Source organism: Hemiscyllium ocellatum, chromosome 10, assembly GCF_020745735.1.
Source record: "Hemiscyllium ocellatum isolate sHemOce1 chromosome 10, sHemOce1.pat.X.cur, whole genome shotgun sequence".
NCBI lineage: Eukaryota > Metazoa > Chordata > Chondrichthyes > Orectolobiformes > Hemiscylliidae > Hemiscyllium > Hemiscyllium ocellatum.
The window spans coordinates 72,423,227-72,567,405 of NC_083410.1; the positions used below are offsets into that span (position 1 = coordinate 72,423,227).

Sequence of the window (144,179 nt, forward strand, 5' to 3'; positions counted from 1 at the left end):
GGGTTCAGTATCTTGGTAATAGTGAAAGTCAAATGTGCCAATTTTATTGAGGTCAGTTTCATTTAATTTCTTTTATGTAACATCTGCACGTACAGGTGGTGTTTCACTGATTTATTTCTTAAAGTATGCTCAAAACACTCTCTTCATGATATATATTTATCAGTTATATTTTGAGCAGAATGCACTGGTAGTAAGAGAATCTGCATTTAAAGCAATGTGATTTCAAGATGAATCAGTTCTATAGATAACATGTTACACAGGCAACTTTACTCTTGTACCTAGATCTTCCAAGTGTTCCTATGCATGATCACTGGGCACGAATTACTTGACGTAAAAGGAGGTATATAGATAGGCTCTTTAGAAAATATTCAGTTTACAGAAAATTAAAGGCATATTCTGGTTTACTTTATTTTACAATGGATAAATGCTTCCTCTCAAAGGTTGACATAAGGGCGGCACGGTGGCATGAAGGGCGGCACGGTGGCACAGTGGTTAGCACTGCTGCCTCACAGCGCCAGGGACCTGGGTTCAATTCCCGACTCAGGCGACTGACTATGTGGAGTTTGCACGTTCTCCCCGTGTCTGCGTGGGTTTCCTCCGGGTGCTCCGGTTTCCTCCCACAGTCCAAAGATGTGCTGGTCAGGTGAATTGGCCATGCTAAATTGCCCGTAGTGTTAGGTAAGGGGTAAATGTAGGGGTATGGGTGGGTTGCGCTTCGGCGGGTCGGTGTGGACTTGTTGGGCCGAAGGGCCTGTTTCCACACTGTAAGTAATCTAATAAGGAGAGAAGAATTGGGTAGACTAAATGATATTAAGGTGGACAAATCCCTAGGACCAGATGGGATCTATCCCAGGTTGCTAAGGGAGGTGAGAAAGGAAATAGCTGGGACCCTGATGGCTATCTTTGTAGCAGCCTTTAACACAGGTGAGGTGCCGGAGGGCTGGAGGGTTGCTCATGAAGGTAACTGCTTAAAAATGTGTTGCTGGAAAAGCACAGCAGGTCAGGCAGCATCAAAGGAACAGGAGAATCGACGTTTCAGGCATAAGCCCTTCTTCCTGACATTTTTAAGCTCTGACCTCCAGCATCTGCAGTCCTCACTTTCTCCTATTCCAGGTAACTACAGACCAGTGAGCCTGACGTCAGTGGTGGGAAAGTTGCTGGAAAAGGTACTGAGGGATAAAATCTGTTTTTATATTTGGAAAAGAATGGTCTAATCAGTAACAGGCAACATGGTTTTGTGTGGAGTAGATAGTGCTTTAGCAACTTAATAGAGTTCTTTGAGGAAGTGACCAAGTTGATAGATAAAGGAAGGGATGTATGTACTGTAGATGTCATATACATGGACTTTAGTAAGGTGTTTGATAATGTTTCCCAGGGTAAACTAATGGAGAAAATGAAGTCACATGGTGTGCACAGTATTCTAGCTAGGTGGATAAAGAACTGGTTGAGCAACAGGAGACAGAGAGTAATAGTTGAAGGGAGTTTCTCAAAATGGAGAAAGGTGACCAGTGGTGTTCCACAGAGATCAGTGCTGGGGCCAGTTTTGTTTGTAATATACATAAATGATCTGCAAACAACATTGTGTCAGCCCAAAAGCAACAAGTATTTTCTTGACAGCTTTTTCGATTACTGGGTGTCTAACATTAATTGAGGCACCAGATATTAAAACCTTTCAAGAATTGGCAGACATAGTTAGGGAATAGTATGATACCAATCCTCCTCTAATACTGAAACACTATTACTTTTACTTGGAAATTTGAGAACTAGGGGAATCCGAATCAGAATTTTTTGACTTGGTTAAGGTAAGTGGCAGAAGCATATGACTTTGGTTTAACTCTTAATGAGATACTTAGAGACCGTTTGGTGTATGGGATTAGTGATGTAACTATGCAAAAACACCTGCCAAAAGAAGCCCAAGTGGACTTCAAACAGATGCGGTAGCTGGCTTTATCATTGGGAAATGCAGTAAATGGAACTTACCAGTTGCAGGGTATTCCTGTGGAAGTGGACCCCGTCTCCAGTTAGACTGACCTTGGAGAATGCCACTTGAGCCCAAGCAATTACACTGTCTCAATCAGGGCACATCCTGATCAGAGAAACTCAAGGTCAGGCCACAGCAAAATCCCAAATGAAGCCAAACCACAGATTCAATCAATAAGCACATCGACCTGGACCCAATGTACCGGTCACTGCAGCAGACAGCTGGAACTGACAACCGGAAGTGGCAGATACAAATCACTATAAATGCCGGAGGAAACATCACAGAAGCGCTTCACAGGAGGCTCCCAAGCACTGAGGATGTCACCTAGACAGGGGACAAAACGTCTGCAACATAAATTCCCAGCTTGGCGAACAGAACCACAACAACGAGCACCCAAGCTACAAATCTTCTCCCAAACTCAGCCAAATGGTTAGAATTTTCTTCAGGATCCTGGACAACAAGCCATTATTGTTGCTGCCAGTATGCAGACTTGAGACAGCAAAAGTGCCCTATTAGACCTAAATCGAGTAAGATAACTCATAGGCATGTCCAGGAGGGTATCCAGGAGAGTTTATCCTCAGGAAAGTACACCTGCATCTGGTTTGGAACAGTTAAATTGCTTAGCAACATCCAAATCAGAACCAATCAAAATAAACATCTGGTTAAATGGTCATCTGGTTCTAATGGCGATTGATATTGGCGTGGCCATATCAGTGATCACAGAACCAGTTTTCAACAAAATTTGCTCTGGAAACCAGCCTTTAGGTTTGTGCAAGACCTACGTTAGGCTGAGAACCTTTACCATGGGACTTTTACAGATTAAGGGTACATTTTGATTCCGGTTGCTTATGAAAAGCAACTGCCTTAGTTAACAGTGATTTGTAATAAAATGCTTGAGCGCAAGCTTGCTGGGGTGAAATTGTTGTAAGAGATTCACCTACACTGAGACAACATTTTTGATTAGAAAACGGTTGCCTAAGTCCTAAGTAAATACTCAGAAGTCTTCCAGGAAGGCCTAAGGACTATCAGAGAAGCCAAGGCCACCTTGGACCAGGAAGCAATTCCATGATTTTGCAAGTCCTGCCTAGTACCGTTTGCTTTATGGGCAAAAGTAGAGGGGGAAATCAGAAGGCCAAAAAGTGAAGGAATCATCAAATTTATGGAATGGATTGTATCCGGTTGGATCGATTTTGAAACCTTATGGGTCAGTTCGCCTTTGTAGGGATTTTAAGCAAATGGTAAAATCATTTTTGAGCTGGATAAATAGCCAATTCTTTGGACAGAGGACTTATACACAAAGTTGGCAGGGGAGCTGTTCTTCACAAAACGGGATATGAGCCACATTTACTTGCAATTACATTTAGACAAGGATTTCCAGGACAGTTTACAAGGCCAACCTCAGGTCACCATTTACATAGATGACATTCTGGTAACAGGGAAAACTAATAAGGAACACTTGGAGATCTTAGATATAGTCCTAAGGCATTTTTCCAAGGTGAGCATACACCTGAGAGGGGCAAAATGTGTCCTCTAGGCACGTGAAGTGACAAACTTGGGGTACAGAGTTGACAACACCAGGTCACACCTACTGGAAGATAAAGGGAGGGCGATCAAAGGGACTCCAACTTCCACATGAAAAGGAGCTTAGATCAATTTTTTTGGATGGTAAATTATTACAGAAAGTTCATACATAACCTGGCACCTATCCTGGCACTTTTGCATCAAGTCCTAAAAGGTGTCAGCCTTGGAAATGATCGTATAGACAAACTCTTCCTTTCAGTGAAGTAAAGAAATCACGATCATCTTCTAAAGTGTTAGCACATTGTGACCCCAAGAAAGATCTGGTTTTGACATGCAATGCCTCCCTGTACAGCATCGGGGTGATATTAGCTCATGGGTGGCACAAAGGAGAGTAATGCCCAATAGCACATCGACCCAGGGCTTTGGCTAATAGAACATGTAACATAGAATATTACAGCACAATACAGGTTCTTCACCCATTGATGTTGTGCCAACCTGTGGAACCAATCTGAAGCCCACTACACTATTCCATTTTCATCCATAATGCCCCTTCATCCATTTAAATGCCCTTAAGGTTGGTGAGTCTACTACTGTTGCAGGCAGGTTGTTCCATGTCCCTAGTACTTTCTGACTAAAGAAACTACCTCTGTCATTTATCCTATATCTATCATCCCTCAATATAATGCTATGTACCCTCGTACTGGCCATCACCATTCCAGGAAAAAGGCTCTCACCGTCCACCCTATCTAACCCTATGATTATCGTACAGGTCTCAATTAAGTCACCTCTCAACCTCCTTCTCTCAAATAAAAACAGCCTCAAGTCCCTCAGCCTTTCCTCATAAGACCTTCCCTCCATAACAGGCAACATCTCCTCTGAACCCTTTCCAAAGCTTCCATCCTTCCTATAATGTGGTGACCAGAACTATACAAAATACTCCAAGTGCGGCCGCACCAGAGTTTTGTACAGCTGCAACATGACCTCAGCACTCTGAAATTCAATCTCTCTACTTAATAAAAGCTAATACATCGTATGCCTTCTAAGCAACCCTATCAACTTGTGTGGGAACTTGCAGGGATCTATGTAAATGGACAGTGAGATCTTTCTGTTCATCTACACTACCAAGAATTTTATCATTAACCCAATACTTTGCATTCCTGTTCATCCTTCCAAAGTGAGTCACATCACACTTTTCTGCATTAAACTCCATTTGCCACCTCTCAGCCCAGCTCTGCAGCTTATCTGTGTTCCTCTGTAACCTACAACAGCCTTCGGCACTATCCACAACTCTAACCATCTTAGTGTCATCTGTAAATTTACTAACCCATCCATCTACACTCTCATCCAGGCCCCTGATAAAAACGACAAACAGCAGTGGCCCCAGAACAGATCCTTGCAGTATATCACTAGTAACTGAACTTCAGGATAAACATTTTCCATCAACCCCCACCACCCTCTGTCTTCTTTCAGGACCCAATTTCTTATCCAAATCGCTATATCACCCACAATCCCATGTCTCCATATTTTGTGCAATAGCCTACCATGAGGAACCTTATCAAATGCCTTACTGAAATCCATATATATCACATCAACCGCTTTACTCTCATCCACCCTCAAAGAACGCAATAAGGTTTGTGAGGCACGATCTACCTTTCACAAAACCATGTCGATAATCCCTAATCAACGTATTCCTTTCTAGATGATTATAAATCCTATCTCTTATAACCATTTCCAACGCTTTACCCACAACCGAAGTAAGGATCACTGGTTTATAATTACCAGGGCTACCTCTACTCCTCATCTTGAACAAGGGAACAACATTTGCTATCCTCCAGTCTTCGGGCACTTTTCCTGTAGGCAAAGACAATATAAAGATCAAAGCCAAAGGCTCTGCAATTTCTTCTCTGGCTTCCCAGAGAATCCTTGGATAAATCCCATCCGGCCCAAGGTATTGATCTATTTTCACATTTTTCAGACTTGCTAATATCTCCTCCTTGTGAACCACAATCCCATCTAGTCTAGTAGCCTGTATCTCAATATTGTCCTTGACAACACTGTCTTTTTCCAGTGTAAATACTGACAAAAAATTAATTTTGCGTTTTCCCTGTCTCCTCTGACTCCACGCACAACTTCCCACTACTACCCTTGATTGGGCCTAACCTTACTCTAGTTACTCTTCACTCCTGATATACCTAAAGAAAGTCTTGGAGTTTTCCTAATGCAGAATATAAATATGCCCAGATAGAGAAAGAAAGATTAACGATTACATTTGAAGTCAGGATGTTCCACCAGTATCTTTCTCGATGAAAATTTGTGACAAGGAGTGACCACAAACTCTTTCTTGCTGTGCTTAAACAAGACAAGGCAGTGCCACCCATAGCTTTGGGCCACAATCAGCAGTGGGCTGCAATGCTAGGTGCTCATAATTACAAGTTAGAACACCTTAGAAGGCCGAATAAAGAATACAGAAGCATTGGGTGCATCAGCAGATACACCACCCATGGTATCCCCAGTGAAAGAATCTGTAATGGTATTTAAATGTTCTGGACACACTCGCAATTACAGCTGACAGTATCATACTTTGGACACAGAAAGATCTAGTGCTTTCAAAACTGAAACAACTAATGGTGATGGGGGAAACCAAAGTGCTGCCACAACTAGAATTGAAACCTTTTCAGTGCAGGAGAAACCAGCTCAGTAGAAGGTAGCGTATTGTTATGGAGAGCAAGAGTGATTGTTCCAAGCAAAGGTCGCCATTGAATACTAGCTGAACTCCACCAGGGCCATCCAGGGATCTCCAAAATGAAAATTTTGGTGGCAAGTTATGTCTGGTGGCCAGACCTGGATACAGACATAGCCATATTGTTGGGGCAGTGCTCAGAGTACCAACAATGGCAAATATTTCTACCAGCAGCTCCTCCACATCTCTGGGAATAGCCAGGTAAACCTTGGACTCAGGTGCATTTTAACTATGTAGGTCCTTTGATGGGTTCAATGTTCTTTGTCATTTAGATGCCTACTCAAAGTGGTTAGGCATGTATGCAGTCCATTTGTGAAACACTGGTATGACAATGGAAAAATTATGCACATCCTTTTCAATACACACAGTTCCAAAAGCGTTGGTCACAGATAATGGGTCATCATTTACCAGCAGGGAATTTGGGTATTTCCTAAAGTCAAATGGGATTTGACTCCATACACACCCCACTCATCCAATGGCCTGGCAGAAAGAACAGTCCAAACTTTGAAGGCTGGCTTGAAGAAACAGCCTACAGCCTCACTAGACACCAAGCTGTCACTGTTCTTATTTGTGTCTTGGACTACCCCACATGCAGCCAAAGGGAGAGCACAGGCAGAGTTACTAAAGGGTAGAAAACTCCACACTAGGTTGAGTCTGATCTTCTCAGACTGGGAGCATCAGGAATACCAATGCTGGACAAGACTCCACCAAGTCAGAGAGACAACTTGATACAGGGACGAAGTTTGATGTTAGAATCATGGAAGTGGACCCACATAGGTAACAGGCATTGTCGATGCAAGGTCAGGACCAGTGATGTATTTGGGTAGGTGCAATGGTCCTGAACAAGAATGTGGACCAAATGAAATCTGCAAATTCGCAAATGGTGCAGGAACAAGATATGTCCTGCCCTCAGAACAGTCAAAATGACTGCCAGAACTCATTAGTTTACTTCTCCACCAAGCATTGATGAGTTCTCTGAATCAGAGATGGACATGATGGATGTAGCCGCTTTGATGCCTTTGCCACGAGAAGAAGAGTAAAATTCTAGCGGGGCATGCCTGATGCAGGGATGAGCTTCCATGTAACATCAACTGTATCAGATGCAGTGTCAGAGAACTTGACCTGGTGCTAAAATGCCTTCGGAGACTCTCCACGAAAAAGGTCCAGCCTATGTTCTAGGTCTCAGAGGAGGAGAGATGCAGTGACTCTAATGAGGTCAGCCAGCTGGAATTCATAGGATATAAATTCCCTAATTGGGGCTGTCAAATGGGTCTATTCAGGAAGCACTGGATGACAGATAAAAAGGAGAGTGTCAGAGATACTGCCCCTCTGAGAGCTGTGACTGAATGAGGCAGTTCTAGAGTCAAGAACTCTTCATGCGTAAATAAAAAGTGACAGGAAATTGGCCTCTGTGAAGTTACTTTCTTGTCTAGTTCTCTTGTTTTACACTCTAATTTTACGTAGCTTGTTCCTCTTTTCTATTCCTGTATTTACTTTATTCACAGTCTCTCATTCATGTAGCTTAAGCCCTCCCTACTAGTGAACATGTAGACATTAATGTTACCCATTTTTTAAAAATATATTCTTCCTGCTGCAAAACTGATCCCAATGCCCAAACATTTGAAGTCTATCTATCCTACACAATGCTTCAAGTCAAACATTAATATTCACTATTTCAATTCTTGCTGATGCATGGCATTGGCAGCAATTCAGACATTACTGCCTTACATTTTGCTTTCCTCCCTAGCTCCTAAAAGTCTGATCCTACATCTCAACACCTGCCCTCTCTGTGTGGTAGGTACCAATATGTGTCACAATTTCGGGTACCCTCCCTTCCCCTTGCTGAATATTCTGCACCCTCTCCATAATATTTTTTACTTGGCAACAGAAACATCTGACTTTCAAATTGTGGGATCTCTGATAAGAACTGCACTTCTACACTTTGTTGTTTCCACCCCATGCTGTCCTTTACCCACTGGCACTACTGTCTAACACTTACAATCCAGAGAAATCCCATTTTCCTTCATGGTCTGCAGTAACTCTGTTTGTCTTTCAAGCCTGAAACCATTAGCTTGAGTTCAAGAAGCTACATTCTAATGAAGTGACAAAATCAATCCAGAGGAATCTACTTTTATAAAGATTAGTGGACTTCTTGAAACCATGAAGCCATAAACTTTATAACAATAGTAAATACAACATGTTCGCGATTTTGAGCATTGTGGAAATAATTTGCTGAAATAACACTGCTCTTGGTTTTTTGGTGATATCTTGTTCAATGTTTCTTTATATACGTTGTTTCGTTAAATTTAATCATCTTTTTTAGATTAGATTACTTACAGTGTGGAAACAGTCCCTTCGGCCCAACAAGTCCACACCGACCCTCCGAAGCGTAACGCACCCAGACCTATTCTCCTACATTTACCTCTTCACCTAACACTATGGGGAATTTAGCATGGCCAATTCACTTAACCTGCACATTTTTTGGATTGTGGGAGGAAACCGAAGCACCTGGAGGAAACCCACGCAGATACGGGAAGAATGTGCAAACTCCACACAGAGAGTCGCCTGAGGCGGGAATTGAACCTGGGTCTCTGGCGCTGTGAAGCAGCAGTGCTAACCACTGTGCCACTGTGCTGCCCATCTGTTTCTATATACAGAACATAAAATATTGACTCAGATGTTCCAAAGGGCAGATGATTGTTTCTGCAGTATGGATGGGAGTTGTGTATTGGGCCTTTGCAGACTCCCCTGTCTAACAGACTCTGACAGAATCACTGGGAAATTGAAGATTTCACTGAGCAGTTACCCCACACTGGAACCCTCAGAAAATATCAATTTAAATTGGACAATTCAGAGAGTTCCACTGCAATTAAATGATTAGTTATCAGGCAAGGTTAGACTATTAAATACCTTTTGTAACTCCTGATTAATTATGCAACTGACACCACTCTATCACATCTCACATATCCCCAACTATACCTCCCACAGACCTCTTAGCATACCAGGTCTGACTCAGCACTCTACTTCTTCAACAAGATCTGACACAGCACCCTACCTCAAGAATCAAAAATCCCCTGCCTCGGCACTCTCTACACCTGTCTCTGCTCCTGGAGCTCAACATCAACACCAACCCTCGATTTCCAAGGTCCTGATACTTTCTCAGCTTGCCACTGGACCTGAACTGCACTCCCCACCATCAGCAGGACTACCACAACCCTCCACCACTTACCTGACCATCCTTCTACTTTGCACCTGATTCCCTGTCAACTAGATATCAAACATGCTTGACACCCCATCGTGCCAACATTCTAACCTCACACTAATCTTCTGTAACTATCTTTTCACAGAAGCTGTCAATATCTGTATTGTAAAATATTTAAATCACAGACTACGGCAACTACTGCTGGGAAAATGAGGGAATGATTTGCCGGCCCCCAACTATCCTACAGTACTTGAGATTTGTCAGATTTAAAGTTGCCCTGATTGGAATGTTCTGCCAGAAATGTGGAGCTCTTCCTTTACACAGAGAAGGAAAGAATTGTACTCAATCTGATTATGATTGCCATTCCTCAGAAAATCTAGCCCATAACAGTCCTGAGTTTGTGTGGAGTGATGAAACCAAGACAGTCAATGCTGACCCTGACTAAAACCTCACTGACAGATCTATTGTTTCCAGTGCTATGTTATGGTAATATAGTTGAGAGCAACATTGTTTACTGAGGAATTCTCAACATGGAGCTGGAATTATGTCATCAAACTGTTCAAACACCAAATCACAATAAAAGATTTTCAGTAACCTTGAAGTGGAAAAGCACAAGTAATTAAATAAAATTATTTACAAAGAATTTTCCACTTAGCAAATTAAAAATGGTTACATACAAAAGAGGTGAAGGCAGAAGCTAGAATATTGAAAAAGCATTTTTTTAAAATTATCAATACTACTAAATAACTTACCAGGACTCCACAAATATGAAATTACATTTTCAAAGCCAGTTCTGTTGTTCAGCAAATATTATAACCGTAGCATGTGTTATCCCTTGAAATTGGAGTCAGTTTCACAGGGATTAGAAGGGTGAGCACTGACAGCTTACTGTCAACTCTTACACCATTGCACATCCCTCACCATCACACTCATCAATATTAACCCCACCCCATACTGCTCAACAGTACATCCAGGCCAATTTGTTGTTTATATTTTATTTCATAAACCTAAGTTTAGAAAGTACAATTCTGCAATTAAATTCTTGAACGTACATTGCAAGTTGCTCCATCTTTGTAACCACAACAATCACAAACCTTGCAAAAATCATAATTCTGTTTCAGGTCTTTTTTAAAAATAAATCTTCACATCAATTTGTTTACCTTTGAGGAATAGTAGGGAGATGGTGGAAAGATTCCCACCAGCCTGTACAGTCCTTCAGTGGTCAACAAGTCCTGGAGACTTGAACCAGGGCCTTCTTTAAGAAGGCACAGTTACTCCTACTGCAACAAAATATCTCTTATGTTGAACTATTCAACAACTTAAAAACAAATTCCCACAAATTCTGCACGTAAAAATCATTGATACTGTGGGATATAATAAAGTAGTGTTACTTCTGCAATTATAATTACTTATACAAAGTAAATGAACTCACACCAGTGTGTAATTGTTTCAGCCAAAAGCTGAGTCAACAAGAATGGAAACTATGTGGAGGAAATGCACAATTGTTTTTTTGTATTAGCTAAAAATGTATGCAAGAAAGAAACGGGACTGCAAAACAATGGTAGAAATACAGGCGACTAGATAAGGTGCTGTGAAGAGAGGCAGTTAAGCTAGATACGCCTGTACAAACAGTAGCTATAAACATCTGTTTCCCACTTTTACAGAAACACAGGAACAAACCCCAATTAAAAGGGTCTTAACGATAACATGCTGTAAGGGGAAGAACAGATGGAGGGAGTAGACAATGGTAAGGAAAGGATATGCCTAACAATGACCCTTGGCAGGATGAGGTCAATTCAGCCTTGTGAGGCCAGAAATAAGCATTTTGTCACAGACAAGGCCAGATAAGGCAAGAGATAAACAGGAGTAATGGGTACCGGTCTTAGGGAAGTGGAGGATGTAAACGGGGAGGAGCAATGAAATAAAAAAAAGGACCCAAATTATATAAATATCGAGTATTCGTTGAATTCGGTGTGAGTCCCTTGCCTTGTACACAGACAGTGGACTTTACACCTTCTTGCAAGAGTAAAATAAAGGACACTACTGATTCAGATTTTGTCTCAGACTGAAATTATTGAAGTGTGTGAGCTTCGTTTCTCACAATACTATGTCTTTTATGTTGCAAACTGCTAAATAACCTCTCTTGCTCAAGGTAGACTAACTAGGACATGCATCGACCAGCACATCCTTCAGCCATTTCTGAACAACTGAAGATTATTGTGGAATGACAAGGTTATTTAGTGAATAAAGATTATTTGCATTACTAGGTAAATAAAGCTGGCCTCTGACAAATGAAATTAAAATGCCATTTTTGTTTATGAGACATGATCTTCCAACATATATAAAGAACTAATGCATTTCTATACACTCTGTTTTAAACATTTTTAATGCAAGAATACATGTTACAAATTACACTACTGGAATCAAAATCAAGTCTATAGCACTGCAGATGCATTAAACAGTGCAGTTCTGCCACAGCTCCAAATGAAATATAACAGAACACCTGGGACTCTGAACTGCCAAAACAGGGTAATACAGTGGTATTTTCATGGGTACCTTGTCTCATATAGGAACTCAGTCTCATATATGGCCCTCTGCATCAAAAAGGACAGAGCTAATGAAGACAAGGGGTTCCTGCACCTTTAGGACTTGAGCAACCTGCTATACATACCAGGTTCCAAATGTACAGTCAGATAAAGCATACCTTCCTGAAAGGCTGAAATCTGCTTCACAAGTTGTGGTGTCCAAGCTTGCAGTCAGAACCTGGACCCCAACAACCAGTGCTATTTCTGCTTTAATAAATTTGTCACAGAGTCCCCTGACAGACTCTATGAGAGCAAATATAGTGAAACTTTTTTCCACTAATTAGAATCGTCCCTGTCAAAGAAGAAACTAATTTTGATTGATGGAGTTCAGTCTCTCAGTCTGAAGTTACTTGGCACTCAGCAAGACTCACCAGTATAGAGTAGCGATCTTCAAAGCAATGAGAATGAGAACTACAGAATTAAAACATTCAAATAGAAGTAATGTTCTGATTATGCAATGCTGTGCTCAGACCACACCTTGCCTGATCTGCCTGCTGATAACAATGAATGGAGGCATTGATGAAAACTGCAAGACTGATCCCTGCAGCATTGAAAGGTTACGTGGAAAGGCTAGATGAATTTAAGATTTTCATTGTAATTTTATGGCAGTCTGCAAAACGTTAATCCAAAATACTACTGAAATAAGGGTCGCGATTGTGGTGCTAGAAAAACATAGCAGGTCAGGCAGCATCTGAGGAGCAGGAGAATTGATGTTTCAGGCATGAGCCCTTTACTGAATTAACCATTGTTTCATGAAAATGGACAGAGAAAACATGTAAAGGTAGATTTATTACTGATATCAGAAGGTTTATCCACAGAGATCAACAATTGAAACAGAGAATTGAGTCGAGGTAAAGACTCTAATAACTCAAAAGTGCAACTAAATATAACAAAGGGTACAGTTCCAATTGAATTAATTGAAATGGGTCAAGTGGTATTCCTTTCAGTAAATATTTTGCTCCATTAGAAATTAATTATGATTACTGAGGGGAGAACACTCAAGGAACATCATATTATAAGAAGCTTGTGAAATAATTATAAAAGTGAGATAATGAGAATTCAGGCATAGCATGTTCCTGTTAGTTTGAAGGGCACAGTTGGCAGGAGTAGGGAACACTAGATGACTTGAGATATTGAAGCTCTGGTCAAGAAAAAGGAGGTATTTGTCAGGTGGCATCAAGGGAATCCCTGGAGGAATATAGGTGATGTCAGAGTACATTTCAGAGAGAAATCAGAAGGGCTAAAGAGGACATGAGGTAGTTTAGTCACATAAGATAAAGGAAAATACAAAGAGATTCTAAAAGCATATTAAGGGCAAAAGAGTAACTAGGGAAAGAATAGAGTCCTTTAAAGATCAACGAGACCATCTATGTGTAGAATCACAAGGGATCCACATTACAGAATAGGAGGTGCTGGAGATCTTAAAACACATATTGATAGATAGATCCCCAGTAACAGGTCAGGTTAACTCAGGACATTGTGAGAAGTTAGAGAAGAAATTGCAGGGTTCCTAGCAGAAATATTTGTATCATTGTTAGCCGCAGGTGAGGTGTCAGAAGACTGGAGGGTGGCTAATGTTATGTTATTATTTAAGAAAGGCTGCAAGGAAAAGCCAGGGAACTACAGATGGGTAAGCTTGACATCAGTAGTGTGTAGGTTGTTGGAGGGGATTCTGAGAGACAGGATCTACATGCAAAGAAAGGTAAGAACTGATTAGAGATAGTCAGCATGGGTTTGTGCATGGGAAATCATGTCTTACAAACTTGGTTGAGCTTGTTTGAAGAGTTAACCATGAAATTAGATAAAGGCAGAATGGAAGTCGTTGTTTTCAGGGATGTTATCAAGGCCTTCGACAAAGTTCCACATGGTACACTGGTTAGTAAGGTCAGGTCACACGGGGTCCAGAGAGAGCTAGCCAATTGGATACAAAATTGATGATAAGAGACAGAAGGTGTTGGTAGAGGTTGTTTTTCAGTCTGGAAACCTGTGACCAGCGGTGTGCCACAAGGATCTAACAACAGGTCTACTGTTGTTAGTCATTTATGTAAACAATTTGGATGAGAACATAAAATGCATGGTTAGAAATCTTGTAGATGACACAGAAATTGGTGGCATAGTGGACAGTAAAGAAAGTTATCTAAAGATCCAATGGCATCTTGATCAATTAGGCCAGTGGACTAAGAAATGGAGTTTAATTTAGATGAATGCAACATCTGGCAAGTCAAACCAGGGCAGGACTTATACGGTAGGTCCCTGGGGAGCATTGTTGAACAAAGAGACCTAGGGATGCAGGTACACAGTTCCTTGAATTTGGCTTCACAGGTAGACAGGGTGGTGAAGAAGTTACTTGGCACACTTGATTTCATCGGTCAAAGCAAAAAATGTGGTGCTGGAAAAGCACAGCAGGTCAGGCAGTATCCAAGGAGAAGAAAAGTTGACATTTCAGCATAAGCCCTTCATCAGGAATGTGGGGTGAAGGGGTCTGAGAGATAAATAGGAGGATGGAGGTGGTGGAAAGGCACTGGGAAGACAATAAGTAGATGCAGATGGGGTGTGATTATGATAGCTTGGTGGGGAGAGTAGAGCGGATAGATGGGAAGGAAAATGGACAGATGAGACAGGTCAAGAAAGCAGTGCCGAATTGAATAGTTGGATCTGCGATGCAGTCGTGGAAGGGAGATTTGGAAACTAGTGAAGTCGATGTTGATGTCATGTGGTTGAAGTGTCCCGAGACAAAAGATGACGTGTTCCCCCTCCAGGCGTTGGGAAGCTCGGATTTGGCAGTGGAGGAGGCCCAGGACTTGCATGACCTTGATGGAGTGGGACGGGGAGTTGAAGCAGCCGGCCACAGGATAGTGGGGTTGTTTGGTAAATGTGTCCCAGAGATATTCTCTGAAACGTTCCACAAGTTGGCGTGCTGTCTCCCCAATGTAGGGGACACTGCATTGAGGAGGGAGGACCCATCCCTCCAGATCTCCCCCTCTCTGAGGATGAAAGATCAGTCCTCAGCAGGGGCCTCACCTTCGTTCCCCTACGCCCTCGGATTAATGAGTTCAACACGCGGCGAGATATTGAACAATTCTTCCGCCGCCTTCGCCTCCGTGCCTACTTTCACAACCAAGACTCCCGCCCACCCTCTGACGACCCCTTCTCCCGCCTCCAACACACCCCATCCACCTGGACACCCCGTGCAGGCCTCCTACCCGCCCTCGACCTCTTTATAGCCAACTGCCGCCGTGACATCAACCGACTCAACCTGTCCACCCCTCTCACCCACTCCAACCTCTCACCCTCAGAACGTGCAGCCCTCCACTCCCTCCGCTCCAATCCCAACCTCACCATCAAACCCGCAGACAAGGGAGGCGCGGTGGTAGTTTGGCGCACTGACCTGTACACCGCTGAAGCCAAACGCCAGCTCGCGGACGCCTCCTCTTATCGCCCCCTTGACCACGACCCCACCTCCCACCACCAAACCATCATCTCCCAGACCATCCAGGACCTCATCACCTCAGGGGATCTCCCATCCACCGCCTCCAACCTCATAGTCCCACAACCCCGCACCGCCCGTTTCTACCTCCTGCCCAAAATCCACAAACCTGCCTGCCCCGGCCGACCCATTGTCTCAGCCTGCTCCTGCCCCACCGAACTCATCTCCCAATACCTCGACACGGTCCTGTCCCCTTTAGTCCAAGAACTCCCCACCTACGTTCGGGACACCACCCACGCCCTCCACCTCCTCCAGGATTTTCGCTTCCCCGGTCCCCAACGCCTTATTTTCACTATGGACATCCAGTCCCTGTACACCTCCATCCCCCATCACGAAGGACTCAAAGCCCTCCGCTTCTTCCTTTCCCGCCGCACTAACCAGTACCCTTCCACTGACACCCTCCTTCGACTGACTGAACTGGTCCTCACCCTGAATAACTTCTCTTTTCAATCCTCCCACTTCCTCCAAACTAAAGGAGTTGCCATGGGCACCCGCATGGGCCCCAGCTATGCCTGCCTCTTCGTAGGATATGTGGAACAGTCCATCTTCCGCAACTACACTGGCACCACCCCCCACCTTTTCCTCCGCTACATCGATGACTGTATCGGCGCTGCCTCGTGCTCCCACGAGGAGGTTGAACAGTTCATCAACTTTACTAACACCTTCCATCCCGACCTGAAATTCACCTGGACTGTCTCAGACTCCTCCCTCCCCTTCCTAGACCTTTCCATTTCTATCTCGGGCGACCGACTCAACACAGACATCTATTATAAACCGACTGACTCCCACAGCTACCTGGACTACACCTCCTCCCACCCTGCCCCCTGTAAAAACGCCATCCCATATTCCCAATTCCTTCGTCTCCGCCGCATCTGCTCCCAGGAGGACCAATTCCAACACCGCACAACCCAGATGGCCTCCTTCTTCAAGGACCGCAGATTCCCCCCAGACGTGATCGACGATGCCCTCCACCGCATCTCCTCCACTTCCCGCTCCTCCGCCCTTGAGCCCCGCTCCTCCAACCGCCACCAAGACAGAACCCCACTGGTTCTCACCTACCACCCCACCAACCTGCGCATACAACGTATTATCCGCCGCCATTTCCGCCACCTCCAAACGGACCCCACCACCAAGGATATATTTCCCTCCCCTCCCCTATCAGCGTTCCGCAAGGACCACTCCCTTCGTGACTCCCTTGTCAGATCCACACCCCCCACCAACCCAACCTCCACCCCCGGCACCTTCCCCTGCAACCGCAGGAAATGTAAAACTTGCGCCCACACCTCCACACTCACTTCCCTCCAAGGCCCCAAGGGATCCTTCCATATCCGCCACAAGTTCACCTGTACCTCCACACACATCATCTATTGCATCCGCTGCACCCGATGTGGCCTCCTCTATATTGGTGAGACAGGCCGCTTACTTGCGGAACGCTTCAGAGAACACCTCTGGGCCGCCTGAACCAACCAACCCAATCACCCCGTGGCTCAACACTTTAACTCCCCCTCCCACTCCACCGAGGACATGCAGGTCCTTGGACTCCTCCACCGGCAGAACACAACTACACGACGGCTGGAGGAGGAGCGCCTCATCTTCCGCCTGGGAACCCTCCAACCACAAGGTATGAATTCAGATTTCTCCAGCTTCCTCATTTCCCCTCCCCCCACCTTGTCTCAGTCGGTTCCCTCAACTCAGCACCGCCCTCCTAACCTGCAATCCTCTTCCTGACCTCTCCGCCCCCACTCCACTCCGGCCTATCACCCTCACCTTGACCTCCTTCCACCTATCCCACCTCCATCGCCCCTCCCCCTAGTCCCTCCTCCCTACCTTTTATCTCAGCCTGCTTGGCTCTCTCTCTCTTATTCCTGATGAAGGGCTTATGCTCGAAACGTCGAATTCTCTATTCCTGAGATGCTGCCTAACCTGCTGTGCTTTGACCAGCAACACATTTGCACACTGCATTGAGGGCAATGGGCACAGTAGATGAGGTGTTTGGATGTGCAAGAAAATCTCTGCTGAATGTGAAAAGATACTTTGGGGCCTTGGACTAAGGTGAGGGCAGAGGTGTGGGCAAAGTTTTACATCTCTTGCAGTGGCAAGTGAAGGTGCTAAGTGTGTTGGTCAGGACGTGGACCTAACGAGGGAGTTAAAGGTAAGCACGGTAGTGGAAGCGGTGGAAGAGAAGTTTGACGCATGGAATTCATTGACCGGAAACGTAGTGGGTGAAGGTGAGACCTTTACTGAGGACGGATCACTCATCCTCAGTGAGATGGAGGTCCTGGGGGATGGTAAAACCTGGCACGGCTGGGATCTGGGGCCTGGTGTAGAGCTGGAGTTGGGAGTGGGGGTGCAGATTGTCTTTTGAATGAGGGCAATCATGTTATCATTGGTAATGTCACCAGAGGAAATAACATAAATGGCAGTGGTCAGGGTGGCAAAAGTAGTGCATTTGGTGGTACCCACAGGGGCGGAAGTGGCATTCCGTGTAGCATTCACAGTAGGTGTGCCTTCAGCAATGGCTGCCAAGGTGACATGGTCAGCGGAGCTGTAGTGAGTGATGTCAGTGCAGGCAAAAGTGGCACATTCCACAGCAACTGCAGGGATGTAAGTGGTAGCTACAGTGGCACAAGCAGAAGCTGTGCTTTGGCATCATGTGAGAGGGTGGGATGGTGTTCGGGGCTGTTCTTGTGAGTGATGTTGGTGGGGGCGGAAGTGGTGTAGGCAGCGATAACCACAGGTGCGGACGTGACATGAACAGTGTTCATGGAGATTTCGGCAGCAGAGGCTGTGGCAGAGGTTCATGGTGGCAGAGGTTCTGGCAGAGATCATGGAGTTCGTAGTCGTGGCAGCGATCGCAGAGGCGGCATATTCGGCAGTGGTCGTGGTCAGTAGGGCGGCGGGGTAGAAGTGACATCACCATTTTCAGGGGTAGTGGTGACTGTAGCGGCTACATAGATAATGGCATCTGGAGGCCGGGGAAAGGGTCTGGATTGGTCAAGGAATCACGAGTTTGGAGGTAAGTACGTGAGGGTTTTGTGTACTTACGTTCCTTGATGTCTGATAAGCTGGAGAAAAAGTGTTTGATGAGCGTTTTGCAGGTCTGGGAGAGTGTGACCCTGAGTTGAGGCACAGCTGACTGCAGGAAGATGGAGGCACATGGCTGCGATTGTGGAGCAGATAATCTGGAGGGAGAACTGTTTCCGGAGGTTTTGGATTTGCTGTAGGCAGTGATTGTCCCAGTCCAAATTGAGATGGTCTGAATGTGGTCTGGTCCACACGAGGTAAGTTGGTTGCATAGGTAGGTGCTAAGGAAGGAGACAGTACTGTAGTAGTGGATCTGCTTCAGGATGTGGTTGAAGAGCTTCAGGGCAGAGGAGGTGACCTAAGGGATGCAGTGGGAGAGGGACTCACTGAGATCCCTGTGGAGGAAGGAAGAGAACTTCTTCAAGGTGGGCATCATTGGAAGACGCTTCGCAGTAATGGTACAGTGACTAAGGGAAAGTTCAGTCAAAGCATTGAGTTAAGACATTATGTTACAGCTATGCAAGACATTGGTAAGGCCATATTTGGATTACTGCATACAATTCTAGTCATCCTGCTATAGTAAAGATGTTATTAAACTAGAAAGGGTGCAAACAGATTTACAAGGCTGTTAATGACAGTGGAGGGTTTGAGTAATAAGAAGAGTCTGGATAGGCTGGGACATCTTTCCCTGGAGTATAAGAGGCTCAGGTGACCTTATTGAAGTTTATAAAATCATGAGGTAAATAGCCAGGGTAGGGGAGTCCAAAATTAGAGGGCATTTGTTTAAGGTGAGTGGGGAAAGATTTAAAAAGGACTGCAGGTGCAACATTTTTACACATAATGTGGTGCTTTTATGGAACAAGCTGCCGGTGTAAACACGAGTACAATTCCAACATTAAAAGAAATTCAGACAAGGACATGAACAGGAAAGGTTTAGGGGGATATGGTCCAAACGCAGGCAAATTGTGTTCAACTTCGGAAACTTGGTTGACATGGTTGAGTTGGGCCAAAGGGTCTGTTTCTGTGCTTTACAACTCTATGACAGATTGTTTCATCTATCTAGCACACTCATGATTTTGGAAACCTTTTACAGATCTCCACTTAGCCTTCTTGCCAAAGAGAATAGTTGCAACTTGAAACTGAAATTTCTCATTCCTGGAGCCATTTTTATTAATCATTTCTGCACTCATTCTAATTTAGAGTTATAGAGTTGAAAAGGCACAACTTTAAAATGATTAACAAAAGGAGCAAATATAGAGCAAGACAAACTTTTCACAAAGCATATAATTAGACTATGGAATCCATTGCCTGGAACTGTGTTGGAGGCAGGTTCATTTGAGACATTCAAATAGTTATTGAATGATTATTTGGATCAAAATAATAATTGAATAAGGTTGTGGGGAAGGGGGAAACATGAGATTGGCAGAAGGCGATGGTGGTCATTTGTGTAATGATCGGAACGATGTCAACAAGGTGGATCTCTCATAGAATATGAATTCCCTGATTGGACCTCCTAACCTGGTCCAATCAGGAAGTTTCAGCTGACAGGTTAAACAGGAACATCAGGGGTTCTGTTCATTCCAGGAGTTGGCTCTGTGCTAGCTGGGTGAATGTAGGAGTTTAAGTAAATGATGACATGGTGACTAGATATTGGCCTTCTTGGAGTTATTTCAGTGATCATGAGATTAAAAAAACTCATATCAAGAATCCATATCTGGAATTTTGACAAAGTTAAGATGACTGGCAGAGGCATTTGATTTTTGATTTAACCCTAAGTGAGATGCAAAGATACTATTTGGTATGTGGGAATAATGATGTGACTACTCAAAAGCATTTACTAGCTGAAGCCCAATTGGGCTTCAAACAGACATTACAATTGGCTTTGCCATCAGAAAATGCGGTAAATGGAGCTTATGAATTGTAGGAATTGCCAATTAAAGCGGATATCCTTACCAGGCCTGCTGAGCTTGCACCACTTGAGTGAAGGCAATTGCATAGCCTCACTCAGGACATATCCTCATAGAGGGACACTAGGGCAGCCCACTGTAAAACTCCAAATCAAAGCCAATCCCTGGCTAAATGGTTAAAATTTTCTCAAGGGCTTGGACTGGTGGGCCATTGTAGTTGCTGCTAGTATGCGGACTCGAGACAGCAAAAGGGTCCCACTGGTCTTGAACTGAGAAAGAGAACTCAGGCTGATATCAAAGAGAGTGCACACCCTAAAAAGTTAAAAATCGCACAACAATCAGGTCATAATCACCTGATGAAGGAGCGGCGCTCCAAAAACTAGTGTACTTCCAATTAAACCTGTTGGACTATAACCTGGTGTTGTGTGATTTTTAACTTTGTACACCCCAGTCCAACACCGGCATCTCCAAATCACACCCTAGAAAGTTCACCTACAGTTGGTTTGGAACCGTTAAATTGCTTAGCGACATCCAACAAAGAGCCAATCAAAATAAATGACTGGTGAAATGGTTACTTGTTCTAATAGATGTCAATACTGGCCTGGTCATTGCAGAACCAGTCTTTAGCAAAATTTGCTATAGAACCCAATGCTTAAGTTTGAATAAGTCCTCAGCCAGGCTGAGAACCTATACCAGGGAACCTTTAAAGATTAAAGGTATAATTTCAGTTCCAGTCTCTTATGAGAAGCAGCTGGTTTAGTTACCAGTGATTGTAGTAGAAGACTTGGGCCCAAACTTAATGGGGCAAAATTGTTTCAGAAAGATTCAACTTGACTGGCCCAATATATTTTGAAAATGAGTGAAATCCTAATTTCTTTTTTCAGGGAGATCTGGGGACTATCAAATGGGCTAAAACCACCTTACATGTTGACCAAGAAGTAATTCCATGATTCTGCAGGGCCTGCACAGTGCTATTTCTCTTGCATGCAAAAGTAGAGGCAGAAATTAGGAGGCTGGATTGGGTAGCACCATTTGTAATGGTTGTAAAGCCTTTGTGGGGATTTTAAACAAATGGTAAACCACTTTTTGCAGCTAGATAAATACTCAATCGCTTGCATAGAGGATGGATACACAAAACTAGCGAGGGGAGGAGGGCTGTCCTTTGCAAAGCTGGACTTACATTATGCGTGCCTGCAAACGCAATTAAATAAGGATTCCCAGAGGTCTCCTACAAATAATACCCGTAAGGGGTTGTACCAACAAATGAGCCTGCCCTTTGGGGTATCATCAGCCTATGTCATTTTCCAGCAGATGATGCAGAACATTTCACGAGGAATACCCCAAGTTGCCATTTATCTGTATGATGTGCCGATAACAGGGAAGACCAATAAAGAGCATTTGAAGAACTTGGTCATAGTGTTTAAACATTTCTCCAAGATGCATGGATGCCTTAGTTGGGAGAAATGTGCGTTCCAGGTACCCAAAGTGGCCTACCTGGGTTACAGAGTCAACAAGACCAGGTTACACCCATTGGAAGATAAAGTGAGGGTGATTAAAAGAGTCTGGCTCCCATGTCTAGGTCTTTCCTAGAAGTAGTAAATTATCACAGAAAATTAATCTGCAATCTGACCTCCCTCCTGGCTCTCTTACACTTGTTTATCGAAAACGTTTCAGCCTTGGAAATGGTCTCATAGCCAAGATATAGTGTCTAGGGAAGTGAAGAAGCAGCTTGCGTCATCTAATTTATTAGCAGACTACCATTCCTAGCACGATCTGGTGCTGACATGCGATGCCCGCCCGTATGGTATTGGGGTAGTGTTGACTCATTGATGGCCCAACAGAGAAGAACGCCCAACAGTGTATGTTTCCCGGATGTTGGCTGATGCTGATTGCAAAAACCCATATAGAGAAGGAAGATTTGGGGCGGTCATAATACCTTTACTGATGTAAATCTATAATAGTAATGGATGACAAACCCCTGTGAGGTCTATTTAAAGAGGACAGGGTTGCGCTGCCCATTGCTTCACGTTGAATTCAGGGATGGGCACTTATTGTGAGTGTGTAAAATCACAAATAGGATCCAGCACCACCAATCCAGAATTTGGTTTCCAGGATCTGCACTCATTGTTTTTACCATCCGGGAGGCCAAATAGCAAATGCGGATGCTTTGAGCTGCCACCCACTGGTGGATAAACCATGGGTCGTGCATACACTGGAAGTTTCCATTCTGGTTTTAAACTTTCTGGATATGCTTCTGGTCAGCACTGACAATATCAGAATGTGGACACAAACAGATCCCGTCTTGGCAAAACTAAAATAGCTGGTAGTGAGAGGGGTGACAAAAGGGCCATCATAAACAGAACCGAAACTATTCTGGACCTGGCAAGACCAGATCATTGTAAAGATCAGCATATTATTAGGAGGAGCAAGAGTGATTGTCCCGATCAACAGTAGCTGCCAAACACTTGCTGAATTAAACCTGGGTAATCCAGGAGCTTCCAAAATGAAGATGTTGGTGAGAAGTTGTGTCTGGTTTGGATACCGATTTAGTTGTGTAGGTGGGACAGTGTCCAGAGTGTCAACAAAGACAGAAATTACCGCCAGCAGTTCCCCAACATTTGTGGGAATGGACTTGGTTACACATTGACTGTGCCAGTCCTTTCATGGGCTCTATGTTTTTAGTCAAAGTGGGCGCTCCATTCAAAATGGTTGGATGCACATAAAGTTAATTTGTCAAATACAGGAATGACAACTGAAAAGTTTCAAGCATCTTTTGCTATACAAAAATTCCCAGGGATGTTGGTCACAGACAACGGGCCATTATCTACCAGCAGGCAATCTGAGTATTTCCAAAAGTCGAATAGCATTCAGCATGTACGGACAACTCCATACCATCTATCATTCAATGGTCTGGCAGAAACAGCAGTCCAAACTTTGAAGGCAAGTTTAAAAAGAAGCCTGAAGATTCACTGAACACCAAACTGCCATTTGATTATAGAACCACCCCTCATGGAACTACAGGGACAGCTCCAGCAAAGTTGCTAATGGGGAGAAGACCCCACACCAGGTTAATTCTGATTTTCCCGCACCTGGGGAGGGGGGATTGGTGAAATGGCATCAGGCAAGCTGCCAGTCACAACTCCTCTAAACGAGAGAGAAAGTTTACTTCAGGGAACTAAGTTTGGTGTCAAAACCTTAGGAATGGCCCTTCATGGTAAGAGTCATGTTTGACGCAAGGTCAGGTCGCATGACGTACAAAGTTTGAGTTGGGGAAGTGGTCCAGAACAAGCATGTAGACCACATGAAAGCTGCAACCTCGCAAACGATGCAGGAGCAAAACATACCTAGACACTCAGAACATCCAGCAAGACTGTCAGAACCCCTGGGTTCTACCTCTCTATTTTGTGCCAAAGAAACTTGTGAGGACAAGATGGACATGGCAGATGACGTAGCCTCAATGGCATTACTGTCTGAAGATAAGTTGCAGCCAAGAGGCGGGCTATAGTCTGGTACACATTGCCATATCCAAGGCAGAATCCAAGGAACAGACCTAGTGTGAAAACACACCAGGAGGAGATACAGGAATAAAGAATGGGCCTATATCCCAGGACTTAGAGGGAGAAGGATGTAGTAGACAGAGAAGTATGTAGTGATCGGACCAATGTCAGCCAGGTGGGTTGATTTAGAATATAAATTCTCTGATGGGGCTGTTAACCTTGTCCAATCAGGGAGTCCTGGCTGATAGATATAAATAGGAGTGAGTACGGAGGGTGGCTGGAGACCGGAAGGCCAACAACCAGTAGAAAAGTGGCCTGGGGGTAGTCCGGTTAGTATGTGGGGCGACTGGAGTTGGGTGGTCAATAATCAGCCTGGAGGAAAGTGGGTCTGGGGAAAGTCGGTTAGTACACAGGGAAGCTGGAGACCAGAAGGCCGATGACTGTCCTGCAGGAAGACTAGCCAAGGATGATCCGATAGTATGCACCATGAACTGGTACCAGTGTCTTTTTCCAGCTGTATTGGGTCTGTGTTTTATGCACTGTTTCTCATTTGATTGCACTGTCTTGTGTGTTTATTACTATTACCTTTGACTGAAAGTGGGATTTGAGGTTTTTCCTCGTCTCTCTGAAAACTGGATGAACAGTGGGGTTTGGCTTCGTGGCCCTTTCTCTTGTATAATGCTTTTTTCTTTTGTGAACTGCTGCTTTCTGTTCATTAACTGTATTTTGTACTGTTTAATAAAATTTTTAAAAAGGTGCGTCAGGGGTTCTGTGTACTGTAGGAGCTAGCTTTGTCAGTGTATTCTGCTATGCCTAAATAAATAAAGGGTGGCTGGGGGCGGGGGGGAATAAAATGTTGGCCTTTGTAGAGTTATTTCATTTTGAAACAAAACTCGTACACTCACGATGGGCCGAATGGCTGCCTTCTGCGCCCGAGAACTCTATGATCTTCTAAAACAGTGGACTTTAGCTTCTCAATGATAGGGACAGGAGATGGATCACAACTAATATAACTGTTACCAGGGGCAACCTTTCAATTTTCACCTCCAATCCGCGCTCCAACAGTGAGAGGAGCAGGCAAGGAAATCAGTCAGAAAAAAAACACTGGACGTGAAAAAGGAGCGGGGGATCACTTCTTATGTCGCCAGGGAATTAAAACAGAAACAGATTATTTATGTCTATGCGAACTTCCTTTTGTCATTGGGAGGCTCGCTCCCGGAAATGACGCGAAGTTTGCATTAGTAACCGTTGCCAAGGCAGTGGTTGTTGGGAGTGTAGGGGTACTGCATCAAAGTTTTATTCTCGGTTCCAGTTATTAGCTAAACTGTAGCAATGGCTACTGTTTTGCCACAACAGGACAATAGCAACACGTACACATTCTCGAGCCGCCCGAGAGCGCTGCAGGAAAGGAGGAAATATCGGCAGGAGCAGCAGCAGCAGTGAGTAACGGGGACAGACACAAATGGAAAGTAGGAGTCGGGCAGAGAGCAGCACTGAGGAATGGGATAAAAAGAGGACGTCGGAGGGTAGCATTGAGGGGGAAGGGTAGGTCAGAGGATGACATTCGGGAGCGGGGTGAAACACCCGGGTAAAGGGTGGCATTAAGGGAGTGAAATTGAAGGATAGGAGAGATGGGCTGAAGGGTGGTAAGTGAGGCAAAGAAGTGCATTGTTGAGTGAAGTTATCATCAGCATAGGATTGCTGTCTAATTAAGCCATCATTGTGTAGTGGTTTAACCTGAAGGTCACCATGCCTCAGGTGAGAGAAGGTGAGTTCTTCATGGTAACTTCAGCTGGTATGGAATTTAACTTATGTTGTTGCTATTGCAAGCCAGTCACCGAGCCTGATTTCTCCCGTTTATAGCTTTCACTCCCTGTTGGCATAAAATGCCTCCTCAACTGCATGATGCAGCTTCTCCACGTCCTGGTGGTTATGGTGATGGGGATGGACCAGGTGATGGAGGGATTTAAAAGTTTAAAAATTAGGGTTGCTAAACTGAAGTGTTGTCAGATCAGGAGTCATGCAAATTCAACAAACTTGTGTGGGCAGTGAACAGGATATGCAGCAAATTAAGATATAACTGTGCTTTGAATGAGCACATGTGAATGACTTGTCAGTTGGGCATGAAGTAGTTAAGTGTGATGATAACATTGGCATGGATGAAGTCTTAGTGATATTTCTGCTTGATGGCAGTGATATGCAGGAGGATGCAAGTAGTTTTACTGATGGTAAGAGTAAGTGGTTATGTGTTAATTTCTGTTTGAAACATGGGTTATGACCTGCCTTGTTCTGCTTAAAATAATTGTAAGGAATTGAAGCAGTATTCAAGGAAAAGTGCTTGTGGTATGGACAAAAGTGAGTTCCATTTTCCCAATATTTCCTTGGAAAACTTTCCCTTCATTCAATATTGAATGTTCAATCATCAATGTGACAAATCAGTCTGTAGAGAGTTTTGAAGGAAGGGCAGTGAGGTAGAAGTAAGAATCAAGCTCAGATCTGGAATAAGATATTTTTGGATGCTATACCAAAGGATTAGATGTTATGGATTCAAGAATATATTGTTGGACTCTAGAGCTTAAAGTGCGTAATTGAGAGAAAAACCATTTCAGATGAATCTTTGCCCATGATTCCACAGATAAGAATGGAAGTTCCCCTCCAAGCCACTCACCATCCTGACTTGGAAATATGTCATTTCATTGTCATTGGGTTAATATGCTGGAATTCCTTCCCACATGGCATTATTGGTATACCTACACAAAATGGATTGCGGTGGTTCAAGACAGCTCACTACCACCTTCTATGGGGCAACTTAGATGGGCGATAAATGCTGGCCCAGCCAGTCTCAGTATATCCCATGAATGAATTTAAAAACAAACTGACTACAACTCCACATAGTTGGACAATAAAGGAGTCTTTAGGATAGTGTGTAATAGACAATTGTGTTGAAGGCTGTGGATAGGTTAAGAAAGAAGAGGTTTATAGAATTTACAGGGATAAAGATAATCGGAACGTTCCACAGTATGAAAGGAAGGTGGGAGTTGGGTCCTGATGTCTGTGTGAGGAGGGAGTATGGCTAGGTGGGCACGAATGGAGTCAGGGAGAGGCATCAGGAGCTGGGGTGGAGGTGGGAGTACTTGGACAAGGTCTGGGAAGGGAGTGAAGCCAGCACAGGTATGGATGAAAGCAGAAGAACAATTGAGACCTGGGGAGTGTAGAGCAGAAGCAAGTGTAGTAAGGGGATAAAGGTGTTATTTTTCAGGAGCACAGTTGAACTCTGGGATATGAAGAGATGGGGCCAAAGTTGATGGGAGTTAGGCCAAACCCTGGAGAGGGAAGTTGTCCCTGAGATGAGAGATGTGTGAGCTTTTATTAAGGAGGAGAAACTGACAAAATGTGGGTGGAGCAGAAATGATCGAGATCATGGGTGGGGTAAAATTTGATGAAAAGAGTATACTGGAAAATTGGGCTATGCTTAGTATATGGGTTGCCTGATTTGGATGGCTTGCAAAGTGCAGAGGGAAGTGGATATTAAGATGGTGGAAGTGTTCTCTGTAATCTTCCAAATGTTCCCGATATATGGGGGATGGTGTGCCAAAGTTGGCACATGGCAAATGTGACTTTCAAGAAAAGTTACAAAGACATTCCTGATGACTCAAATGTTGCTTTACATTAATAGTGGGTAGGTCCCAGAAAAAATCAGATGGAAAAAAAACATTCAGACAACTGAAGAGGTTTCAGTTAATTGAGGAAATCCAGTAATGATTTGCAGAAGGTGGATCATGCCTAACTAATCTAATTGAGTTCTTTAGATTAACTAAATGAGAGGAGAATGCAATGAATGTCCTCTGAATGGATTTTAAGAAAACATTTGACAACACACCATGTAAAAGTGGCAAACAAAACTGAGGTTTATGAAGAAGTAAATTTATAGTATATTTTAATCTTTCGATTTCAAAATTTTTTCACAATTGAAGAGAAGTGAAAAGGGAATGTTTTTTGTGTCGAAAAAGATGGGGTGAAGGAGCAAGTGGGAATGGAACAGAAGGAAATATCAGGAAAACGTGCTGTCAAAGTCATATTGAAGAAGGATGTATTTGAGACCTTGGGTTGGCTAAAGACTGTGAAAGAAGCCAATGGATAGGCTATCTATCTGTACTTGGTAGCAAGAAACACTTGCTTCTGATCCTCCTTAGATGCACATGCTTGAGATCTGAAAACTGCCCCATTATTTACAACATATAGAAGAATAAACCTAATGTCTACAGTCCTGCTAGCTTAATTTTTAGAGTGCAAGTGATTTTAGAAGTGATAATCTGGGACAAAATTGACACCTTTGGACAAATGTGGCTTGATTTAAGGAAAGCCAGAAAGAGTTTTTTTAAACATGGATGAGATTTAACTTCTGTTTGACATTTTTGTGGTAGTGCAGTTAATATGGCTGTGTATATTTCTAAGAAGTTTTTGCTAAGTACAACAAACAAGTTTATGAGCCAAATAAAATCCATGAAATATAGGTGACAGTGACAATATGGAGGCAAAGTTGGCTGTGACAGGAAACTATAGTTGTAAGCCATTGTTTCTCTGACAGGAGTTAGGAATGCACATCATTCGTAGTTTTTGCTTTTGTCTTTACAATGGTGTTTCATAGGGACCAGTAGTAGAACTACTGATTTTCTTGATCCATATTGGTGACTTAGACTTGAATATACTGGGCACAACTTCAATATTTGTGAATGACCCCCAAAATGAGAAAATTTTATGAACTATGGGGCAAGGCTTTTTAAAATGCCTTTCCTTTTCAACATAATTTGAGGCCGACAATCCAAAAATTCTAAGCAACAAGTGAAGCTAACTGGTATATGTGAGACTAGATAAGAGGAAAAAGGATGCGTACATAAGGTCTAGGCGACTGAAGACAGACAAAGCTTTGGAAAAATATCAGGAATGTAGGACCAATCTAAAACAAGGAATTAAGAGGGCTAAAGGAGGTCATAAGATATCCTTAGCGAGCAAGGTTAAGGAAAACCCCAAAGCCTTTTATTCATATATAAGGAGCAAGAGGGTAATCAGGGAAAGGGTTGGCCCACTCAAGAACAAAGGAGGACAGATATGTGTGGAGTCAGAGAAAATGGGTGAGATTCTTAATGAGTACTTTGCATTGGTATTCACTGAGGAGAGAGACGTGGCGGATGTTGAGATTAGGGATTGATTTTTGATTACTCTAGGTTAAGTCGGCATAAGGAGGGAGGAAGTGTTGTGTATTCTAAAAGGCATTAAGGTGAACAAGTCCCCAGGACAGGATGGGATCTATCCCAGGTTACTGAAGGAAGTGAGAGAGGAAATAGCTGGGGCTTTAACAGCTATCTTTGCGGCATCCTTGAAAATGGGAGAGGTCACAGAGGGTGTGGGGCAGTCTAGAACTAAGTTTAGGGTGAGAGGAGAAAGATATAAAAGAGACCTAAGGGGCAACTTTTTCATGCAGAGGGTGATACGTGTATGCAATGCGCTGCCAGAGGAACTGATGGAGGCTGGTACAATTGCAACATTTAAAAGGCATTTGGATGGGTATATGAATAGGAAGGGTTTGGAGGGGTCGGTGCTAGCAGGTGGGACTAGATTGGGTTGGGATATCTGGTTGGTGTGGACGGGTTGAACCGAACGGTCTGTTTTAATGCTGTACGTCTCTATGACGGTATGACTAGAGAATTGCTAATGTTGTCCCCTTGTTTAAAAAGGGTAGCAGGGATAATCCAGGTAATTGCAGACTGTCAGCCTGCCGACAGTGGTAGGGAAGCTACTAGAGAAGATACTAAGAGATAGGATACATACCCACTTGGAAGAAAATGGGCTTATCTGTGATAGGCAGCATGGTTTTGTGCAGGCAAGGTCATGTCTTACAAACCTAATAGAATTCTTTGAACAGGTGACAAAGTTGATTGAGGGAAGGGATGTAGATGTCATACACATGGACCTTAGTAAGGCATTTGATAAGGTTCCCCATGGTAGGCTGATGAAGAAGGTAAGGCTGCTTGAGGTTCAGAGTGTTCTAGCTAGATGGCTAGAGAACTGGTTGAGCAACAGGAGACCGTAGTAGTGGAATAGTGCTTCTCAAAATGGAGGTCTGTGATCAATGGTGTTCCACAGAGATCCATGCTGGGACCACTGTTTTTTTGTGATATATGTAAATGATTTGGAGGAAGGTGTAGATTGCCTCTTTAACAAGTTTGCAGATGACAATAAGATTGGTGGAGTAGTAGACAGTGAAGGCGACTGTCAGAGAATACAGCAGAATATAGATAGATTGGAGAGTTGGGCAGAGAAATGGCAGATGAAGTGCAATCCAGACAAATGTGAGATGATACATTTTGGAAGATGCAATTCCAGAGCGAACTATACAGTAAATGGAAAATTGATGTACAGAGAGATTTGGATGTTCAGATCCATTGTGAAGGTGGCAATGTAGGTCAGTAGAGTGGTCAAGAAGGCATATGGCATGCTTTCCTTCATCAGACAGGGTATAAAGTACAAGAGTTGGCAGTTCATGTTACAGTTGGATAAGACTTTGGTTCGGCCTCATTTGGAATACTGCAGACAGTTCTGTTTGCGACATTACCAAAAGGATGTGGATGCTTTGGAGAGGGTGCAGAGGAGGTTCGCTGGGATGTTGCCTGGTATGGGTGTGCTAGGTATGAGGAGAGATTGGAGTTGATTAGGATTGTTTTCATTGGAAAGAAGGAGGATGAAGGGGGGAATTTATACAAAATCATGAGGTGTAGCCAGGGTGGATAGCAAGAAACTTTTTCCCAAAGTGGAGGACTCATATTCTAGGGGTCACAAGTTCAAAGTGAGAAGAGAAAAGTTTACGGGAGTTATATGTGGAAATTTCTTACGCAGAGGGTGGTGGGTACCTGGAATGCATTGCCAGCAGAGGTGGTAGAGACAGGAACGATGGTGTCATTTAAGATATATCTAGACAGATACATGAATGGGCAGGGAGCAAAGAAATACAGAACCTTTAGAAAATAGGCAACAGGTTTGGATAGAGGATCTGGATCGGCACAGGCTTGGAAGGCCAAAGTGTTCTTATGCTATAATGTTCTTTGTTCTATTCTTCAGTAGCACCATGACTGATATTTGTCACACACTGGATGCTGCCATCAATCCAAAAGATGTTCTGCATTTCTCTCATGAATAATTTGTATATAAATTTCAGAGCATTACCAGCATAAAGCCCAAGTTTCCCAGTGATGGTCCAATCATTAGACAAAGGAGCAGAAATATGGCATTCAGTCCATCAAGGTTGCTCAGCAATTGAAGAAGATCATGGCTCATCTGATGATCCTCCATGCCTATATAATAAAATAATACAAATGCTAGAAATCTGAAACAGAAAATGCTAGAGAACCTCAACAGGACTAGCAGAGTAGCAAGAGAAAAACAGTGTTCTTGTTTCAAATCAGTTATGACTCTTCAGAACTGAGAGGTGTTGTATAATAGGATTTTTTAAATACTTCTGACAAACACAGAGGAGGAGCAAGAAGGCAGGTGGTGTAGAGGCCCAGGGCAAAAGACAAAGAAGTGTTAACAGCAGAGAAATAAAAAAAATGAGTTGTAAAATGGGTGTAAATTTGCAGTGTGAAAGGGAAAGCGTTAGTCCCAGTCAAATGGTGCTGGAAAAGTACGGCAACATCCGAAAAGCAGGAGAGTCGATGTTTTGGGCGTAAGCCCTTCATCCATCTATTAAGTGCAGAGTAAACAAGACATGGCTATGTTTTGCTGGGTGTGGGGATAGGCAGTGTTCTCTTAAAAAAAAGACACAAAGTAGTCAGTTTCTGAGGGAGTGTCACTGAACCTGAAACATTAACTTAGTTTTCTGTCCACATACAGCCAGACCAACTGAGTTTCTCCAGCAGTTTATTTTTCTTTGATTTCCAGCATCCACAGTTCTTTGTTTCAGTTTTTGAAGTTATTGAATTCAATATTGAGACTGTAAAGTGCCTAAGTGGGAAATGAGGTGTTGTTTGGTGAGCTTGCATTGTACTTCATTGTAACATTGTAACACTGTAACACACCAAGGACAGAAATGTAAGCATGAGGGCAAGGTGATTGATTAAAATAGCAAGCAACTGGGAGATCTAGATCATTCCTCCAGACAAAACTGTTGTGCAAAGCAGTCTCATTTGAAGACTGTGGAGTTGGAAAAACACAGCTAGTCAGGCAGCATACAGATGCAGGAGAATTGAGATTTTGAGCATAAGCCCTTCATCAGGACTGTGTTTGGTCACACCAGTGTAAAGGAGACTGCATTGTGAGCATCAAATGAAGTACATCAGCTTGAACTGCTTCACCTTGAAGGTGTGTTTGGGGCTTGGACAGTGAGGAGGGAAGAAGTGCATAGATAAGTTTTATCTCTTTTTACAATTGTGTTGGAAAGTGCTGTGGGCAATGAGAGTCTTAGGGGATATGGAGCAGGGGACCAGGGTGTCATAGAGGGAGCACTCCTTGTGGAATATTGACAGTGGAGGAAATGGCAGAGATTGATCTTTTGAATACAGAGACTCATGAATGCCTTAGATTCCTAAGCATTAAGCATTCTATATTTTGCAGCCTTGATTATATTTAATGACCTAGCATCAACAGCATTCTGAGGTAAACAATTCCATTGATTCATTAATCTCATCTGTCTTGAATGTGCAGCCCTTTTTCTGAGATCATACCCTCTGCTCCACGAGTCTCTCATAAGAGAAACAAACTTTATTAAACAGTACATTCCTTAAGCTGTTCCCAATAGGCAAAATTCTGAGTGCATTTAATCAGTCTGTGCTTGCAAAACTCTGAACATAGTGTTAGATGTGATTCCATGATTGGATAGCATTTGCTGAACAATCCTAAGTTTGTGATGAATTACATTAACAATCAATTTAAGATCCAGTTGTGCTTGCAAATTATCCCTCTCATGCTTGCTAGAAGCCATAAATACATATCCTCAGCAGAAAAAATGTCCACATGTTACACCTTGTTTTGAATCAAATGAAAGCTTGGGAGATAATAGTTTTCTGCATTCTCCATGTCAATGTTTTGTACAATAAATGTCAACTTTCCATCCAGTCAGCACTTCTTTCTCAGGCAGTATAAATTGTTGCACTATTTGATACTTGACATTCTTGTCTTGATGTGTGTAACAGGAAATCTTCAACATTGCTTTTTCTTTCAGCAATATTTGAGTTCTGTATTGTATGATAAATAGCATGATGCTTAATTGGCAGTCAAACATCCGTTTATCTAACATTAAAAAGATTATACTGTAATTAATAAAAATATTGAAAGACAATAGAAAAATGACATTTTAACAAAAAACATCCCTGATGACTTTTATCCTGGGTTGCTTGTAGTAGTCTGGGAAATTAATGTTTTATTTCAAAAAACTCTTAAGATAATCCTGAAGAATTGGTAAATTTTACATGAAGGGGGACAAGGGCTGAAAGAGATTTCAGAAAGTGGATTAACAAAAAAACCTGGCTATTTTGGCATTCTGAAATCAAACATGAATATTGAGTTGTTTTGCAAGAAGCTTAATGCAGTCCAGCCGAATCTTTGCTAACTTAAAGTTGCTGTGCACTCATATTTGCAATATTCAAAAACTCAAGTGTTTGGACCATTGGCAGAGTATTGACATTTCTTATACAGGATAACAAACTCTGCTTTGATGTCACAGCTACTTAGTAAGAATAGATTTGGACCTTACCTAACTCTAAAGAGATTAATGGAACAGGCAAAGCCAGCAAATTAATTTACGGCACTGTGGTAACAGCTCATTCCTTTGTATTTCAGATGTCCAGCAGGATATTATGGAAACATCATGTATGACAGAAGGGTAGTACGAGGAAATACATATGCACAGCACACCCTCCCAGCGGTATGTGTACTGAAACTTGTTTCTAGTTTTACTAAGTTAGATAAGTGTGCTGATTTCTTAAACTGGCAATGCACTGGATTCAAAGGAGAATATATTCTATTCACAGTTGAAGACTTAGATACAAAAATATGACAGATGCTGAAATCCTAGATAGACGAGCAGGAGGCTGGGAGAACGCAGCAAGCCAGGCAGCACGAAGAGGTTGAGAAGTCAATGGTTCGGGTGTAACCCTTCTTCAGGCCTGAAACATCGACTTCTCCTGATGCTGCCTGGCTTGCTGTGTTCTTTCAGCCGCTGCTTGTCTACCACAGCTGAAGATTGGTAATTTCAGATTTAGTAGGTTCGCACTTGAATTCATAATTGTGTTCATAAATGTTGTGACTTTAAGTAAATTATAGGTCCACAAAGAGATCAATGTTAAAACTGGAATAAAAGCAAAATTCTGGAAATCTGAACCAAAAGCAGAGAATGAAATAAAATGATGATTGCTATTTCAGTTGACCACCTTGCTCACACACTAACATTTCTGTCCTATGCTGGCCTTGCTCTGATATTGCAACAAAGCAAAACACGAGCTAAAGTAACAACAGCTCATCTTCCGCTTGGGCACTTTACATTCTTGTTGTCTCAGTACTGAATTAATTAACTTTAGAAACCAGATTATGTCTGTTCTCCATTTTTCTTATTCTCCCCCTCCTGCCCCCACAGTCATGTGTCTTGGTTAATTTCAGTTTAGTAGCAAGGACCAATTGTTTTCATTTCACAGTTTAATTTACACTTTTTTTCCCCTTTCTCCACTATTAACCCCTTTGTCATTTACAGTGGACCCCAATACTATCTGCCAGTTTGCTCTTCCTCAGCCTGTCAAAGTAAAAGAGAGAAGCTATTTTCCAACACCTTTCAGCTCTGAAGAAGATTCACACCAGACTTGAAACATCAACTCTCTTTCTCTTCACAACTTGAGTTTCTTCAGCATTCTGTTTGTTGATGTTAAAATTGGTGCTGTGTTCCTTTTGGTTGCTCCCACAGATGCAATATGTCAATTGCACAAGCTGAAATATTGTTCTGTATTCTTATATGAATATGTACAGTTTTTCAAAAATCACAATTAAATAAACACATTCTATAAATGAAGGTAAGTTTGTTCTCTGTGGTGGAAGGTTCATTTTTAGATGTTTCGTCACCATAATAGGTAACATCATCAGCATTGGTGATATGGCCCACCTTTTATTTATGTTGATGATGCCATTTCCTGTGGTGATGTCATTTCCTGTTCTATTTCTCAGGGGATGGTAAATGGGATCCAAGTCAAGTGTTTGTTGATAGAGTTCCATTTGGAGGGCCATGCTTCTAGGAATTCTCATGTGTCTCTGTTTGGCTTGACCTTCCTCATCTGTATGTAAAGATACTAGTGAGTCTTTTCCATGTCTTTTTGTGGCTAGTTGATGTTAATGTATCCTAGTGGCTAGTTTTCTGCCTTTGTCCAATGTAGTGTTTGTTATAGTTCTTGCAAGATATTTTGTAAATTACATTAGTTTTGCTTATTTTAGATTACTCACAGCATGGAAACAGGCCCTCCAGACCAACAAGTCCACACCGACCCACCACAGCGCACCCACCCAGACCCATTCCCCTACATTTACCCCTGCACCTAACACTACGGGCAATTTAGCATGGCCAATTCACCTTATTTGTGTAGGTTCTTTCAAGTTCATTAGCCGCTGTTTTAGTGTGTTGGTGAGTTTGTGGGCTACCATGATGCCAAGAGGTCTGATTTGTCTAGCACTCATTTCCAAGATATCTTAGATGTAGGGGAGTCCTTGGGCTATTCACCTTATCTGTACCCCTCATGATTTTATAAACCTCTATAAGATCACTCCTCAGCCTCCGCCATTATAGGGAAGAAAATCCCAGCCTATCCAGCCTCTTCTTATAACTCAAACTCTCCAAAATCAGCAGTATCCTTGTAATTTTTTTTCTGTACCTTTTCCAGTTTAAGCAAGGTAACTACAATGTTACACAGTGAGGGGAATATTATAATTTTACAATGTTTTTAAACTTAAGACAATTAAAAAGGAAATAATATTTAATGTGGAAGCATTCTATCGGTACCTATTTATAGAATTAAGTTGGGCTGAAGAGCACTAAGAGATGAGCAAAATAAACTCAGTGGATTATGATAAAATGGCAAGAATATTTATTTTTGGTAAGGAGTCTGAATAAGCTACTTGCAATGGTGGAAGTCATCAAGAGGGATGTTATAATAATTGAGAGCAAACAAAATGTACAAGATAAACTAGATAATTAAAACCACCGATACTTGAGAAACTTGCTGGTATTTATTTATAAAAATTCAACACAAAATAAGTTATTCTTGAAGATGACTGCGTACCAGGTGTAATTCCACTTTTAAAAGAAAAATTGAAATAACTGAGGAAGTACTAGGTAAGTATCAGTAACAAGAAAGATATTGGAATTCCAGCTTAAAAGGAATCCAGTGACAGAGCATTTAGATGTGGAGAATGTAATGTGGGGGTGAAGCATGGATTTTTAATAGGTCAGTTTTGTTGAATAATTAATTGAAGGAATCCAAGATGGTGGCAGAGTACGCAGCATCTGGATTCCTCAGCCTGGGGATTGTCCATGCCATCTATTTTCTTTATCTTTTCTTGTTCTTCTCTTTTTTTAAAAAAAAACACTGAAAGAAAACTTACCTTGGAGCATCTGAGGGCCAGAGTAGAGAGGGCTTGGAGGCTGGCATGGGAATGGTCACCAGGCCCTGACCAGAGTGGGAACAGTTGTTGGGATGGGGGCTAGTGCGGGGGTCAGCAGCTTGCGAGCCCAGTCAGATCATGTCTGCATGCCTGCATTGATCCGCTGCAGGCCCTTTATGAAAGGACTATAATATTAATCTTTTTAAAGTTATTTCTTAATTTTCTAACTTATTACCTTACAGTATTCATAGTATAAGTTTTTCATTTCTCTAGTTTATATCTACGATTTGTACCTCGGTACTTTATACCTAAGATGACATTGTAAACTTTTCAACATGTACTTTTGTACTTGAGTACATGTGACAATAAATCTAATTCTGAATAACTGATTTAGGCAAGAACAGTGCAGTTCTGCTAAATATTGACTTTCAAAGCCATTTTAAAATGGTATGTATGAAATTAAGTAAAAGATCCCATTTTGTCTAGGGGCAATGATTAGATTCTCTTATCGCTGCATGGCATTTGTGTGATATGAACGATACTTGTGTAATGTTAAAATATTAAATTGGACTATCTCCCTGGAATTAAAGGGTTAAACTGCACTGTCCTCTTCCAGAAACTGAACATTCTGGAGGGGAGTGGGGGTGGGGGTGGGGGGGGGGAGACAACATTCATGCAGGAATGCGGATTTAGACAGCCATTTACTACTACTCTCCTACTATATCAAATTAAACTCATTCAGTCCCTTCCATTCAGAAATACTTTCATAGTCATCCCCCAGCCAATCAGGTTCACTTGCATGATCATCCCCGATACTGAAGTATATCACACCTACATTTTCTGTGGAAGTAGCAGAACCAGAACTTATTTGCAAGGCCGCCCTGAAGCTTGGACATATGACACCTATATTGTCTTGGGTAATCATGGAGTCAGCAAATTGTTGGTATAATGATTTTCCAGGATTAGGGCATTTACATTTGCATTATCTCCAAGGATGACCTCATCCTACCATTGTACTGTGGTTATGGCCGGGGAGTGGCCAGATTACCTGTAAACATTACTAGTTGACCTGTATAAAGGGAATGTGTTTTTCTTGTTCAGGGCCTCATTTTGACTCAACTTTACATGATCAGCAAAGAGTGCCAGAAGGGGTCACCAAGCTTGTACAAGCTTTAATAAACTTTAACTGTTTGCAGAAGGTGGTATGTGCAAATCATATCTCGTGTGTGAAATCCCGGGAAAAGAACGGCACAGTGGCTCAGTGGTTTGCACTGCTGCCTCACAGCACCAGGAACCTCGGTTCGATTCTAGCCTCAGGTGACTGTCTATGTGGGAGTTTGTGCATTCTCACTGTATCTGTGGGCTTCTTCCTGGTGCTCCGGTTTCCTCCCACAGTCTAAAGATGTCCAGGTCAGGTGAATTGGCAATGCTAAATTCTCCATGTTCGGGGATGTGTAGGTCCGATGCATTAGTCAGGGGTAGATATAGGGTAGGGGGAATGGGTCTGAGTAGTTTACTCTTCGGAGGATCGGTGTGGACTTGGTGGGCGGAAGGGCCTGTTTCCACACTGTAGAGATTCTTATGATTCCACTTGTCAGCTAAAGCCTGGATATTGTCCATGTTTAGTTGCATTGGTCATGGACTGCTTCACTACCTGAGATAGAATCCCTACAGTACGGAAACAGGCCCTTCGGCCCAACAAATCCGCACCGACTTTCCAAAGAATAACCCACGCAGACCAACTCCCCTAACCTATTGTCCTATATTTACCGCTGACTAATGCAACTAACCTACACATCCCTGAACACTATGGGCAATTTAACGTGGCCAATTAACCTAACCTGTACATCTTTGGCTTGTGGGAGGAAGCCAGAGCACCCAGAGAAAACTCACGCAGACACAAGGAGAATGTTGCCTGAAGTTGGAATCAAACCCAGCCCCTGGCGATGTGAGGCAGTAGTGCTAACCACCATGCCACCCATGCCACCCATGTCGTGAATGGTGTTGAGCATAGCTCATTTATGAGCAAACATCCACACTTCTGACCTTATCTATTGGAAGGAAGGTCATTGAAGCAGTTGAACAGAATTGGTCCTAGGGTACTACCCTAAGGAGCTCCTACAGAGATGTCCTGGAACTGACATAACTGATTTTCAACAACTGCAATTAACCTCCTAGATGCCATGTCTGACTCCAACTGGTGAAGACTTTGCCCCCTGATTTCCATCAATTCTAATTTTGCTAGGGCTCCATGATGCCACACTAAGTCAAATGTGACCTTGATGTCACTCTTGTGTCATCTGTGGAATTCAACTGGTTTTGTCCGTGTGTGAACTAAGGCTATAATGAGGTCAGGAGCTGAGTGTTCCCCTGGCAAATGAGAGATTTGGAGCTCTCTTCTACAAACAGCAGTTGATGCTGGATCAGATGTTAATTTTAAGTCTGGAACAGATTTTTGTTGAGCAAAGGTATTAGTGGATTGAACAAAAGATAGGTATATGGAGTTAGGCCACAGATCAGTCATGATCTTCCCATTGAGGTTGCAGGGGCTGAATGGCCTACTCCTGTTCCCATGTTCCTAAATTTTTCTTCTGTTGTTTAAGAATTGTTTAGTTTTGTCTCGATGTTGCTGTAAATGAATACCATATTGCCTAAATTTAAAAACCTGATCTATCAAGCCTGGTTTTATGCTGGGATCTGACTTGTCCAGCAGAAGCATCAGACGGTATGATAATGAGTGAAAATTCTGGAAAAGGACAAGTCTCTTGTATTCCTAAATTGTGTTTAGAAGATCTTTATTACAGAATTGTGTCCAATTTAATGATGAAGGAACCTCGATCTTACAATAGAGGTACGCCAAGTAGATCAAGTGTCAGTTGGGAGCATTTGGGACAGTGGAAAAGAACAACGAACAATCAGGAGTAAGATAATCCACTAACTTCAATGGGGCTAAAAGAAAGCTGAGCTAGACAGACTAGAACCAAAGACTGCTAGGAAAATCTGTAGCTGAATAAATGGCTTAACTTCAAAGAAAACATTTGTTTGGGGTCTAAAAGTGCATTTACATGTGGAAGGAGGATTGTGGCTCATGTATTAGACAAGCACTTTGCATTTGTACCTAGAAAGCACATGCTACCCATACCATGGTGACAGGGAAGGGAATTTAGTCAGCAGAAGAGTTCAAAATTGATAACGGGGGATATAGCATAAAGTGTCAGCACTTGTGTTGACATTATATTAGACCAGTTGAGATGTATTTAAGCACACAGGCCATTCTGCTAAAGCGTGCATTTTTGTTAATGTGAATTCGCTGTAATGCAATTGAATTGGGGCACTGTTTCTAAAGTGCGAACTTCTAAAATGTGTATTGGCTGTACTGTGAATACATCACCAACACTTTCTGCTCGTTTTGTAAAGTGTGATTTTTCTATAATGTAGGGTTGCACAAGCATTCATCCATCATTACAGAAGAACTACTTGTACTAAAGAAAATTAGTGGAAATTGTGAAGGCAATGACCATAATTTTTCATCCTTAGCTTCAGGTAGTGCCCAGATGATCAGAGAATTGCAAACATTTCACCCTTGTTCAAAAAGGTGCAGGGACAAGCCTTGCAATTACTAATACAGACTAGTCAGTTTAACTCAGTGGTTGGGAATCTTCCAGAAATTGTTCAGGATAGAATTAAGAGTCATGTGGACAAAACAAAGGGCAAATAGTGTTAACTAAGTTGCTGGATTTTTTTTGAGGAAATTACTGAAGGTAATGCTGTTGTTGAGGTGTATGTAGTGAAAAGTGACAGGTTTGTGGACACAGTTAGAACCGCATCAAATAAAAGGGCCACCAGCAGCAGCATGAAAAGAACATTGGCTGAGGTAATGGATATTTTCTGAGCTGTAGGAAGGCTTGAAGTGGAGGTCCCTAGAAATCAATATTGGGTTGTTTTTTGCTTTTCCTGATAGGATCTAATCATCTACACCTACATGTACTACTAGGGATAAATTTCCCTCCTCGCCCCTATCAGCGAATCCCATGTCAGATCCAACCCCCTCCCCTCCCACCCAAGCCCTCAGCCCACTCCCTGTACCTTCCCCTGCCACTGCAGGAAGTACAAAACCTGCGCCAACACCTCCCTCCTCACCTCCATCCAAGGCCCCAAAAGATCCCTTCACTCAGACAGAAATTTACCTGTACTTCCACAAAGGTCATCTACTGTATCCTTTGCACCTGAGGTGGTCTCCTCTACATCGGGGAGACAGGACACGAGCTTGCAGAATTGTTTCAGAGAACATCTCTGGGATACCGCACCAGCTAACACCACCACCCCATAGCTGAACAGTTCAACTCCCCCTCTGACTCCACCAAGGATATGCAGGTCCTGGGCTTCATTCATCGCCAAACCCTAACCGGTAGGAAGAGCTTCTCATCTTCCACCTTGGGACCTTGCAACCACACAGCTAATGTGGTTTTCTCCAATTTCTTTTCCCCTTTCTCTCCCCGCCCCCCGCTCCCGCCATCTTATCCCCATCCCAAGCCTCCACTCAGCACCGCCCTCTTGACCTGTCCATCATCTTTCCCATCTATCTGCTCCACCCTCCTCCCTGACCTATCACCTTTCCCCCCCACCTTCATCTACCTATTGCATTCTCACCTCCCCCTCCCCCCACCCACGCCCCGATCCCATTTATCTCTAAGCCTCCCGGCCCACAAGCCTCATTCCTGATGAAGGGCCTATGCCCAAAATATCGATTCTCCTGCTCCTCGGATGCTGTATGACCTGCTGTTCTTTTCCAGCACCATACTCTCAACTACATGTAACAGAGACGATTCCAAGGTTTGTGGACTATACAGATAAAGCTGAAGCATTCGTAACAATCTTCAGCCAAAAGTGTCAAATAGATGATCCATCTCAACCTCCTCCATTGAATCCTAGAAACCCTATAGCAGGCCTTCAGCCCACTGAGTCCACCACACCTTCTGAAGAGCATTCCTCGCAGACCACCCCCTCCCCTAGCCCTGTAACCCTGCATTTCCCATGGCCAAAGCACCCAGTCTGCACATCTTTGGACTGTGGGAGGAAATCCACGCAGACCCATGGAGTGAATGTGCAAACACCACACAGCCACCTGAGGGTGGAATTGAATCCTAGTCCCCAGTACTGAGACAGTAGTGCTAACCACTGTGCATCCCTACATGTCCCCCTTATCACATACCAATCTTTGACCAATCAATCACTTCATGTTGGTAGCATTGGATATTGCACAAGCTAAGGAAACTGACAACATTGCAGCTGTATTGAAGACTAGAAATTTCTATGCTCCTAGTCAAGCTGTTCCATTATCGCTACAATAGTGTATAAAACTGTCCAGTATGTCCCGTACACAAACAGGAAAACTCCAATCTGGCAATTATCACCCCATCAGTCTACTCTTGATGATCAGTAAAGTGATAGAAGGTATCAATCACAGTGCTATCAAGTGCCATTTAGTTAGCAATAACCTGCTCACTGGCATTCATTTTGAATTCTGCAAGGGCCACTGAATTCCAGAGATGAGATACAGAGTTTCCCTGTGGCTATCTCCCTTTCTAACAGATAAATGGCTTTTGGTACTGATGGGGGAGATGGCTGTGCAGAGAAACCAGTGGCAGCCAACTTTATGTCACCAGGACTATGCCTGTTCTACAAGAGAGGAGGAAGAAGGACAGCAAGGCAATAGCGGTAGGGGAATCAGTTGTAAGAGGAACAATTGGTTGTTTCTGCACCTGCAAAAGAAACAGGATGGTATCTTGCCTCCTGATGCCATTGTCAGGGATGTCACTGGCTGCAGGGCATTCTGAAAGGGAGGGGCAAAAAGACAGATCATGGTTCATACTGATACCTGCAACATAGGAAAAGGGATAAGGTTCTCTAAGCAGAATTTAGTGAACTAGAAAGCATATTTAGTGAACTAGAGCAGGACCCAAAATGTAGTAATTTCTGGATTAATTCCAGTGCCACAAGCGGGTGAGTGTATGAATAGGTTACTCCAGATGATTGCATGGCTGCAGGAGGGAGAGATTTCAATTTCTGGGACTTTGGGATGTTTTTCATAGGTGTGGCACCTGAACCTAAATGGGGACACCATCCTCATGGGTCAGGTTTGTTAGTACTATCGGGCAGGTTTTAAACTAACTTGGCAGGGGTGGGTGGGATCCACATAATGTTCAGCAGGAGAAGCCAAAATTAGAAGTGTCAACAAGTAAGTTAGGAAGGCATAGATATTATAGACTGGTTAAGGCACAAAGTATTTATCTTTAATGCATGGAGTCTGACGAACAACGCCGATGAGTTGACGGCCCAAATTAAAATATGGTAGTATGATATCATTGCTATCACAGAGACATGGTTGAGAGAGGGGCAGGAGTGGCAACTGAACATTCCAGGATACAGGATCATGAGGTAAGATCGGGAAGAAGACAAAGGAGGGAGTGTTACAGTTTTGATCAGGGTATCTATTACAGTAATAAAGAAGGATGAGACCTTCAGCTCCTCAAGTGAAGCCATATATGTAGTGGACAATGAAGAAAGTTATCTCAGAGTATAGCAGGATCTTGATCAGATGGGCCCGTGGACCGAGGAGTGGCAGATGGAGTTTAATTTAGATAAATTAATTTATCTAAATTAAAGGTGATTCCAGCCTTTAACTGTCGACTGTTTGTGTGGAGTTTGCACATTCTCCCCATGTCTGCTTGGGTTTCCTCTGGGTGCTCTGGTTTCCTCCCACAATCCAAAGATGTGCAGGTTAGATGAATTGGCAATGTTAAATTGTCCATTGTATTCAGAGATGTGTAGGTTAGCTGCACTGGTCATGGGTAAATGTAGAATAATAAGGTAGGGGAATGGGTCTGTGTGAGTTGCTTTTCAGCGAGTCAGTGTGGACTTGTTGGACCAAATGGCCTGTTTCCACACTGTAGGGATTCTATGATTTCTATAAAATGTGAGGTGCTGCATTTTGGAGAGGCAAATCAGGGAAAAAGGATTTATACACTCAATGGTGAGGTCGTCAATGGGGAGTGTTGCTGAACAAAGAGTGCAGGTTCATAGTTCCTTGAAAGTGGAGTCGCAGGTAGAAAGGATAGTGAAGAAGGTATTTTATATGCTTTTCTTTATTCGTCAGAGCTTTGAGTATAGGAATTGGGAGGTCATGTTGCAGCTGTACAAGACATTGGTTAGGCCACTTTTAAAATACTGTGTGCAATTCTGGTTTCCCTGCTATAGGAAGGATATTGTGAAACTTGAAAGTGTTCAGTAAAGATTTACATGGATGTTGCCAGGATTGGAAGGCTTGAGCTTGATTGGAAGGGAGAGGCTCAATAAGCTGGCTCTATTTTCCCTGCACCATTGGAGGCTGAGGGGTGACCTTTAGAGGTTTATAAAATCATGAGGGGAATGGAATAGGTAAATAGACAAGGCTTTTTACGTGTGTGTGTGGGGGGGGGGGGGGGGGGGCCGCGGGGGGGGGGTGGCGTGGTGGCAGTCCAGAATTAGAGGGCGTAGGTTTGGGGTGAAAAGGGAAGGATTTAAAAGGGATCTAAGGGGCAACTTTTTCACGCAGAGGGTGGTATGTGTAAGGAATGAGCTGCCAGAGGAAGTGGAGGAGGATGATACAATTACAGCATTTAAAAGGCATCTGGATGGGTATGTGAATAAGAAGGATATGGGTCAAGTGCTGACAAATGAGACAAGATTAATTTAGGATATCTGGTCAGCATTGACAAGTTGGATAGTAAGGTCTGTTTCCGTGCTGTACATCTGAGCAGAACTTAAAAACCAAAATGGAGCATCCGCACTGCTGGGAGCATGCAATTGGTCCACTAATAGTCCAAGAGAAATAGAAAGAATTTTGGGGAAATGTAAAGATAATAGGGTAGTGATTGGGGATTTTAACCAGGTTAGTCATTGATTAGAGGTAGTAGAATTGTAAATGCATCCAGCACAGCATTTTAAGCCAGCACATAGAAGATCCTACAAGCGAGGGGGTGGTCCTGGACTTCATTTTAGGTAACGAAGGAGGGCAAGTAGTTGACGTATCAGTGAGAACATTTTGCAAACAGGGATCATAACTCAGTTAGAGTCAAAACTACCCCAGCAAAGAACAAGAATGGGCCTGAAATCCAAATTCTCAACTGGGGGAGGGCTGATTTTAGTACGGTCACATGATTTAGCCAGAGTGGATTGGGAGCAGATATTTTCAGGTAAATCTGCCTCAGAACAGTGGGGCATTCAAGAAGGAAATATGGAGAGAATAGCCAACACGTTCCAACAAAAAAAAAGGTGTAACCATCAAAACTCATGAACCCTGGATATCAAAGGTTATACAGCTTTAGATTAAGAAAAAAAACAGATCCTCATAGCAGATACTAAGGCTTAAAATAGCAGAAGCCCTATAGGAGTATAGAATGTGCAAAAAAGAGCTTAAAGGGAAATTAAGAGAGCTGAAAGGGGATATGAAAGGATAATAAAGGAAAATTCTAGGTTATTTTACAGGTACCATAAGGGTAAAACAGTAATGTGGGAATGAGTGCAGCACATTAAGGATCAGAGCAGTAATTTGTTGGAGCTAGAGGACATAGTTGGTGTTCTAAATGAGTACTTTATGTCAGTGTTCACAGGTGAGAGGGATGATATGGATTTAGAAATCAGGTGTTCGATATATTTAAAAGAAAAGCATTGAGTAATCTGGCAATCTTAAAAGTAAATATCCATAATTGTCCAGGATGCAAAAAAGGGTCACCCACATGCCTGGAGAGTCGAGAGTCACATGTACATCAGACCAGGTAAGGATGGCAGTTTTCTTTTCTAAATGAAGTTTGTGAACAAGATGGGGTTTTTTTTTCAGCAATCAACAGTGCATTTATGGTCTTCATTAAACTCTTAATTCCAGATATTTATTGAATTAAAATTCCACCATCTGCTGTGTTGGGATATGAATCCAAGTCCACCATTAAAGGGAGTGTGAGGAAAAGCTTTCTCACCCAGAAGTTGGTGGGAATCTGGAATTCACAAAGAGTGGTAGGGACAGAAACCCTAAACATTCATGAAGTATATATTTAGAAGAGCACTAGTGAGATAGGAATAGTGCCAGAAGATTGGAGGAAAGCAAATGTTCCCTTATTCAAGAAGGGGAGTAAAGACAACCTGTAATTATAGATCAGTGAACCTTACTTAGGTTGTGTGTAAAGTGTTGGAAAAGGTTAAAAGAGATATTCTTTTATGGATTATAAATCCTAAACTGATTAGGGATAGTCAACACGCTTTTGTGAAGGGTAGGTCATGCCTCCCAAATCTTACCGAGTTCTTTGAGAAGGTGCCAAACAGGTGGATGGGGGTAAAGTAATTGATGTGATGTGTATAGATTTCAGTAAGACATTTGATAAGGTTCTGCATGGTAGGCTATTGCACAAAATAGGGAGGCATGGGACTGAGGGTGATCTAGCGGTTTGGATCAGACATTGACTAGCTGAAAGAAGACAGAGGGTGGTGGTTGATGGGAAATGTTCATCCTGGAGTTCAGTTACGAGTGGTGTACTGCAAGGATCTGTTTTGGGTCCACTACTGTTAGTCATCTTTATAAATGACCTAGCTGAGGGATTAGGGGATGGATTAGTAAATTTACAGATGACACTAAGGTCAGTAGAGTTGTATGTAGTGTTGAAGGATGTTATAAGTTACAGAAGGACAAAGATAAGCTGCAGAGTTGGGCTGAGAGGTGGCAAATGCATTTTAATGTGGAAAAGTGTGAGGTGATTAATTTGGGAAGGAGCAACAGGAATGCAGAATACTGGGCTAATAGTAAGATTCTTTGTGGTGTAGATAAGCAGAGGTATCTCTGTGTCCATATACATAGATCTCAAAGTTGCCACCCAAGCTGATGGGGTTGTTAAGAAGGCATATGGTATGTTAGCTTTGGTTGGTAGAGGGATTGAGTTTCAGAACCATGAGGTCACGCTATAGCTCTACAAAACTGGTGCGGCTGCACTTGGAGTGTTGTGTACAGTTCACGTCACCACACTATAAGAAGGATAGAACATACAAGATTACAGCACAGTGCAGGCCCTTCAACCCTTGATGTTGTGTCGATCTGTGAAACCAATCTGAAGCCCATCACACATACACAATGTGTGGAATTAGATTACTCAGTGTGGAAACAGGCCCTTTGGCCCAACAAGTCCACATTGACCCACCGAAGAGCAACTCACGCAGACCCATTTCCCCACCTAACACTACGGACAATTTAGCATGGCCAATTCATCTAACCTGCACATTTTTTTGGACTGTGGGAGGGGTTAAACCGGAGCACACGCAGGAAAGACACACAGACACGGGGAGAATGTGCAAACTCCACACAGACAGTTACCTGAGGTGGGAATTGAACCCGGGTTTCTGGTGCTGTGAGGCAGCACTGCTAACCAATGTGCCACCATGCCTTTGGAAAGGGTTCAGAGGATATTTACTATGATGTTGCCTGGTATGGAGGGAAGTTCTTAAGAGGAATGGCTGAGGGACTTGAGGCTATTTTCGTGAGAACGAAGAAGGTTGAGAGGTGACTTAATTGAGACATATAAGATAATCAGGGGGTTAGATAGGGTGGACAGTAGAGCCTTTTTCCTCCGATGATGATGGCCAGCATGAGGGGGCATAGCTTGAAATTGAGGAGTGATAGATATAGGACAGATTTATTTACTCATACAGTAGTAGGGGCATGGAAAGCATTGCCTGCAACTGTAGCAGACTCACCAACTTTAAGGGCATTTAAACAGTCATTGGATAGATGTTTGGATGATAGTGGAATAATGTAGATTACATTGGCTTCAGATTGGTTTCACAGGTCGATGCAACATCAAGGGCTGAAGGGCCTGCACTGCGCTATAATGTTCAATGTTCCATCGGGCTATGGAGGAAGTGCTGTAAAGTGAGATTCAATAGTTAAATTGTTGGTTTTGAAAGGCACAGACATGATGGGTTGAAGGGCCTCTCTCTCTGCTGTCGATCTCTGACTGAGGTGGATATGAATGCCCTTGACCTCATGGAGCTCTAGCAAAACTGGAGCCACTAGGAATTGATTCTGCATTAGTTGAATCATACTTCGCACAAAAGAAAATGTGATGTTTGGATAGTCAGTCATCTTTGCTGTAGAACATCTTTGCAGGAGTCCCTCGGTAATTTCCTTGGCTGAATCATTTCCAACTGCTTCATCAATGATGTTCTGTCCATGATAATGTCAGAAGTAGGGATGTGCAATCAGCAGCAAACTGTTCAGCATCATTCATTACTCCACAGATACTAAAGAATCTCATGCTTAACAGTAGTAAAATCTGGTCAGTATCTGTGTTTGGCTGACAAGTATGTTTGAACCTCCAATGATTTTTCATTATTTTTACTTAATTGATTAATCAATTTTTAGTTTGGAGCTGTGAACTATGCACTGACCTTTGAGCTGTGAGCAGCAGCTAGTGGTGGTGGTTGGGGGGAGTGGGTGGGGAGTGGCCATGCTAAATTGCATAGTGTCCAGGGATGTGTAGACGAAGTAGGTTAGTCTTCGTAAATGCAGGATTGCAGAGATAAGGGTCTTGGTCTGGGTGGCATGCTCATGAGTATTGCTGAAACCTCCTCCGTGAACTGAAAATCTGGTCCTTATTGACATCTCCAGAAAATCAGTCAAGAAGCAATAATATATACCTTGAAACAATGCAAAATAAAAGCCACTTAAGTAATTTGACCAATTTGGTTATTTTCTTTAATTGTTCCTTAACTATTTGGTTGTGTGCCTTTTGTATGGATGAGACTGAAAACAAAAGTTATAAGTTTAAATCAGACATCAGTTAGATTACTTTGGTGTGAGCTACTGACTGGAATCTAATCAAGGGGTTTGGGGTGGTTCATGTTTGAAATAACAGATAAATGGAAGTTAGTCACAGATTGGAATTTTATCGACAGACTTGGAGTGTTATTTATAGAAGAACTCATGAATGAGGTACAGACTGGAATGTAATTGAGGTGCTTTTTATATAGAATAACTGATAACTCGATACTCTCTCTCTTTCCTGCACAATCTCAGTATTTCTCTCTCTGTCCTGTAAAATCTCTCAATTTCTCTCTCCCTCCCATGTACAATCTCACTATCTCCCTCTCTATACAGGAAGGGAAAAGGATGAGATTCTGAAGGGAGAATATAGAAAGGTAGGCAGGAATTTAAAAAGGAGGTCCTCGAGGTAGTAATACCTGGATTGCTCCCAGTGCTACGAGCTAGTGAGGATAGGAATAGGAGGATAGAGCAGATGAATGCGTAACTGAGGAGCTGGTGCAGGGGAGAAGGGTTCACAGTTTTGGATCATTGGAATCTCTCTTCTGGGGTGGAAGTGACATGTACAGGAAGAACGGATTGTACCTGAATTGGAAGGCGACTCAAAATCTGGCAGGGAGATTTGCTAGAGCTGCTCGAAGGATTTAAACTGGTAAGGTGGAGGGATGGGACCCAGTTGAGAGCGAGTCAAACAGTCAGGGCAGGCAGAAACAAAGTAGAGAACAAGGTAGGACTGATAAACTAACCTGCATTTACTTCAATGCAAGAGGCCTAACCGGGAAGGCAGACAAACTCAGGGCATGGTTAGGAACATGGGATTGGGATATCAGAGCAATTAGCGCTGAAAATGTGTTGCTGTAAAAGCGCAGCAGGTCAGGCAGCATCCAGGGAGCAGGAAATTCAACATTTCGGGCATCAGCCCTTCTTCAGGAATGCTGCCTGACCTGCTGCGCTTTTTCAGCAACACATTTTCAGCTCTGATCTCCAGCATCTGCAGACCTCACTTTCTCCTCGAATATCATAGCAATTACAAAAACAAGGCTCAGAGATGGACAGGACTGGTGGCTTAAATGTTCCAGGGCACAAATGCTATAGGAAAGATAGAAAGGAGGTCAAGAGAAGAGGGAGAGTAGCATTTTGATAAGAGATAGCAATACTGCTGTACTTAGGATATCCCTGGGAATACTTCCGGGAAAGTAATTTGGCTAGAACTGAGAAATAAGAAAGGGATGATCACCTTATTGAGATTGTATTTAGACCCCGTAATAGTCAAATCCGGGAAATTGAGAAACAAGTTTGTAAGGAGATTTCAGTTATTTGCAAGAATAATAGGGTGGTTATGGTAGGGGATTTTAACTTTTCAAATATAGACTGAGACTGTTATATTGTTAAGGGTTTATGGAAACAGGCCCTTTGGCCCAACAAGTCCACACCAACTCTCCAAAGAGTAACCCACCCAAACTCTTTCCCCATATTTACCACTTGACTAATGCACCTAACACAATGGGCAATTCATCTGATCTGCACATCTTTGGATTGTGGGAGGAAACCGAAGCAAACCCACACAGATATTGGGAGAATGTGCAAACTCCACACAGTCACCCCAGGCGAAAATTGAACCCGAGTCCCTGGTGTTGTGAGGCAGCAGTCCAAACCACTGAGCCACCATGCTGCCCCAGATGGAGAGAAATTTGTGAATTGTGTAAAGGAAATTTTCTAATTCTGTGTATGTACCTATTAGAGAAAGTGCAAAACTAGTCCAACTGGACCTACTTTTGGGAATTAAGGCAGAGTAGTTGACTGAGGTATCAGCGGGGTAACATTTTGGGGCCAACGACCGTGATTCTGTTAGTTTTAAGGTAGTGATGGAAAAAGAGAAAATTGTAGGAAGGCTAATTTTGATATTATTAGGCAAGAACTTTGAAAACCCTAACTGGGGACGGATGCTTGCAGGTAAAGGCATGGCTAGAAAATGGGAAGCCTTCAAAAATGAGATAACAAGAGTCCAGAGACAGTACAGACTTGTTCCGGTAAAAGGAAACGCAAGTAAGGAATGCTGGATGACTACAGAAATTCAGGGTTTGCTTAAGAAAAAGAAGGAAGAGTATGTTAGGTATAGACAGGAGAGACTGAGTGAATCTTTGGAGAATAAAGGCAGTAGGAGTATACTTAAGTGGGAAATCAGGAGGGTGCAAAGGGAACATGAAATAGCTTTGGTAAATAGGGTTATGGTGAATCCAAAGGATTTTTAGAAATGCATTAAGGACAAAAGGGTAACTATGGAGAGAATAGAGCCCCTCAAAGATCAGCAAGGTAGCCCACGTATGAAGCTATAGGAGATGTTGGTGTTAATAAATGTTTTGCATCAATGTTTACTGTGGAAAAGGACATGAAAGATATAGGATGTGGGGAAATAGCTGGTCACATCTTGAAAGATGTCCATATTACAGAGGAGGTAGTACTGGATGTCTTGAAATGCATAAAAGTGGATAAATCCCCAAGACTTGATCAGGTGTACCCTAGAACTCTGTGGGAAGCTAGAGAAGTGATTGTTGGGCCTCTTGCTGAGATATTTATATCATCGATAGTCACAGGTGAAGTGCTGGAAGACTGGAAATTGGCTAATGTGGTACCACTATTTAAGAAAGGTGGTAAGGAAAAGCCAAGGAACTATAGACCAGTGGGCAAATTGTTGGAGGGAATCAGAGGGACAGGATTTACATGTATTTGGAAAGGCAAGGACTGATTAGGGATAGTCAACATAGCTTTGTGTGTGGGAAATCATGTCTCAAGGGGCAACTTTTATGCAGTGTGGTATGTGTATGGAATGAGCTGTCAGAGGAAGTGGTGGAGGCAAGTACAATTGCGACACTTAAAAGGCATATGGAAGGGTATATGAATAGGAAGGGTTTGGAGAGATAGGGCCTTGTACTGTCAGGTGGGACTAGATTGGGTTGGGATATCTGATCAGCATGGACGAGTTGGACTGAAGGGTCTATTTCCGTGCTGTACATTGCTATATGAACTCGATTGAGTTTTTTAAAAAAGTAATGAAGATGATTGATGAGGGCAGAGGGGTAGGCGTGATCTATCTCAGTAAGGCATTTGACAAGGTTCCTCATAGGATTCTGGTTGGCAAGGTTAGAACTCATGGAATACATGGAGATCTAGCCATTTGGCTATAGAACTGGCTTAAAGGTAGAAGACAAAATGTAGTGGTGGAGGGTTGCTTTTTAGACTGATGGCCCGTCACCAATGGTGTGCCACGGGTTCTGGGTCCACTACTTTTCTTCATTTATGTAAATGATTTGGATGTAAACATAGGAAGTTTAGTTAGTAAGTTTGCAGATGACACCAAAGTTGGAGGTGTAGTGGGCAGCGAAGAATGTTACAACGGGATCTTGATCAGATGGGTAAGCGGGCTGAGGAGTGGCAGATGGAGTGTAATTTAGATAAATGTGAGGTGCTACATTTTGGAGAAGCAAGATTTATAGGCTTTAATGGTAACATCCTGGGGACTGTTGCTGAACAAAGAGACCTTGGACTGCAAATTCATAGTTCCTTGAAAGTATAGTCGCAAATAGGTAGGATAACGATGAAGTAATTTAGTCTGCTTTCCTTTATTGGTCAGAGCATTGAGTATAGGGAGGTCATGTTGTGGCCATCCAGGACATTGATTAGGCCACTTTTGGAATATTGTGTGCAGTTCTGGTTTTCTTCCTTTTGGAAGGATGTTGTGAAATTTGAAATGGCTCCGAAAAGAATTACAAGATTATTGCCAGAGTTGAGGATTTGAGCTATTGTGAGAGGCTAAATGGGCTGGGGCTATTTTCCCTGGAGCGTCATTGGCTATGGGGTGCCCTTGTAAAGATCTATAAAATCATGAGGGACATGGATAGGATAAATAGGCAAAGTCTTTTCCCTGGAGTTGGGGAGTTCAGAACTAGAGGGCATAGCTTTATATACAGAATAACTAATACCCAAGAGTGACTCACAGACTGGAATCTAATTGAGAGGATTGGGGTGCTTTTTTTATAGTGACAGAAACCCAGGAGTGAGTTACAGACTCAAATTAATCCAAGTGGTCAGGTTGGTCTATAAACAGAATACCAGAAACCCAGGAGTGAGTTATAAACTGGGCTCGAATTGAGGGGAGTGGCCAAGTTCTTTACAGAGCAATAGGATATGAATGGGAAAAAAGTACCAATCATGGACCAACTCAACAATGAGCTGAGCTGTGCTCTTGGGTCCTGGTTTCCCCACTAGTGGAAAGATCTTCAACTGCTGTATACAGAGGTTTTCATGTGTTCTGAAAGATGAGAGAGAAGCATGCAGACACCCTTCCAGTGAACAACAGTCAGGAAGGGACAGAAGCAGATTAAGATTTCCGAATGATATCAGATCAGGACAGTCTTAGATTTAAACATTGAGTCAGCAGAGATAGCTTGGAAAGGAAATTGGAGTGAGAACAAATCACAAGAAGTTAACCTGTTTGATCCACCAACATTTAGGAGGATAAATGATGTGTTCCCAATTTTACCAGGAATTTGAGTGGGATAGTGAGGAAAAGGCATCAGATTATTGTGAGTCTGCACTGAAAAATTCTAACTAATGTTTGATCAGTTTCCTTTTGCTGAGAACAATCCCAAAACTTGTATAACCTTTTAACTGTTGAACTCATGAGTTACATACTTTAGTGACTCCTCACTTGCCTACTTTGAACACCATCCCCCCTCTGCTTTCCCCATTCACTGAAGATATGCATACCCTTTGATAATGTCACTACCATACTGGTTACAATGCTGCCTATCTCGCACTGTCTCCATATGATATAGGAGCAGAGTTAGGCCATTTGACCCATCAAACCTGCTCCACCATTTGATCATGCTGATATAGGTTTCTCAACCTCATTTTCCTGCCTTCTCCATGTACCCCTTGATGTCCTTTCTGATTAAAATCTGTTTTGAATACACTCAAATGACTTGGCTGAGAGACTGTGACGATAAGTTCCACAGATTACCCACCCGCTGGCTGAAGAAATTCCTCCTCACCTGAACAAAGAGACCTTGAGGTGCAGTTCACAGTTACCTGAAGTGAAAATCACAGGTAGATAGGGTAGTTAAGGTGGCATTTAATATGCTTGCCATTATTGGTCAGTGCAATTGAGTATAGGAGTTGCGTGGTCATGTTGCAGCCATACTGGGCATTGGTTAAGTCACTTTTGAAATACTGCATTCAATTCTGGTCTTTCTGAAGGTGGTTGTGAAACATGAAAGGGTTCAGAAAAGATTTACAAGGGTGTTGCCAAGGTTGGAGGGTTTGAGTTATTCCAAGTGGTTTTATTAGGCTGGGGCTATTTTCTCTGGAGTGGAGTTTGAGGGATGACCTTATAGAGGTTCAAAATCATGAAGGGTCTATTTCCGTGCTATACAAGTCCATGATTCTATGAGCAGCATAGATAGGGTGAATAGCCAAGGTGTTTTTCCAAGAGGTTGAAAGAAAACCAGATGGCATAGGTTCAATGAGAGAGGAGAAAGACTTAAACAGGACCCAAAGGGCAACTTTTTCACGTGTTGTATGGAATGACCTACCAGAGGAAGTGGTGGAGACTGGGACAAAGCATCTGGGTGGGTACATGAATAGGAAGAGTTTAGAAGGCCATATGGGATTTGATTAATTTAAAGTATCTGGTCCACAGGGATGAGTTGGACCAAAGGGTCTGCTTCTGTACTACACAACTCTATGACACTCTCTTAGTTCAAAAGGGTTGTCCCTGCACTGAGGCTGTGCTCTTGGGTCCTGGTCTCCCCACTAGTGGAAAGATCTTCTTCATGTCCACTCTACCCAGGGCCCTCAGTATCTAGTAAGTTTCAATGAGATCCTCTCTCATCTTTCTAAACTCCATTGAGTACACACCCAGAGTCCTCAGTTGCTCCTCATATGATCCCTGGGATCATTCTGGTAAATCTTGCCTGGAACTCGTCCAATGCCAACACATCCATCCTTTAATACAAGACCCAAGCTGCTCTCAATATTCAAATATGGCCTGACTGGAGTCTGACACAGCCTCAGCGGTATATCTGTACTTGTATTTTAGCCCTGTTGAGACATGGAATAACAGATACCCAGGAGGGAGTTACTGACTGGAATCTAATCGAGCGGTTCGAGGTGATTTATGTTTGGAATAACAAATAAATGGAATTTAGTTATAGATTGGCATTTTATAGAGGGGTTCAGGGTGTTTATTTATAGAAGAACAGGTACTCATGAATGAGGTACAGACTGGAATGTAATTGAGGGGATTGGGGTACTTTATATATAGAATAACTGATAACTCTCAATATTCTGTCTCCTGCACAATCTCAGTAATTCTCTCTATCTCTCTCTGCTGTAAAATCTCACAATTTCTCTCTCCCTCCCATGTACAATCTCACCATCCCCTTCTCTACACAGGAAGGGAAAATGATGCGATTCTGAAGGGAGATTATAGAAAGTTAGTCAGGAATTTAAAAAGGAGGTCCTCGAGGGTAGTAATATTTGGATTACTCCTAGTGCTACGAGCTAGTGAGGGTAGGAATAGGAGGATAGAGCAGATGAGGAGCTGGTGCAGGGAAGAAGGGTTCACAGTTTTGGATCATTGGGATCTCTCTTCTTGGGTAGAAGTGACCTGTACAGAAGGACAGATTGCACTTGAATCAGAAGGTTGCTTGACCTACTGTTGGGAAACAAGCAACCTTTCAATTGGCAGGGAGATTTGCTAGAGCTGCTCGGGAGGATTTAAACGAGTAACGTGCGGAGGGTCAGGGGGACTTGGGAAAGTAGTGAGGAAAGAGATCAATAGTTGGGAAAGAAATGAGTCAAACAGTCAGGGCAGGCAGGAACAAAGAGAACGAGGTGGGACCGATAAATTGCATTTATTTCAATGCAAAGGCCAGACAGGAAAGACAGATAAATTTGGCATGGTTAGCAACATGGGACAGGGATATCATAGCAAATACAGAAATATGGCTCTGGAATGGACAGAACTGGCAGCTTAAATGTTCCAGAATGCAAATGCTATAACAAGGGTAGAAAGGGGGGGGGGTTGGTAAGGGAGGAGGGGGAGTGGCATTTTTAATAAGGAATAGCATTGCTGCTGTACTTGAGGATGTTCTTGGGACTACATCTAGGGAAGTAATTTGGCTGGAACTGAGAAATAAGAAAGGGATGATCACCTTATTGGGATGGTATTTTAGACTCCTAATAGTCAGCGGGAAATTGAGAAACAAATTTGGAAGGAGATTTCAGTTATAGGGGGGGATTTTAAATTTCCAAACAAAGACTGGGACTGACATACTGTTAAGGGTTTAGATGGAGAGGAATTTGTTAAGTGTGTACAATGAAATGTTTTGATTCAGTATGTGGATGTACCTACTAGATAAGGTGCAAACCTTGACCTACTGTTGGTAAATAAGGCAGGGCAAGTGTCTGAAGTGTCTGGAGGAGCACTTTGTGGCCAGCAACCATAATTCTATTAGTTTTAAATAGTGATGGAAAAGGTTAGACTGGATCTAAAAGTTGAAGTTTAACGGTGTTAGGCAAGAATTTTCAAAAGTTGACTGGGGGCAGATGTTCGCAGGTAAAGGGACGGCTAGTAAATGGGAAGCCTTCAAAAATGAGATAACGAGAGTCCAGAGACAGTGTATTCATGTTAGGGTGAAAGGAAAGGCTAGGAGAAAGTGAGGACTGCAGATGCTGGAGATCAGAGCTTAATGTATTGCTGGAAAAGCGCAGCAGTCAGGCAGCATCAAAGGAACAGGAGAATCGATGTTTCGGGCATAAGCCCTTCTTGAGGAAGGGCTTATGCCCGAAATGTCGATTCTCCTGTTCCTTTGATGCTGCCTGACCTGCCGCGCTTTTCCAGCAACACTTTTTAAGCTCTGAAAGGAAAGGCTGGTACATGTAGGGAATGCTGGATGATTACACAAAATGAGGGTTTGCTTAAGAAAGAGAAGGAAGCATATGTCAGGTATAGACAGGAGAGATCGAGTGAATCGAGAGTATAAAGGCAGTGGGAGTATGTTTAAGGGGGAAATCAGGAGGGCAAAAAGGGGACAAGAGATAGCTTTGGCAAACAGTATTACAGAAAATCCAAAGGGTTTTTGCAAATACGTTAAGGACAAAAGGGAAACTATGGAAAGAATACGGCCCCTCAAAGATGAGCAAGGCAGCCTATGGGTAGAGCAACAGGAGATGGAAGAGATACTAAAACCAATATTTTTGCATCAGTGTTTACTGTGGAAAAGGACATGAAAGATATAGAATGTGGGGAAATAGATGGTGACATCTTGAAAGATGTTTATATTACATAGGAGGTAGTGCTGGATATCTTGAAATGCATAAAAGTGGATAAATCTCCAAGACCTGATCAGGTATATCCTAGAACTTTAGAGGAAGCTAGGGAAGTGATTGCTGGGCCCGTTGCTGAAATATTTGTATCTTGGATAGCCACAGGTTAGGTGCAGGAAGATTGGAAGTTGTCTAACACTGTGCCACTATTTAAGAAAGGTAGTAAGGACAAGCCAGGGGCCTATAGACCTGTGGGACTGACATCGATAGTGGGCAAATTATCGGAGAGAATCCTGAGGGACAGGATTTACATGTATTTGGAAAGGCAAGGACTGGTTAGGGATAGTCAGCATTGCTTTGTGCATGGGAAATCATGTCTCACTAACTTGATTGAGTTTTTTTTTGAACATCTCACAGAGGATTGATGAGGCCAGAGTGGTAGGTGTGATCTATCCAGACTTCAGTAAGGCATTTGACAAGGTTCCTCACGAGAGACTGGTTAGCGAGGTTAGATCTCGTGAAATACAGGGAGATCTAACCATTTAGATACAGAACTGGCTCGAAGGTAGAAGTCAGAAGGTAGTGGTGGGTGGTTGCCTTTCAGTCTGGCACCAGTGGTGTGCCACAAGGATTGTCTTCTACTTTTTGTCATTTACACAAATTATTTGGATGTGAACATAAAAGGTATAGTTAGTAAGTTTGCAGATGACACCAAAATTAGAAGTATAGTGGACAGCTTAGAAGATTACCTCCAGAGTACAATGGGATCTGATCAGATGGACCATTTGGCTGAGGAGTGACAGAAGGAGCTTAATTTAGATAAATGCGAGGTGCTGCATTCTGGAAAAGCAAATCAGAGCAGGACTTATACACTTTCTTGGTAAGGTCCTAGGGGGTATTGCTGAACTCTGGAGTGCAGGTTCATTGTTCCTTGAAAGTAGAGTTGCGGGTAGATAGGATATTGAAGGAGGTGTTTGTTATTAGCTTAGATTAGATTAGATTCCCTACAGTGTGGAAATAGGCCCTTTGACCTAACCAGTCCACACCGACCCTCTGAAGAGTAACTCACCCAGACCCATTTCCCTCTGATGAATGCACCCAACACTATGACTCCACACAAACAGTCGCCCAAGGTCGGAATTGAACCTGGGACCCTGGTACTGTGAGGCAGCAGTGCTAATCACTGAGCCACCATGCTGTCCCGTGCTTTTCTTTATTGGGCAGAGCATTGAAATATAGGAGTTGGGAGGTCATGTTCTGGTCATACAGGACTTTGGTGAGGCCACTTTTGGAATATTGCATGCAATTTTGGCCTCCTTCCTATCAGAAGGATATTGTGAAACTTGAACACATTCAGAAGAGATTTACAAGGATATTGCCAGGTTGGAGGATTTGAGCTATTGCGAGAGGCTGAATAGGCTAGGGCTGTTTTCCCTGGAGCTGAGGGGTGACCTTTAGAGATGTTTATAAAATCATAAGGAGTATGAATACGATAAATATATAAGGTCTTTTTCCTGGGGTGGGGGAGTGCAGAACTAGAGGGCATAGGTTTAGGGTGAGAGGAGAAAGATATAAAAGGGACCTAAGGGGCAACATTTTCATGCAGAGGGTGGTGCGTGTATGGAATGAGCTGCCAGAGGAAGTGGTGGAGGCTGGTGACAAGTGTAGCATTTAAAAGGTATTTGGATAGGCATATAAATAGGAAGAGTTTAGAGGGATATGGGCCAAGTGCTGGCAAATGGGACTAGATTAGGTTAAGATATTTGATCGGTATAATCAAAAGTCTGTTTCCATGCTGTACATCTCTATGACTCTATGCTGAGGTCATTGTATTATTAATAGTTACGTCTTTTGTTTAAGATCCAAACCCAATGTTTAGAATTGGTTATTCAGAGTCTGGGATTAGATTTTCAAAACTTCTGTTTATGGGCCCTTTGGATTCTATTTTGATGGTCTTTTAGGGTTTTAATTTTACTGTGTTGTAAATGGAGGTGGGAAAGCTGATTTGATTAAGCTGACTGATCCATACTACAACAATGGCAAGTAACATTGTCTGACACTTGTGTGGTGCAAATGACCATCTCCAGCAAGAGGATTAGATAGGGTGGATAATGAAAGTCATTTTCCTAGGCTGATGACGTCAGCTTGTACGAGGGGCCATAACTACAAATTGAGGGGTGATAGATTTAAGACAGATGTCAGAGGCAGGTGGCACAGTGGTTAGCACTGCTGTCTCACAGCGTCTGAGACCCGGGTTCAATTCCCGACTCAGGCGACTGACTGTGTGGAGTTTGCATGTTCTCCCCGTGTCTGCGTGGGTTTCCTCCCACAGTCCAAAGATGTGTGGGTCAGGTGAATTGGCTATGCTAAATTGCCCGTAGTGTTAGGTATGGGGTAAATGTAGGGGTATGGGTGGGTTGCGCTTCGGCGGGTCGGTGTGGACATGTTGGGCCGAAGGGCCTGTTTCCACACTGTAAGTAATCTAATCTAATCATTTACGCAGAGAGTGATGAGGGGGTAGAATGTCCTACCTGCTAATGTAGTCAACTCAGCCACATTAGGGAGATTTAAGCAATCCTTAGATAAGCACATGGATGTAGGGAGATGAGATTAGATTAGATTAGATTTACAGTGTGGAAACAGGCCCTTCGGCCCAACAAGTCCACACCGACCCGCCGAAGCGCAACCCACCCATACCCCTAACCTAACACTACGGGCAATTTTTTTTTTTAGCATGGCCAATTCACCTGACCCGCACATCTTTGGACGGTGGGAGGAAACCGGAGCACCCGGAGGAAACCCACGCAGACACGGGGAGAACGTGCAAACTCCACACAGTCAGTCGCCTGAGGCGGGAATTGAACCCAGGTCCCTGGCGCTGTGAGGAGCAGTGCTAACCACTGTGCCACCGTGCCGCCCTTTGAGCTGAGAATAGTTCACAGGTCGGCACAACATCGAGGGCCAAAGGGCCTGTTCTGCACATAAATGTCCTATGTTCTAAGAGACAATCTATCACTGCTTGACATTTAGTAGTATCACCATTACTGAACACCCCTGCCTACCTCCCTATTCCCCACTGTCAAATCCTGGGGGTTACCATTGAACAGAAACTGAATTGGACTAGTCATAAATGGCCCCAGGAATGAAGGAAGGAAATTGTGCTTGGAGGCAAATGATGTGGAAGAGACCCTAAATATGTACTCTACCTCCACCCCACGCTGATTGATGATGTCACTTTCGCTCCCATCATGGCCACTCCCACAGCTACCTCCGGCCCTCACATCATCGCTGATGCCACACGCTCAGTGACTTCCGTCACCCCTACTGCTGTGTCTGCCACCACTTCCACCCCCACCACCGCCACTCATCTGCATTCTGCTGACACACCCCCCACAGACCCCACTGTCACTATCCCCACCCCCCAGAACCCTGAGGGGAACACTACCCCTGCTCATGACTCTACCCCCATTCCCCCCACCATCACACCCACTCCCAGCTCCACACCCACACCAGATCCCAGCTCCCAGCCTTGCCGGGTTTTCACCATCCCCCCAGACCTCCCCCTCACTGAGGACGAACGATCAGTCCTCAGGAAAGGACTCACCTTCATCCCCCTCTGTCCACGCATTCGTGACGTCGAATAATTCTTCCGTGGCCTCCGCCTCCAAGCTTACTTTCACAATCAGGACTCCCGCCCACCTTCCGAGGACCCCTTCGCCCACCTCCAACACACTGCATCCACCTGGACACCCCGCGCTGGCCTATTACCTGCCCTCGACCTCTTCATTTCCAACTGCCGCCGGGGCATTAACCGCCTCAACCTGTCTACTCCCCTCCCCCACTCTAACCTCTCACCCTCACAACCCGCAACCCTCCAATCCCTCTGCTCCAATCCCAACCTTACCATTAAGCCAGCGGATAAAGGGGGCGCAGGGTAGTCTGGCGCACTGACCTCTACACCGCTGAAGCCAAACGCCAACTCAAGGACACCTCTTTCTACTGCCCCCTCGACCATGACCCCACCCTCTATCACGAAACCATCATCTCCCAGACCATACAGAACCTCATCACCTCGGGAGATCTCCCACCCACAGCTTCCAACCTCATAGTCCAGGAACCCCGCACTGCCCGGTTCTACCTCCTTCCCAAGATCCACAAGCCTGACCACCCCGGCCGACCCATTGTCTCAGCATGCTCCTGCCCCACTGAACTTATCTCTACCTACCTCGACACTGTCCTGTTTCCCCCCCCTAGTCCAGGAACACCCCATATACGTTTGAGACACCACACATGCCCTCCACCTCCTCCAAGACTTCAGTTTCCCCGGCCCCCAATGCCTCATCTTCACCAATCCCTCTATACCTCCATCCGCCATAACCAGGGTCTCCAAGCCCTCCGTTTTTTCATCTCCCAACATCCCCAACAGTACCCTTCCACCGACACACTCATTCATTTGGCCGAACTGGTCCTCACCTTTAACAGTTTCTCCTTCGAATCCTCCCATTTCCTCCAGACCAATGGGCACACGTATGGGCCCCAGCTCTGTCTGTCTTTGTTGGCTACGTAGAACAGTCGATCTTCCGTAATTACACCGGCACCACTCCCCACCTCTTCCTCCGCTACATTGATGACTGCATAGTTGCCACCTCATGCTCCCGCGAGGAGGTTGAGCAATTCATCAACTTCACCAACACATTTCACTCTGACCTTAAATTTACACGGACCATCTCTGACACCTCCCTCCCCTTCCTGGACCTCTCCATCTCCATTAATGATGACCGACTTGACACCGACGTTTTTTACAAACCCACCGACTCCCACAGCTACCTGGATTACACCTCTTCCCACCCTACCTCTTGCAAAAATGCCATCCCGTATTCCCAATTCCACCACCTCCGCCATATCTGCTTCCAGGAGGACCAGTTCTACCACAGAACACACCAGATGGCCTCCTTCTTTAGAGACCGCAACTTCCCTTCCCATGTGGTTAAAGATGCCCTCCAACGCATCTCGTCCACATCCCGCACCTCCGCCCTCAGACCCCACCCCTCCAACCATAACAAGGACAGAATGCCCCTGGTGCTCACCTTCCACCCTACCAACCTTCGCATAAACCAAATCATTTGCCGACATTTCCGCCACCTCCAAAAAAGACCCTACCACCAGGGATATATTTCCCTCCCCACCCCTTTCCATCTTCCGCAAAGACCGTTCCCTCTGTGACTACCTGGTCAGGTCCACGCCCCCCTACAACCCATCCTCCCATCCTGGCACCTTCCCGCGCCACCGCCAGAATTGCAAAACCTGTGCCCACACCTCCTCCATCCAAGGTCCTCAAGGAGCCTTCCACATCCACCAATATCATTTATTGTATCCATTGCTCCCGATGCGGTCTCCTCTACATTGGGGAGACTGGACGCCTCCTAGCAGAGCACTTTAGGGAACATCTCTAGGACACCCGCACCAATCAACCACACCACCCTGTGGCCCAACATTTCAACTCCCCCTCCCACTCTACCGAGGACATGGAGGTCCTGAGCCTCCTTCACCGCTGCTCCCTCACCACCAGACGCCTGGAGGAAAAACGCCTCATCGTTCCCCTCGGAACACTTCAATCCCAGGGCATCAATGTGGACTTTAACAGTTTCCTCGCTTCCCCTTCCCCCACCTCACCCTAGTACCAAACTTCCAGCTCAGCACTGTCCCCATGTCTTGTCCTACCTGCCTACCTTCTTTTCCACCTATCCACTCCACCCTCCTCCCTGACCTATCATCTTCAACCCCTCCCCCACTCACCTATTGTACTCTATGCTACTTTCTCTCCACCCCCACCTTCGTCTAACTTATCCCTCCACCCTTCAGGCTCTCTGCCTTTATTCCTGATGAAGGGCTTTTGCCCGAAACGTTGATTTTACTGCTCCTCGGATGCTGCCTGAACTGCTGTGCTCTTCCAGCACCACTAATCCAGAATCTGGTTTCCAGCATCTGCAGTCATTGTTTTTACCTTTTACATGGGAAAAATGGTGATTGCCTTGCTGGCCAGTGGAAATTATGTTGAGAAGCATGAATTTAAGATAATCTCAAAAATAGTTTAGTACACGTTGGATAAAGAAGTGATTAATAGAAATTAGAGTGCATATTTCCCAGTTGCATGCTACAACTTTAGTAATATGTGTTTGTTATTTCAGCATGTGCTAAACTTATTAACAATGCTTTTTGGGTAGCTTTTTTAAAAAAGATCTATACCTTTTTAAAAAATATTTTTCACATCTTATTGAACCCTTTAGACAGCCCAGCCTGACCCTATTGAAATCCAACGACAGCATGAAATTCAGAGGAGGGCAGTGGCCAGGAGGCGAGCTAAAGCACAGCAGCGAACTGGAACCCCGCACCCTGTGGAAGGAAGAATACATACAGAAGTACAGACCGGTATGATTAGTAGGGGTCTGTGTTCAAAATAACACAAAGTGCTCACTCTTCCAAGCCTGCTACTTTAGGAGTTTAGAAAGCATTATTAGGATGTCACATTTCCAAGTGTTTTAATGGGGTTCTAGAGCTCATAGGTTGATTTTGGAGTTTGGTTGTAATCCAGCAATACTTTGATTAAATATGCATTGATGTCACTTGCAGCCAGGGACATGACCAACTGTAATGTTGCCTATATACACTGTCAGACTCTCCAATTAATAATTATGTAACTGCTACCTTGCAAGAAAAGAAATTGGTAAGAAGAGCCTGATATAGGATGCATCTTTTATGAATGCCAAGTTTGAATTAATATTAGCACTAAAGTTCCAAACTAATCTTAATTTCTGTATTGATCAGAATTGTATCTGGAAGAACTCAGTGATCGCATAGAAGAAGTTGATGTTGATACTCAAACAGATGCATTTTTGGATAAACCACAAACACCCCTCTTTATCCCTGGAAAAACGGGCAAGGATGTTGCTACACAGATTGAAGAAGGAGAAGTATGTTACACATAGCATGTAGAGGATATATTCAGAGATATTGTTATAAATAAAATTGAGAAAGTAGTCTGGATCATGACCTTTTAAAAGGCATTTTCATAGTGATAAATGCTCTAGGTAATGTTTTTAGATCTAGCGCTGTGTTTACTCATTCCCGGAATATGGGTGTTGTTAGTTGGCCAGCATTTGTTACCCAACCCTAATTGCGGTTAAGATTCAACCCATTGTGTGCATACGGAGTCACACATAGACCCAGATTTGGTAGGGATGGCAGGTTTTCTTCCTTAAAGTTCATTATTGTACCAGATGGATTTTTATAAGTGGCAATGGTTGCAATTGCATTTGGGCTAGCTTTATATTCCAGAAGATTTTTTAAAATTGAATTCAAATCCCACCATCTGTCATGTTGAGATTCAAGCCCCTGACCCCACCTCCCTATGTTGGCACAGGGCAAATTAAAATCTGATAAGATCTTCCAGGAAAAGGTAATCAAAGTACAGGCAAATTCCAAATAGAGTTACAGAATTATACAGCACAGAAATAGACTCTTCAGTTCAACTCATCTGCACCAACCAAATATCTGAAGCAACTGATCTAATCTTGTTTGCTAGCTTTGGCCCATATCTCTCTCTCAATTCTTCCTATTCATGTACTTATCGAGATGCGGCACATTGGTTCAGTGATTAGCACTGCTACTTCACAGTGCCAGGCACCTAGGTTCGATTCCAGCCTTGGACAACTGTGCAAACTCCACACAAAATTCAGCATGAGTTTCCTCCCACAATCCAAAGATGTGCAGTTTAAGTGAATTGGCCATGCTAAATTGCCCATAGTGTTCAGGGATGTGTAGGTTAGGTGCATTAGTCAAGAGTAAATGTAGAGTAATAGGGTAGGGGAATATGTCTGAGTGGGTTACTCTTCAGAGGGTTAATGTGGACTTGTTGGGCCAAATGGCCTGTTTCTACAGTGTAGGGGTTCTATTAATGCCTTTTAAATGTTGTAATTGTACCTACCTCCACCATCCTCTAGAAGCTCATTCCATGCATGCATCCTCTGCAAGAAAAAAATGCCCCTCAGGTTCCTTTTAAATCTTTGCCTTCTACCTAAAACTTATGACCTCTTGTTTTGAACTCCCATAGTCTCAGGAAAATGATCTTGGCTATTCACCCCAACCATGCATCCTATGATTTTATAAACCTCTATAAGGTCACCCCTTGGCCTCTGATATTCCAAGGAACAAAGTCCCAGCATATTCAGCCTCTCCCTGTAGCTCATACACTATAATCTCAGCAAAATCCTTTAATCTTCTCTGACCCTTTTCAAGTTTTACAACATCTTTCCTATAGCAGGGAGATCAGAATTGAATGTAGTAGCCTAAAAGTGGCCTCACAAATATCCTGTACAGCTGGAATATGATTAGATTCTCTACTGTGTGGAAACAAGCCTTCTGAAGAGTAACCCACCCAGACCCATTTCCCTCTGACTAATGCACCTCACACAAGAGCAATTTAGCATGGCCAATTCACCTAACCTACACATCTTTGGATGTCCCAACTCTTATTCTCAATATTCTGACCAATGAAGGCAAGTGTGCGAAACGTCTTCTTCAAAATCCTGTTTGCCTGAAACTCTGCTTTCAAGGAAATATGGACCTGCATTCCTAAGTCTATGTTTGGTAATACTCTCCAGGATCTTATCATTAACTGTGTAAGTGTTGCCCTCTTACCAAAATGCAACACCTCACATTTATATAAATTAAACCCCATCTGCAACTTCACGGTCTATTGGCCCCTCTGATCAAGATCCCATTGTAATCTTAGATAACCTTCTTCAATGTCTCTGTATTACCAATTTTGCTGTGATCTGCAAACTTGCTAACCACACCTCCTATATAAATGATGAAAAGCAGTGGACCCAGCACCAATCCTTGTGACACACGCTGGTCACAGGCCTCCAGTCTGAAAAACACAACCCTCTACCACCACCCTCTGTCTCTTACTGTCAAACCAATTTTGTATTCAGTTGGCTAGCTCCCCAAGATTCCATGTTATCTAACCTTGGTAACCAGCCTATTGTGGGGAGCTTTGATGAAGACTTTGCTAAGTAGTATTTAGACAACATCTACCACTCTGCCTTCATCGATCTTCTTAAAACAAAAACTCAATCAAGTTAGTAAGACATGATTTTCCATGCATAAGGCCATGTTGATTATCCATCATTAGTCCTTGCCTTTCGAAGTGCAAGTAAATCCTGCCTCTCAGAATCCCCTGCAACAATGTACTCACTATTAATGTCAGGCTCACCAGACTATAATTACCTGTCTATTCCTTACCATCCTTCAGAAATAATGGTACCACATTAGCCAACCTCTAATCTTCCAGCACATTGAAGGTGTGATACTCAATTCCAAAACAAGAATCTTAAATATAGCCAATGACTGGTGTGAGGGGAAAAGTTAGCAAAATTTTGTCTAAAGATGAAAAATGATAGCAGTAAATAAAAAGTGGGAACAGTGAATGAAGAATTTCAAGATGTTCAACAAGAATATGTTCCTATTTCTGAGAAAAAAAAACACCTCCAATGAGAGATCATCCGTAGCTTGAGTAAAGTTGTGCGTAGACTAAGGAAAGAGGCACGTAATGTTATGTATTATAATAGTAGAGCTAAAATTTGAGAAAGTTTTAGAAACTAGCAAAGGAACTTAAGTAATTAAAATATCGACTGGGCAAAATTATGACATACCAGGCCGTTCTACTATTATGTGCATTTCTTCAACACAAATTCACTGTAATGTGATTGATGAATTGGAGACACTGTTTCTAAAGTGCGAACTTAAAACATGTTGACTGTAATGTGATTACATTGCCAACACTTTAAATGCTGTTTCTAAGCATAACTTTTCTATATTACAAGGTTGCACAAAAACGCAACCATTGTGTTATAGAAGAACTGACTGTATTCTAGAGACTAAAAGCTGACAAATCCCTTTGACCAGATGACCTAAGACTCTACATTTATGAAAGAGATAGCTAAGATGTACTATAACGATTTTCCAAAATTCCTTAGATTTGAGAATAATCCCTGCAATATGATTTTAGCAACATTAGCATTGCCTTTCAAGGAAGGAGGGAGAAAAGAAAACTGGGAACATCAGGCCAGTTAGTCTAACATCACATCAGTAACTGTAAAAATGCTGTTTTTGTTTTGTTAAACAAGTCTTAGCAATGCTATTGTACTATGATTGTCAGATAAAATCAAATTGACTTAATGAAAGAGAAGCCATGTTTGACAAATATCAGTTTCTGAGCACATAATTAGTATACGGATATTAATGCAGATTATAACACACCACACACAACTTTAAAATGCAAGATACAGTCATGTGGTGTTAGGAAAAGGAATATATTGAATAGATGGTTCCAGACTGAGAAAGCAAAGAGTACATGTGAACAGGATATGTTTCAAGTTTGCAGATTGTGTCTAGGAGAGTGCCTCCAAAAATTAGTGCTGGAGTTTCATTCATTTACAGTGATATTGAAGAGAAAGCAAATGAGCATAATTTATCTACATTTGCTAACAATCCAAAGCTATGTGGGAATGTTAGCTGTAAGAAAGACAGAGGCTGCAAAGATGTGGTTAGGTTAAGTAAATATGGTGGAAGACTTACTCTTAAAATGTTGACTCACTCCCACTCTTCAAATGCTGCCTGACCTGCTGAGCTTTTCCAGTGCCACTCTTCTCTACACTAAGTGAATATGCAACAAAGTGGCAAATGGAGCATAATGTGGGAAAGTGTGAAGTTGTTAACTTTGAATCTAAAAATGTACAACAAAATAGCAGAAAACACTTTAAAAGGTATGGAGCATCTAAATGCTGATGTTCAGAGGGACCAGGGTCTACGTGCACAAGGAGTATACATATACATGGATTAGATTACAAGTTCAAGGAAATACTGCTAGAATTGTATACCGATTTGTTTAAGCCAGAACTAAATCAAATATGCTAAATCAAGAGGGGCATTGAAGAAATGAGACTTTCATTTTTTTGGCAATAGAATGGCAGTAGAAAAAGGGAATTCAATGTGGATAAATATGAGATGATGCATTTGGGCAGGACAAACAAGGCAAGGGAATACATGATTAACGTTAGGACCCTGGGAATCACTGAGCATCGAGAGGAAAGTTGCTGTGCATTTATACTGGTCCCCTGTGATATCAGGACAAGTGTATAAAGTGGTTAAGAAGGCATGTGGTGTACTTATATTTATTAGCCAAGGAATACTGTTATGAGCAAGGAGTTTATGCTGGAACTGTAAATTATTGGCTTGATAATAGCTAGAGCATTGGGTGCAATTCTGGGATCCACATTATAGAAGGTATGTGATAACACTGGAGAGGGTGCTGAAGAGATTTACCAGGATGTCACCTGAGCTGGAGAGTTTCCGTCCTGAAGAGATTGGACAGACTGGTGTTTGTTTCCTTACAGCAAAGGAGATTGAGAGGTGACCCGATTGACATGCATAAAATTGAGGGGCAAACTTAGTAGATACTAAGAAACCTTCCCCTTAATGGAGACATCAATGACCAATGGTCATAGATTTAAGATAAGGGGCAGAAAGCTCGGAGGAGCTATGAGGCAAAGCTTTTTCACCCAGATGGTGTTGGGAATCTGGAACCCACTACCTATAAGGATTCAGAAACCCTCACAACATTTAAGTATTTTAGATGTGCACTTGAAATGCCAAGAATACAAGACTATGGGCCAAGAGCTAGAAAATAGGATTAGAATAGTTAGGTGGTTGTGTCCGTGCCAGTCAAAACCAATGGGCTGAAAGGCCTTTTTCTGTGCTGTAGGTCTGTCTGTGATGGTTTAGTAAGTAGGTTGGGTGGATTTGATATTGAGGTTTCATGTTGCCACAATTATTCAATTTCCTTTGCCTACCAGCTCTTTGACTTTGACATTGAAGTGAAACCATTGTTGGAGGTACTGGTGGGAAAAACTATTGAACAAGCTCTACTAGAGGTTATGGAGGAGGAGGAACTGGCCCACCTGCGCGCTTTACAACGTGACTTTGAGGAGCTTCGCAATGCTGAGCTCGCAGAAGTACAACGTATGGAAGAGAAGGAGAGACGACACAGAGAGGAAAAGGTATAGGTCATTCCAATATAAGGTTTATTTTGTGAAATACTTTTTGTTTTCACTCTACAAGATGGTGTAAAAATTTCTTTCCAGTCGATATTATATTAGCTATTTTGACAATTCTTAGCGCCCTTCCAGAATCTAATTTTTAAGGTGCTCTCACAAGAGGACTGGAAAATTCCTGAAGCACAGCTTGAGTAGATCGCACCATTTGTGAGGAGCATACAGCTGCCACTGAGTGCTGGTCATGAAGAGAATGAATGTTTAAACTGTTGAATAGGATGCTAGTGTTGTGCCTGCCGCAGTTTAACTCCCATCTAGCCAAGAAACTGAAAGTCAACACTTAATAGTAATAAATGATAATATTTATATATTTAACACAATATTATAATAACAAAATACACTACAAGCTAACAATTTATACTATAAATCTAATCAACTATCTTGTACTTAAACTTAATGCTGGTTGATCATATACAACCACACTAGATCTTGGCCTAAGCAATAATCATCTGGTCATCTTCTCCCGGTGGTCCGGGGGTGTCTTCCCTTTAAACTGTTTGGGCTAGAATTAGCGCCCCTGAAAGGGGGTGTTGCAGCGATTCTTATACTATGAAGCGTTTGTGCCTTTTGGGAAGATCTTCGCTGTCCACCAATAGATCAATCAGGTCTCGATCACCCTGATCAATTGGAACCAACCAGGTGTCAGCATATCAATGGCACGGTGGTCCTTGGGCATCCATTCTTGGAGATGTTGAGGGCACATAGGTCAGATAGCCCTTCCCAGATAAAGGTCTGGTAAAAATCTCAACGTTTCTGATTGTCCTGGCGATGGCATTCCGGTCAACTCCATTCAATTCAAATTGAAATGCATATTCTATTTTCTTCAGTTGCTGAGTCAATGGTATACTGTCTGTCTGTAGTTGCAAGCTGTCTGGATTCATCAGTTTGTTTATGTCAGTGTCTTTGAGCACAGTCACTTTTGGCTAAGACTTGCCTCAATTTCCCAACATGCCTCAATTATTGTCCCTTTTTTCCCTATGTCCACCGTTCTGAGCAGCCTTTTCGTCCACAGTCCCTTCTCTTGATCCTAAAGTGATGTATAATGGATCACATGATGACTGGCAAACTTCCGTGTACCATAACTGTTAGGGCAGCACAGTGGCTTAGTGGTTAGCACTGCTGCTTCACAGTGCCAGGGACCCGGGATCGACTTCAGCCTCAGGCTACTGTCTGTGTGGAGTGTGGAGTGTGCACCCCCCCCTCCCCCGTCTCCCCCTGGGTTTCCTCCAGTTGTTCTGGTTTCCTTCCAAAATCCAAAGATGTGTGAAGGTCAGGTGAATTGGCCGCTCTAAATTGCCCATGGTGTTAAGTGGATTAGTCAGGGTTAAATGTAGGGGAATGGGTCTGGATACGTTCCTCTTCGGAAGGTCATGTGGACTTGGTGGCCCATATGGCCTGTTTCCACACTGTAGGTAATCTAATGGTGACTGTATGATGATCCACTTAAACAACTGAACTCTTGCAGGTAGCATATTGGAAAATCACATCTAACGAAGAACAATCAAACAATCTACACCACAAAGAATCTTACTATTAGCCCAATATTCTGCATTCCTGTTGCTCCTTCCCAAATTAATCACCTCACACTTTTCCACATTAAAATGCACTTGCCACCTCTCAGTCCAGCTCTGCAGCTTATCTTTGTCCCTCTGTAACCTATAACATCTTTCGACACTACATACAACTCGACTGACCTTAGTGTCATCTGCAAATTTACTAATCCATCCTCTAATCCCTCAGCCAGGTCATTTATAAAAATGACTAACAGTAGTGGACCCAAAACAGATCCTTGCAGTACACCACTCGTAACTGAACTCCAGGATGAACATTTCCCATCAACCACCACCCTCTGTCTTCTTTCAGCTAGCCAATGTCTGATCCAAACCACTAGATCACCCTCAGTCCCATTCCTCCCTATTTTGTGCAATAGCCTACCATGCAGAACCTTATCAAACGCCTTACTGAAATCCATACACATCACATCAATTGCTTTACCCCATCCACCTGTTTGGCACCTTCTCAAAGAACTCTAAGATTTGGGAAGCATGACCTACCCTTCACAAAAGCGTGTCGACTATCCCTAATCAGCTTATCCTTTTACGGATTATAAATCCTAGTTCTTTTAACCTTTTCCAACACTTTACCCACAACCGAAGTAAGGTTCACTGATCTATAATTACAGGTTGTCTTTACTCCCCTTCTTGAATAAGGGAACATTTGCTTTCCTCCAATCTTCTGGCACTATTCCTATCTCACTAGTGCTCTTCTAAATATATACTTCATGAATGTTTAGGGTTTCTGTCCCTACCACTCTTTGTGAATTCCAGATTCCCACCAACTTCTGGGTGAGAAAGCTTTTCCTCACACTCCCTTTAATGGTGGACTTGGATTCATATCCCACCACAGCAGATGGTAGAATTTTAATTCAATAAATATCTGGAATTAAGAATTTAATGAAGACCATAAATGCACTGTTGATTGCTGAAAAAAACCCATCTTGTTCACAAACATCCTTTAGAAAAGAAAACTGCCATCCTTACCTGGTCTGGCTTACATGTGACTCTGGACCCTCCAGCCATATGGGTGACATTTTCTGCATCCTGGACAATTTAAGATTGCCAGATTACTCAATGTCTTTCTTTTAAATATATCGAACACTTGATTTCTAGATCCATATCACCCCTCTCACCTGTGAACATGACAGAAAGTACTCACTTAGAACCCCAACTATGTGCTCTAGCTCCAACAAATTATTGCTCTGATCCTTAATGTGCTGCACTCATTCCCACATTACTTTTTTACCCTTATGGTACCTGTAAAATAACCTAGAATTTTCCTTTATTATCCTGCCAGTATCCTTTCATATTCCCTTTCAGCTCTCTTAATTTCCCTTTTAAGCTCTTTTTTTGCACATTCTATACTCCTACATTCTATACTCCTACATTCTATACTCCTTCTGCTATTTTGAGCCTTAGTATCTGCTATGAGGATCTGTCTTCTTCATAATCCAAACCTTTGATGTCCAGGATTCATGAGATTTGATGGTTACACCATTTTTTTTTGTTGGAACGTGTTGGCTATTCTCTCCATATTTCCTTCTTGAATGCATCGCACTGTTCTGAGACAGATTTACCTGAAAATATCTGCTCCCAATCCACTCTGGCTAAATCATGTGACCGTACTAAAATCAGCCCTCCTCCAGTTGAGAATTTGGATTTCAGGCCCATTCTTGCCCTGAAGTTTTGACTCTAACTGAGTTATGATCCCTGTTTGCAAAATGTTCTCACTGATACGTCAACTACTTGCCCAGCTTCATTACCTAAAATGAAGTCCAGGACCACCCCCTCGCTTGTAGGATCTTCTATGTGCTGGCTTAAAAAGCTGTGCTAGATGCATTTAAAATTCTACTTCCTCTAATCAATGACTAACCTGGTTAAAATCCCCAATCACTACCCTATTATCTTTACATTTCCCCAAAATTCTTTCTATTTCTCTTGGATTATTAGTGGACCAATTGCATGCTCCCAGCAGTGCGGATGCTTCATTTTGGTTTTTAAGTTCTGCTCAGATGTACAGCACGGAAACAGACCTTACTATCCAACTTGTCAATGCTGACCAGATATCCTAAATTAATCTTGTCTCATTTGTCAGCACTTGACCCATATCCTTCTTATTCACATACCCATCCAGATGCCTTTTAAATGCTGTAATTGTATCATCCTCCACCACTTCCTCTGGCAGTTCATTCCATAAACGTACCACCCTCTGCGTAAAAAAAGTTGCCCCCTTAGATCCCTTTTAAATCCTTCCCTTTTCACCCCAAACCTACACCCTCTAATTCTGGACTCCCCCATCCCAGGGAAAAAGCCTTGTCTATTTACCCTATCCATCCCTCTCAGGATTTTATAAACTTCTAAATGTCACCCCTCAGCCTCCAATGGTCCAGGGAAAATAGAGCCAGCCTATTGAGCCTCTCCCTATAGCTCAAGCTTTCCAATCCTGGCAACATCCTTGTAAATCTTTACTGAACACTTTCAATTTTCACAATATCCTTCCTATAGCAGGGAAACCAGAAATGCACACAGTAGTTTAAATGCTAAATTGTCCATAGTGTTAGGTGCATTAATCAGAGAGAAATGGGTCTGGGTGGGTTACTCTTCGGAGGGTCAGTGTGAGCCTAAGGGCCTGTATCCATTAAGTCACTGAGATCATGTGGGGCTCCCTTAGGCATTGAAGCTGCAGTCAGTGGTAGAGATGAGAGAGTATAAATTTTGTCAGGAGTGCAATCTGACTGAGATGCTGTGTCAGGGGTTTCCTTGGTCTGGGCTAATCTTGGTCTTGTCATTGCTGTTGTCACAGTATCATCCACCATACACATCTAAAAGTGGTGAGAGCAGCTGTGTTAAGTGCCATAGGCTTTTAATTTGTTTACATGGTACCAGCTGGTCTTTCCTGTGACTAGTAGAACCACGTAAACTGAAGGGCTTGCCCTATCCACCACAATTTGGGGACTTGAGTATTTAGATTAGATTCCCTTCAGTATGGTAACAGGCCCTTTGGCCCAACAAGTCCACACTGCCCCTCTGAAGAGTAACCCACACAGACCCATTCCTTACCCTATATTTATACCCCGACTAATGGATTGTGGAAGGAAATCGGAGCACCAAAACTCATGCAGACTTGGGGAGAATGTGCAAACTCCACACAGACAGTCACCCCAGGTGGGAATTGAACCCGGTCCCTGGTGTTGTGAGGCAGCAGCACTGAACCACCGTGCTGCCCCGGCTGGAGAGGAATTTGTGAATTGTGTAAAGGAAAGTTTCTGATTATCTAGTCTAAATGTTCTTGAAGTCTTGCTGCATGCAGACTGCTTCAGTGTCTGAGGAGGTGTGATTTTTACTGAACACTTTACAATCATCAGCAAACATCTCAGTTCTGATCTTCTGATGCCAGAAGGTAATTTAGACAGCTGAAGATAGTCAGTCCAAAGAAAATGCACTGAGGAACATATATAATGATATGTGGTTGAAATAGAAATCTAAAAACTGAACATGAGAAATTCCAGCTGTAAAACTTGAAGTTCACCTAATAAATTTGGAGTTAAGTTGTTTGTCTCAGGACTGCAATCCATAATCCAACTGATTCACTCCTATCCTTCAAGGTAGGAAATTATAACACAGATCTGCATGCAGCAGAAGTATCCTAAGTGTAGCTAAGTAATCACACAATTAAGGCTGTAAAGCAAACTTTTGTATCCAGTTATGAATGGTACAATAACTGAATAAATAACCACAGGAGAAGACTTCACAATAGCAACAAATTCAGGATGGCTGGCAGCACTTAAACTTCTATGAAACGCCTAACATGTTTCTCTGTTAAAAGTGCCATATAAATGTGATTTGTCACAAATGACAAATAATGCTGAAGTAGTTATTGAGTTCTGTATTAGCTGCAAAGTTTTAATTTATGTAATAACAGTCCTTACAAGACTGGATGTTGTACATATGGATAATCACCACAGTGACAGTGAAAGTTCATGGAGGAGTAGAGTGGTGTATTGTACCTCAGCATAATTTTGCTTAAAGATAAGCAAGTGGAGCGAACTAAGTCAGGGTTCCTGGCATCTCGAAAGTATCATTATGGGGCCATTGCTGGAGATTTCCTGGCTATGATTCAAAAGTCAAGAATGGGATAAAATAAGGGTAGGTCCACTCAGTTGGACAGAAAAGAAGAGGTATTGGAAGAACATAACGCTTCAGTAGCTACAGAACATGCAAGAAGGACCAGCAAAGCTAGTGCATCCTGGTAATAGTTGCAGGAGATGTTATTTATAATTTTGATTGGACCGATTTTTGGGGTAAAAACCTGATGCATGTAACAGCAGTCCTGTAGCTTTCATCTACGCAGCATACTTCATCTGAGGTACCGGATAAGGTATGATATCCTGTTGCTGGTCTTCAACCAACGAGGTTCTAACATGAGACTGAGAATTATGCAGAAGTAATTCTAGTTTTCTCATTTTCAGTTCATTACCACTGCTTGCACTAATGTGTATCTAGGGGATAGGAAGGACTGCAGATGCTGGAAAGTCAGTAGATAAAGTGTTGAGTTGGAATAAGCACAGCAGGTCAAGCAGCATCAGAGGAATAGGGGAGTCAATGTTTCAGATCAAAACCTTTCATCAGTCCTGATGAAAGGTTCCAACTTGAAACATTGACTCCCCACTCCTCTGATAGTGTTGACCTGCTTTGCTTTTTCCAGCTCCACACTTTATCCACTGTGTATCTTCCATATTGTCAACTCACCTTGTTAATAAATGTTAATCCACTGTAGTTCTTTGATAGTACTGGCAAAAATAGTCAATATATTTATCAACAAGTATAGTACTGATGTTTCATCAAGTAATATTTGAGTACTATGTGATATTTTACAGAAACGTCGCATGGCACAACAGCAGGAAGTGTTAAAGAAGGAAAAGGACACTTCAGATAAGATTGCAGCCCGTGCATTTGCCCAAACATATTTAGCTGACCTAATTCCTACAGTTTTCAGTACTCTTCGGGATAATGGTTACTTCTATGACCCTGTGGAGAGAGGTTTGCCTTTAGTATATGTTATAGTCACACTAATCTTTGCAAAGAAATGTTGCTTAAAATTATTCTTCTAACAAATAGATTCAGTTTGGGAATTATTAATCTCTTTACTTTGTTACTCCTTTTGCATCTTCCCTTTCTGTGAGTGCCCTCCCTTATTCTGTTTCTACTGTTTCTCCTTCCCTCATACTGAAACTGGCCCTGCCTTTATTTCACTGTCACCGAAATGCTCTGCTGTTCCACATCCCATCCCCATCATAAAAACAAAATCTCATTTTCTATCAAGTATTGTACTATGTTTCTCATCAGGGTGATGTGTTCACTGCTTCCATCTTCTGCCTATGTAATGAGTACCTCTAATCATTGGTAATGATAACTATTTAAAATTATTTTCCCTTTATTTTAAGCTGGTGTAGGCCATTTGGCCCCTCAACCTTGCTCCAGCATTTAGTAAGATCACAGCTGATCTGACATTCCTCCTCATTGACATTCCTCGACTTTCCCTCCCCTTTCCTTGCAACCCTTAATTCCCCTGATCAATCAAGAATCTATCCACTTTGGTCTTGAATCTACACAAGTCTGCGCACACATTTCTCTGTGGCAAGAAGTTCCAAAAATGCTCAACTGTCTGAAAGAAGAAATTTCTCCTCATCTCAGTCAGCACTCAAGAAGTGGTCTCACGAGCACCTTGTACAGTTGCAGTATGGGTGGCCAACTTTCATTCTCCAACCCTCTTAAGATAAAGGCCACCATAATATTAGTATTCCTAATTGCCTGCTTTGTGTTTTGTGCACAAATGCCCCCAGCTTCCTTTTGTTTTGCAGTTTTCTGCAGTATTTTTCTCCATTTTAAAATACTCTGTTCTATGTTTTCCCTTCCAAAATGAATACCTTCACATTTTCCCACATTATATTCCCAACTGCATACTTTTCGTCCACTTACTTAACCTATTAATATCTCTGTCAGCTGTCTGTTTCCTTCTTACAACCTGTCTTATTTGGCTACAGAACATTGACTTCCTTCTCCAAATCATATATATATATATATATATAATATATATTGTTGTTCGAGCACTGACCACTGTCGAATCGGGGTCAACAATCTAAAGAAGAACCCCTGATCCCTACTATCTATTTCCTGCCTATTAGCCAATTCTTTATGCATGCCATTATACAACCTCCAACTCCATGAGTTCTTATTTTATGACTTAATCTCTTGTGAGGTATCTTGTCAATCGCCTTCTGAAGTCCAAATACAATACATCTATTGGTTCCCCTCTATCCATTCTGGTTGAGACTTCTCCATAAAATGCTAATAAATTATTCAGACATAATTTCCCTTATACACTTAATTAGATTATGATTTTCCACATGTTCTGCTTTTACTACCTTAATAATTGATTCCAGTACTTTCCCAGCACTTGATGTTTGGCCACTCGGCTTATGTTTACCTACTTTTTGCCTCCCTTCCGAATGAATAGAGGTGTCACATTGGTACTTTTCCAACCTCTGGTACTTCTCTGGAATCCAAGGACCTTTGGAAAAGAGAAGGCTGAGGGGTGATGTTATTGAGGTATACAAAATTGTGAGGGGTAGAAGATAGAACCTGTTTCCTTTGGCAGACAATTCAAAAACCAGTAGTCACAGACTCGAGCTAAATGGCAGAAGGATTGGAGGGGATATGAAGAAAAACATTTTCATGCAACAGCTGTCTAGAATTTGCTGCCTGAGTTGCTGGTGGAGGCAGAGACCTTAAACTCTTTTTCAAAAAGTACTAGGACCTGCAGCTTGATCAGCAGGGCTATAGGCTGTGTGCAGGAAGATGGGATTAGAAAGGGCATCTAGATGTCTTTGAATCAGAGTAAAGAGATGTACAGCACGGAAACAGACCCTTCAGTCTAACTCGTCCATGCCGACCAGATATCCTAATCGTATCTAGTCCCATTTTGCCAGCACTTGGCCCTTATCCCTCTAAACCCTTCCTATTCATATAACCATGCAGATACCTCTTAAATGTTATAATTGTGTCAACCTCCATCACTTCCTCTGACAGCCCATTCCATACCCACACCACCCTCTGCATGGAAAAGTTGTCCTTTAGGTCTCTTTTAAATTTTTCCCCTCTCATTTTAAACCTATGATCTCTAGTTCTGGATTCCCCCACCCCAAGGAAAAGATCTTGTCTATTTATCCTATCCCTCATGATTTTATAAACCTCTATAAGGTCACCCCTCCGCCTCCAAAGCCCCAGGGAAAACATCCTATTCAACCTCTCCCTGTAGGTCAAATCCTCCAGCCCTAACAACATCTTTAAATTTTTACTGAACCCTTTCAAATTTCACAACATCTGTCCTATAGGAAGAGACCAGAATTGCACACACTATTCTCAAAATGGCCTAATCAATGTCCTGTACAGACACAACGTGACCTCCCAACTCCCCTACTCAGTGCTCTGACCAATAAAGGAAAGCATACAAATGCTGCCATCACTATCCTATCTACCTGTGACTCCACTTTCAAAGACCTATGCACCTGCATTCCCAGGTCTCTTTGTTCAGCACACTCCCCAGGACCTTATCAATAAGTGTATAAGACCTGCTCAGTTTTGCTTTTCCAAAATGCAGCACCTCCCATCTGCTACTCCTCAGCCCCTTGATCTCAAGAACTCTGAGGTAACCTTCTTTGATGTCCACTTCACCTCCAATGTTGGTGTCATCTGCAAACTTACTAACCATACCTCCGATGTTCCCACCCAAACCATTTATGTAAATGACAAAAGGTAGTGGACCCAGCATCGATTCTTGTGGCACACCACCGGTCGTAGGCCTCCAGTATATGCAACCCTCCAAACACCACCCTCTGTCTTCTACCTTCAAGCCAGTTCTCTATCCAAATGGCTATTTCTCCCTGTATTCCATGAGATCTAACCTTGTTAACTGGTCTGCCATGAGGAACCTTGTCGAACACCTTACTGAAGTCTATGTAAATCACATCCACTGTTCTGCCCTCATCAATCCTCTTTGTTACTACTTCAAAAAACTCAATCAAGTTCATGAGACATGATTTCCCACACAAAACCATGTTGACTATTCCTAATTAGTCCTTGACTTTCTAAATGCATGTAAATCCTTTCCCTCAGAATTCCCTCCAACAACTTGCCCACCATCAATATCAGGCTCACCAGTCAATGGTTCCCTGGCTTTTCCTTAACACCTTTCTTAAATAGTGGCACCACATTAGCCAGCCTGCAGTCTTCTGGCACCTCACCTGTGACTATCGATGAGACAAGTGTTTCAGCAAGAGGTGCATAGCAATCACTTCTCTAGCTTCCCTCAGAGTTCTAGGTCCTGATCAGGTCCTCGAAATTTATCCACTTTGATGTGCTTTAAGACATCCAGCACCATCTCCTCTGTCATATGGATTTTTTAAAAGATGTCACCATCTATTTCCCCACATTCTGTATCTTCCCAGCATGGACAAGATGGGCTGAACCTCCCCCTTCTGTGCTGTGTTAATTCTATTGTTCTAGCTCTGTAGCTGCTTCTTTTAGGATCCTTCGATGTAAGCCTTCAGTGGCAGAGGACTGATCTACCTTTTGGCTCCATTAGTTTGTCAAATACTACTTCTCTAGTAATGGTAATTGTACTTAAATCCTCTCTGCTTTCATCCAAATTAATTGGAAGTTCCAAGTGTAATGATTGTAACAAGGTTAGTCAGCTGGACTCAGAATATGAGTTGCCTAATTGGGGCTGTTAAAGTGCTCCAATCAGAGGGGCCTTGCTAACAGCCCATTCCATACCTGCACCACCCTCTGCATGGAAAAGGTGCCCCTTAGACTCCCAGAAAATAGGGCATCTCAGAGAAACTGCCATTCTGAGAGCTGACTGAATGAGGCAGTACTAAAGTCAAGGATAGTCCATGTGTAACTAAAGGATGATTTAGTGACAGGATACTGGCTCCTGTGGAGTTATTTCATTGATGATCAGAGTAAAGACTGAAGAAGCCTGCTTGCAACAGTCATCTTTGAGTTGGGGTAAGCATTTCTTACATCATGCTTTTGTTTGGGAAACTCGCCGTCAAGGACTGAGCCCAGTATGTGAAAAGGATGTGTTATTTTTTCTGGGCAAATGATATTGTGGCACACAAAAAGCAATGAGCAATTCTCCTGACGATCCGTGGAGTTGCAGTTTTACTGTTACTAGGAGCCTGACTTTCCCTAAGGTATAAGATACTAAAACCTTTCAAGAGTTGACAAACATAGTTAAGGAATATTACAGTCCCAAGCCACCTCTAATTCTGAAACGCTATGGGCAACTTGAGAACATGGGGAATCTGAATCAGAATTTTTGACTCTGTTAAGATGACTGATAGCCTGTGACCGGTTTAACCCTAAAGGAGATATTGAGAGAGTATTTGGTATGTGGGATTAATGACGTGACTATGCAAAAACACCAACTATGTGAAGCCCAGCTGGACTTCAGACGGATGCTACAACTCACTTTATCACTGGAAAATGCTGTAAATTCAGAATATGGGTTGCAGGCTATTCTGATGGAAGTGGACACCTTTGCTGATATGACTGAGCTTAAGACAATTGCACAGCCTCACTCCTGTTCAGAAGGACTCTATGTTGACCCACAGAAAAACCCCAAAACAAAGCCAAGCTTCAGCCAAACGGTTAAATTTTTTTTTCAGGATCTGGGCCAGCAAGCCATTGTAGTTGCTGCTGGCATGTGGACTCTAGACAGCTAAAGAGTCCTACAAAACCTAAATTGAATAAGGAGAGTTCATTTCCTGGAAACTCCACCTACAGCTGACTTGTAATGATTGAATTGCTGAACAACATCCAAATTAGAACCAATCAAAATAAATTCTGGCTAAATGGTCATCTGATTTTAATGGAGGATGATACCGGTGTGGCCATATCAGTGGTCGCAGAACCAGTTTTTAAACAAAATTCACTCTGGACTTTAACCCTTAAATTTGCAAAAGACCTTGCTTAGACTAAGATCCTAAACCAGGAAACCTTTACAGATTAATGGTACAACTTCAGTTCCAGTTTCTTACGAGAAGCAGCTGATGCAGTTTCCAGTAAATGAAGTAAAAAGCTTGGACTCAAGCTTGAATTTGGTTGAGGAAGATTCACCTTGGTTGACTTTCAATTTTCAATTAGAAAACTGGGTGGCACTGCTGCCTCACAGCATCAGAGACCTGGGTACAATTCCCACCTCAGGCGAGTTACTGTGTGGAGTTTGCACATTCCCCGGTGTCTGCATGGGTTTCCTCTGGGTGCTCCGGTTTCCTCCCACAATCTAAAAATGTGCAGGTTAGGTGAATTGGCCATGCTAAATTGCCCATAGTGTTAGGTATAGGGGAATGGTTCTGGGTGGGTTGCGCTTCGACGGGTCAGTATGGACTTGTTGGGCCGAAGGGCCTGTTTCCACACTGTAAGTAATCTAATCTAATCTAATCTAATCTAATCTAAAATGACTGCCTGAGTAAAGTCCAAATTAAATCCCTGGAATTCTTCCAGGAAGGTCTAGGGATTATTAGAGGCGCGAAGGTCACCTTTCATGTTGATCAAGAGGCAAGACCTGCCTAGTGCCACTTGCCTTATGAGCAAAAGTAGAATCAGAAATCAGAAGGCTGGAAAGTAAAGGAATCATCAAACCAATCCAATTTGTGGAATGGGCAGCACTGGTCATACGAAGTTTGGAGTCCGACAGGCCAGTTTGCCTTTGTGGGGATTTTAAACCAAATGCTAAGCTGCTTTTCTCAGCAGGAGTCTCACAAATCCTCCCTCAGAGGATTTTGTACACAAAGCTGGACATAAGCCACACTTACTTGCAATTGTGTTTAGACAAGGATCCCCAGATGTATCTTACAATTAATACTCAAAAGAGCTTGTTCAAATTTATGAGACTGCCATTTGGTTTAGCTTTAGCCTGTTCAATTACACCCATTGGAAGATAAAGTGAGGGCGATCAAAGGTGCCCCAGCTCACAACTGTCTGGGAGCTTAAACCTGGTCTCCATCCTGACACCTATGATTCAAGTCCTAAACGAAAGGGTCAGCCCTGGTAATGGCCTCATAGACAGGCCCTAGCTTTCAGTTAAGTAAAGAAACAGGTATCATCCTCTTAGGTTTTGCCAAAACCTATGATTCCAAGAAAGATCTAGTATTACTATGTGATGTCTCCTCGTCTGGTATCGGGGTGACATTAGTTTATAGATGGACCAATGGAGAGGAAAACCCAATAGAGTATGCATCCAAGACTTTGGATAACGCAGAGCATAAATATGCCTAGATAGAGATAGAAGGATTGGCAATCTTATTTGAAGTGAGGAAGTTCCACCAATACCTTTATGGATGAAAATTTGTGATAATCACTGACCACAATTCCTTACTGATTTGCTTGGAGGGGACAACGTAGTGCCATTTATAAGTTTTGGGCCCCATTCAGTGGTGGACTCTAATGCTAAATGCTTATACTTACAAGCTAGAACACCATCCCGGAGGCAGAGTTGCAAATGCATTGAGCCGCCTGCCATTAGCAGATACACAACCTGTCATGGTATTTATTTTCTGGACACACTCCCAGTCACAGCTGATAGTATCAGACTTTGGAAACAGAAATACTCAGTCCTTTCAAAACTGCAAGAACTGGTGGGAATAGCCCGATAAACCTTGGACTTCATTGCACATTGACTATGCAGATCCTTTCATGGGTTCAATGTTCTTAGTCATTGCAGATGCCCGGTCAATGTGGTTAGATGTTCATAGGGTCCGTTCAACAAACATTGGGACAATGATAGAAAAATTGCACCTTCCGGAAGTTTGAAGTCATAGATAATGGGACATTATTTACCAGCAGGAAATTTGGGTATTTCCTAAAGTCAAATGGGATTCAAAATACAACAACACCTCTATATACCCAACATCCAATGGCCTGGCAGAAAGAGCAATCCAAAATTTGAAGACTGACTTAAAGAAATAGCCTACAACCTTGCTAAATACCAAGCTGTCACGGTTCCTATTTGATTATAGGACCACCACATATGCAGCTGCAAGGATAGCATGGGCAGAATAGCTAATGGCTAGAAGACTACACACCAGTTTAAAGCTGATCTTCCTGGACTTGGGACAGGAGGGTAAAATGGCATCAGGAACGCCAGTGCCAAACACAAGACTCTGCCAAGTGAGAGAGACAGTTTGATACAAGGGCCCAAGTTTGGTGGAAGAATCACCAATGTGATCCTGCAGGAGTAGGAGTCATAGTCAACACCAGTCAGGACCAGTGATGTATAAAGTTCAGGTCAGGGCAATGGACCTGAATAAGTACATGGGCCATATGAAAGGCACAAATTCACAAACCATGTGGGAGCAAAATATGCCCTACCTCTCAGACAGTCTGAAAGGCTACCAGATCTGTGGTTCACCCTCTCCATCAAGCATTGATGATTCCTCAGAACCGGAGACCAACAAGATGGATGTAGCCACCTCGGCACCTTTGCAGCTGGAAGATGAGAGTAAAATTCTACCGAGGCACTTCTGATGCAAAAGGCAAGCTCCTGTGCGTTCCTCACTACCCATATTGGAAATCTAGTCAGACGAATCTGACCCTGTCCTAAAACACCCTGAGGGGTCCAAGATAAAGGACCAGCCTGTGTCCTCAAACTCTGACAGGGAGGGATGTATTGATTGTAATGAGGGTCAGCCAGCTGGACGTTATAGAATGAGTTCCCTGATTTGGGCTGACAGATAAAAAGGGGAGTGTCAGAGATACTGAGGCAGTACTCAAGTTAAGGACTGTTCATGTGTAAATGAAGGGTGACTAGGTGACAGGATACTGGTCTCTGAAGAGTTATTTCAGAAGTATCTTCCACAATAAAGACTGCTGCAGAATATCTGTTTAACTCCTCTGTTTCTTGTTCCTCATAATTACTGCTCAGATTACTTTTCTGAGGGGACTATGTTCACTTTGCATTTGAGGAGCCGGAGAATCAACGTTTCGGAAAAAAGCCCTTCATCGATTCTCCTGCTCCTCAGATGCTGCCTGACCAGCTGCGCTTTTCCATCACCACACTCTCTACTCTAATCTCCAGCATCTGCAGTCCTCACATTCATCTATGTTCACTTTGACCTCTTTCTTTTTATATTCCTTGCTAGTTTGCCCTTGTAATTTATTTTCTCTGCCTTTATTATCTTTTTAGTTCTCCTTTTGGACTCTATATTTATCCCAGTCTTTGGGGCTACTGCTGATTCTTGCCTCCTTTTATATGCCATTCTTTCAATTTAATTTGCTCCTTAATTCCTTTGGTTAGCCATGGTTGGTGTATAACTCTCTTAGAATCTTTCTCCATTACTGGTGTATATTTTTGCTGAGAATCATGTGCTACCTCTTCAAATAATGAAGGGCTTATGCCCGAAATGTCAATTCTTCTGCTCCTCGGATGCTGCCTGACCTGCTGTGCTTTTCCAGCAACACACTCTCAACTACCTCTTCAAATGTTTGCTTGCTTACTGTCTTTCCTGCCAATCTATCTGCCCAGTCCACAGTAGCTTGCTTTATGCCAATTTCATTATAATTCCCTTTTTATTTAAGTTAAACACATTTGTTTCAGATAAAATTTCTCTCACACAAACTAAATATTAAATTCTAGCATATGTGATCACTATTCCTAGGGGGATCTTTTACTCTGAGGTCATTTACTAAACCTGCCTCATTACCACACCCAGGGTAGCCTGTTTCCTGGTTGGCTCATGAATATTGCACCATGATACTATCCCTACTACGCTGTTTGTTATTGTAGCTATTCTTCCAAATTGATTTATCCAATCAGTATGAAGATTGAAGTCACCTGTAGTCATTGCTCTATTCTTTTTTGCTACCCTTTCCTACAGTGAGGCTACTGTTTTGAGGGCGGGGTGTTGTCTATGCACTACTCCTACCAGTGATTTCTTTCTCTTGCTGTTATTTACTTCCACCAAAGTGGACTGTACGTCTCACAACTGTCCTTATTTCATCTTTTCTTAACAAAGCTACCCCACCACCTTTTTTTTTATCCTCCTGCCATTCTGAAAGAAATATCCCTGAATGTTAAGTTCCCAGTGCCTCTGTAATGGCTAAGAAACCAGACCCATTTACCTCAGTTTGCATCGTCAATTTATCAAATTTCTGAATGTATAATGCATGAAGATACAAAGCTTTTAGGCTTGCCTTTTTGCCATTTTTAATCATCCTAACTTTTCTTTTGAGCCTATTTGCCTCCCATTCTTGTCTACCATTTCTACCATTTTTGCATTTGGTTCTTCCTTTTTATAACTCTCCTCGTTTCTCCTTTCTTTGTCATCCTGCTTAGGTTCCCATGTCCATACTTTAGTTTAAAGCAGTTTAAACCTACCCAATCATATTAGCAAATACTTTCCCTCAGACATCAGTTCAGGTCCTGCAAAGATAGAATGTGTTCAATTTCGACTGATCCCTGTCCTAGGAATTTGAAATCCTCCCACTTGCACCATCTTTCAAACTCCATATTCAACGATGCATCTTTTTATTTCTACATTGACTAGCATATTGTACCGGTTCATCCTGCAATCACTGTCTTGAGGTCCTACTTTTCAACTTTGTTCCTAACTCCCGATATTCAGCTTTTAGAACCTCATCCCTTTAACCTATAAACTATGCTTAATTGATATGTACCACAATCACTAGCTGTTCACCCACCCCCTCCAGAATGTCCTGTTACCACTGAGATATCCTTGACCCGAGCATCAGAGAAATAATGTGGAGTTTCATTTGCTGCCAGAGAAATACCTATTTATTCTAATATTCCCGCATTTTATCTCCTCCTCTCCCATGAAGTTGAGCTAACTCTGGTGTGACAAGTTTAGCTGTACATGTCTGCCCTAAGAAGCCATTCCACTGCCACTCTACCACCCCACCCCCAATCATTCTTATCCAGAGTGGTATATCTGTTTTTCAGGGAAATAGCCACAAGGGGTTTCTGCACTGCCTACCTCGTCCTTTTACTCTGCTTGGTGATCACCCATTCCCTTTATGTCTATGGTTTCTTAGCCTGTGGTGTGACCGCTTCTCTATATGTGCTAACCACTATACTCTCAGCTTCACTGCTGTGGCTCCATCGCCAAAACCCAGGCTTCAAGGATCTGCAGCTGGAGACACTTCTGCACATGTGCTGGCCTCATGAACTGGAAACATGCACAGATTTCCACATAGAGTCGGAGGAGAAAGTAAACAGGAGAGCTTTGAGCTGTCCTGCCATGACTTATCCCTTTGGAATAAACCTTTTAAAGGGCCAATAAGACTAAGAGGAATAACAGATATAAGGAGGTTACTGAACACTGGTTATTATATTTGTTTTAATACAAGGAGTATGACAGATCAGGCAGATGTATTAATCCAACTCTAAATTCATGTCTTTATGATTTTGTAGCTATTACAGAAACCTGGTTTAATGTTCTAGGATTTGATGTTTCAGGCATGATAAAGAAGTGGGGGGGGTTGCATAACTGATTATGGAAAGCACTTTGGAGGGCTTATCAAACAAGGTCATGTGGATAGAGTTTAGGACTAGGATGGATGTAATTATGGTGGAATTATATTGCAAGCCTCCCAACAGCCAGAGAAACACAAATGTGTACAGATTATGAAAAAATATACAAATAGCAGGGTTATGGTAGGTGATTTTAACTTCGCAATACTGTCAAGGGTTTAGATGGGTAGTTTGCTAGGCATGTCCAGGATCATTTTTTGAAATGCAGAAGGAATCCAATTTGGGGAAGGTGCCATACTGGACCTGGTGTTGGGAAATGAACCAGGTCAAGTGATCAAAATTTCAGTGGGGTCACATTTTGAGAACAGTGACCATAATACTATAAATTTATAAGTTACTTATGGATAAGGATAAGAATGAAAGTACTAAACTGGGGGGAAAGGCTAACTACCACAGTATCAGACAGGGACCGGTGAATGTAGATGATGGCAGCTGTTTGACAGTAAATCTACGTCTGGCACGTGTGAATCTTTTAAAGGCCAGTTGATTTAAATTCAGGTCAAACATGTTCCTGTGAAAATCAAGATTGGATGGCAAGATTAGAGTACCTTGGGTGACAATAGAGCTTAGTCAAGAGAAAGGAAGCATACGCTTGGTTTAGGAAACTGAAGACAGAGAGCCTGCAAAACATACAAAGATAGCAGGAAAGATCTCAAACAAGGAATTAGGACTGAATGAGGCTATGAAAATGTCTTTAGTAAACATGATTACTTATGTAGACAGGCCAACAAGAGGTGAGGCCATACTGGATTTGGTTCTGGGTAACGAACCAGGCCAGGTGTTGGAATTGGAGGTAGGTGAGCACTTTGGGGACAGTGACCACAATTCGGTGACTTTTACTTTAGTGATGGAGAGGGATAAGTGTGCACTACAGGGCAGGAGTTATAGCTGGGGGCAGGGAAATTATGATGCGGTGAGGCATGACTTAGGATGTGTGGCTTGGAAAAGTAGGCTTCAAGGGAAGGGTGCAATTGTTATGTGGAGCTTATTCGAGGAGCAACTATTGAGTGTCCTTGATCAGTATGTACCTGTCAGGCAGGGAGGAAAGGGTCGTGTGAGGGAGCCGTGGTTTAATAAGGAATTGGAATCCCTTGTTAAAGGGAAGAGGGCGGCCTATGTAAAGATGAGGTGTGAAGGTTCAATTGGGGTGATTGAGAGTTATAAGGTAGCCAGGAAGGATCAAAAGAGAGAGCTAAGAGCAGCAAGGAGGGGACATGAAAAGTCCTTGGTTGGTTGGGTTTTCCCTAATCCTAAGGCTTTCTATAGGTATGTCAGGAATAAAAGGATGACTAGGGTAGGTATCGGTCCAGTCAAGGATAGTAGTGGGAAGTTGCGTGTGGAGGCTGAAGAAATTGGGGAGACACTGAATGAATACTTTTTGTCAGTATTCACTCAGGAACAGGACATTGTTGCCGATGTGAATATTGAGTCACAATTAATTAGAATGGATGGCTTTGAGGTATGTAGGGAAGAAGTGTTGAAAATTCTGGAAAGGGTGAAAATAGGTAAGTCCCCTGGGCCTGATGGCATTTATTCTAGGATTCTCTGGGAAGCAAGGGAGGAGATTGCAGAGCCATTGGCCTTGATTTTTATGTCGTCATTGTCTACAGGAATAGTGCCAGAAGACTGGAAGATAGCAAATGTGATTCCCTTGTTCAAGAAGGGGAGTAGGGATAACCCTAGTAACTATAGGCTGATGAGTCTTACCTCTGTTGTGGGCAAAGTCTTAGAGAGAATTGTAAGGGATGGGATTTATGAACATCTGGATAGGAATAATGTGATGAAGGATAGCCAGCATGGTTTTGTGAAGGGCAGGTCGTGCCTCACAAACCTTATTGAATTCTTTGAGAAGGTCACTAAGGAGGTGGACGAGGGTAAAGCGGTAGATGTGGTGTATATGGATTTTAGTAAGGCGTTTGATAAGGTTCCCCATGGTAGGCTACTGTAAAAAATACGGAGGTATGGCATTGAGGGGGAGTTGGAGGTTTGGATTAGGAATTGGCTGGCTGGAAGAAGACAGAGGGTAGTAGTTGATGATAAAGGTTCATCTTGGAGTGCAGTTACCAGCGGTGTTCCACAAGGATCTGTTTTGGGACCATTACTGTTTGTCATTTTTATAAATGACCTGAAGGAGGGGCTAGAAGGTTGGGTGAGCAAGTTTGCGGATGATACGAAAGTCAGTGGAGTTGTTGACAGTGAGGAAGGATGTGGCAGGTTACAGCGGGATATAGATAAGTTGCAGAGCTGGGCAGAAAGGTGGCAAATGGAGTTCAATGTAGCTAAGTGTGAAGTGATTCACTTTGGTAAGAGTAACAAGAAGATGGAGTACTGGGCTAGTGGTCGGATACTTGGTAGTGTGGATGAGCAGAGGGATATTGGTGTCCATGTACACAGATCTCTGAAAGTCACCACCCAGGTAAATAGTGCTGTGAAGAAGGCATATGGCGTACTGGCTTTTATTGGTGGAGGAATTGAGTTCCGGAGTCCTGAGGTAATGTTGCAGTTGTATAAGACTCTGGTGTGGCCGCATCTGGAGTATTGCGTGCAGTTTTGGTCACCATCCTATAGGAAGGATGTGGAGGCACTGGAACGGGTGCAGAGGAGGTTTACCAGGATATTGCCTGGTATGGTAGGAAGATCATATGAGGAAAGGCTGAGGCACTTGGGGCTGTTTTCATTGGAGAAAAGGAGGTTTAGGGGTGACTTGATAGAGGTGTACAAGATGATTAGGGGTTTAGATAGGGTTGACCATGAGAAACTCTTTCCACGTATGGAGTCAGCTATTACGAGCGGGCATGGCTTTAAATTAAGGGGTGGTAGGTATAGGACTGATGTTAGGGGTAGATTCTTTACTCAGCGAGTCGTGAGTTCATGGAATGCCCTGCCAGTAACAGTGGTGGACTCTCCCTCTTTATGGGCATTTAAACGGGCATTGGATAGGCATATGGAGGAAAGTGGGCTAGTGTAGGTTAGGTGGGCTTGGATCGGCACAACATCGAGGGCCGAAGGGCCTGTACTGCGCTGTATGTTTCTATGTTCTATGATTAAGGAAAATTCCAAGGTGTTTCATATTTGAGCAAGAGCATAACAAGGGAAAGTGTAAATAAACTCCAGGTCAAAGGAGGGAATTTATGCGTGGAGCTGGAGGAAGTGGGTGAGGTCCTTTAGGATAACTTCGCATTGGTATTCACAAAGGACAAGGACATGGTGGATGGTGAGTCTTTTGTTGTTACGTAATAATACAGGCAAAAAACAAACGACTATTGGAGTTCAAGGTGTGTGATTGGAAAGTGTGAGCCCACTTTTGAAATACTGTATTCAATTTTGGTGTCCCTGTTATAGGAAGGATGTTGTGAAACTTGAAAGGGTTCAGAAAAGATTTACAAAGACGTTGCCAGGGTTGGAAGATTTGAGCTATAGCGAGAGGCGGAAGAGGCTAGGGCTGTTTTTCCTGGAGGCTGAGGGGTGACCTTACGAAGGTTTATAAAATTATGAGGGGCATTAATAGGTCAATAGCTAAGATCTTTTCCCCAGGGTAGAGGAGTCCGAAATGAGAGGACATAGGTTTTAGTGAGAGGGAAAAGATTTAAAAGGGACTTAATGGGCAACTTTTTCATGCAAAGAGTCATAGAGATGTAGAGTTTGGAAATAGACCCTTTAGTCTAACTCATCCATGCTGGTCAAATATCCCAACCCAATCTAGTCCCACCTGCCAGCACCCAGCCCATATCCCTCCAAACCCTTCCTATTCATATACCCATTCAGATGCCTTTTAAATATTGCAATTGTACCAGCTTCCACCACTTCCTCTGGCAGCTCATTCCATACACGTATCACCTTCTATGTGAAAATGTTTACCAAGATGCTCCGAATGCCAGTTCTGAAGAAGGATTACTGGACCAAAAACATTAGTTCTGCTTTTTCTCCACAGATGCTACGAGACCTGCAGAGTTTTGTCAGCAATTCCTGTGTTTGTCACCAGAATGTTGTCTGGTTTGGTGGGTATTAGCTATGAGGATAAGTTGGATAAATTTGGTTTGTTTCAATTGAACTTTCAAGAATGAGGGGTGACATGTCAAGGATGTTTTCCCAGGGTAGAAATGTCAGTTACTGGAGGCATAGGTTTAAGGTAAAATGGAAAAATTTAAAGGAAATTATAGACCAGTTAGTCTGACCTCCGTGGTGGGAAAGATGCTGGAATCTATTATAAAGGATGAGATTACGGCACATCTGGATAGCAGTAACAGGATAGGACAGTCAGCATGGATTTATGAAGGGGAAATCGTGCTTGACTAATCTTGAATTTTTTGAGGATGTCACTCTGAAGATGGGTGACTGAGATCCAGTGGATGTAGTGTACCTGGACTTTCAGAAAGCTTTTGATGAAGTTCCACATAGGAGGTTAGTGAGTAAAATTTGGGCGCATGGTATTGGGGGCGATGTACTAGATTGGATTGAAAATTGGTTGGCTAATACGAAACAAAGGGTAGTGATAAACAGCTCCATTTCGAATGGCAGGCAGTGACCAGTGAAGTACCGCAGGGATCCGTGCTGGGACCACAGCTTTTTACAATATACGTTAATGACATAGAAGATGGTATCAGCACTAACATTAGCAAATTTGCTGATGATACAAAGCTGGGTGGCAGGGTGAAATGTGATGAGGATGTTAGGAGATTACAGGGTGACTTGGACAAGTTAGGTGAGTGGACAGATGCATGGCAGATGCAGTTTAATGTGGATAAATGTACGGTTATCCACTTTGATGGCAAGAACAGGAAGGCAGATTACTACCTCAAGGGAATTAACTTCGGTAAAGGGGCAGTACAGAGCGATCTGGGTGTTCTTGTACACCAGTCAATGAAGGCAAACATGCAGGTACAGCAGGTAGTGAAGAAGGCAAATAGCATGCTGGCCTTCATAACAAGAGGGATAGAATGTAGAAGCAAAGAGGTGCTTCTGCAGCTGTACAGGGCCCTGGTGAGACCACACCTGGAGTACTGTGTGCAGTTCTGGTCTCCAAATTTGAGGAAAGACATTCTGGCTATTGAGGGAGTGCAGCGTAGGTTCACAAGGTCAATTCCTGGAATGGAGTGATTACCTTACACTGAACGACTGAAGCGACTGGGCTTGTATACCCTTGACTTTAGAAGACTGAGAGGGGATCTGATTTGAGACATATAAGATTATGAAAGGATTGGACACTGGCAGCAGGAAACATGTTTCCGCTGATGGGTAAGTGCCGAACCAGAGGACACAGCTTAAAAATACGGGGAAGACCATTTAGGACAGAGATGAGAAGAAACTTCTTCACCCAGAGAGTGGTGGCTGTGTGGAATGCTCTGCCACAGAGGGCAGTGGAGGCCCAGTCTCTGGATTTGTTTATGAAAGAGTTGGATAGAGCTCTCAAAGATAGTGGAATCAAGGGTTATGAAGATAAGGCAGGAAGCAGATACTGATTAGGAATGATCAGCCATGATCATATTGAATGGCGGTGCAGGCTCGAAGGGCTGTATGACCTACTCCTGCACCTATTGTCTATTGAGTTATAGAGTCATAGCGATGTACAGCACAGAAGCAGACTTTTCAGTCCAACTTGTCCATGCCGACCATATATCCCAACCCAATCTAGTCCCACCTGCCGGCACCTGGCCCATTTCTCTCCAAACTCTTCCTATTCATATACCCATCCAGAAGCTCTTAATCAGATATCAATTATTTTAGGGGCCGTTCTTCCTTTGACCTTGTTAAAACAAAATATAGCCCTTTTAAACCATAAAGAACAAAATAAAAACTTTGCAAAGTATAAACCATAACAGGGGTACAAATACTCACCTTCTGTACTGACCCAGTCCTCAGCTTCCACTTGGCACTGTGTTACTTTGAACCCTGATGTCAGCTCTGCCTCTGGATTTAGTGAAGGTAAGTTGTGCTGCTCCTTTGAAAATTGTCCTGCTGCTTTGCTCAGTTGCTCCTTGCCAGATTTGCTTTCACTCTGTCAGATCTCCAGCACTCCTGGGTTCAATGTTGTCCTCTTCTCCCTAAATCCCTTCCCTGACTCCTATTCTTGGTCACTCCCTCCACCTGGCGTTAAAGCATCCATAGTCTATGAGATGAGAGAATATCTAATCCCCTTTTATTATTGGCCTCCCTGACTCAACCCCACTTCTTTATATGCCTAATCCTGTGGAAGTGAAATCCTTCCCCAGGCACTTCCAACTGCACAAATCCAACTGTTTAAACTTTGGCCATTGGTGAGGATAAGTTCAACTATGGTTTTTCTCGTTCTTTCTCGAACCTTTATCATACCATCTAAAGCAACTCCTCACATGTTGAAGCAGTTCACATGTAAATACAGCAACATCTGGACAATATCCAGGTTTTCTCTGAAAAGTGGCAAGTAACATTTGCAACGCACAAATGTCAGAGGATGACCATCTCCACCTAGAGAGAATCTAACCATAATCCTTTGACACTTACTGGCATTATCATCATTGAACCCACCAGTATCAACATGCTGCGGGTTACCATTGATCAGGAACTCAACTGGACTAGCCATAGATCAAGTCAGGGAACTATAGACCAGTGAGCCTGACCTCTGTGGTGGGCAAGTTGTTGGAGGGAATCCTGAGGGACAGGATGTACATGTATTTGGAAAGGCAAGAACTGATTCGGGATAGTCAACAAGGCTTTGTGCATGGGAAATCATGTCTCACAAACTTGATTGAGTTTTTTGATGAGGGCAAAGTAGTGGATGTGATCTATATCGACTTCAGTAAGGCGTTCGACAAGGTTCCCCATGGGAGACTGATTAGCAAGGTTAGATCTCATGGAATACAGGGAGAACTAGCCATTTGGATACAGAACTGGCTCAAAGGTAGAAGACAGAGGGTGGTGGTGGAGGGTTGTTTTTCAGATTGGAGGCCTGTGACCAGTGGAGTGCCACAAGGATCGGTGCTGGGTCCTCCTACCTTTTGTCATTTACATAAATGATTTGGATGCGAGCATAAGAGGTACAGTTAGTAAGTTTGCAGATGACACCAAAATTGGAGGTGTAGTGGACAGCGAAGAGGGTTACCTCAGATTACAACAGGATCTTGACCAGATGGGCCAATAGGCTGAGAAGTGGCAGATGGAGTTTAATTCCGATAAATGCGAGGTGCTGCATTTGGGGAAAGCAAATCTTAGCAGGACTTATGCACTTAATGGTAAGATCCAAGAGAGTGTTGCTGAACAAAGAGACCTTGGAGTGCAGGTTCTTGAAAGTGGAGTTCCTTGAGAGTGGAGTCACAGGTAGATAGGATAATGAAGAAGGCGTTTGGTATGCTTTCCTTTATTGGTCAGAGTATTGAGTACAGGAGTTGGGAGGTCATGTTGCGGCTATACAGGACATTGGTTAGGCCACTGTTGGAATATTGCTTGCAATTCTGGTCTTCCCCTTCCTGTCGGAAAGATGTTGTGAAACTTGAAAGGGTTCAGAAAAGATTTACAAGGATGTTGCCAGGGTTGGAGGATCTGAGCTACAGGGAGAGGCTGAACAGGCTGGGGCTGTTTTCCCTGGAGCGTCAGAGGCTGAGGTGTGACCTTAGAGGTATACAAAACTATCAGGGGCATGGATAGGATAAATAGACAAAGTCTCTTCCCTGGGGTCAGGGAGTCCAGAACTAGAGAGCATAGGTTTAGGGTGAGAGGGGAAAGATATAAAAAGAGACCTAAGGAGCAACTTTTTCATGCAGAAGGTGGTAAGTGTATGGAATGAGCTGCCAGAGGATGTGGTGGAGGCTGGTCCAATTGCAACATTTAAGAGGCATTTGGATGGGTATATGAACAGGAAGGGTTTGGAGGGATAGGGGCTGGGTGCTGGCAGGTGGGATCAGATTGGGTTGGAATATCTGGTCAGCATGTACGGGTTGGACCGAAGGGTCTGTTTCCATGCTGTACATCTCTATGACTCTATATAAATACAGTGGCTACAAGAGCAAGTCAGAGGCTAGGAATATTGTGGTGAGTAACTTGTCACCTGACTCTCCAATGCCTGTCCACTAAGGCAGGTGTGATGAAATACTCCCTACTTACCTGGATGAGTACAGCTCCAACAACACTCAAGAAGCTTGACATCATCCAGGACAAAGCAACTGCTTGACTGGTTCCATATCCACAAATATCCACCACCAATGCTTAACAGTAGCAGTGTGTATCATCAACAAGAGACACTGCAGAAATTCACCAAGTCTCCTTAGACAGCACCAACCAAACGCACAACCACTTCCATCTGAAAGACCAAGGCAGCAGATATATATGGGATCATCACCTGCAATTTCCCCTCCTAGCCACTCACTATCCTGACTTGTAAATATATTGCACTCCCTTCAATGTTGGAGCTTTGTAATTTCTTCCCTGACAGCATTGTGGGCCTACCTACAGCAATGAAACACAGCTATTCAAGAAGGCAGTTCACCACCGCCTCGAGGGGAGCTAAGGATGGGCGTCAACAATGTTCATATCCCATGAATGTGTGTTAAAGGAAAGAAATTAACCCCTTTGACCAAACTTCTTCTTTTGTCATCTATGTTACTAAGAATCAGATTTTTATTTGATATTGCATTGATCTGATATGAAGGGTAAAGTTACCATAGTCATTAAAGAGAGACAACTGGTGGTGGTTTATCCAGCAGATCACTATGCCTCAAACAAGAGAGATTGAGAAGGAGAGTCCTTCATGGTAATCTCAGCCAGTGCAGGAACTGAATCCATGCTGCTGGCATCATTCTGCATCACAAGCCAGCCATCCAGCCAACTGAGCTAACTATTTGCTTTGTATTCATTATTTCCCGGCTATTTTTACTTGCATTCCAATTGTAATGCCCTTTATATTCTGTGGATTAAGGATCAAGCTGGTCATGGCTCAAAGTCATAGTACTGTGTATATCGATGACTCACAGAAGAATAAAGGAAATGGAGAGAAAACTAGACCATGTTCCATCGTTAATGCCACTTAATTTATCTTATTTTCATTTATATTTGGGAGCTGGATTATTTCCACATAATGAATATGATTATTTATTAATCCAGCCCCTTATGCTTCTGCGTTGATGAAAATAATGTTTTAGTCTTCTACATTTGTAAGACTAAGGCCATTTGTAATTCTGGACAGATTCTTATAGGACGCAATCCTGGGGCATTGATCAAATGTCCATTTCAGTATTTAGCACACAGAGGGAAGACATAATCATTCAAAAATAAGCTTGAGACAGTCAACTCCCTGCCAATATCCTGAGCTTGACCTTAAGAATGTTAAATTAAATTTTAATTTGTGATGTCAACAGAGAAAATTTTCATTGTTTTAAAACACTCTGCCGTTTATAAAACAGCCTCAGTTTTTGCTTGACCACCTACATCCAAAGCATTTCTGTTGCACTACGAATGTCCAAGTTTTCTTCCTTGATTAATCTATGTTAACAAATAGGAAAGTTAGATCATCTGTCTTGCAGCATCAACTTCATTCCAAAAAGTAAGGTGTCGTTCATGTACTATTCAATTCCAGCTTCAGTTACTTGCGCTCATAACATGGAGTTAAGTAGTGTTCGTAACTGACTTTTTTTTATATCCAGAAGTGCTTTCTCTCACAGCTGAATGGTTTTCTCCCCATCACCGAATCGCCTGCTTAACTTTCCACACTAAATCATTTGAGATTCCAACTAATAACCAATTTACATGTAGAACTCATTTAGGGCAATGCAATGACACCAAAGGTTTAAATTTCATTTAGATTTAAATGAAGACAGAGTTAGAACATTGAACATAGAACATTTCAGCACAGTACAGGAGCTTTGCCCTTCGATGATTCTACAGGTCGGTGCAACAATCTGAAGCCCATCAATTCTACACTACTCCATCTTCACCTGTATGTTTATCCAATGACCATTTTAAATGCCTGGAATTTGGCGAGTCTAATACTGTGCTGAAAAATGTGTTGCTGGAAAAGCGCAGCAGGTCAGGCAGCATCTAAGGAGCAGGCAAATCAACGTTTTCGGGCATTAGCCCTTCTTTAGGGCTTATGCCCAAAACATCGATTCTCCTGCTCCTTGGATGCTGCCTGACCTGCTGCGCTTTTCCAGCAACACATTTTTCATCTCTGATCTCCAGCAACTGCAGTCCTCACTTTCTCCGAGTCTAATACTGTGGCAGGCAATATGAGGGAGAAATAAGGCGCTCCATCCTCTGCAGTGTCTGTTATTCTCAAGGCATTGAGTGTGTTGGTTGACATCATTCAGGTACAGGACAGTCAGGCACAGATATAGCATGAAAGAGGGGCAAGAAGTTGGCAACTACGAGCATGAGGGGCACTACGTGAACCTGTTAATGGCCACCTTGGCCAAGTCCAGAAGCAGAGCAGACCCGTAAGGAGGTTTTCTGACTCGCTCCAATTGTCCTGGGACTCCACAACATTGACAAATAGCAAGTAACATTCACGCCACCATCGTCAGCAAGAGACAATCTAACCACCACCCTTCATATTCAATAGTGTTACTATCACTGAATCTTTCACTGTCAACATCCTGGGGGTTATCATTGATGAGAAACTCAAGTGGACTCATCACATAAATACAGAGGCTACAACAGCAGATCAGAGGCTAAGAATCCTGCAGCAAGTAACTCACCCCCCCCACCCCTGACCCCTTTGTCCATTATCTACAAGGCCCAAGTCAGGAATGTGATGTAATATTCTCCACTTACCTGGATGGGTGCAGCCCCAATAACACTCAGTAGCTTAACAGCATCCAGGATAAAACTGCTGCTTGTTTGGTATTGCATCCACTGCCTGCACGACCAATGCTCAATAGCAGTGTGTAGTATCTACAAAATGCACTGCAACAATTCACCAAGGACAGCACCTTCCAAAATAATGACCACTTCCATCTAGAAGGACAAGGGCAGCAGATATTTGGGAACACCACCATCTTCAAGTTCCTCTCCAAGCCTCTCACCATCCTTCACTATTTCCTCACTGTCGCTGTGTTAAATCCTGTAATTCCGTCCTTAATGGCATTGTGAATCAACCAACAGCATGTGGATTGCAGCGGTTCAAGAAGACAGCTCACCACTACCTTCTCGAGGGAACTAGGGACCTGCAATAAACGCTGGTCAGTGAGCGATACCCACATCATGCAAATGAATAAATTTTAAAAAGGGTCATATAGCATGAAAATGGACATTTTAGTCCAACCAGTCCATACACATCATAATCCTAAATTAAACTAGTCCCACCTGTCGATGCTTGGCCCATATTGCTACAAGCATTTCTTAGTCCTGTGTTTATCCAAATGTTTTTTAAACGTTGTAACTATACCCGCATCTGCTACATTCTCTGGCAGTTCATTCCACACATGACCAAGCATGTGGATGAGGGTAGAGCAGTGGATGTAGTGACATGGATTTTAGTAAGGCATTTGATAAGGTTCCCCATGGTAGGCTTATGCAGAAAGTCAGGAGGCATGGGATAGTGGGAAATTTGGCCAGTTGGATAGAGAACTGGCTAACCGGTCGAAGTCAGAGAGTGGTGATAGATGGTAAATATTCAGCCTGGAGCCCAGGAGTTCCGCAGGGATCAGTTCTGGGTCCTCTGCTGTTTGTAATTTTTATTAATGACTTGGAAGAGGAGGTCGAAGGGTGGGTCAGTAAATTTGCAGATGATACGAAGACGAGTGGAGTTGTAGATAGTGAGGAGAGCTGTTGTCAGCTGCAAAGGGACTTAGATATGATGCAGAGCTGGGCTGAGGAGTGGCAGATAGAATTCAACCCAGTCAAGTGTGAGGTTGTCCATTTTGGAAGGACAAATAAGAATGCGGAATACAAGGTTAACGGTAGGGTTCTTAGTAAGGTGGAGGAGCATAGGGATCTTGGGGTCTATGTTCATAGCTCTTTGAAAGTTGCCACTCAGGTGAATAGAACTTGTAAGAAAGCTATAGTGTATTAGTGTTCATTAGCAGAGGGATTGAATTCAAGAGTCGTGAGGTGATGCAGCTCTACAGGATCTTGGTAAGGCCACATTTGGAGTACTGTGTGCAGTTCTGGTCGCCTCACTTCAGGAAAGATGTGGAAGCTTTGGAGAGGGTGCAGAGGATATTTACCAGGCTGTTGCCTGGAATGGAGAATAGGTTGTACGAGGATAGGTTGAGAGTGCTAGGCCTTTTCTCATTGGAACAGCGAAGGATGAGGGGTGACTTGATAGAGGTTTATAAGATGATCAGGGGAATAGATAGACAGTCAGAGACTTTTTCCCCAGGTACAACAGTGTGTTACAAGGGGACATAAATTTAAGGTGGAAGGTATAGGGGGGATGTCAGGGGTAGGTTCTTTACCCAGAGAGTGGTGGGGGATGGAATGCGCTGCCTGTGGGAGTGGCAGAGTCAGAATCATTGGTGACCTTTAAGCGGCAATTGGATAGGTACATGGATAGGTGCTTAAGCTAGGACAAATGTTCGGCACAACATAGTGGGCCGAAGGGCCTGTTCTGTTCTGTATTGTTCTATGTTCTACATTACATTATGTGTAAACAAAAAAAAATTGAATTGAACTCAGGCCACCTGGCTTAGAGGTAGCAACATTACTACATCACTAGTATCCCCTAACTGTTTCATAGATTATTGAGATTCTTCATTCCATTTTGGAAAAGTACTGATTCTCAGCAGAGACCACTTGTATAAGAGCTGGGAAATCTTGATATCAAAAATGCCAATTCTCACCAATGCAGACCTGGACTTGTAATTGAACATACATATAGAAATAGAATGCACATATCTTTGTAGCTAGGCTATACTTTTCTTTAATCAACCAGTGGCTAACTTGATTTACAGAGATTTCTCAAAATTTTTAAATTGTTGAACTTTCTTAATTGTAACTCACTTGTGAGCTAGTGTGGCTTGGGATGAGAAGAAAATTGTGATATTGTTTCATTCTTTTTCATGGCTGGTCATTTTCCCCATTAGATGTGGAGAAGGTATTCTTGCCTTGGCTGATGGAAGAAACAAAGAAATCGATAGAGAAGAGAATTTTGGGAAGGACTATGTTGGACAGTAAGTAGATAATCTATCCAAGCAATTCTATTTTTATGCATAAACTCAATTAATTCATGTAACAGACTAAAACAAATGCAAAATCAAAACATCTTGGGTGCTGAAAATCTGAACTGAAAACAGAAAATTAAAGAGGTACTCAACAGATTTCATATTATCCACGGAAAGAAAAGCAAACTAAAAATTTAAAGCCTAATGACCTTCCTTTTCAAAGACTTTAATGTTGGTTAATAACTTTAATGTTGGTTAATGTTAGAAATGAAAATTCACTTCTAAATAATCGCTCTGGACAAATTCAAGAGAACAAAGATTTTATTAACAAATTCTGCAGAATTGGACGCCTTCCCAAAGAAGAGCGTACCCAAGCATTACAGCGATCTTTCTTATATAGCAATTTAGAGCCTCCCCTATGGCCCCTAGAGGTCACGAGGATCATTGCTTTACAATGATCTCATTTCTTACAGAGAAAGCATATGATCATGTCCTCATTGTCTCGAACTCCAGTTGCATAACCCACTTCCCTGTCTAATGATATTTTCAGCCCTTGAACTTAGCAACCGTCTCGCACCTTGTACTCTTAGCTGGTTGTTTTTGCACCATATTAGCAGAAGTATTGTCTCGCTCAAGGTTTCGTTATTTTTCAAAGCTGACCCCTTGCCCCCAGCTAGCTTGTTTTTCTTACTAACTGCTTACATTGCAATACTGATCGTTAGAAGATCAATCTTTACGTAAATTAGCCCAAACGTTAACATTTCCTTAAAATAAAACAGCCAGTATATATAAAATAAAGTAGCAAGACATACCACATATTTAGTTTGGTTGTATATTAAATGTCTAGGGTACCATGCACATCTTAATAGCTTCTTGTTGCATAATAAAGCAAATCTAAATCTCACAGTTAATAACACCATAAGAAATAAGAACAGGAGGATGCTATTCAGGCCCTCAATCGTCCTCCGCCACTCAGTAGGATTATGATTAATTTGACATTCATCACTTCAAATTTTCCCTGTAATCTTGATTCTCATAATAATCAATAATCTGTCTATCTCAGCCTTAAATATACAGAAGGATTCGGCCCCAAAGGTAACTCAGCCCTCTGAGAGAAGAAATTCTTCCTCGTCTCCATGTTAAATTGTTGCCTGTTTAGACTCAGGTCATGCCCTCTAGTCATGGACTCTCCCATTATTGAGGGGAACATCCTCTTCCTTACCAACTATTTTTGTGTGATCTGAAATTTTTGTTACATTCATTTCCTTTCTCCAAATCGTTATTGTATATTGTAAATAGTTGTGATCCCAGCACTGATGCCTATGCACCCCACAAGTCATAGGTCACCACCCTGAAAAAAAATCCCTTATCCACACTTAGTGTTTCCTGCCAATTAGCCAATTCTCTAATTCTCTACCTATGCCAATATACCTTCTATACCATGAGCTCTTATCTATGACTTAGCCTTTTGTGAGGTATTTGTTGATTGCCTTCTAAAATCCAGTGCAACACATTTATTGCTTCCCCTCTCTCTAGTTGAGACTTCCTCACAAAATTCAAATAAATTATTCAGGCATGATTTCCCTTTCATGAAGCCATGGTCACACTGCTTGTATAGATGAGGATTTACCAAATGTGTTGCGATTACAGATAGATCTGGGATAATGTGTTTCGGCAGCGCAATTTGCCTATAACATCGCTGAAGAATTGGGGAATGGTATTTTGGAAAACACTTAACTCTGTTCGCAACAGTGCAATTCCAGCGGGGAGCAGTTCGCATGCGTAGTCCTGCGCATGCACCAATATGCGCACTGAAATCTCTGTGCCATTCTGTGCATGCGCTGGTGTTTTTGCCATTCTGCGCGTGAGCCAGTGTCCGCACATGCTCAGCATCGGTGCTGGGCTTTGTGTCGTCCTGAGCATGCGTGATGTCGGCGACAAAAGCCTACATGCCGTTCTGCGCATACATGATGTCGGCGCTGGTGTTCATGTTGTTCTGCGCATGTGCTCATGTTTGCTCTTTCTGTAAGAGGTATTTTACAGAGAGCAGCTTTCTTTATATTTTTTTCAATGTACTGTGTTAAATTTACTTTTGTTAATAAATATGATTTCAATCTTCATTCAAACTGTACCATACTTTGGGTTAAACTTTTTTAGGTGATTTTTCAGCAATCATGAGTGATATTTTATATCGGTCTGCCCCAACCCCACTTTTTTCCCGTAGGTCCCATTTTTTATATTAATCAGGGTTTTGCTGGAACGTATAGAAGAACTACCTGTACTTAATAATTGATTCCAACATGAGATGTAGATTGGCTTTAGGAACCCAAGTTTTGTCTCACTTCCTTTTTGACTGGGGGTGTCACATTGACAGTTTTCCATTCTTCTGTACTCGTCCAGAATCCAAAGACTTTTGAAACATTTCCAAGCAATGCATCCATTATTGCTGTAATGGAAATAAAGAAGTCAGGAGCATGACTGGGCCATTTGACTCCTCAAGCGGCACGGTGGCACAGTGGTTAGCACTGCTGCCTCACAGCGCCAGGGACCTGGGTTCAATTCCCGCCTCAGGCGACTGACTGTGTGGAGTTTGCACGTTCTCCCTGTGTCTGCGTGGGTTTACTCCGGGTGCTCCGGTTTCCTCCCACAGTCCAAAGATGTGCGGGTCAGGTGAATTGGCTATGCTAAATTGCCCGTAGTGTTAGGTATGGGTGGGTTGCGCTTCGGCGGGTCGGTGTGGACTTGTTGGGCCGAAGGGCCTGTTTCCACACTAAGTAATCTAAAAAAAGCCTGCTCCACCATGCACACTGATCATTGAGCACAATAACCTAATCCTGCCCTCCCTTCAAATGCCTTAATCCCTCTAGCCTCAAGAGCTGTATCTACCTCCTCATTGAAAAAAATAGTGTTTCAGCCTCAACCGCTTTCTGTAGTCGTGAATTTCCCTGGCTCCCCATTCTCTGAATAATGACATTTCTCACCTGAGAAAGGGTTTACCCCATTATCTTTAAACTATGACCCCTGGTTCTGAGTTCCCCTGCCATTGGGAGCTTCCTTCCTGCACCTAATCTGTCTAGTCCTGTCAGAATTGTATAGGTTTCTATGAGATTCACTAACCCCTTCTATTCTGCTAAAATCTAGTGAATATAATCCTAACAGTCTTGACCTCTCCTCATGCGTCAGTCCTGCCATTCAATGAATCAATTTTGTAAACCTTTGCTGAACTTTATAGCAAGAACATTCTTCCTCAGATAAGGAGACCAAAAATGCACCAGTATTTTCCAGCGGTGACCTCACCAAAACCCTGTATAATTGAAGTAAGACATCCTTGTTTCTGTATTCAAATTCTCTCACTATGAATGCAAACATAGTTTGCTTTTATACAGCCTACTGCACCTGTATGCTAACTTTCAGCAACTGGATTACATGGACACCCAAGTCTTATTGACCCTTTTCCTCTCTCAATTTACCATTCAAATAATAATCTTCTTTCCTCTTTCTGCTACCAAAGTGGAGAACCTCTCATTTATCCAGATTATACTGTATTTACCATGCTTTTGTACATTCATTCAGTCTATCCAAATCAAACTGCAACATCTCTGCATCTTCCAAACAGCTCACACTTTCAGCTTTGTGTCATCTGCAAATTTGAGACATTGCATTTAGTTTCCTGATCTAAATTATTAACATATATTATTGGGACACCAGTTATTAACACCGATCCTTGTGGTATCCCACAAGTTACTGCCTGCCATTCAGAAAAACTCTTCACTTCGTGTGTGCTCACCAATTTTCTATTCATCTCAATATGCTATCTGCAATCCCATACACCTTAATTTTACACTTTAATCTTTTAGGTGAGACTTCGTTGAAAGTCTTCTGAATGTTCAAATAAACCACATCCTCTGACTCCCTTAATCAACTCTACCAGTTACATCCTTGAAAAATTCCAGTAAATTTATCTTTTCTTAAATCCATGCTGACTGTGTCTGATTTTACCACGGTTTTCTAAGTGCTTTGCTATAAAATCCTTGATAATGGACGCTAGCAACTTCCCTTCTATTTACACTGGAATGGTCTATAATTCCTGTTTTTCTCTTTGCCTCCCTTTTTAAAATAATGGGGTTACATTAGTCATCTTCCAACTGTAGGAACTGTTGGAAGAGTTCAACAGTTCTCAACTGTTCGAACGAATCTAAAAATCTTGGAAGATACTAATTCTGAACACCCTGTTGTCTCTCAGCGCCTGAGACCCGGGTTCAATAAGGGGTAAACGTAGGGGTATGTGTGGGTTGCGCTTCGGCGGGTCAGTGTGGACTTGTTGGGCCGAAGGGCCTGTTTCCACACTGAGTAATCTAATCTAAAAAAATAACCCCAATGCACCTGCTTTTTCTAAGGCCACTTCTTTATGTACTCTGAGATATGATTATCAGGCTTTGAGATTTATCTGCTTTAAATCATATTAATTCATCAAACACCATTTCTGTACTGATACAGTTATGTCAGTACCTCCCTTTTACGGAACCCTGTGTTCCCTTACATTTCTGGTGTGTTATTCGTCTTCTCCTTTAAAGAGTGAAGTGAAGTTTGAATTTAGTTTGTCAGCTTTTTTTGTTCCCTATTATAAATCTTCCCCCCACCCCCACCCCACTTTCTGACTGTAAGACTCCTACTTTACTTTTCACCAACTTTTTTTTCTTTACATACCTAAAAAATGTTAAAGTCAGTTTTCATGATAACAACAAACTTACTCTATTTTCCCCTTCTTAATCAATCCTGTGGTCTTCCTTTGCTGACTTCTAAACTGTTTTCAATCCTTAGGTCTATTGTTCTTTCTTGCCAATTTGTATCAGATGCAAAAGAGAGACATACAATCACTTAACCTTCCTCATAAGCTGTGATTCAACCACTGTTCTGTTGAACTCTTGTGTCATGCAGGAATGAACAATTTTTGTTGTTCATCCATTCACTCTTTAAATGTTTACCATTGTCATTCCTTTCAGTAATGTTTCAGAATTCATCATTGCCACCTCACCTCGTGCCATCATAGTTTCCCTTCGTAAGATTTAGGGCCTAGTCTCAGAATCAACTACCGCATTCTCCATCTTGATGAAGAATTCTCTCATAATATGATCTCTCATTCTCGAGGAGTCTTTAGTTGACTCCTCAATGTATTGGTCCAGCAAACCATACCACATGCACTTCTTTACAGCTTTGTGACTAATTTGATTTACTCAATCTATGGAGAAAGTGAGAATGCAGATGCTGGAGATCAGAGTCAAAATGTGTGGTGCTGGTAAAGCACAACCGGTCAGGCGGCATCCAATGAGCCGGAGAGTTGACATTTTGAGCATAAGCTCTTCATCAGGAGTCTGGGTCCACATTCCTGATAAAGAACTTGTGCTCGAAATGTCAACTCTCCTGCTCCTCAAATGCTGCTTGACCAGCTGTGCTTTTCCAGCACCACACTTTTTGACTCGCTCAATCTAAATGCAGATTCAAGTCACCCATAATTACTGACATACCTATACTTGTATGCATGTTTAATGCCATTCCCAACATCACCACTACAGTTTGATGGTTTGTATACCATCCCCACTAATGTTTTTTTGCCCCTTTAGTATTTCTCAATTCAACTACACCGATTCTAAATTGTCTGAACTAATATCTTTTCTTACTATTCTGTTTATATATTCTTTAACTAGTAACGCAACTCCACTGCATTTTCATTTGCATCTGTCCTTACTAAATACTGACCATCCCTGGATGTTCGGTCACCATTCGCAGTCACCTTGCAGCCATGTCTCCAAACTATATCCCAACTATATCATATCCATGTACACCAGGTTTGAATTATCAATTCATTCACTTTATTTTGAATAATTCTTTACGGTCCTCAGATATAAGCTGTCAGGACCAGTGGACTTATCTGCTTTTAGCCCCATTAGTTTGTCTAATATTACTACTCTGCTTATGGTGATGATACTTAATTCCTCTCCCTTATTCTTTGTCTTACTGGGATGTTGGAAGTTTCTTCCTCCATGAAAACTCATGCAAAATATTTGTTTAACTCCTGTGTCATTTTCATGCTCTCCATTACTATTTCAGCAGTTAAGACAAAGGTTCTGTTTTATTTTTGAGCTAAATATATTCAAGGGACAGATTTTAGCCTGGATTTTGCCTTGCAGAATGAATTGAGCTAAATTGTGTAGAGCAGATATCCTATTTAATATAATTTCTCCAATAGGTACCCAAAAGAGTTTAATAACCTGTTTACTCTGTGTAACTAATGAGATCCTCTTGTCCCACCAGGAAAGTCTGGGGTTCTTTCACCATGCCTCTACCCTTCCTCAAACACACTGTCAAACCACCCCCTGCCACAAGAACCCATAACCTCAGCCTGGGTTGGCAATCCCTCATCATAGAAATGCTCAACCTCTAGCCTGCAAAGCACAATATGGCCTTCCAGTGTATTTCATTCAGCTCAACATCTAATTTATAATAGACAATTTTACAACTCATTCATAGGGTTCCAATAGTGGTCAATTACATAACCTTACATGAGAAGAATCATAGAACAAGGGAAAAGAGATGTTATGTCATAGAGTGCTACAGCACAGACACACGTCCTTTGGCCCAAACTGGTCCATGCCGACCAAAATCTACATTAGTCTCATCTCCCAGCACTAAGGCCATAGCCTTGAATATTATGACATTTGAGGTTCTCATCAAAGTTTTTTTTTAAGTTCATGAGCTTAGGGTAGCACAGTGGCTCAATGGTTAGCACTGTTGCCTCAAAACGCCAGGGACCCAGGTTTAATTCCAACCTTAGGGGACTGTCAGTGTGGAGTTTGCACATTCTCCCTATGTCTGCGTGGGCGTCCTCTGGGTGCTCTGGTTTCCTCCCACAGTCCATAGATGTGCAGGTCAGGTGAATTGGTTGTGCTAAATTGCTCATAGTGTTAGGTGTATTAGTCAGAGGGAAATGGGCCTTGGTGGGTTACTGTTCGGAGTGTCGGTGCGGACTTGTTGAGCCAAAGGGCCTGTTTCCACACTGTAAGGAATTTAATCTAGAATCTAATCAAAATGTCTGTCCACGCTAACTCCATTTCCCTGCACTTGTCCCATATCCTTCTGATCCTTTCCTATCCATGTATTTGTCCAAATGCCTTTTAAATGTTGTTAATGAACCTGCCTCAACCACATCCGCTGGCAGCTCATTCAGTATGTACCATCTTATGTGTAAAAATTTGGATTCCCTTTCATTTTGTCCCCTCTAACCTGATGCCCACTGGTCCTCGATTACCCAACCTATGCCTGATGAAGGGCTTTTGCCCAAAATGTCAATTTCCCTCCTCCTCGGATGCTGCCTGACCTGCTGTGCTTTTCCAGCACCACTCTGATCTAAACTCTGGTTTCCAGCATCTGCAGTCCTCACTTTTGCCAATTTTGGAAAAAAGACTGAATGTATTCATCTTATGCATACCTCTCATGATCTTATATTTCTCCATAAGGTGCCCCTTCAATCTCCTACGCTGTAAGGAAAAGGTCCTAGCTTGTCCAACCTCTCTCTAGGACTCAGACCATTGAGTTCAGGCAACATCCTTGTGGGTTTCTTTTGCACTCTTTCCAGTTTAATAACATCCTTCCCGTAACAAGGTGACCAAAACTGAACACAATATTCCAAGTGTGGCCTCACCACAATCATGTATAACTGCAACATAACTTCCAAACTTCTATACTCAAAGTCCTGACTAATGAAGACCCAGTGTATGCCAAAAGCCTTCATCATTGCCCTGTCTACCTGTGACTGCACTTTCAGAGAACTCTGCACCTGAACTCCACTATGCTCCTTAAGGCCCTACCATTCACCACAAAACTTCTACCTTGATTTAACTTTCCAAAATGAATACCCCACACTTTTAGATATTAAACTCCATATGCCATTTCTAGGCCACTGCCCCAGCTGATCAAGGTCCTGCTGCAATTTCTGATAACCTACCTCACTCTCCACAATACTACTTATTTTCATGTCATCTACAAACTTGCAAATCATCCAAGTCATTGATATACAGAGGAACATCGATTATCCGAATACCACTTATCTGAAAATTGGATTATCTGAAGGAGATCTCGAGGTCCCGACAGAAGCATTACATCAAAGGCGTGTGTCCAACACTGGTCGCATCTTTTGTTTACAGTGATTAAAAGTGCTGCCGAGAACAGTCCTGGACTGATGGGAGCGCAGGCACTGTCTCTAAATGTTTGACCTCCCACTCACCCTCTCTCTCTCTTCCCACACTTTCTTTGGAATTCTACGCAGGGGTACACCCTAAACCCCCCCTTCTCCAGATAATTTCTCCAACATTGTCCAGTACAGAGCAGAAGTGGAACCTGTCAAAAAGTTGCAGTAAAAAGTTGTGTCTGTGTGCATTATTTGGAGACCCACCCACCCAAAAGATAGATGTTATAGCAGCAGTCTTGTTGTTGGTGTCCAGTCCAGCTGCTCTGGAGATGGGGTGGGGCTGATGGAGGGAGATGGGGGTCATGTGGGGGGTGGGGGTGGGCAGGGGGTGGGCAGTGGGTAGGGGTGGTGTTGGGGGGGTGCACCAGGGGACACGGTGTTGGGGGTGGTATTGGGGGTGCGGACGGGGTGGACAGGCAATATTGGGGGCAGTTGGGGGTGGTGTTGGGGTGGTGTTGGGGACGTTCTGGGGGAGCGGGCAGGGGGCAGTGTTGGGGGCAGATCTGGGGGGGGCGTGGGTGGGTGCAGTTTTGGATGGGGTTTGGGGGCAGACGGGGGTACTGTGTTGGACGGGTTTGGGAGCGGGCAGTGGGCACTGTTGGGGCCAGGCGAGGGCTCATCTGCACGGTGTACTGCTGCCTAGTCTCCTGAATGGGGAAGTAAAAAATGAGGTCTGCAGATGCTGGAGATCACAGCTGCAAATGTGTTGCTGGTCAAAGCACAGCAGGTTAGGCAGCATCTCAGGAATAGAGAATTCAACGTTTCGAGCATAAGCCCTTCATCAGGAATAAGAGAGAGAGAGCCAAGCAGGCTGAGATAAAAGGTAGGGAGGAGGGACTAGGGGGAGGGGCGATGGAGGTGGGATAGGTGGAAGGAGGTCAAGGTGAGGGTGATAGGCCGGAGTGGGGTGGGGGCGGAGAGGTCAGGAAGAGGATTGCAGGTTAGGAGGGCGGTGCTGAGTTGAGGGAACCGACTGAGACAAGGTGGGGGGAGGGGAAATGAGGAAGCTGGAGAAATCTGAATTCATACCTTGTGGTTGGAGGGTTCCCAGGCGGAAGATGAGGCGCTCCTCCTCCAGCCGTCGTGTAGTTGTGTTCTGCCGGTGGAGGAGTCCAAGGACCTGCATGTCCTCGGTGGAGTGGGAGGGGGAGTTAAAGTGTTGAGCCACGGGGTGATTGGGTTGGTTGGTTCGGGCGGCCCAGAGGTGTTCTCTGAAGCGTTCCGCAAGTAAGCGGCCTGTCTCACCAATATAGAGGAGGCCACATCGGGTGCAGCGGATGCAATAGATGATGTGTGTGGAGGTACAGGTGAACTTGTGGCGGATATGGAAGGATCCCTTGGGGCCTTGGAGGGAAGTGAGTGTGGAGGTGTGGGCGCAAGTTTTACATTTCCTGCGGTTGCAGGGGAAGGTGCCGGGGGTGGAGGTTGGGTTGGTGGGGGGTGTGGATCTGACAAGGGAGTCACGAAGGGAGTGGTCCTTGCGGAACGCTGATAGGGGAGGGGAGGGAAATATATCCTTGGTGGTGGGGTCCGTTTGGAGGTGGCGGAAATGGCGGCGGATAATACGTTGTATGCGCAGGTTGGTGGGGTGGTAGGTGAGAACCAGTGGGGTTCTGTCTTGGTGGCGGTTGGAGGAGCGGGGCTCAAGGGCGGAGGAGCGGGAAGTGGAGGAGATGCGGTGGAGGGCATCGTCGATCACGTCTGGGGGGAATCTGCGGTCCTTGAAGAAGGAGGCCATCTGGGTTGTGCGGTGTTGGAATTGGTCCTCCTGGGAGCAGATGCGGCGGAGACGAAGGAATTGGGAATATGGGATGGCGTTTTTACAGGGGGCAGGGTGGGAGGAGGTGTAGTCCAGGTAGCTGTGGGAGTCAGTCGGTTTATAATAGATGTCTGTGTTGAGTCGGTCGCCCGAGATAGAAATGGAAAGGTCTAGGAAGGGGAGGGAGGAGTCTGAGACAGTCCAGGTGAATTTCAGGTCGGGATGGAAGGTGTTAGTAAAGTTGATGAACTGTTCAACCTCCTCGTGGGAGCACGAGGCAGCGCCGATACAGTCATCGATGTAGCGGAGGAAAAGGTGGGGGGTGGTGCCAGTGTAGTTGCGGAAGATGGACTGTTCCACGTATCCTACGAAGAGGCAGGCATAGCTGGGGCCCATGCGGGTGCCCATGGCAACTCCTTTAGTTTGGAGGAAGTGGGAGGATTGAAAAGAGAAGTTATTCAGGGTGAGGACCAGTTCAGTCAGTCGAAGGAGGGTGTCAGTGGAAGGGTACTGGTTAGTGCGGCGGGAAAGGAAGAAGCGGAGGGCTTTGAGTCCTTCGTGATGGGGGATGGAGGTGTACAGGGACTGGATGTCCATAGTGAAAATAAGGCGCGTGATGGGGGATGGAGGTGGGAAGCAGACTTAATAGAAAACTCTAAGCCCCAGAGGAAAGGCACCAAATCAATTAACAGAATAATCAATTATCCGGATGAAATAGTGCCCACCCATCTTGTCCAGATAATCAAGGTTCCTCTGTAGATAACAAACAGCAATGGGCCCAACACTGACCCCTGAGGCACTACATTAGTCACAGGCCTCCAGTCCGACAAGCATTCTTTGACTATTACGATCTGTTTCTTACCATCAAGCCAATTTTGTATCCAATTTGATAGCTCATCCTGGATTTTATGCAATCTAACCTTCCAGAGCAGCATATCAGGTGGAACCTTATCAAAAGTCTTACTGAAATCCATATTGCCTTTCCCAAGTCAACCTTCCTGGTCACTTCATCAAAAAACTCTGTTTACTTTTAAAGCTGGTTGGCTTTTACCTCGTACTTCAGAATTAGTTCAACTTTCCAACAACCTATGTTTTGTAGCAGTTCTTGTTCTAATCACGGTTATTAGCAGTCATCAAAATCTTAGGGGCTGAGATTGCTTTGTGGCCATTATTGCATTATCTTTTGCCTGGATCGCTATTGAGGACTTGTTTTGGATTGCGCTTTGCTGGTCCTGCAAGGTTGAGAACTCCTGATGCATTGAACTTGGGATCAATAGAACACTCAACACTCAGTCTCCACTACAGGAAGGTGGTAATCCATGGAAAGAATTCCAAGAGCAAAACGACTGAGTCAAACTCCACTGCCTATGTGTCAGTCTGAAGCTAGGGTTTTCCAGACCTCTCAAACCTGTCCCAGTCAACTCTCACCAATTATTACAGGGCTAGGGTTGTGTGTGCAAGGGTTTGAATTCCTCTACGTATATGCTTTGTGCATCTTTTCACATGGGCATGCACAGTCCTTGACATAAGACAGATTCTATTCCAGTTGCAAGGAAGTCTCAATGACGGGAGATCTCCCTACTGCTGCAGCCTTCATCTGCTATCACAGCCATTGATATCACACAATTTTCACTCTTCAAATAGAAACAGGAGAGCATTGTGTTAGCTTTCTTCACAACTAAGCAGCTATCTTCAAGATCCACTCTACTCGGCCAGCACGGGAAGGGGTTGGAAAAGGTCTCCTTAAAATAATCTGTTCCATACCACTCTGACTGGAAAACCACATTCAGCAGGCTCATCTACCTGTGGTCTGAAAATTAAAATCAAACTCAATCTTGGAACCTGGCATAGGGGAAGCATTACCCAGCTCAAGGAAGGTACTTGAACAAGAGAAGGACAAAGAAGGCATTTCATAGACTCTCAAAAGGTATCCCTCATGAAATGCAACATAGATGCCAAAGCATAGGACCCTCATTTAGAGGAAACCAACTATGAAGGGACACAACTCTTCAAAGACACCTGTCAACAAAAGGAAGAACAGAAAAGGACCCAGGAAAAAAAGAATGGCTTTTTATACTTAGATAAGAATATTTCCAACTCCTGGAAATAGCTGTTAAATGTTTGTATGGAAATATGGCTCTAGGATCATGCTCATCAGCCACCCATGACATGTAATTTCTTAGGTGGACAATCATACTCCTAAGTTTTCAGTCTTGTTATTTGACCAACGTTATGTAGCACTTCATTGATCTCTGCATAATTCCTTTCGTAAAATCCACATTTTTGTACTCGTTATTGGTCTAAATATTTGCTGGTGCCCAAGTCTGGTGCTTATTAATTTCTCCATAATTTTTCCTATAAAAAGTCTTTTGTCCTTACTACGTATTATCTTATGATGTGGAGGTGTCAGGGTTGGACTTGGTGGACAAGGTCAGAAGTCACACAATACCAGGTTATAGTCCAACAGGTTTATTTGAAATCGCAAGCTTTCGGAGTGCTGCTTCTTTGTCAGGTGAAGTGAAGAGAACTACAGGCACAGAATTTAAGGGCAGAGAGATCAAAAAATCATACAAATGTTGTAAATGGAGTGTCAACAGGCAGAATAGTAAGTCTCTGCAGGTGAGCAAAAACATCAGACTGTGTGAGTAAAGTGTCAACAGCTGAATAGCAACTAAAGGAATGACCTATAATCCGATTAACTGAGGCAGAGATATAATGACAAAAATTTTAAAAATAAAGTGGTGCTGGAGATAAACCAAATAGCTGGAATAACATGATAGATATAAGAGTTGCATGCTGAGGGGCTACCAAAGTAACAAGTAATCCAAAACTGTACAAACTAATTAAGGTAGATAGATCATAACAAGCTATCAAGGTAATGATGTCTGAACAGAAAGGAAGGTTTTACAGATACAGAACAGTACAGTGAGGTTACATGTAGCATGACATGAACCCAAGATTACTGTTGAGGTCGTCTTCATGGATGAGTGGTGTTCCCATGAGATGATGGTAGTATCCATGTTGATGATCTGACACGTCTTGCAGAAATTGCTGTGGCAGGATTGTGTGGTGTGGTGTTCAGTATTGTCCTGAAGATTGGGTAGTTTGCTGAAAATGATGGTCTGTTTAAGATTTGGCTGTTGTTTGAAGGTGAGAAGTGGAGATGTAGGTTTGGTTTTGACGAGATGTTCACCCTTGCATTGGACCCATCCGGAAGGATGCTGCCTTAGACTCGACATGCATTATCAAGCCATCAAGAGATGTGTTAACCCAGATTCATCAGCCACTCTCACAAGATAGTGCAGAACGTCACCCATGCACAGTGCAATGCCATCCATGCTCTCCAGAGTAATTGCAATATCATCATCAAACCAGCAGACAAAGGAGGAGCCATTGTCACACAGAATAGAACAGACTGCTTCAAAGAAGTGTACCAGGAATCCAACAACCAGGAACAGTACAGAAGCTACCTGCTGATACAACCAAAGAACACACTGATCAACTGAACAGACTAATCAAGGCCTTTAATCCAGACCTTCAGACTATCCAATGCGCTCTCGTCCTGCATATTTCTCCCATAGGGAGACTTCTACTGGCTTCTGAAGAATCACAAAGCCAACACACTGGGGCGTCCCATTATATCAGATAGTGGGACCCTGTGTGAGAACCTCTCAAGCCATGTCCAGGGCACCTTGAAATGCATTACAAGGAACCCCCAGCCTCTGTTGCGATACTGCAGATTTCTTACAGAAACTCAACACCCATGGACCAGTCCAATCAGGAACATTTCTCATCATAATAGATGTTTCAGCACTCTACACTAGCATCCCTAGTGTAACAGCCTCAATACTCAACGCCAATGATTTCCAGATTCCATACAATAGCTTATCCACTTCATCCTCAACCACAACGTCTTCACCTTTGACAACCATCTCTTCATCCAGACACACGGAACAGCAGTGGAGTCCAAATTTACATCCCAATATGCCAACATTTTCATGTACAAGTTTGAGCAAGATTTCTTTGCTGCACAGAACCTCCAACCAATGCCATACACCAGATACATTAACATTTTCTTCCTTTGGACACGGCGAGGAATCACTGAAGCAACTACACAACAATATCAGCAAGTTTCATCCCACTATCAGATTTACCATGGACTACTCTTCAGAATCAATCAGTCTTATTCTTGGGCATACGTATCACCTTTAAGGACAACCACCTCAGTCCCTCGCTCTACACAAGCCCACAAATAACATCACAATGCAACCCTTCTCTAGCTTCCACCCTAAATACGTTAAAGAACGCATCCCCTACAGACAAACCCTGTGTATACACAGGATCTGCTAAGATGAGAAGGAACATGACAGATACCTAAAGACGCCCTCATACGAATGGGATATGATGCTCAACTCATTGATCGCCAGTTCGAACATGCCATGGCAAAAATCGCAATGACCTCCTCAGAAGACAGACACAGTTCACGACCGATAGAGTCCCCTTCTTTGTTGTAGTTCTGTTCGCCGAGCTGGGAATTTGTGTTGCAGACGTTTCGTCCCCTGTCTAGGTGACATCCTCAGTGATTGGGAGCCTCCTGTGAAGCGCTTCTGTGGTCTTTCCTCTGGCATTTGTAGTGGTTTGAATCTGCCACTTCCTGTTGTCAGTTCCGGCTGTCCGCTGCAGTGGTCAGTATATTGGGTCCAGGTCGATGTGCTTATTGATTGAATCTGTGGATGAGTGCCATGCCTCTAGGAATTCCCTGGCTGTTCTCTGTTTGGCTTGTCCTATACTAGTAGTGTTGTCCAAGTCGATTTCATGTTGCTTGTCATCTGCGTGTGTGGCTACTAAGATCGTGTCGTTTCGTGGCTAGTTGGTGTTCATGGATGCGGATCGTTAGCTGTCTTCCTGTTTGTCCTTTGTAATGTTTTGTGCAGTCCTTGCATGGGATTTTGTACACTACATTGGTTTTGCTCATGCTGGGTATTGGGTCCTTCATTCTGGTGAGTTGTTGTCTGAGAGTGGCTGTTGGTTTGTGTGCTGTTATGAGTCCTAGTGGTCACAGTAGTCTGACTGTCAGTTCGGAAATGTTCTTTATGTATGGTAGTGTGGCTAGTCCTTTGGGTTGCGGCATGTCCTCATTCCGTTGTCAGGGAATTCCTAGAGGCATGGCACTCATCCACAGATTCAATCAATAAGCACATTGACCTGGACCCAATATACCAACCACTGCAGCAGACAGCTGGAACTGACAACCGGAAGTGGTAGATTCAAACCACTACAAATGCCGGAGGAAGGATCACAGAAGCGCTTCACAGGAGGCTCCCAAGCACTGAGGATGCCACCTAGACAAGGGACAAAACATCTGCAACACAAATTCCCATCTCAGTGAACAAAACCACAACAACAAGCACCTGAGCTACAAATCTTCTCACAAACTTTGAGTCTCCTTCTTTGCCCAGTACTTATCTGAAGCAGAGGAACTATACCATGTTCTTCGCAACCTTCAACCTGTTATCAATGACGCTAAACATCTCATTAAGATCATCCTTACATCTACACTTCTCGCCTTCAAACAGCCTCCCAACCTTAAACAGACTATCGTTCGCAGCAAACTACAACCTTCAGGACAACATCGACCACACAGCCCTGCCACGGCAACCTCTGCAAGATATGCCAGATCATTGAAACGGATACGACTATCACGTATGGGAAAACCAACTCATCAAGTACACAGCGGATACTCATGTAACTCAGCCAATGTTGTCTATCTCATACATAGCAAGCAAGGATGTCCCGAAGCATATTATATTGGGGAGACCATGCAGACGCTACGACAACGGCTAAATGAACACTGCGCAACAATCGCCAGACAGGAAAGTTCCCTTCCAGTCGGGGAACACTTCAACAGTCAAGGACATTCAGCCTCCAATTTTCATGTAAACTTCCTCCCTTCGATGCCAACAACACTGATTGGCTGAGCAGAAACTGACAGTCAATTTTTGTATCCATGAAGACAGTCTCAACCATGATCTTGGGTTCATGATTGAGACTGTGGCCCCACTATACTGTTCTGTATCTGTAAAATCTTCCTTACTGTTCTGTATTGACACCTTCACCTTGATAACTTGATACTATCTCTCTACCTGAAGTTTTGGATTACTTGTTACTTTGGTTAGATCCTTGGCATGCAACTCTCATACTAATCATGTTATTCCCACCATTCAGTTTGTCTGCAGCACCACTGTATTTAAAAAAAATGTTATAATCATCTCTCTGCTTCATTAAGTTGGATTATATAGGTCACCTTTTCAGTTCTGTTCAGCTGTTGACACTTTACTCGCACCATCTGATACTTTTGCTCACCCTGCAGAGACTTATTATTCTGCCTGTCGACACTCCACTCCCACCATTTATATGATCTTTTGATTTCTCTGCCTATAAATTCTGTGCCTATGGTTCTTTTCACTTCACCTGAGCAGCAGTCTGAAAGCTTGCGATTTCAAATAAACCTGTTAAACTATCACCTGGTATCGTGTGACGTCTGCCCATCCATTAGTTCGAAAAAACTAATTATTGATAGGCATACGAAGTGGCTATAACAATCTTTCTCTGTAAGAGATTATATCAATTATTTTTCTCCTCTAATTCGAAGCACCTAATCCCATTAATGTTATGTAACATGTTGATGAGAAGCAGCATGTCTTATAAATTTTTGCTATAGGAATCCAAGAACGTCCTGACTGGATAAACTGCCAAGTGTCTGATTTTTCCAAAAACAATTGCCTTGTGCTCCATGTCATATTTCATTTTTTGCCTTTTTCACATTGAAGTACTGTGCATGATCAATATCTCACTAGAGATTACATTAGTACTTATAAACGGTTCACTATATATTTTATATGGAATTACAACACTTTACCGATTGCAAGGTGTTGTCATCACATCAAAACCAAGTATATTCTCTAACCTCGCATTGTTTCTCACTTGAGGATCCTGTAGATCAGAATAGCTTTTTAACAAATCTTTCCCAAATACTATTTAAATATAACCATTATCTATTACTACACATTTGGATAAAAGAACTGTAGTAGCGAGTAAAAGAGACAGAGGGGAAGAGGAGCTGCAGTAGTTCGGGAGGGGCTGGGAGATGAGCTCGGGGAAGGATCTGTAGGTGGGGCAAGAGTCTGCAAAGTGAAGAAAACATTAATCATTTCAAGTGAATATGCACCATTGGAAACTGGAAAGCTGAGGTAATGCATTCCTTAAAATTAAGATGGAATTTCCAAATTAAGCTGCAGGAGGGTAGGAGGGAAAATGTAGTGGGCGAGATTGTAGTGAACTTTGTCAATTGTAAAATTAAATCTTGAACAGTTTATTTCATGAAGATTTGCATTTATGTTATTTCATTTCAAAGCGTCTTGCACACTATGAATTACTTGAGGTGCAGTGACTGTTGCATCATACAAATTTAGTTTCAACCTCACTGCACAGAAATTTGATGCAGTGGGTTGGCTTTTTGTTAAGAGTTTTTAAGAATAAAGAAATTTGTTGCTAACATATGCCTGTTTTCTTGAGTATATTAGTACTGCGCTGTCTAGGAAATTAATATGTTCCTTGTGTTGTGGTTTTAATGAAGCAGTGATGATTATTGGGCATGTTGGTGAATTCTTCTCATTCGGCTTCTGAAACAGCCTAAATTTATTACCTATATCAGACAAGGATATTGTTACTTAGTGACTGCGTCATGTGGTGAAGGAGTTTTGGTGCCGAAGAAATTGCCCCTGAGAAATCTTGAAGCTCAATATTTTGATCAGTCTTAAAAGTTCTTCTTGAGTATTGTGTACAGTTTTGGTCTCCATATTAAAAGAAGGATGCCATAGAGGGAGTGCAACAGAGGTTTACCAGACTAATTTGCCTTAGGATTGTTTTTAAAAGGGCAGATTTAGGAAACTGAGCCTGTATTCTCTACAATTTTGAAGTCTAAGAGGTGATCTTATTAAACTTACAAAGTTAATCCAAGGTGTAATGGGGGTTGTAAGTTTGTTGTTTCCCCTTGCTGATATAGAATCGAAGGACTTAAGCATGGAATAAGGGGCAGGCCTTTTTAAAATGAGGTGAGGAGCTACCTCTCTACTCAGTGGGCAGTAAATTTGGAATTCCCTACCCAGAGGGTTATAGGGGCTCAATCATTGAGCATGTTCAAGACAGAATTTGATAGATTTTGGATATTAATACAAGGGAAATGGAAATTGCCACTTCCTGCACTTTTATGATTAGCCAGGATGATGTAGTAGGATGTTTCCCCTTGCTACTGGCTTCCCTTTAGGGAAGGAAACTGCCATCGTTTTTTGGTCTGACCTACATTTGACTCCAGACCCACAACAATTTGATTGACTCTAACTGCCCGCTGAGCAATTGGGGATGGACAATAAATGCTGGCCTATCCATGCTCGTCCTGTGATTGAATTTTAAAAAAATAAAAGGGTTTTGCTCTGCTTACTAATTATACACACAAATTACCACTGTTTCTGTAACATTATATCTTAACTTTTCCAAATACTCTATCAAATGGTATGATGCATAAATATCACAAACGTTTTATTTAAAGAGGTCATTTGGACATTGTTTGTTTGTCTATAACACACACGTACTGTTGTTTCATCTTGATTCTGCGCTTCTCCAAATGAGAATAAATGTTGCTCCTGACAATGATGTGTCTTTTAGTTTTCTAAGCATTGATATTATCCCAATGGGATTTTTGTTTCCAGGATACAGGATTTGTAATTGGGGTGTTACATTTTGGAATCCACCAGTCCTCTACAATCACTCCTGTACCAAGGAGGATTGAAAAAATTTCATCAGATCTTCATTCAGAAACCTATCTGGATCAATTACTTTATTAACTTTGAATAATACCATCTTTTCATCTATCCTTTTTAACAGTTTCTTCTGTGCAATACTACTATTCCCCACTCTACTGACATAATAATTTGCTTTGAAAGATAATTACAAAATATTTAGTCAATATCCCAGCCCTTAACTTACATACGATTTCCTGACTTATCCTAGCGTTGCATAGTTTTTTTCAATTTCCTTTTACATTTTATATTTTTATAATCTTTTTGATTTCTTTTCTTCTTATGCACCCTCATTGATCTTTACCTTTGATCAGTGGAAAAAGTCAAATACATATCAGCGCTGACACTCATTACACTTTAAAGCAATATGATTTTTATTCCATTTACTAACTGATGTAGCTTTTGTCCAACATTCAGCAGAGACAATCTTGAAAGAACAGTCCTTACTATGATTGATTCAAGAAAAATACAATTGTGAGCAGTGTAGCTTCTGTAATTATAAGTATGTTTGTTCATTGTTTTGCAGTTATACTTCGTGATGTGGTTAATAACAGAAAACAGGCTTTCGCGGAGATGAAATCTTAGAAACCAAAAAAATGGGGAGACAATACAAGATCAATTTGGGTAAAGAAGGAATGCCAGAAATTTTATATCTTTCACTTCAATAAACAGTTCTGCTTTTATAAATAAACTGTCAATCTGTGAAAAAATAGCAGTGTGATGCTGCTAGTTTACATTTGTTTCATATCTTTATGTCTATTTTCATCTCTACTGCCTGGCAAGTGTTTTAGTTTAATTTCTGGAACTTCATGCAAGCAAGTTTCTTTACTTAGGAAATTGATTTTACAATTGGAAAATAATAGAGCTATCTGTCCAACTTTCAAAATAATAGCACCTTGAAGTGTTCTCAAAGAAAACATATTGCAGTGTTTATGAATGTGAAGCTCGCATATCAAAAATAGAATTATGACAAGTATACTTTTTTGTATTGCAATTTGCATGGGATTTCATTCTTGTTTAATTTAAATGTGTTTAGATTAAAACATTCCCACATCATCGTCTGAAAAGGCTCCAGGTTTATGTTCTTTGTTTTGCCTCTCTCAGTAGATTTCCTGGGTAAGTGTGCATGTTGCACTGTATCTGACCTGCCTCAACCACTTCCTGTGATAGCTCATTCCATGCACGCAGCACCCTCTGCACACAAACATTACCCCCTGGGTCCCTTTTAAATTTTTCCCATCTCACCCTAAACCTATCCCCTCTAGTTCTGGACTCCCCCACCCCAGGGAAAAGATCTTATCTATTTATCCTACCCATGCCCCTCATGATTTTATAAATCTCTATAAGGTCACCCCTCAGCCTTCGATGCTCCAGGGAAAATAGCCCCAACCTATTCAGCCTCTCCCTATAGCTCAAACCCTCCAACCCTGGCAATATCTTTATAAATCTCCTCTGAACCCTTTCAAGTTTCACAACACCCTTCAGATAGGAAAGAGACCAAAATTGCACGAAATAATCCACAGAACAAGTCATGGAGATGTACAACACAGAAACACACCCTTCGGTCCAACCCATCCATGCCGACCAGATATCCCAACCCAATCTAGTCCCACCTGCCAGCACCTGGCCCATATCTCTTCAAATCCTTTCTATTCATATACCCATCCAGATACCTTTTAAATGTTGCAATTGTATCAGCCTCCACCACTTCCTCTGGCAGCTCATTCCATACACATATCACCTTATGTGTGAAAAAGTTGCCCCTTAGGTCTCATTTATATCTTTCCCCTCTCACCCTAAACTTATGCCCTCTAGTTCTGGACTCCCCCAATCCAAGGAAAAGACTTTGTCTATTTATCCTATCCATGTCCCTCATGGTTTTGTAAACCTCTAAGGTCACCTCTCAACCTCTGAAGTTCCAGGGAAAACAGCCCCAGTCTGTTCAGCCTCCCCCATAGCTCAAATCCTCCAACCTTGGAAACATCCTTGTAAATCTTTTCTGAACCCTTCCAAATTTCACAACATCTTTCCAATAGGATGGAGACCAGAATTGCATGCAATATTCCAACAGTGGTCTAACCAATGTCCTGTACAGCTGCAACATGACCTCCCAATTCCTGTACTCAATACTCTGACCAATAAAAGAAAGCATACCAAATGCCTTCTTCACTATCCTATATACCTGCGACTCCACTTTCAAGGAGCAATGAACCTGCACTCCAAGGTCTCTTTGTTCAGCAAACTCTCTTGGACCTTACCATTAAGTGTATGAGTCCTGTTAAGATTTGCTTTCCCAAAATACAGCACCTCATATTTATCTGAATTAAATTCCATCTGCCACTTCTCAGCCCATTGGCTCATCCTGTTGTAATCTGAGGTAAACCTCTTCGCTGTCCACTACACCTCCAATTTTGGTGTCATCTGCAAACTTACTAACTATACCTCTTATGCTCACATCTAAATCATTTGTGCAAATGACAAAAATTAGTGGACCCAGCACCGATCCTTGTGGTACTCCACTGGTCATAGGCCTCCAGTCTGAAAAGCAAGCCTCTACGACCAACCTCTGTCTTCTTCCTTTGAGCCAGTTCTGTATCCAAATGGCAAGTTCTCCCTGTATTCCGTGAAATCTAACCTTGCTAACCAGTCTCCTGTGAGACATCTTGTTGAACGCCTTACTGAAGTCCATATAGATCACATCTACTGCTCTGCCCTCATCAATCCTCTTTGTTACTTCTTCAGAAAACGCAATCAAGTTTGTGAGACATGATTTCCCACGCACAAAGCCATGTTCACTATCCCGAATCAGTCCTTGCCTTTCCAAATACATGTACATCATGTTCCTCAGGATTCCCTCCGACAACTTGCCCACCACTGACGGAAGGCTCACTGGTCTATAGTTCCCTGGCTTGCCCTTGATACCTTTCTTAAACAGTGACACCACATTAGCCAACCTCCAGTCTTCTGGCACCTCACGTGTAACTATCGATGATACAAATATCTCAGCAAGAGGCCCAGCAATCAATTCTCTAGCTTCCCACAGAGTTCTAGGGTACACCTGATCAGGTCCTGGGGATTTATCCACCTTTGCGTTTCAAGACACCCAGCAATTCCGCCTCTGTAATATGGACATTTTGCAAGGTGTCACCATCTATTTCCCTACATTCTATATCTTCCATATCCTTTTCCACAGTAATTACTGATGCAAAATACTTGTTTAGTATCTCCTCCATTTTCTGCGGCTCCACACAAAGCCCCTTTAACAGGATTCGCTCTGGAGTCCAGCCCTTGTGTTTGCGCAAAACCTCAGCCAGAATGAGAACCTATACCAGGGAACCTTTACACATTAAGGGTATGACCTCAGTTCTGATCTACGATGAGAAGCAGTTGGTGCAGTTACCATTGAATGTAGTAAAAGGCTTGGGGCCAAGCTTTTTGGGGCAAAATTGCTCGAGAAAGATTCAACTTGATTGGCTCAACATTTTTCAATTAGAAAATGGCTGCCTGAGTGAAGTCCTAATTAAATACCCAGATGTTTTTCAGGAAGGGCTTGGGACTGTCAAAGGAGCTAAAGCCAACTTACATATTGACCAGAAAGCAATTCCATGATTCTGTAAAGCCCGCACAGTGTCATTTGCCTTGCATGCAAAAGTAGAGGCAGAATTCAGGAGACTGGAAAGTGAAGTAATTATCAAACCAGTACAGTTTGCAGAATATGCAGCACCGGTTATATCGATTATAAAGCCTAATGGGATGGTTCACTTTTGTGGTAATTTTAAGCAAGCAGTAAACCGCTTCTCGCAGCTTCTTAATTCCTCACATCGAGGACTTGTACTCAAAGCTGGCAAGGAGGATGCTGTCGTTCACGAAGCTGGACATGAACCACACCTACCTGCGATTTTCACAAGGTGAAGAGTCCCAGAAGCGTACTACAATTAATATCCTAAGGGTTTGTACTAGTATATAAAACTGCCCTTTGGGGTATCATCATCATTTTCCAGTGGACAATGGAGAACATTTTACAAGGTCTATCACAGGTTGCCATTTACCTGGATGTTGTTCTAATAACTAGGAACGCTATTAAAGAGTACTTAGAGAGCTTGGACATAGTGCTTAAACATATATCTCAGACAGGTGTATGTCTTAGGAGAGAAAAATGTGTGTTCCAGGCACCCCAAGTGACCTAGTTGGCTTACAAAGTTCACAACAGAGTTACACCCTTTGGAAGATAATGTGAGTGTGGTCAAAGCTGCAGCAGCTACCACATCTGCAGCAGAAGTTAGAAAATTCATACATAATCTGACCTCATCTCGACACCCTTACACCTGCTATTGAAAAATGGTCAGCCTTGGAAACAGTTGGATAGCCAAGAGGTAGCTTTTATGGAAGTAAAAAAGCAGCTGTCATCATCAAAAGTGCTAGCCCTCTACAATCCCAAGTGAGAAGTGGTACTGACATGTGATGCGTTACTAGCGTTGGTTCAGCAGAGCGGAACATCTGATCATGTATGCTTCCCGGACTTTGACTGATGCTGAATGTAAATGTGCTTGGATAGAGAAGGAAGGTCTCGTGATCACCTTTGATGTGAGAAATACCTTTACATATCTAAATTTATAATACGAATGGACCAGAAGCCCTGCTAGGGCTACCTAAAGAAAGGCTGTGCCATATATAGCTTCGGATTGAATTCAACGGTGGGCCCTTATTCTGAGTGCATACAATTGCAAGTTAGAACAACGTTTGGGAGTCCAAGTGGCAAATGCGGAGTCTTGAGCTGTCTCTCACTGGCAGATACACTACTAGTGGTGCCTCCCCTTGAAGAGTGTGTTCTGGTTTTGAACTTTCTGGACACCCTTCCAGTCACTGCTTACAATATCTGACTGTAGACAGAAAATGATCACATCCTGACAAAAATAAAACAGCTGGTGGTGTTGGGGAAGCTAAAGAGCTATCACAACCAGGATTGAAACCTTTCTGGACTCAGTGAGACCAAATCACTACAGAAGACAACAACATGTTATTATGGAGATCAAGAGTGAATGTCCCAAGTAAAGGTCGCCACAAGATATTTGCTGAACTCCACCAGGTTTTCCGAACTAGGTCTGGTGACCAGGATTGGATTCTGAGAAAGCTACATTGATGGGGCAGTTCCAGAGTGCCAACAAGGACAAAATTTACCGCCAGCACCACACCCACATTTGTGGGAATGGCTGGGTAAATTCTGGACTTAATTACATGTCAACTATGCCAGTCATTTCATGGGCTCGATGTTCTTGGTCATTGTGAATGCCCATTTGAAGTGGTTGGATGTGCAGAGTTCATTTGGCAAATTCTGCGATGATGATTGAAAATCTGGAAGCATCGTTCACAATACACAGACTCCCAGAAGTATTGGTCACAGCCAATGGGGCATCATAAACCAGCAAGGATTTCAAGTAATTCTTAAAGTCAAATGGCATTCGGTATGTCTGGACAGGTCCATACCATCCATCATCCAATGGTCTAGTGGCAAAAGCCATCCAAATGTTGAACTCAGTCTCAAAGAAACAGCCTATGGCTTCACTTAATACCAAACTGTCCCAGTACCTGTTTGGCAATAGAACCACCTATCACACAACTACAGGGATAGCTCCAGCAGAACTGATGACGGTGAGAAGACTCTACCCCGGGTTAAACCTGATAATCCCAGACCTGCAGGGAGGGTGAAACTGCAGCAGGAATGTCAATGTCATTCCCCCATCTAAACGAGTGAGACAGTTTACTTCAGGGGATGACGTTTGGTGTCGAAACCATGGAAATGGCCCTGCATGGGAATGCGGCAAAGTTGACCAAAGGTCAGGTCAGCTCCTGTGACAAAGTTTAGGTAGGTGAGATAGGCCTGAACAAACATATGGGTGGACTGAATACTGCTACACCACAAACAGGGAAGGAGCAAAACATACCTGGCCCCTCAGAACAACAGAAAGCTGTCAGAAAACCTGTGGCTGTGGGTTCTCCATTCCTATGAGTGATGGAGAAACCTCACAGTCCAAGATGGATGCAGCCTGGATACTGTACTGCCTGATGAAGAGGTATGTGCTGCCCGTGTCTGAGTCCAAAGTTAAAGGAAACATTTCAGGAGAAGCTACAAAAAATGACAAGGCTTACATCCCCGGGGGGGTGGGAGGGGGGTAAGAATTGTAGTGATTGAAACGAGGGCCAGGTAGAGCTTAGTGACTATAAGATCCTCAATTGGGATTGCTAACCTGGGCCAATCGGGGAGCCCTGGCTGACAGAGATAAATAGGAGCTATTTGATGTGAAGGGCACTGCTTTGTCACTGGACCACTCGGGTGTTTTCCCGGTTAGGAGTTGGACCAGTGGCAGTGTGTGCCTGTGAAGGAAGAAGGCAGAAGGCTGTGTGTTCTGGGCCTAGCTTTGGAGCTGCAGTGGGGCCCACTCCCACTGCTGGTCTCTGGGACCCCGCCTGGGCCTGCCTCTACCACCGCAGCCTGGGACTCGCCTGAGGCCTCTTCCCACAACCTCCTCCACTGGTGTGACCTGAGGCCTACCTCCACTGCTGGGACCAAGGGCCAGCCTGGGACTCGCCAGAGGCCTGCCTCAACTTCTGCTGCAGCCAGAGGCCTGCCTCCACCAGCGCTGCCTGGGACTTGCCTGGGAGTCCCTCCCCAACTGAGGGCCTGCCTGGGACTCGCCAGAGGCCTGCCTCCACCACTGCAGCCTGGGACTTGCCTGAGGCCACTCCCCGCAGCCTCCACCACTGCTGCGACCTGAGGCCCACCTCCACCGCTGCTGCCCAGGACATAATTTTGGGGCTGCCTGGGACTTGTCTTGGGGACCCCCCCCAACAGGCCTGCCCCCAACACTGCAACTGAGGGCCTGCCGAGGACTTGCCTGAGGCCTGCCTCCACCACCGCTGCCTAGGACTCGCCTCGGGTACCTCCCCAAGGACTCCACCGCGACTACTGCCAGAGGCCCACCTCCACCGCTGCTGCCGGGGGCCGACGGAGTATGGCGAGCCCGAAGGTCGCAGGGCCCAGCCGGACCTACGCCGGGGTAGCCGCTGCCTTGGGCTCGGCTGGCCCAACCCCGGCCGCAACCGCATCCGCCTTCAGGCACCTGACCAAACACCTGGGGGTCAAGGCCTATCCCCATCCCAACATGACCATCGAGGCCTGCAGTAAGGCCATGGCTAGTGTGGTCGGCCCACTGGCCATCGTCACTGCGGCCCGCATGTACGGGAAGGCCGTATTCTTTCTTAAGACCGAGCAGGCGGTCCACCTGGCCGTGGAGAGGGGGCTCACTGTGGGCAGGACATATTTGCCAGTCGACCCTTTGGAGGTCACGGTCCAGAGAGTCGTGATCTCCAACGTCCCGCCCTTCATTGCCAGCGAGCTCCTTCTTCCCCACCTCAACACCTTGGGGGAGATCCGGTCAGGTGTTCAACCGCTCCTGCTCGGTCTTAAGGACCCCACCCTCCGTCACGTGTACTCCTTCCGACGCCAGGTGTTTATTTGCCTGGCCCGGGAGGAGGTCACAGAGGGCTCATTCACTGTCCTCCATGAGGGCGCGGCATACCGCGCCTTCTGGACGGCGGACGGCGTGCGGTGCCACCTGTGCCGTGAGGTGGGGCACATTAGAAAGAACTGCCCCACCCAGAAGGCTGCCCAGCCCACACCAACGGCTGCGGGTGGTGCCGCCGCACCCACTCCCCCTCCCCCAAAGTCAACACCACAAGCCCCGGCACCGGGGGCTAAGCCGGAGGCTCCCAATGCCTCAGCCTCTGGCAGGGAGGGGGGGCGAGCGTCCGACCGAACGGAAGGCGCTCAGGAAGACGCAACGCGTCAAGCCCGCCCACGGGGAGACCACCCTATCCCCATCCCCTTCCCCTTCCCCTTCCCCTCCACGTAGCCCGCGACCTGCCCCGCCCCGGCACGACAATGCCCCTGCGGCCGTGCCAGCGTCGCCCCGGCGCGGGAACCCTGACCCCCGAACCCCCAAACCCGTACCTGATCCCGGTCCCACTGACCCCGACCCCAACCCCAACCCCCACCCCCACCTCGTTAAGGAAACTCCTGGGGCTTCAAACCCTCCTCCAGAAACTGAGCCCCGCCCCACCCAGCCACCCCCTGGCACTAACCTGGGGGGGAACCATCGCTGCTCCACTTCCTGCAGCGACCGTGTCTCTGGGCCCCGGAGAGGGAACTGGGCCCCTGCCCCGCCCGCCATCACCTGATATACCAGGGGCGGGGCAGGAAGTGACACGGCTGACTCTCCCCACCCTGGCCACGCCCCCTGCCTTCCCCCAGCCAATCGTATTCCGAGAAAGGCAGGGGGAAGGGACCTCGGGCCCCATGACCACCAAGGCGGGCGGGGAGGAGAAGGCTCATAAACTCCCCCCTGTCTCTCTGGGGAAGAGGCACTGGCCCTTGGAGGGGGGAGGAATCCCATCAGCGCGCCAGCGGTGCTTCCCCTCTCCAGGGGATGAGCCGACGGTGTCTCCCCACTGTCCTGCACCATGGCCCGACCTGCCCAAACCCCGAGGGGCGACAGCCGGGCCTTCCACCGCCATAACTCCTCCAGCCCATGGGGAGGATTTTAATACCATCACAGGCCATGGTGCAGTCGACAGTCTTTTATTCACTGCTGGGTCGTCGAGCGGTGGAGGGGAGGAAGGTGTTATCCTCGCTCCTCCCTCCCAGACTGTTTTTCCGGGGGCCTTGGCCCTGGGGGAGGACCTTTTCCCCGAGGAGCCGGGCGTCCCGGTGTCGGGAGAGGAGCGGGGCCCCGAGCCTCTGCCGCCCGGCGACCCGAACTTGGGGCATTCCGGGAAGGGGTGCGCCGAGGAAGATACGGAAGGTGACCCTGGGGGTGGGGTCACTGGAGGTTTGAGGCCAGTTGGCGGTGCTGGACCAGCCCCCATCCTCTCGGTGGGGAAGGGGTCGGTGACCGAAGGCGACCTCCCGGAGGAGGGTTCTGGATCGGTGGCGGACACCGGGGACGACGCGGAGTCTGTCTCCAGCGACATTTTCGAGTCCCAGGTGCCCCCCACCGATCTCCCCCTCATCCCCCTCGAGGAACTCCGGGAATTTGTCGAGGAAACTCGGAGTCGCCCAACTGGCGCTCGACCGCTGGAGCTCCTTCGAAAGAATCTACTGGTCGGCCCACGCTACGCGCCAGGCGCCCGGGCTTGACGTCAATGAGCGAAAGCAAGTCAGGAACTTCCTGGGAGCACTCCTGGTGAGGGCGAGGGACTTCTGTGCCCCTCTCTCATCCTCCCAGTAAAAATGTATATAGTTTAACTGTGTGTACTGGTGGTGGTTGCACTATACTTTCGACATGGAGACAACTATAGCCAGCCTCAACATCAACGGCAGCAGGGAGTCACAGCGCAGATTCCAGACCCTCTCGGTCCTTCGGGACGGGAGGTATGCGGTGTGCTTCCTGCAAGAAACCCACACTACCCCGGGAGACGAAGCCACCTGGCTCCTGGAGTGGCGAGGGTGGGTCTACATGAGTCACCTCACCCGCAGATCTGGTGGGGTGGCTATCCTGTTGGCCCCGCGTTTTCAGCCGGAGATCTTGGGGGTCAGGGAGCCAGTGCCAGGCCGTTTGCTTCACCTGACGGTTCGGCTGGGGGGCGCGGTGCTTCACTTGGTGAACGTCTACGCTCCCCTGGCCGGGCCGAGGCAAGCGAGCTTCTTCGAAGAAGTGTCCGCTCATCTCGCTTCCATCGACGAGAACCAGTGCGTCGTCCTCGGGGGAGGTTTTAACTGCGTCCTCGAGGACAGGGACCACGGCGGTGCCCGCACGAGTTCGACGTCGGGGAGGAGGTTGGGGGACTTGGTCAAGTCCTTGGACCTGGTGGGCGTCTGGCGGAATCTCCATCCTGACTCCATCGCCTTCACCTTCGTGAGGCCTGGGGTCGGAGTGTCCAGAATCGACCGCCTGTACGTTTCGCGTGCGTACGCCTCCTGTTTTCCGAAGGCCTCCACGCGGCAGGTGTCGTGCACGGACCATCACCTGGTGTGGGCGGAACTTCTTCCGTTCGGCGCCAGGTTGGGCTCCGCGTACTGGCACATTAACAACCTGCTGCTGGAGGACGAGCGGTTCCGGGACTCGTTTCGTCGTTTCTGGGCCGGCTGGAGAAGGAAGCGGGGAAGCTTCCGCTCCCTGAGGCTATGGTGGGACGTGGGCAAGGCTCACGTCCGAGTCTTCTGTCAGGAGTACGCGAGGGGGTCGACAAAGAGGCGGAAATCCAGGATCGGGGAGTTGGAGAGGGAGATGCTCGACCTGGAGTCACGCCTCGGTCAGCCCGACGCGGACCCGGCCCTGCGCGGGGTGTACGAAGAGAAGAAGGCCGCGCTCCGGGACCTGCAGCTCGTTGGGGCTCGGGGCGCGTACGTGAGGTCGCGGCTCCAGCTCCTCCAGGACCTGGACCGCGGCTCCCCCTTCTTCTACTCGCTGGAAAAAAGGCGCGGCACCCGTCAGCAGCTCCTTGTGCTGCTGGCCGACGACGGGTCCCTCGTCTCGGATCCGGAGGGTATCAGGGCCCACGTCCGATCCTATTACACGGCCCTGTTCTCTCCGGATCCGTCCAGCGAGGATGCTCGCAGAGTTCTGTGGGAGGACCTGCCGCAGCTCAGCCCGGAGGACGCCGGAAGGCTCGACGCTCCCGTCACCTTAGAGGAGCTGACCGGCGCCCTCGACCGGCTCTCGAGGGGCAAATCCCCGGGGCTGGACGTGCTGACTGTGGAGTTCTTCAGGGCGTTCTGGGACGTCCTGGGGAACGACTACGCACAGGTCCTGGGGGAGTGTCTAAATGCCGGAGAGCTGCCCCTTTCTTGGCGCAGGGTGGTCATCGTCCTGCTGCCAAAGAAGGGGGACCTTCGTTCTTTGAAGAACTGGCGTCCGGTCTCCCTCCTCAGCACGGACTACAAAATCTTTGCCAGGGTGTTGTCTTCTCGCCTGGCTTCCGTGCTGGCCCACATGATTCACCCGGACCAGTCCTACACGGTCCCGGGCCGGAGGATACAAGACAACGTCCATCTGGTCCGGGACCTGATCCATTTCTGTCGACGGGCTGGTCTGCCGAGCGCCTTCCTGTCTCTCGACCAGGAGAAGGCGTTCGACAGGGTCGATCACTAGTACCTGCTCGGGACTCTGCGGGCGTTCGGGTTCGGGACGCAGTTCGTCGCCCGGATCCGACTTTTGTACGCCGCCGCAGAGTGTCTGGTTAAAGTTAACGGGTCCCTGACGGCGCCCCTTCGCTTCGGGAGAGGAGTGCGTCAAGGCTGCCCCCTGTCCGGCCAGCTGTATTCCCTGTGCATGGAGCCTTTCCTGCGCCTCTTGCGGAGGAGGTTGTCGGGGCTGGTTCTGCGCAGCGCGGGCGCGGGGGTGGTCCTCTCGGCCTACGCCGACGACGTGCTCCTCACTTTCACCGACCCGGCTGACCTGGGGAGGATGCGCGAGTGCCAGGCCGTGTACTCGGCGGCGTCTTCCGCCAGGATCAACTGGGCCAAATGTTCCGGGCTACTGGTGGGTCCGTGGCGGGTGGACTCCCTGCCAGAGGAGTTTCGGGGGTTCAGCTGGAGTACCACCCATCTCCTCTACCTGGGGTTCTACCTCAGCCCGACCGAGGAATCCTGGCCGGCCAACTGGCAGGAGCTGGAGGCCAAAGTCTCGGCTTGCCTAGGCCGCTAGGACTGCTCCGAGTGCTATCTTACAGGAGCCGAGGGTTGGTCATAAACCAGCTGGTGGCCGCCATGCTGTGGTACCGGCTGGTCACTTTGGTCCCTCCTCCTGGCTTTGTCGCTGACATCCAGAGAACGTTGGTCGACTTCTTCTGGGACAAAAAGATGCACTGAGTCGCTGCGCAGGTTCTGAGTCTCCCCATTGAGGGCGGTCAGTCGCTGGTGTGCGTCCGCACCCAGGCCGCGACCTTCCGCCTTCAGACCTTGCAGCGATACCTTTACGTCGAGCCTCCTCCTAGGTGGTGCGCCCTGGCGACGTATTTTTTCCGCCAGGTGCGTAACCTCAACTACGACACGCAGCTCCTGTTCGTCGACCGTGATGGTTTGGAGGTCGCCCTCAAGGTGCTGCCTGTCTTTTACCAGGACCTGATCACTGTCTGGAACATGGTCGAATCGCGTCGCGCCTACCCTCCGGCAGGAGTAGCGTCTGTCGTCAGGGAGCCATTGCTCAGGAATCCGCACCTCCGTGCTCACGGGTTCGAGTGGCTGTCGGAGGGGAGGGCCGTGGCGGCAAGGGTTACCAGGGTCGGGGACGTGCTGGGTGCCGGGGGCCTGAGCTGGACGTTGCCGCAAGACATAGCGAGCAGGGCAGCGGTAGACGTCCGGTACGTGGCCACCGGCATCTGACGCCTTAAAACGGTGGTGCTCGGACCCGACGTAGTGCACCAGTTGGAGGACGCTCAGGTGTGCGGTGGGATCCCGTCCGCGCTCACCCCTGCCCGGACGGAATTTCACATTGGCCCCAAGGTCCCGTACTTCCTGCGGGAGCCTGTGCCCCACAACCTGAGCCGCCTCCGAAATTTTAATTTTGTCCCGTTCAAGGACGTTAAAAGGTGTGCCCTATATCGACTGCTGCTGCACACCGTCCACCTCTTCTCCCTCATCCACCGCCCGGACACGCCCTGGCGTGCCCGTCTGCCACCGGGCGGTGGGGATCCCCAGTGGAGGGCCCTCTACGCGGGAGTCCTCCCCCTTTCTCTCGGGGATCTGGGGTGGAGGGTGCTGCACGCAGCAGTCCCCTGCAACCGCAGATTGCGGTGGTTCACGGACTCCCAGCCCAACTGCTTGTTCTGTGGTGCTGTGGAGTCCGTGGACCATGTGTATGTTGGGTGTGGGCGTTTGCACTCCCTTTTTGATTTTCTTAAAAACCTCCTCCTCTGCTTTTGGTTGCACTTCAGTCCCACGCTCCTGATCTTCGGGCACCCGGTGCGGAGGAGGGAGGGCAGGTCTGAAGACCTCCTCGTGGGTCTGCTGCTGGGCCTGGCCAAACTGGCCATAAACAGGTCCAGGCAGCGGGCCGTGGAGGGGGTCGTTAGGGCCGACTGCCTGCCCCTCTTCCGCGGTTACGTTAGGGCCCGGGTGTCCTTGGAGAAGGAGCACGCGGTGTCCACCAACACCCTGGAGTTGTTCAGGGAGAGGTGGGCGCCGCAGGGAGTGGAGTGCATCATTTCCCCCTCCAACTCTATTTTGATTTAGTCCCTGCCCTCCCCTTCACTGTTTGTTCACACAGCATTGCCCTTTGATGTGAAGGGCACTGCTTGTCACAGGCCACTCGGGTGTTTTCCTACTTTTCCTGGTGGTGGAAATTGAATAAAGATTTGTACACCTTGTCTCTCACTGTGCCTCACACCTGCACACACACACCATGGGTGCTGGGGATAAAAGTAATAAGCACTACCGGTGGAGGTGGGCCGCAGGTCACAGCAGTGGTGGAAGTTGTGGGAAGTGGCCTCGGGCAATTCCCGAGGTAGTGTGGGGGTTAAGAAAAGAGAAAAACAAGAACAAGAAGGAGGTGGAGGAAGGAGGTGAGAGCTTTGTGTTCTGGTACTAGCGTTTGAGCTGACCTGGGGCCCACTCCCACTGCTGGTCTCTGGGACCCTTCCTGGGCCTGCCTCCACCACCGCAGCCTGGGAATTGCCCGAGGCCACTTCCCACAACTTCCACCACTGCTGTGACCTGCGGCCCACCTCCACCGCCGCTGCCTGGTACGCGCCTGGGAGTCCCTCCCCAACAGGTCTGCCTCCACTGCTGGGACAAAGGGCCAGCCTGGGATTCGCCAGAGGCCTGCCTCAACTGCTGCCGCTGCCTGGGACTTGCCTAGGAGTCCCTCCCCAACTGAGGGCCTGCCTGAGACTCGCCAGAGGCCTGCCTCAACTGCTGCTGTCGCCTGAGGCCTGCCTCCACCACTGCAGCCTGGGACTCGCCTGAGGACACTCCCCACAGCCTCCACCACTGCTGCGACCCGAGGCCCACCTCCACCGCTGCTGCCCAGGACTCCATTTTGGGGCTGCCTGGGACTTGTCTTGGGGACCCTCCCCAACAGGCCTGCCCCTACCGGTGACCAAGGGCCTACCTGGGACTCGCCCGAAGCCTACCTCTGCCTCTGCCACTGCCGTTGCCTGAGGCCGGTTTCCACCGTCGCTGCCTGGGACTCTCCTCGGGTGACTGGCTTTGGGCACAACCCCAGGACTTCCGCCACTACTACAGCCAAAGGCCCACCTCCAGCAGCAGGATATGGCGAGCCCGAAGGTCGCAGGGCCCAGCCGGACCTACACCGGGGTAGCCGCTGCCTTAGGCTCGGCTGCCCCAACCCCGGCTGCAACCGCATCCCCCTTCAGGCACCTGACCAAACGCCTGGGGGTGAAGGCCTATCCCCATCCCAACATGACCAGCGAGGCCTGCAGTAAGGCCATGGCTAGTGTGGTCGGCCCACTGGCCATCGTCGCTGCTGCCCGCATGTACGGGAAGGCCGTCTTCTTCCTGAAGACCGAGCAGGCGGTCCACCTGGCTGTGGAGAGGGGGCTCACTGTGGGCGGGACACATTTGCCCGTCGACCCTTTGGAGGTCACGGCCCAGAGAGTCGTGATCTCCAACGTCCCGCCCTTCATTGCCAGTGAGCTCCTTCTTCCCCACCTCACCACCTTGGGGGAGATCCGGTCAGGTGTTCAACCGCTCCTGCTCGGTTTTAAGGACCCCGCCCTCCGTCACGTATACTCCTTCCGACACCAGGTATTCATTTGCCTGGCCCGGGAGGAGGTCACAGAGGGCTCGTTCACTATCCTCCACGAGGACGTGGCCTATCGCGCCTTCTGGACGGCGGACGGCGTGCGGTGCCACCTGTGCCGCGAGGTGGGGCATATTAGAAAAAACTGCCCCACCCAGAAGGCTCCCCAGCCCACACCAACGGCTGTGGGTGACGCCGCCGCACCCACTCCCCCTCCCCCAAAGTCAACACCACAAGCCCCGGCACCGGGGGCTAAGCCGGAGGCTCCCAATGCCTCGGCCTCTGGCAGGGAGGGGGGTGAGCGTCCGACTGGACAGAAGGCGCCCAGGAAGACGCAATGCGTCAAGCCCGCCCACGGGGAGACCACCCTATCCCCATCCCCTTCCCCTTCCCCTCCACGTAGCCCACGACCTGCCCCGCCCCGGCACGACAATGCCCCTGCGGCCGTGCCAGTGTCGCCCCGGCGCAGGAACCCCGACCCCCCAAACCCGTACCTGATCCCAGTCCCACTGACCCCGACCCCAACCCCGACCCCGACCCCCACCTCGTTACAGGAACACCTGGGGCTTCAACCCCTCCTCCAGAAACCGAGCCCCGCCCCACCCATCTACCCCCGGCACTAACCTGGGGGGAACCACCGTTGCTCTACTTCCTGCAGCGACCGTGTCTCTGGGTCCCGGAGAGGGAACTGGGCCCCTGCCCCGCCCGCCAGCACCTGATAAACCAGGGGCGGGGCAGGAAGTGACACAGCTGACTCTCCCCACCCTGGCCACGCCCCCTGCATTCCCCCAGCCAATCGTATTCTGGGAAAGGCTGGGGGGGGAGGAACCTCGGGCCCCATGACCACCAAGGCGGGCGAGGAGGGGAAGACCCATAAATTCACCCCTGTCTCTCTGGGGGAAGAGGCACTGGTTCTTGGAGGGGCGGGGGAGAAATCCCATCGGTGCGCTGGCGGTGCTTCCCCTCTCCAGGGGATGAGCCGACAGTGCCTCCCCACTGTCCTGCACCATGGCCCGACCTGCCCAAACCCCCAGGGGCGACAGCTGGGCCTTCCACCGCCATAACTCCTCCAGTACCTGGGGAGGACTTTAATAACAACACGGGCCATGGTGCAGACGACAGACTTTTATTCACTGCTGGGTCGTCGAGCGGTGGAGGCGAGGAAGGTGTTATCCTCGCTCCTCCCTCCCAGACTGTTTTTCTGGGGCCCTTGGGGAGGACCTTTTCCCCGAGGAACCAGGCGTCCCGGTGTCGGGAGAGGAGCGGGGCCCCGAGCCTCTGCCGCCCGGTGACCCGAACTCGGGGCGTTCCGGGAATGGGTGCGCCGAGGAAGGGACTGAAGGTGACCCTGGGGGTGGGGTCACTGGAGTTTGAGGCCAGTTGGCGGTGCCGGACCAGCCCCCATCCTCTCGGTGGGGGAGGGGTCGGTGACCGAAGGCGACCTCCCGGAGGAGGGTTCTGGATCGGTGGCGGACACCGGCGACGACGCGGAGTCCGTCTCCAGCGTGATTTTCGAGTCCCAGGTGCCCCCCACCGATCTCCCCCTCATCCCCCGAGGAACTCCGGGAATTTGTCGAGGAAACTCGGAGTCGCCGGGATAGAGCCCAACTGGCGCTCGACCGCTGGACCTCCTTTGAAAGAGTGTACTGGTCCGCCCACGCTGCGCGCCAGGTGCCCGGGCTTGACACAAATGAGTGAAAGCGAGTCAGGAACATCCTGGGAGCACTCCTGGTGAGGGCGAGGGACATCTGTGCCCCTCTCTCGTCCTCCCAGTAAATATGTACATAGTTTTTGTTAACTGTTTACTGGTGGTGGTTGCACTATACTTCCGACATGGAGACAACTATAGCCAGCCTCAACATCAATGGCAGCAGGGAGTCACAGCGCAGATTCCAGACCCTCTCGGTCCTTCGGGACGGGAGGTATGCGGTGTGCTTCCTGCAAGAAACCCACACTACCCCGGGAGACGAAGCCACCTGGCTCCTGGAGTGGTGGGGGTGGTGGGGGGGGGGTCTACATGAGTCACCTCACCCGCAGATCTGGCGGGGCGGCTATCTTGTTGGCCTCGCATTTTCAGCCGGAGATCTTGGGGGTCAGGGAGCCAGTGCCAGGCCGTTTGCTTCACCTGACGGTTCGGCTGGGGGGCGCGGTGCTTCACTTGGTGAACGTCTACACTCCCCTGGCCGGGCCGAGGCAAGTGAGGTGCTTCTTCGAAGAAGTGTCCGCTCACCTTGCTTCCATTGACGAGAACCAGTGCGTTGTCCTCTGGGGAGATTTTAACTGCGTCCTTGAGGACTGGGCCCACGGCGGTGCCCGCACGGGTTCGGCGTCGGGGAGGAGTTTGGGGGACTTGGTCAAGACCTTCGACCTGGTGGACGTCTGGCGGAATCTCCATCCTGACTCCATCGCCTTCACCTTCGTGAGGCCTGGGGTCGGAGTGTCCAGAATCGACCACCTGTACATTATCGCGGGCGTACGCCTCCTGTTTTCCGAAGGCCTCCACGCGGCAGGTGTCGTGCACGGACCATCACCTGGTGTGGGCGGAACTCCGCGTACTGGCACTTTAACAACCTGCTGCTGGAGGACGAGCGGTTCCGGGACTTGTTTCGTTGTTTCTGGGCCGGCTGGAGAAGGAAGCGGGGAAGCTTCCCCACCCCGAGGCTATGGTGGGACGTGGGCAATGCTTACGTCCGCGTCTTCTGTCAGGAGTACGCGAGGGGGTCGACAGAGGCGGAAATCCAGGATCGGGGAGTTGGAGAGGGAGATGCTCGACCTGGAGTCACGCCTCGGTCAGCCCGACGCGGACCCGGCCCTGCGCGGGGTGTACAAAGAGAAGAAGGCCGCGCTCCGGGACCTGCAGCTCGTCGGGGCTCGGGGCGTGTACGTGAGGTTGCGGCTCCAGCTCCTCCAGGACCTGGACCACGGCTCCTTCTTCTACTCGCTGGAAAAATGGTGTGGCACCCGTCAGCAGCTCCTTGTGCTGTTGGCCGACGACGGGTCCCTCGTCTCAGATCCGGAGGGTATCAGGGCCCACGTCCGATCCTATTACATGGCCCTGTTCTCTCCGGATCTGTCCAGCGAGGATGCTCGCAGAGTTTTGTGGGAGGACCTGCCGCAGCTCAACCCAGATGATACCGGAAGGCTCGACGCTCCCGTCACTTTAGAGGAGCTGACCAGTGCCCTCGACCGGCTCTCGAGGGGCAAATCCCCTGGGCTGGACGTGCTGACTGTGGAGTTCTTCAGGGCGTTCTGGGACGTCCTGGGGAACGACTACGCACAGGTCCTGGGGGAGTGTCTAAATGCCGGAGAGCTGCCCCTTTCTTGGCGCAGGGCCGTCATCATCCTGCTGCCAAAGAAGGGGGACCTTCGTTCTTTGAAGAACTGGCGTCCGGTCTCCCTCCTCAGCACGGACTACAAAATCTTCGCCAGGGTGTTGTCTTCTCGCCTGGCTTCTGTGCTGGCCCACGTGATTCACCCGGACCAGTCCTACACGGTCCCGGGCCGGAGGATACACGACCACGTCCACCTGGTCCGGGACACGATCTATTTCTGTCGACGGGTGGTCTGCCGAGCGCCTTCCTGTCTCTGGACCAGGAGAAGGCATTTGACAGGGTCGATCACGAGTACCTGCTCGGGACTCCGTGGGCATTCGGGTTCGGGACGCAGTTCGTCGCCCGGATCCGACTTTTGTACGCCGCCGCAGAGTGTCTGGTTAAAGTTAACGGGTCCCTGACGGCGCCCCTTCGCTTCGAGAGAGAAGTGCGTCAAGGCTGCCCCCTGTCCGGCCAGCTGTATTCCCTGTGCGTGGAGCCTTTCCTGCGCCTCTTGCGGAGGAGGTTGTCGGGGCTGGTTCTGCGCGGCGCGGGCACGGGGTGGTCCTCTCGGCCTACGCCGACGACGTGCTCCTCACTTTCACTGACCCGGCTGACCTGGGGAGGATGCGCGAGTGCCAGGCCGTGTACTCGGCAGCGTCTTCCGCCAGGATAAACTGAGCCAAATGTTCCGGACTACTGGTGGGTCCCTGGCGGGTGGACTCCCTGCCGGAGGAGTTTCGGGGATTCAGCTGGAGTACCACCCATCTCCTCTACCTGGGGTCTACCTCAGCCCAACCGAGGAATCCTGGCCGGCCAACTGACAGGAGCTCCGCACCTCCGTGCTCGCTGGTTCGAGTGGCTGTCGGAGGGGAGGGTCGTGGCGGTGAGGGTGACCAGGGTCGGGGACGTGCTGGGTGCCAGGGGCCTGGGCTGGACGTTGCCGCAAGACATAGCGAGCAGGGCAGCAGTAGACGTCCGGTACGTGGCCACCGGCATCCGACGCCTTAAACCGGCGGTGCTCGGACCCGACGTAGCGCACCAGTTGGAGGACGCTCAGGTGTGCGGTGGGATCCCATCCGCGCTCACCCCAGCCCGGACGGAATTTCACATTGGCCCCAGGGTCCCATACTTCCCGCGGGAGCCTGTGCCCCACAACCTGAGCCGCCTCTGAAATTTTAATTTTGTCCCATTCAAGGACGTAAAAAGGCGTGCCCTGTATCGACTGCTGCTGAACACCGTCCACCTCTTCTCCCTCATCCACCGCCCGGACACGCCCTGGCGTGCCCATTTGCCACCGGGCGGTGGGGATCCCCAGTGGAGGGCCCTCTACGCAGGAGTCCTCCCCCTTTCTCTCAGGGGTCTGGGATGGAGGGTGCTGCATGCAGCAGTCCCCTGCAACCGCAATGCAACTGCTTGTTCTGTGGTGCTGCGGAGTCCGTGGACCATGTGTATATTGGGTGTGGGCGTTTGCACTCCCTTTTTGATTTTCTGAAAAACCTTCTCCTCTGTTTTTGGTTGCACTTCAGTCCCACGCTCCTGATCTTCGGGCACCCGGTACGGAGGAGGGAGGGCAGGTCTGAAGACCTCCTCGTGGGTCTGCTCTTGGGCCTGGCCAAACTGGCCATAAATAGGTCCAGGCAGCGAGCCGTGGAGGAGGCCGTTAGGGCCGACTACCTTCCCCCCCCCCCCCCCCCCCTTCCGCGGTTACGTTAGCGCCTGGGTGTCCTTGGAGAAGGAGCACGCGGTGTCCACCAACACCCTAGAGTTGTTCAGGTAGAGGTGGGCGCCGCAGGGAGAGGAGTGCGTCATTTCCACCTCCAGCTCTATTGTGATTTAGTCCTTGCCCTCCCCTTCACTGTTTTGATCACACAGCATTGCCCTTTGATGTGAAGGGCACTGCTTGTCACAGGCCACTTGGGTGTTTTCCTATTTTTCTGGTGGTGGAAATTAAGTAAAGATTTGTGCACTTTGTGTCTCACTGCGTCTCACACCTGCACGCGCGCACACACACACACACACACACACACACACACACACATTATGGGTGCTGGGGAAAAAATAAGCACTAAAGAAAAAAAAAGGTGCTATTTAATGTGAAGGGCACTGCTTTGTCACTGGACCACTTGGGTGTTTTCCCTGTCAGGAGTTGGACCAGTGTCAGTGTGTGGCTGTGAAGGAAGAAAGGAAGACGACAGAAGGAGGAGGAGGTGGAAGAGGTGAGAGCTTGGAGTCCCAGGCCTACTTTTGGAGCTGCAGCCGAGGCCTCGCCCAGGTCAAGTCAGTGTTGTAGCTGACCTGGGGCCCACTCCCACTGCTGGTCTCTGGGACCCCGCCCGAGCCTGCCTCCACCACCACTGCCTGGGACTCGCCTGAGGCCCCTTCCCACAACCTCCACAACTGCTGTAACCTGAGGCCCACCTCCACCGCTGCTGCCCAGGACTCAATTTTGGGGCTGCCTGGGACTTGTCTTGGGGACCCTCCTCAACAGGCCTGTCCCCACCAGTGCAATCGAGGGCCTGCCGAGGACTTGCCTGAGGCCTGCCTCCACCACCACTGCCTGGGACTCGCCTTGGGTGACTGGCCTCGGGCGCCTCCCCAAGAACTCCGCCGCTACTACTGCCAGAGGCCCACCTCCACTGCTGCTGCCGGGGGCCGACGGAGTATGGTGAGCCCGAAGGTAGCAGGGCCCAGCCGGACCTACGCCGGGGTAGCCACTGCCTTAGGCTTGGCTGTCCCAACCCCGGCCGCAACTGACTAAACGCTGGGGGGTAAAGGCCTATCCCTATCCCAACATGACCATCAAGGCCTGCAGTAAGGCCATGGCTAGTGTGGTCGGCCCACTGGCCATAGTCACTGTGGCCCGCATGTACGGGAAGGCCGTTTTCTTTCTTAAGACCGAGCAGGCGGTCCACCTGGCCGTGGAGAGGGGGCTCACTGTGGGCGGGACATATTTGCCCGTCGACCCTTTTGGAGGTCACGGCCCAGAGGGTCGTGATCTCTAACGTCCCGCCCTTCGTTGCCAGTGAGCTCCTTCTTCCCCATCTCAACAACTTGGGGGAGATCCAGTCAGGTGTCCAACCGCTCCTGCTCGGTCTTAAGGACCCCGCCCTCCGGCACACATACTCCTTCTGACGCCAGGTATTCATTTGCCTGGCCCAGGAGGAGGTCACGGAGGGCTCTTTTACCATCCTTCATGAGGGCACAGCCTACCGCGCCTTCTGGACGGCATGCGGTGCCACCTGTACCGTGAGGTGGGGCATATTAGGAAAAACTGCCCCACCCAGAAGGCTCCCCAGCCCACACCAACGGCTGCGGGTGACGCCGCCGCACCCACTCCCCCTCCCCCAAAGTCAACAGCACAAGCCCCAGCACCGGGGGCTAAGCCGGAGGCTCCCAATGCCTCAGCCTCTGGCAGGTAGTGGGGTGAGTGTCCAACCGGACGGAAGGCGCCCAGGAAGACGCAATGCGTCAAGCCCGCCCACGGGGAGACCACCCTATCCCCATCCCCTTCCCCTCCACGTAGCCCACGACCCGGCACGACAATGCCCCTGCGGCCGTGCCAGCGTCGCCCCAGCGCGGGAACCCTGACCCCGAACCCCCAAGCATGTACCTGATCCTGGCCCCACTGACCCCGTCTCCGACCACAACCCCATTATAGAAACCCCTGGGGCTTCAACACCTACCCTGGAGCCTGATCCCCACCCCACCCAGCCCAGCCACCTCCTGGCACTAACCTGGGGGGAACCACCGCTGCCCTACCTCCTGCAGCGACTGTGTCTCTAGGCCCTGGAGAGGGAACTGGGCCCCTGCCCCAACCGCCATCACCTGATAAACCAGGGGCGGGGCAGGAAGTGTCACGGCTGACCCTGGCCACGCCCCCTGCCTTCCCCCAGCCAATCGTATTCCGGGAAAGGCTGGGGGGGACCTCGGGCCCCATGACCACCAAGGTGGGTGGGGAGGGGGAGGCCCATAAATTCCACCTGTCTCTCTGGGGAAGAGGCGCCGGCCCTTGGATGGGGGTGATATCCCAGCAGCCCTGCCCTGCCCTTCTCCAGGGGATGAGCTGACGGTGCCTCCTCACTGTTCTGCACCACGGTCCGACCTGCCCAAACCCCCAGGGGCGACAGCCGGGCCTTCCACCACCATAACTCCTCCAGCCCCTGGGGAGGTTTTTAAATAACAACAAGGGTTGTGGTGCAGACAACAGTGGTGTGCTCTCTACTGGGTCGTCGAGCGGTGGAGGGGAGGAAGGAGTTATCCTCGCTCCTCCCTCCCAGACTGTTTTTTCCGGGGGCCTTGGCCCTGGGGGAGGACCTTTTCCCCGAGGAGCCGGGCGTCCCGGTGTCAGGAGAGGAGCGGGGCCCCGAGCCTCTGCCGCCCGACGACCCGAACTCGGGGCGTTCCGGGAAGGGGTGCGCCGAGGAAGGTACTGCCAGTGACCCTGGGGGTGAGGTCACTGGAGGTTTGCGGCCAGTTGGCAGTGCCGGACCAGCCCCCATCCTCTCAGTGGGGGAGGGGTCGGTGACCGAGGGCGAACTCCCGGAGGAGGGTTCTGAATCAGTTGCGGACACCGGGGACGACGCAGAGTCCGTCTCCAGTGACATTTTCGAGTCCCAGGTGCCCCCCACCGATCTCCCCCTCATCGCACTCTAGGAACTCCGGAATTTGTAGAGGAAACTCGGAGTCGCCGGGATAGAGCCCAACTGGCGCTCGACCGCTGGAGCTCCTTCGAAAGAGTGTACTGGTCCGCCCATGCTGCGCGCCAGGCGCCTGGGCTTGACGTGAATGTGCGAAAGCAAGTCAGGAACTTCCTGGGAGCACTCCTGGTGAGGGCGAGGGACTTCTGTGCCCCTCTCTCGTCCTCCCAGTAAACATTGTATATAGTTTTTGTTAACTGTTTACTGGTGGTGGTTGCATTATGCTTCCGACATGGAGACAACTATAGCCAGCCTCAACATCAACGGCAGCAGGGAGTCACAGCGCAGATTCCAGACCCTCTCGGTCCTTCGGGACGGAGGTATGCGGTGTGCTTCCTGCAAGAAACCCACACTACCCCGGGAGACGAAGCCACCTGGCTCCTGGAGTGATTCGGGGGGGGGGGTCTACATGAGTCACCTCACCTGCAGATCTGGTGGGGTGGCTATCTTGTTGGCCCCGCATTTTCAGCCGGAGATCTTGGGGGTCAGGGAGCCAGTGCCAGGCCGTTTGCTTCACCTGACTGTTCAGCTGGGGGGCGCGGTGCTTCACTTGGTGAATGTCTACGCTCCCCTGGCCGGGCCGAGGCAAGCGAGCTTCTTCGAAGAAGTGTCCGCTCACCTTGCTTCCATCGACGAGAACCAGTGCGTCGTCCTCGGAGGAGATTTTAACTGCGTCCTCGTGGACAGGGACCACGGCGGTGCCCGCACGAGTTCGGCGTCGGGGAGGAGGTTCAGGGACTTGGTCAAGTCCTTTGACCTGGTGGACGTCTGGCGGAATCTCCATCCTGACTCCATCGCCTTCACCTTCGTGAGGTCGGAGCGTCCAGAATCGACCGCCTGTACGTTTCGCGGGCGTACGCCTCCTGTTTTCCGAAAGCCTCCACGCGGCAGGTGTCGTGCACGGACCATCACCTGGTGTGGGCGGAACTCCTTCCGTTCGGCGCCAGGCTCGGCTCCGCGTACTGGCACTTTAACAACCTGCTGCTGGAGGACGAGCGGTTCCGGGACTCGTTTAGTCGTTTCTGGGCCGGCTGGAGAAGGATGCGGGGAAGCTTCCCGTCCCTGAGGCTATGGTGGGACGTGGGCAAGGCTCACGTCCGCGTCTTCTGTTAGAGGCGGAAATTCAGGATCGGGGAGTTGGAGAGGGAGATGCTCGACCTGGAGTCACGCCTCGGTCAGCCCGACGCGGACCCGACCCTGCGCGGGGTGTACGAAGAGAAGAAGGCCGCGCTCCGGGACCTGCAGCTCGTCGGGGCTCGGGGCGCTTACGTGAGGTCGCGGATCTAGCTCCTCCAGGACCTGGACCGCGGCTCCCCCTTCTTCTACTCGCTGGAAAAAAGGCGTGGCACCCTTCAGCAGCTCCTTGTGCTGCTGGCCGACGACGGGTCCCTCGTCTCGGATCCGGAGGGTATCAGGGCCCACATCCGATCCTATTACACGGCTCTGTTCTCTCCGGATCTGTCCAGCGAGGATGCTCGCAGAGTTCTGTGGGAGGACCTGCCGCAGCTCAGCCCGGAGGACGTCGGAAGGCTCGATGCTCCCGTCACTTTAGAGCAGCTGACCGGCGCTCTCGAGGGGCAAATCCCCGGGGCTGGACGTGCTGACTGTGGAGTTCTTCAGGGCGTTCTGGGGAGCGACTACGTACAGGTCCTAGGGGAGTGTCTAAATGCCGGAGAGCTGCCCCTTTCTTGGCGCAGGGCGGTCATCGTCCTGCTGCCAAAGAAGGGGGACCTTCGTTCTTTGAAGAACAGGTGTCCGGTCTCCCTCCTCAGCACAGCCGACAAAATCTACGCCAGGGTGTTGTCTTCTCGCCTGGCTTCCGTGCTGGCCCACGTGATTCACCCGGACCAGTCCTACACCGTCCCGGGCCGGAGGATACACGACAACGTCCATCTGGTCCGGGACCTGATCCATTTCTGTCGACGGGCTGGTCTGCCGAGCGCCTTCCTGTCTCTGGACCAGGAGAAGGCGTTCCCGAGTACCTGCTCGGGACTCTGCGGGCATTCGGGTTCGGGACGCAGTTCATCGCCCGGTTCCGACTTTTGTACGCCGCCGCAGAGTGTCTGGTTAAAGTTAACAGGTCCCTGACGGCGCCCCTTCGCTTCGGGAGAGGAGTGCGTCAAGGCTGCCCCCTGTCCGGCCAGCTGTATTCCCTGTGCGTGGAGCCTTTCCTGCGCCTCTTGCAGAGGAGGTTGTCGGGGCTGGTTCTGCGCAGCGCGGGCACGGGGGTGGTCCTCTCGGCCTACGCCGACGACGTGCTCCTCACTTTCACCGACCCGGCTGACCTGGGGAGGATGCGCGAGTGCCAGGCCGTGTACTCGGCAGCGTCTTCCGCCAGGATCAACTGGGCCAAAAGTTCCGGACTACTGGTGGGTCCCTGGCGGGTGGACCCCCTGCCGGAGGAGTTTCGGGGGTTCAGCTGGAGTACCACCCATCTCCTCTACCTGGGGTCTACCTCAGCCCGACCGAGGAATCCTGGCCGGCCAACTGTCAGGAGCTGGAGGCCAAAGTCTCGGCTCGCCTAGGCCGCTGGACAGGATTGCTCAGAGTGCTATCTTACAGGAGCCGAGTGCTGGTCATAAACCAGCTGGTGGCTGCCATGCTGTGGTACCGGCTGGTCACTTTGGTCCCTCCTCCTGGCTTTGTCACTGACATCCAGAGAACGCTGGTCGACTTCTTCTGGGACAAAAAGATGCACTGGGTCGCTGAGGGTGACCAGGGTCGGGGACGTGCTGGGTGCTGGGTGCTGGGTGCCGGGGGCCTGGGCTGACGTTGCCGCAAGACATAGCGAGCAGGGCAGCAGTAGACGTCCGGTACGTGGCCACCGCCATCCGACGTCTTAAAACGGCGGTGCTCGTACCCGATGTAGCGCACCAGTTGGAGGACGCTCAGGTGTGCGGTGGGATCCCGTCCGCGCTCACCCCAGCCCGTACGGCCCCAAGGTCCCATACTTCCCGCAGGAGCCTGTGACCCACAGCCTGAGCCGCCTCCAGAATTTTAATTTTGTCCCCTTCAAAGACGCAAAAAGGCGTGCCCTATATCGACTGCTGCTGCACACCGTCCACCTCTTCTCCCTCATCCACCGTCCGGACACGCCTTGGCGTGCCCATTTGCCACCAGGCGGTGGGATCCCCAGTGGAGGGCCCTCTACGCGGGAGTCCTCCCCCTTTCTCTCGGGGATCTGGGGTGGAGGGTGCTGCACGTAGTGGTCCCCTGCAACCGCGGATTGCGGTGATTCACAGACTCCCAGCCCAACTGCTTGTTTATGGTGCTGTGGAGTCCGTGGACCATGTGTATATTGGGTGTGGGCGTTTGCACTCCCTTTTTGATTTTCTCAAAAACCTCCTCCTCTGCTTTTGGTTGCATTTCAGTCCCACGCTCCTGATCTTCGGGCACC

The 144,179-nt window shown here is 45.7% G+C and overlaps 1 protein-coding gene across 1 annotated transcript; it reads left to right on the forward strand.

Moving 5' to 3' along the window:
* The first annotated feature begins 25,222 nt into the window (after positions 1 to 25,222).
* rsph3 (radial spoke head 3) lies at positions 25,223 to 118,782 on the forward strand. Its single transcript, XM_060830983.1, has 8 exons — positions 25,223 to 25,383; positions 33,776 to 33,860; positions 63,032 to 63,173; positions 63,570 to 63,715; positions 68,660 to 68,863; positions 75,351 to 75,513; positions 99,076 to 99,162; positions 118,542 to 118,782. Exons 1-8 carry the CDS (start codon positions 25,277 to 25,279, stop codon positions 118,598 to 118,600), a joined length of 993 nt encoding a protein of 330 aa, XP_060686966.1. The 5' UTR covers positions 25,223 to 25,276; the 3' UTR covers positions 118,601 to 118,782.
* Positions 118,783 to 144,179: the final 25,397 nt, after the last annotated feature.

What these genes read in the sequence shown, in the direction of transcription:
- rsph3 (XM_060830983.1), top strand. Translation starts at nt 25,277, where the DNA reads ATGGCTACTGTTTTGCCACAACAGGACAATAGCAACACGTACACATTC. An exon ending in ACATACAGAAGTACAGACCG is followed by an intron (nt 63,174 to 63,569) that starts GTATGATTAGTA and finishes TGTATTGATCAG; the next exon opens with AATTGTATCTGGAAGAACTC. An exon ending in CACAGATTGAAGAAGGAGAA is followed by an intron (nt 63,716 to 68,659) that starts GTATGTTACACA and finishes TTTGCCTACCAG; the next exon opens with CTCTTTGACTTTGACATTGA.